Here is a 117,584-nt window from a genome sequence, read left to right as displayed (position 1 = left end):
CTTTCTTTTCTCTCTCTTCCCCTCTTTCTTTTCTCTCTCTTCCCCTCTTTCTTTTCTCTCTCTTCCCCTCTTTCTTTTCTCTCTCTTCCCCTCTTTCTTTTCTCTCTCTTCCCCTCTTTCTTTTCTCTCTCTTCCCCTCTTTCTTTTCTCTCTCTTCCCCTCTTTCTTTTCTCTCTCTTCCCCTCTTTCTTTTCTCTCTCTTCCCCTCTTTCTTTTCTCTCTCTTCCCCTCTTTCTTTTCTCTCTCTTCCCCTCTTTCTTTTCTCTCTCTTCCCCTCTTTCTTTTCTCTCTCTTCCCCTCTTTCTTTTCTCTCTCTTCCCCTCTTTCTTTTCTCTCTCTTCCCCTCTTTCTTTTCTCTCTCTTCCCCTCTTTCTTTTCTCTCTCTTCCCCTCTTTCTTTTCTCTCTCTTCCCCTCTTTCTTTTCTCTCTCTTCCCCTCTTTCTTTTCTCTCTCTTCCCCTCTTTCTTTTCTCTCTCTTCCCCTCTTTCTTTTCTCTCTCTTCCCCTCTTTCTTTTCTCTCTCTTCCCCTCTTTCTTTTCTCTCTCTTCCCCTCTTTCTTTTCTCTCTCTTCCCCTCTTTCTTTTCGCTCTCTTCCCCTCTTTCTTTTCGCTCTCTTCCCCTCTTTCTTTTCGCTCTCTTCCCCTCTTTAGGAGCTGGAAGAGCTGATTGATGAGGAGAATCTGAAGGGCGTGCCAGTGCTCATCTTTGCCAATAAACAGGAACTGGCCACGGCTTCGCCTGCTGAAGGACTCAACCTGCACACGTATCGGGACCGCCAGTGGCAGATCCAGGCCTGCTCAGCAGTGTCCGGGAAAGGAGTACAGGTCAGTGTTAATCACACAGTACAAACGGAATTAGACCGACTTATTGACTGGTTGATTACAGTGTATTAAGGTGCACTTAAGCCAGAATCAGGAAACCAATGCATTCTTTAGGAAGGATTGTGTAACACAAATTAGTTTTACATTAGGATGAGGATACATATGTAAGGTAGAACACCTAAAATGGAATATCATCGTGAACGAAAACTTCCTGGTTGATAATATTTGAATTTGAACCTATTTCCTCTCGCTCTCTCGCTCTCTCGCTCTCTCGCTCTCTCGCTCTCTCGCTCTCTCGCTCTCTCGCTCACTCGCTCTCTCGCTCTTTCTCCCTGTCCATCACAATAGCATGGCATGAACTGGATTTGCAATAACATTGTAAATAAGAAGAAATAAACCACCAGCCGTACTGTACCAATCCCCTTTTAACCAGAAAGAAACACACCCACCTCTTTTATTTGTACACTGGTTGTTTTATTACTGCAGTGTGGGTGAGATACCTTATTTTAAAGAGTGCTCCAATGAAAGAAGAATTTTGGCCTTAAAATTTGAACGAATGGTTTGTTTTTATATTTACAAATCGGCCCTATATTTGATTACACTGTAATGAAATGATCTACTTGCCTTAAATTGGCTTTGTTCTCCATTTTTATGTGCATATAATTTCTGTTTTACCCCATGTCTGGAAGCTTCCAATGGGGTGTCTCTGTGTTTTCTTATTTGTAATGTAACACAAGGAGAGACCTGACATAACGTCATATTGTTTGAGTCAGTCAGTCAGTTCGGTAAACACCAGAGTAGTGTATATGTATAAAGTCTGTATAAAGAGATTTTTTACATTTAAAGCGCTAGTTATATTTTCTTCTCAGTCTGTTTGGTTTTAAATCCTCTGTCAAGTGATAAAAAGTGTCAATCTTTTTCACTCCTACTCATGTAACACCTCAGAGTTTTTAATGAAGAATAGCCCATCTCTCTGATATACTGGTCCACAATATCGTGGACGGAGGTCTTCACACCCCACTCTCACGGAGGAACTTGGATATGTCACACACCTTCTTGTTGACTATGTGCCATGCACCCCTCGTTTGCCCATCACAGACACCAGAGCCTTGGTCGCCAGGGCCACCATGAGAGATAAACTCTCACTACGTTTGGTTCTGAGGTCAACGAATAGGATCTCTTTCTCAGTGCCCGTCTTATGGTCTCGTACCATTGCCACCTTCCGGCCTCCAACGGTGACCCCCTCCTGCAGGAGACTTCCTCTGTCTTTACCCACCACAGCCTTCACTTCCTATGGACAGATGGCTGCCAGGATACCCCCAGGCTTGGAGGCCCAAAAGGCCTTGTTGTCATACAGGCCCATGATGGCTATGTCCTGCACAAACTAGACCCACCACTCCCTCAACTCTCTTGATGGATTGTTTGTTGATAGTTGTTTTGACTGTTCAGCTGTGTGTGGCTGTGGTGTGTTGACCAGCTACACTAAGAACAAAGCAAATCTTAATTGCTAGCAAAATAGCTAATTATGTGTTACAATAGCAATAGAATATTTTGATCAAGGAATTTCCATAGCAACCTGTATGCAGATTCGATTAGCTTACAGCTTATGAAAGATACCCTGTGTCTGACTAATAATATCTATTCTTGCAACATCCTGCTTGGTCACATGATATTGAAGCGAACCTGTGTTACCTACAGATGGCAGTATTGTAGTGACTGAAAATAAAGTCATGCCATCACAACCTGTGATGTGACCAATTGAAATGCATGGAGAATGTGGTTGTGACACATCACAAACTGAAACATCACAAGATTAGCCTGCTGAATCACACATGAATCTTGGCAAGCCTTCGTGGTGATGACTCAGAGAAAAGCTACTTTTCACTTCCTACACAGTCTTCTTAAACCTAATCTCATATCTCACATATAATGGCCCCGGAGGAGATGGCTGCCATTTTACAGGCTCCTAACCAACTGTGCTATTGTGTGTCTTTTTTTGCATTCTTTGTAACTTATTTTGTACATAATGTTTCTGCCACCGTCTCTTATGACCGATATGAGATTACTCAACTCGTACTGGACGAAGATATTTTCTTTAACGAGTCAGACGCAAGGATGTACTTCAGATAACGGGCAAGGCCAAAATCCCCGTCATTCGCATGAAGAAGAGATGGAGATATCGGGGACGTAGGCCGGGGTGGGTAATCCGCCTCTAGCATCAGTCCTATTAGCCAACGTGCAATCATTGGAAAATCAACTGGATGAGCTCCGATCAAGACTATCCTACCAACAGGACATTAAAAACTGTAATATCTTATCTTTCACAGCATCGTAGCTGAACGATGCCATGGATAACATATAGGTTGTCAAGTTGTCTAGGTGTTATAATTATTTTCAGCTCTGCCCAAACTTGAAAACGGCTTGCTCAACCCGTGAAGGATGCAAAGGGACAACTCAATTCCTTTCCAGTGTTTTATTATGGTTTTGATGCCATTTGTTGAATATGTTGAAATAGTTGATTTGTTGAATAGAGTAGTTGAATCACAGAGGAATAGGGAATAGGAATAGCAATAGCAATAGGAATAGCACTAGCACTAGGAATAGCACTAGCACTAGGAATAGCACTAGCACTAGGAATAGCACTAGCACTAGGAATAGGTTGATAACCTTAAACAGAGAATAAACATGCATTATTTTACACTAAACAATGCATGACACAGCAACAAAGCATGGCTTTGAATAAAGTAAACGTTTAAACAATTTAATCTAGCACTTCTAGCAATTACTTCTGAGGTCAGAAAATATCCACAACAAAAGTCAAAATTCCTACCAGAGTTAAACATGTAAATTGCTAAGCACTGGATGCAACATAATAAATAATTCCAAACATTACATACCAGTTGCGTCTTTAGGGTTGAACAATGAGCTGTGTGTATGTTGAGGACCAAACATTTTATACCCATGCTTATCTGACAGGTGCGCATGTAAAAGTAGTCCCTCCAGAAATCCTGGCTCAATTTTTTAGTTCCACCTGTGTTTTTTGGGTTATCTGCCCTCTTGAGGCCTGGAGGTCTTTAAAGGAAGAGCTGCCATTGTGCTCATGTTTTGAGTGTTCTGTTTTGACGCAACACCTCCCACTTGACCTCCTGGTTCTTGAACCGAAGGAGGTCACACGAACCTCTGTGTTGGGCATGTTCGATTTCAGCTATCAGGCTCTTCCTTCTTCAACAGGAAGTATAACAATGATGCGTCTGACATCCCTATGAAGAACTGTAGCAGGTATTTTAGTTGAGAGTGTCTTTGACTTCTCTTGAGCAGGCTTCACAGTTGGGACTGGGTAGCTGGGAAAAGTTCTGACATGCACATCTCTGACGATGCCCTTCTTGTCAATGTTGACACTGATGACTCTGGCTAGTTTGTAGTGACCCCTCCAGGCATTTTGGTCAGCCAGCCAGACAACATCTCCAACAGCCGCATTCCTATGTGTTGTGTGCCATTTACTCCTCACGAATAGATTGGGCCCAGCTAACTGACTCCACTTCCTCCAGAACCGGTCAACTTCTGTTTGGATAGCTCTCAATCTTTTGTATGGGTAGCTTTCAAAATCAAAGCATCCAAGATCTCCTCTGGGTCCAATCCGTCCAAGCAGAAGGGAATTTGGGCTGATGTATTCTATGCAGTCCTCCCGGCTTTGAGTTCTTGCATCTATGGGCCTTTCATTGGCAAGGTTAGCAGCCGTGTAGAGAAATGTTTGAAACTCACTCCATGTGAAGAGTCCTTCTCCTCCCAGGTTGTGCAAAGCCCGCTTCACAGTACGAACAGCTGCTTCTGCAGCTCCATTCCTGTGAGGGGAGTCTGCTGGGTGGATTTTCCAGCTCCATTCTGTCCCATGCTTGGAAGCTTCATTTTCAAGCTCAGATTTACCTAGTTGATCCAAGAAGATGTAGAGTTCATTGAGGGCAGGTCTGGCACCCACAAAGTTCTTTCCAGGATCTGACCACAATTTCTTTGGGTGCCCTCTCAGTGCCGTGAATCTTTGGTAAGCCAGTAGGAAGCCTTCCGTCGACTGGTCACTGACAACATCTGTGTGTATAGCTCTGGATACCATGCAACAGAAGACAATACCCCACACCTTGAGCTTGGTTTTCTTTTTCACCTCGTCCTTGACTTCATACGGTCCAAATAAGTCCACTGTTGTGTACTCAAATGGTCTGGCTGGTGTTATCCGCTCGGATGGAAGGTCACTCATGATCTGTTGGCACTTTCTGGCCCTGGCCTTTCTGCACACCACACAGTTGTCAACTCTCTTTTTAGCCAGCTTCCGGCCTTTTATCACCCAGGCTTTCTTCCTCATCCGGAGGAGTGTGCCTGCTATTTCTTCATGATTTGCACCATGGGCCTCTTGAGCTAGGAGAGTGGATATCCATGCCTCATATGGTAGAATTGGTACGGCAGTTTTGTCCTCATCAAAGATCTGGAACCTTCCTCCACAAACTAAGAGCCCAGTCTCTTTATCTCTGTAAACAGCGAGTCTGTTGAGAGTGGTATCTTGAAAGGTTATACCTTCTTGAGCTGCAAGGAACAAGTCTCTTAGTGCATCCTCACACTCCCCGACAGTGAGTACAGCTTGTTTGGCTCTGTACCTCCAGTTTGTTGAAAGAGCGTCCTCCCACTTTGGTTTATCTGAGGCTGAATTCTTGGTTAACATTTCTTTCCATCTCGTTGCGGCTCTCCAAACCCAGGCAATGACTCGGATCAGCCTGGTCAGATTGCTGAATTTCCTGATGTCAATCAGTTTTGTTACCGCAGAGCCGGCTGGTGATCTTCGGATCCGAGTCTTGGGTTCATCTGGGTTATTTTGCTGTGCATCACTCTGGTTTCTCTTGACCTGCGCTCTGGTCAGTGCTGCCGAGAAAGCTTTCCTTCGAAGTTTGTTTATACCTTCCTTGCCATACGCAGCGATTTCTTTGGCTGACTTATGTGGCCACTCTTTCACAGGTTTCCTCAGGAATGCTGGTCCATCCTGCCACATGGAATATTCCTGGAGGTCTTCTGGGGCTGCCCCTCTTGTTATGATGTCAGCACTGTTCAGGCTTCCTGGGATCCACCACCAGTCTTCTATGGATGTGGATTTCTGGATCTCTCCAACTCTATTTGCAAAGAAAGTTTGATATCCATAGCTGTCTCTCTGGATTGCTCCCAACACAGTTTGACTGTCCAGTAGATGGAGCCATCGTTCAATTTCTATTCGACTATGCTTTTCAACGTACTTTCGAAGTCGTGCTGCATAGACAGCACCGCAGATTTCAGCTTTTACTGGTTCTCCCTTTTGGTCCAATGGTGTGAGCTTTGCTTTGGATTCAACCAGTCTGACTTTGATGCCTTGCTGGGTCTCCCATCTTAAGTACACTACGGCTCCATAGCTCTTGTCACTTCCATCAGAGAATGTTATTCCCCATGGTTTTCCAATCCAGTTGGCTGGTGTGAGGCTTCTGTGAAAGGTGATTTGGCCAAGACGTGTGTATTCCTCAAAGAATTGGATGGCTTCTTCCCTCAAATTTTCAGACAAAGGTTTGTCCCAAGTGTCTCGGGTCAGAGTTTTGCCTCCAGCTTCCTGAAACGCCTTTCTGACAAGAATGGCGCCCTTTTGTTTGGCAGGTGTGACGAGGCCTATTGGGTCATACAGGCTAGCTACCTGGCTCAGCAGTTCTCTTCTCGTCAGTGGGTTTGGAGTTTTCCCTCTCACCTCTTCATCAAGGAGATTTTGGCCGACTCTCATTTTCCCTTTCCTCTTTGAGAAATTGATTGAAGTCATGAGGTACAGTCTATCCTCCTCAACAAGGTATCCAACTCCAAGGGCTTTATTGTATCCTTCCCTCATTTGGTTTGGGAGAATGAGTGCTGTGCTTGACTGCGCTCCTTGTTCTCCTGGTACGATCTCCTGCCTCCCACTTTGATCTGACCGGACCCAGGGCTTGAGGACGAAGCCGCCTGCCTTCAGGATCTCTTCAACACTTTTGGTGTTCTGGTCCAGCTTTTGCAAGTCATTATGGGAAGTCAGGATGTCATCAACATAGGTATCCTCTTCAAGGATCCTACGTTCCTCCTCCAGGTGAGCAAACATGGGCAGTTTGCTTGTCTCTCTCATAGCCAATTGCGCAATGCACCCTGCTGGTCGATCGCCAATATTGACTCTGGTGATCGCATACTCTTCAATCTCTTCCTCCTCAGTGTCTCTCCAGAGAAATCTGTGGAGGTGCATCTCCAGGTCTTCCAACCACACAGAATTGTACATTTTCTTAATGTCGCCGAGGGCAGCATTGACGCCTCTCCTGAACCTGAGTAGTACTGCTCGGATGGGATTGAGGACATCAGGCCCTTTCAGCAGAAGGTCATTCATGCTGACCCCTCTAAACTTCTGGCTGCTGTTCCATACCAGTCTCACAGGTGTTGTGAGAGAGTGCGGGTTTGCTGCCACCAAGTGGCTGACATACCATACTGGCCCCTTCCAGCTGGCAATGAGCTCTTTGGTGAGTTTCTTCGCTGCTCTTCTCTCGACCATTTCATGGACTTGAGCTGTGTATGCTATTCTCCACTCTGGCTCTTTTTTGAGTTGCTTTTCTGTTCTCAAGAAGGTGGCTTCCACCCCACTCCTATTGTCAGGAAGGGAACTTGGATCTTGAATCCAAGGGTATTTTGTGTCCCAATGGGGTTCATCACTGTGAGCATCTGCTTTGATGTAGGTGAGGCCTTTCCTTATGATCTCCAGCTCTCTTTCCTCACTCAGAGTCATTTCTTTGCCTCCTGGTTGACAGTTGCCGCACCGGCATCCTCCACACTTTGGGTCGCAAGCTGCTCCAATGCTGTCCCACTTCCACCAATCCAAGAACTCTCTGTGAGCAACTGTTCCTTTGGTTTCAGCTGTGAACAGCTTAGCTATCTCTTGATATTTGACAGCAGTTGCTTTCATGGATCGAGCAAAGTGTGTTTCAGACCTGTGTGCGGCTATATCCACTTCTTCAAACAGATCTGGATGTGCTCCACCAACAGTCTTTCCTAGCGGGCCTTCCCACAAGACAAGGTCTCCAATCACCTTCACTCTTTGCGGAGCAAGTCTTCCTTCGCGGTGGCTTATCAGTAGCTCAATACTCTCCGGTCTACTCAGATCTCCTAGATTGACTTCTGGGAAGAACTTCTTGAGTTGCTCAGGTTTGATGACTCTGTGGACCTTGGCAATTTCATTCAAACCATAGCAGATAAGCTCATGAGCTCTTTCCGTGCCTATGGGCGTTTTGACCCTCACTCTGAGGAGATATCTTCTGGTTCTAACCTTCATGGCCATTCCTCCGACTCCATGAACGACTAAAGTGATGTTTTCACTTCGAAGATTTAATCTTCTGGCAGCTCTGTGAGTGATGTAGTTTGTGTCCGATGCCAAGTCGATCAGGGTTCCAATTCTTTGTCCTGCATTGGCAGTTACCTTGAGCAGCATTAGAATAACTGGCAATTCTTCTACTGCACTTGACTCAGTCACTCCCAGCTGATTATTTTCGACACAGTTTGTTTTCGCAGTGGCGTTGGTGAATGCTTTCTTGAATTTCTCTGCCATCTCTGGGGAGAGCTTAGATACCAATTCCTCCTGCTCCTCTGTAAGCGTATACCTTCTCACATTGGATTGTCTTCTGTCTGAGTCACTTCTCTTGAAATCTCCCTTCAGACAAAGAAAGAAATGATGGTCTTTCTTACAGTCTCTTTTCCTGCACAGGTAAGTGTCTTTGCATTCATCATCTTCTCCATGACAGACCAAGCACCTCTTGCAGGCCCCCAGCTTTTCTACAGCATCCAACTTTTCCACCGGCTTCAGTTCTTTGAAACGCTTGCAAAAGAAGATCTTTTCTCTATGCTTTTCATCTCCACAGACAACACAGCCGCCTTTCCTTGTGGAACGTGTGGACGCATATTTTCTCTCCACACAAGCATATTTCTTCTCTGGCTTTTCACTCCCTCCCAGCTGCTCTAATTTTTCAAGAATTTCCTCCTGTGTTTTCAGGAATTTAAGAAGGTTTTCAAAGTGATTGTCCGGCGTGACATTATTCCTCGGGTTAACCATGAAGACAAGCCAATCCCGCTTGATGTTGTCAGGTAACTTGCTTTCTATGGATCTAATCACTAGAGGGTTGTTGATGGCTCCTGTGCCTCCAAGCTCTGTGAGATCATCCAGTGCCTTCTCTATAGTTTGGATCATGTCGATAACTTTCCTTGGCTGATTTGCTCTTAAAGCAGGAACTTTCTCCAGATCCTCAATTATCTCCAAGGCAATTGTAGACTTGTTTCCATACCTGTTCTCAAGCACCCTGAACATGTCCTCAGCAGTATTGTAAGTAGACAAACGGAGGTCTCTGCACATTCTCTCATCTACACTGTCAATGAGTTGGATTTTCTTTACTTCGACTGAGCCTGTTGGTTCCCCCTGCTTCTGTAGACTCTCCCAGTCTCTCCTCCATCGATGGAAATTCCTTTTATACCCACTGAACTTGGGTAAACAGGTTGGTTTTATTCTCAGTGTCGGCTGTGGAGCTGGCATGGGCATCTGCAGCACTCTCCCTCTGTCTTTATCCTCTTCCGCAATTCTTTGCGCTGTGAGAAATCCTGCCCTCCTTGCTTCAAGGTTGTTTCTGAATGCTTTCAGATCCTTTACTCTGGCTTCCAGCCGTTCTTTTTCTGCTACTGGAATCCACATCTCCCACTCTGCTAGGCTTGTGATTGCATCTTGGACTTGTGCCTTCGCACCATCCCACCGTAGCTCGAAGCCATCTCTATTTACAGCCATAACAGGTATTTGAGTAACTCCATCACAGGCGGTCTCAGCTTCTTTGATTGCAGACTTCACCTCGTCCTCCCCGTATCTAGGCCATAGGTTGGACTGGATCATCCCCCTGACCTCATCCAATCGTACTTCGCATTCTTGGAATGTCTTCTCAAGTTCAGTCTGCTGCTGCTTGCTCAGGTCAGCTTCTTCACCCTCATCGGTTTCAGCTTCAATGTCTGCCAGAAGTCCAGCCCTGTATTCATCATTTGTCTTACTGACCTTCCTTGCCTCCGACATGAGCTTCTTGAACTCCTCTCGCAGTTCGCTCTTAGTCATGTGTTTTGCACCTCTGCTAAGGAAGTTTGCTTGCTTGGTAAAAGCACTCTTAGCCAAAGTTCTTTCTTGCTTCAGCTCCTTCACGGTTTTCCCAAGAGTTTCCTCCGCCATTTTGAGATGTAAGCCAATACTCCTCTCTGCGACGACAGCTTTCCTGACTTCAGGCCGTTAATCCTTTTGTCTTCACTGCCACGCTGGTTATCAACTGTGGTTATCAACTGTCAAGTTGTCTAGGTGTTATAATTATTTTCAGCTCTGCCCAAACTTGAAAACGGCTTGCTCAACCCGTGAAGGATGCAAAGGGACAACTCAATTCCTTTCCAGTGTTTTATTATGGTTTTGATGCCATTTGTTGAATATGTTGAAATAGTTGATTTGTTGAATAGAGTAGTTGAATCACAGAGGAATAGGGAATAGGAATAGCAATAGCAATAGGAATAGCACTAGCACTAGGAATAGCACTAGCACTAGGAATAGCACTAGCACTAGGAATAGCACTAGCACTAGGAATAGGTTGATAACCTTAAACAGAGAATAAACATGCATTATTTTACACTAAACAATGCATGACACAGCAACAAAGCATGGCTTTGAATAAAGTAAACGTTTAAACAATTTAATCTAGCACTTCTAGCAATTACTTCTGAGGTCAGAAAATATCCACAACAAAAGTCAAAATTCCTACCAGAGTTAAACATGTAAATTGCTAAGCACTGGATGCAACATAATAAATAATTCCAAACATTACATACCAGTTGCGTCTTTAGGGTTGAACAATGAGCTGTGTGTATGTTGAGGACCAAACATTTTATACCCATGCTTATCTGACAGGTGCGCATGTAAAAGTAGTCCCTCCAGAAATCCTGGCTCAATTTTTTAGTTCCACCTGTGTTTTTTGGGTTATCTGCCCTCTTGAGGCCTGGAGGTCTTTAAAGGAAGAGCTGCCATTGTGCTCATGTTTTGAGTGTTCTGTTTTGACGCAACATAGGTAGTTGGGTTTTCCGTGCATTGGCAAGATAGAACAGCTGCCTCTTGTAAGACAAGAGGTGGCGGTCTGTGTCTATTTGTCAATAACAGCTGGTGCACAAAATTGAATATTAAGGAAGTCGCTAGGTTTTGCTCGCCTGAGGTAGAGAATCTCACGATAAGCTGTAGACCACAACAAAGTTTTTATCTATATTTTTCGCAGCTGTCTATTTACCACCACAAACTGATGCTGACACTAAGCTGTATAAGGCCATAAGCAAACAAGAAAATGCTCATCCAGAGGCGGCGCTCATAGTTGCCGCGGACTTTAATGCAGGGAAACTTCAATTAGTTTTACCTTATTTCTACCAGCATGTTACATGTGCAACCAGAGGGGGAAAAAACCACGCGTACAAAAGCTCTCCCTCGTCCTCCATTTGGAAAATCTGACCATAACTCTATCCTCCTGGTTCCAGCTTGCAAGCAAAAACTAAAGCAGGGAGTACCAGTGACTTGCTCAAAAGAGAAGTAGTCAGATGACGCAGATGCTAAGCTTCAGGACTGTTTTGCTAGCACAGACTGGAATATGTTCCAGGATTCTTCCGATGATATTGAGGAGTACACCACATCAGTCACTGGCTTCATCAATAAGTGCATCGAGGACGTCGTCCCCACAGTGACCATACGAACATACCCAAACCAGAAGCCATGGATTACAGGCAACATTTGCACTGAGCTAAAGGGTAGAGCTGCCACTTTCAAGGAGTGGGACTCTAACCCGGACGCTCATAAGAAATCCCGCTATGCTGCCCTCAGACGAACCATCAAACAGGCAAAGCGTCAATACACGACTAAGATTTAATCCTACCTCACCGGCTCCGACGTTTGTCGGCTGTGGCAGGGCTTGCAAACTATTATGGACTACAAAGGGAAGCACAGCCATGAGATGCCCAGTGACACAAGCCTACCAGATGAGCTAAATTACTTCTATGCGAGCTTCAACGCAAGCAACACTGAAGCATGCATGAGAAAACCAGCTGTTCTAGATGACTGTGTGATCACTCTCCATAGCCAATGTGAGTAAGACCTTTAAACAGGTCAATGCTCACAAGGCCACAGGGCCAGACGGATTACCAAGATGTCTATTCCGAACATGCGCTGACCAACTGGAAAGTGTCTTCACTGACATTTTCAACCTGTCCCTGACCGAGTCAACCAAACCAACATAATCCCTGTGCCCAAGAACACCAAAGTAACCTGCCTAAATGACTACCAAACCATAGCACTCACATCTGTAGCCATGAAGTGCGTTGAAAGGCTGGTCATGGCTCACATTAACACCATTATCCCAGAAACCCTAGACCCACTCCAATTTGCATACCGCCCCATTATATCCACAGATGACGCAATCTCAATTGCACTCCACACTGCCCTTTCCCACCTGGACAAAAGGAACACCTATGTGAGAATGCTATTTATTGACTACAGCTCAGTGTTTAACACCATAATGCCCTCAAAGCTCATCACTAAGCTGAGGACCCTGGGACAAAACACTTCCCTCTGCAACTGGATCCTGGATTTCCTGAAGGGCCACCCCACAGGTGGTGCATGCTCGGTCCTCTTCTTTACTCCCTATTCACTCATGACTGCATGGCCAAGCACGACTCCAACACCCTCATTAAGTTTGCCGACAACACAACAGTGGTAGGCCTGATCACTGACAACGATCAGACAGCCTATAGGGAAGAGGTCAGAGACCTGGCCGTGTGGTGCCAGGATAACAACCTCTCCCTCAATGTGATCAACACAAAGGAGATTATCGTTGACTACAGGAAAAGGAGGGCCGAGCACACCACATTCTCATCGACGAGGCTGTAGTGGAGCAGGTTGAGAGCTTCAAGTTCCTTGGTGTCCACATCACCAACAAACTGTCATGGCCCAAACACACCAAGACAGTTGTGAAGAGGACACAACAGTGCATATTTCCCCCTCTGTAGTTTGAAAAGATTTGGCATGGGTCCTCAGATCCTCAAAAAGTTATACAGCTGCACCATCAAGAGCATCCTGACTGGTTGCATCACTGCCTGGTATGGCAACTGCTCGGCCTCCGACTGCAAGGCACTACAGAGGGTGATGCGTACGTCCCAGTTCATCACTGAGGCCAAGCTTCCTGCCATCAAGGACTTCTATACCAGGCGGTGTCAGAGGAAGGCCCTAAAAATTGCCGAAGACTCCAGCCACCCTAGTCATAGACTGTTCTCTCTGCTACCACACGGCATGCACTACCGGAGTGCCAAGTCTTGATCCAAAAGGCTTCTTAACTGCTTCTACCCCCAAGCCATTAGACTCCTGAACAGCTAATCAAATGGCTACCTGGACTATTTGCATTTCACTGTAAGGTCTACACCTGTTGTATTCGGCACATGTGACAAATACATTTGATTTGATTTGATTGAACAGTCCAATCTACATGAACGTAGGTTTGATCAAATTGGAAGGGAAATGGGTTGAACTTTATTTACAATCTGTCTTCTGCAAATTAAGGTGATTGTGTTGTGTGCAGAAGAGAGACTGCTACCTGTAGGTTTTGATTTGAAAGCTTCAGCATAATGTTGCTGTCTCTTGGCATGATAATTTTCCACAACATGCGATTAAGTTGTGATGTCGCGCCTCTCATCGAGAAGGGGGTAGCTGCATCCCAATATGGCAAGCGGAGTATTGGCGAGTGGGTGTGTCTAAAGGAAAGGAGAGCGCTCAACTACAGGTTAGACAGTTTTGATTGAACTGTGTTTGTTTTCTTTCGTTCCGTACAGCGAGAGTTTGGACTTCTGTTTTAAAGCGACAGGATAAGTCAGTCATACTTCATTGTTAGTTTTACACAAATAATTATACATTTTCAGTTATAAAACTGACGATTGTTTATTTTTTATTACAGTACTGATGAAGGGGTGTACTGTTGCTTCATGCGTTGCGTGTGTGTGCTTACTGTTACCCTTATATTGTCTGTTATGTAGTAGTGCTTGGCAAGCGGGAGCGAAAGGCACTGTAGCACAGCCCAATCAGCCTTGAGGGGCAACAAATCTGCCCAATTAGTTGATTCACTTTCCATACAGCCACTCCTTTCGATACAACCAGAGAGGAAGGGTTGTCATGGTAACCTTCCTCATTGGCCCCTTCATTTCTTCCGCCTCCTTCTTTTTATCCCCACCTCCCCACATCTTCTATTTCTCTTTCGCTCCACACAGGAAAACAAAACAGTATTAGCCTCCCACACAAAGAGGCTGGACACCTCTGCAGATGAACATTGAAGTGAAGTGGACATTGCTGGTAAGAACAGAGACAGAGGATGATAGTAAAAGTGAGGGTGTTTGTGCTTTTTCTCTGTCCACCGAGAAAAGTGCCCTGCTACAAAAGAGGGATGGCAGGGTGCTTCACCTACTGCAGAGATTCTTATCTGCTTCTAGACTTAGGGCTCTACTCAGTCTGTAAAATTGAAGCATTACAGAATCCACATTGAAATGTAAAGGTAATTTCATATGCAGTGTTTACCTTGAATGCGGTCTCTGCTGAAGCGGGAACATTGCCTTAAAATTTCCATCACACTGTAAAGCTGAATTTCCGCGACACGGATTGAATAGAGCCCCTAGCCTACATTAAGTGAGCAGTACAGTAGCATTATTTTTCAGAGTGTACCTGTTGCTGATTGTGAGTTGAATTAGAGATCTTCCTAAAATGGATGGCATTGACATTTGCTCATTGTCATTGTTTGTTGTAAACCAATAAAGAGGTAGTTGGGAAGAGTATGGTTCATCTGAAGTGCAGACTGTCTAACTGCTGAGATGTGTGAAGCCACGAATGCATGTAGAATTACAAACACTCTCTCCTTCAGGGACAGTGGCTGCATTATCATTGACACTGCAACTCTTACAGCCAAGACAGCAAACCAACCAGTCAGCCATGACAGCGGCCCCCTACCTTACCTCCAGCGACCATCTGTCAGCTGCCATGACTTCTAATCCCGTCTTAACCCTGGTCATCCCCATGACCCCGACCCCTTACCCCTGGATGGAGGAGGAGCACATGCAGGTACACACCATCCTGATTGTCATCATCTTCTGCGTGGTCTGCTTCCTGCTCCTGGTGGCCTTCTTCTACGCTTTCTGCATCCGCTGCACACTGAAGCCGTCCCCCAAAGACTCCCGGCCTGCCCACAGCTGCAGTCTGGAGCGTGAGGATGCCACCTTCTGCCGCAGCTCCTCCGACTGCCAGTCGGTTGGGAACGTGGTCTGAAGGCTGAGAGGAAGTCTGAGAGGAGAGGAAGTCTGAGAAGAGAGGAAGTCTGAGAAGAGAGGAAGTCTGAGAAGAGAGGAAGGCTGAGAGGAGAGGAAGGCTGAGAGGAGAGGAAGGCTGAGAGGAGAGGAAGGCTGAGAAGAGAGGAAGGCTGAGAAGAGAGGAAGGCTGAGAGGAGAGGAAGGCTGAGAGGAGAGGAAGGCTGAGAGGAGAGGAAGGCTGAGAAGAGAGGAAGGCTGAGAGGAGAGGAAGGCTGAGAGGAGAGGAAGGCTGAGAGGAGAGGAAGGCTGAGAGGAGAGGAAGGCTGAGAGGAGAGGAAGGCTGAGAAGAGAGGAAGGCTGAGAAGAGAGGAAGGCTGAGAAGAGAGGAAGGCTGAGAAGAGAGGAAGGCTGAGAGGAGTTTGATAGCTTCTATATTAATTAATTAATACACACACACACATACACACACACACACAGATACTAATACAAACACACACAGATACACAAACACAGATACATAAACACAAAGTTACATAAACACACACACAGATACACACACAGATGCACAAACACACAGATACATAAACACGCACACAGATACACACGCAGATACAAACACATACTCAGTGTACTGTATGCTCGACTTTATTGACTTGCCTGTATGCAGTCTCTTCCTGTGTGTGACTGTATTTGAACCCAATTCAGTATGTGTGTATGTCAATGAAAACAAGCTCCATTACACTCTCTCCAGCTATGCCGTCACCTTGTTTTATTTCCACACAGTGTTGACATGTTGATCTGTTCAGTTAGTGCAGTAGACAATGTCGTTCTGTTCAGTTAGTGCAGTAGACAATGTCGTTTTGTTCAGTTAGTGCAGTAGACAATGTCGTTTTGTTCAGTTAGTGCAGTAGGCAATGTCGATCTGTTCAGTTAGTGCAGTAGACAATGTCGTTTTGTTCAGTTAGTGCAGTAGACAATGTCGTTTTGTTCAGTTAGTGCAGTAGGCAATGTCGATCTGTTCAGTTAGTGCAGTAGGCAATGTCGTTCTGTTCAGTTAGTGCAGTAGGCAATGTCGTTCTGTTCAGTAGGTGATGTTGTTCTATGTTGTTTGTCAGTGTTGTGCTGTTCACTTAGTGCAGTAGGCTATGTTGCTCTGTTCAGTAGGCGATATTGTTCTATGTTGTCTGTCAGTGTTGTGCTGTTCAGTTAGTGCAGTAGGCTATGTTGTTCTGTTCAGTAGACGATATTGTTCTATGTTGTCTGTCAGTGTTGTGCTGTTCAGTTAGTGCGCTACAGTGGCCACTCGAGGTTTGGCCGCTCCTGTTACAATGTAAATTGTCTGGGAAAGCCCAGGAAGTAGTAGCTGCTCTCTCCCTGGAAGACAGTTTACACTACGAAACAGTTAAAACTACCGTGTTGCGGGCTTATGAGTTGGTGCCTGAAGCTTACAGACAGCGCTTCAGGAACAACAAGAAACCCTCTCACCGTACTTTTGTTGAGTTTGCAAGGGACAAAGAGTCTCTGTTAAATCGCTGGTGTTCAGCCAGCAAAGCTAACACCTTTGCTGATATTCGGGAGTTGATGCTGCTGGATGATTTTAAAAGCAACCTCCCTGATAGAATTGTAGCTCATTTAAATTAACATAAAGTGGTGACATTGGCCCAGGCAGCAGTGTTGGCAGATGAGTATGCTTTGACACACACAATTGTCTTTGGTGCACCTCGTTTTGAAGGTAGACTGATTACGCCATCAGTGCCTCGTTCAGGTCGCTTTTCCTCTGACAAGCCTTTTCATGAGATCCGTGAATGTTTTTACTGTCACCAAAAGGGTCACGTGATTGCGGACTGCCCAGTTTTGAAAAATAAACCGAAACAGTCCCAGTCATCTGCCCCAAAAAGGAAAAGTTTGGGTTTAGTCAAGTCTTTGGCTCGTCCGTTGGCCCGAGTTCTTGATTCAGCATTTGAGAAACCGGATCCTGTCTATGCTCCGTTTATCTCTACCGGTTGTGTTTCCTTAACTGGAGAACAAGCTGATCAAAAGCCCATTAAAATCTTACGAGACACTGGGGCGGCGCAGTCAGTAATCATTACTGATGCTTTACCCTGGTCTCCTGAAACGTATTGTGGCTCACATGTCATATTACAGGGGATAGAGACAAAAACAGTACCTGTACCATTACACTGTGTCCACTTAGTGTCAGACTTGGTATCAGGACGTTTCCGTGTTGGTGTAGTGTCTAAACTGCCAGTAAAAGGAGTCACATTGCTACTAGGGAATTATATTGCTGGTGGTGACGTTACTCCTGTGTTAGAGGTAGTAGACAACCCAGAAATCAGAATTGCAGATGAGAAATTGGTTCAAGCATTTCCCCATGTTTTTCCTGCTTGTGTGTTAACGAGGGCACAAACTCGCAAGCTTGGAGATGTGGTGGATTTGGCTAGTTCCATTTTTGAGAATGTTGAAGTAGAAGACAATGCACCGAGTATTCCTTCTGCAAGTCTGACAGTTTTTACAGGCGTAAAAACTAAGGAAGGGGACTGCGAAATCGCACCCCAGTTACATGACATTCTTTTGTCTGTCACCCCTGAGAAGGTGATTGAATGTCAAAAAGGAGACACCAGTCTTCGTAAGTGTTTTGCTTCGGTAATTTCCATTGAGGAAGCTAAAACTAAGGAGACCGCCTACTTTATGGAAGCAGGAGTTTTGATGGGGAAATGGGCAGCTCATGACACTGTTAATGACTGGAGTGAAGTGTGTCAAGTGGTTGTTCCTACACCATTCCGACAGCAGGTGCTGTCACTCGCCCATGACCAGGCGTGGTCTGGACATTTGGGGATCACAAAGACTTATAACCGGGTCTTTCGTCATTTTTTCTGGCCAGGTTTGAAGTCTGATGTGGTCCAATTTTGTAAAACATGTCACCTATGTCAACTCACTGGGAAAGCGAATCAAACAGCTCCTAGAGCACCGCTCTGCCCGATTCCTGTGGTGGGGGAACCGTTTGAAAGAGTGATAGTTGATTGTGTAGGTCCATTGCCGAAAACCTGGTCAGGTAACAAGTTCTTACTAGATATAATGTACAGATAGCCTATGTGAAGGGCTCAGCGAATGTGGTTGCTGACGACGCTCTATCACGGGTTTACTAACTGGGGAAGCGTTGGTTTTTGGTTATTACAAACTATGTTTGCAAATTTTGTGGTGGGCGTGTTACGTTCCCCAGTTTCTGTGTTGTATTTGAGTGTGTGTGTTTCAGGAGATGGCTTCCTGGAAGCCTCCCCAACCAGCTGATTGGTCGACTCAATGGCTAATGGATGATTAGAGAGCTGACCCCGCCCCCTCATCAAAATGCAGCTGTATCCAATAAGACTCCTGAAGCTATATAAAAGCCAGTGTTCTGTTCGGGAGGAGAGAAGATTGAATATTTTGGAGAGATGAGAGAGAGATTTTTTCTGGAGAATTTAAATTTGTGATAAAGTGTTGGTTGTTTCTCAAAGAGATTTGGTATGTACTATGTAAGTTGTTGCTGAGGGAGCTGATTGGTTATGTCTGTTATGTGTTATAGGACGCACTGTTTTGATTATTGAAATTGTGTGTTCTGTTTCATTTGTTCCCAGGGGGGAAGGAGAAGGCACTTAGGGAGTGCTTAGGCAAGAGGCCCGAGGGCATACATATACCCGTAGTATATTCAATGTCTAGGCACACTAGGTAAGACCTGGGCGGAACACCCCCTGTATTTTGGTTAGGGCACCAGGTGGTGCTAAGTTAGATAAGTTAAGTGGGTAGGCAGGTTAGATAGGAGAGGGGGAGCTTTGTTATTTACTTTCTTTCCTTTGGTTCCGTCCAGCCCCTTTTCCCCATATTACCGTGTAGGAAATAAATCTTAGTAACAGTAAATTCAAAATTCTGCCTTTGTCGTCCTTTCTCGCACCTACGGGCCATACCTCTTTCGCTTCACGGAGAGTTGAATTGCAGCAGGGAGTTGCGTTCCCTCTTTATAGAGGCATGCGTAACAGCTATGTTCTGTATAGTTGTATTTTTTATTTGAATTTTTTAACCCTCATTTCATCAGGTAAGTTGACTGAGAACACATTCTCATTTTCAGCAATGACCTGTGGAATAGTTACAGGGGAGAGGAGGGGGGATACATAAGCCAATTGTAAGCTGAGGATGATTAGGTGATTAGAGCAGTAAGCTATGTTTTTCTGTTTGGTTAGTGCAGTAGGCTATGTTTTGTTTTTCTGTTCAGTTAGTGCAGTAGGCTATGTTTTGTTTTTATGTTCAGTTAGCCTACTGCACTATGTTGTTTTATGTTTTTCTGTTCAGTTAGTGCAGTAGGCTATGTTCTGTTCAGTTAGTGCAGTAGGCGACAATTGTTTACAGACAGATTATTGGCTTTAGAAGCTTCTGATAGGCTAATTGACATCATTTGAGTTAATTGGAGGTGTATCTGTGGATGTAGTTCAAGGCTTACCTTCAAACTCTGTGCCTCTTTGCTTGACATCATGGGAAAATCAAAGGAAATCAGCCAAGACCTCAGAAAAACAATTGCACACCTCCACAAGTCTGGTTCATCCTTGGGAGCAATTTCCAAACGCCTGAAGGTATCATGTTCATCTGTACAAACCGCCGTCATACCGCTCAGGAAGGAGACGCGGTCTGTCTCCTAGAGATGAACTTTGGTGTGAAAAGTGCAAATCAATCCCAGAACAACAGCAAAGGACCCTGTGAAGACGCTGGATTCAACAGTTACAAAAGTATCTATATCCACAGTAAAACAAGTACTATATCGACATAGCCTGAAAGGCCGCTCAGCAAGGAAGAAGCCACTGTTCCAAAACCGCCATAAAAAGTCAGACTACGGTTTGCAACTGCATATGGAGACAAAGATTGTACTTTTGGAGAAATGTCCTCTGGCCTGATGAAAAAAAAAATTTGAGCTGTTTGCCCATAATGACCATTGTTTCTTTTGGAGGAAAGAGGTGGAGGCTTGCAAGCCGAAGAACACCATCCCAACCATAAAGCACGGGGGTGGCAGCATCATGTTGTGGTGCTTTGCTACAGGAGGGACTGGTGCACTTCACAAAATAGATGACATCATGAGGATGGACAACTACGTGGATATATTGAAGAAACATCTCAAGACATCAGTCAGGAAGTTAAAGCTTGGTCACAAATGGGTCTTCTAAATGGACAATGACCCCAAGCATACTTCCAAAGTGGTGTCAAAATGGCTTAAGGACGACAAAGTCAAGGTATTGGAGTGGCCATCACAAAACCCTGACCTCAATCCTACAGAGAATTTGTGGGCAGAACTGAAAAAGCATGTGTGAGCAAGGAGGCCCACAAACCTGACTCGGTTACACCAGCTCTGTCATGAGGAATGGGCCAAAATTCACCCAACTTATTGTGGGAAGCTTGTGGAAGGCTACCTGAAATGTTTGACCCAGGTTAAACAATTTAAAGGCAATGCTACCAAATACTAATTGAGTGTATGTAAACTTCTGACCCACTGGGAATGTGATGAAATAAATAAAAGCTGAAATAAATCATTCTCTCTATTATTCTGACATTTAACATTCTTAAAATAAAGTGGTGATACTAACTGACCTAATACAGGGAATTTTTAATATGATTAAATGTCAGGAATTGTGAAAAACTGAGTTTAAATGTATTTGGTTAAGGGGTATGGAAACTTCAACTGTACATTCTCTTTTATGTCAGGTCAACAGATATTATTAAAGATGACTCATCTTTATACAGATACAATTTTCGATGATGACATTTCTCTAAAACAGGCTACAGTCTACATGTGCCCCACCAAGTCAGAACCGTAAGCTAAATTATGAGGGGAAAAGGGACCACATTTTTAGAGTTTGGCAAATGTGCTACAAACTGCTTACTACACAACAAACACTTAGTATTACTTTCTTAGCTACAGTATACATATCTCCCTGACATATTACATAATTTATGCAGCAGCATAGAAGACTTTTTTGAACTCACCTTGTTCTGCTGAGCTCACTTGAACATGAAGGTGGCGCGGCAGGCCTTCGTGGGCAAAGTTTGTCATCAAACTTTGTTGTCAAAGTCTGGAGTTCTCTGTATTTATGGTGCTTTCAAGAAAACTGGGAACTCTGGAAAAAAACAAGGTCGAATCATGATGTTAGTGATCTTCAGGTTGGAGCTCTAAAAAGAGGCCCGAGTTCACGACTTGGAATTCAACGTTGGATGACCGTTCAAAATGTATTTTCCCATTTGGACCTCAGTTTTTTTCAGAGTTCACAGTTGTCTTGAACTCACTGAAGTCTGAGATTTCCCAGTTGTTTTGAAAGCGGCAGAAGTCATGATGGATTGACAGCATGGCCAATGTTGAATGTTTATTCTTTTAAGCTTTGAAAATAGACCCTTAAACCCAGACTTGGACCACACATGCACTCCACTGAATAGCAGGCAAGTGATTACTTTGGAATGCTTGCAGTTAGCCAGTGGTGGAAGAAGTACCCAACTGTCATACTTGAGTAAAAGTAAATAATACCTTAATAGAAAATTACCCAGTCACCCAGTCAAATTCTACTTGAGTAAAAGTCTAAAAGTATTTGGTTTAAAATATACTCAAGTATCAAAAGTAAAAGTATAATTCATTTCAATTTCCTTATATTTAACAAACCAGATGGCACCATTTTCTTGTTTTTAAAATTTACGGATAGCCAGGGGCACACTCCAACATTCAGACATAATTTACAAATGAAGCGTGTGTGTTTAGTGAGTCCGCCAGATTAGAGGCAGTAGGGATGACCAGGGATGTTCGGTTGATAAGTACGTGAATTGGACTATTTTCCTGTCCTGCAATGCATTCAAAATGTAACGAGTACTTTTGGGTGTCAAGGAAAATGTATGGAGTAAAAACTATAATATTTTCTTAAGGAATGTAGTGAAGTAAAAGTAAAAGTAGTCAAAAAAATATAAATTGTAAAGTAAAGTACAGATACCCAAAAAACTACTCAAGTAGTACTTTAAAGTATTTTTATTTAAGTACTTTACACCACTGCAGTTAGCCACTGATTCCTTCCAAACAACTAATCGTTGAATTTGCAATTCCCAACTTGTTGTGTAATGTTTATGTCCAATGGCCGATGAACACAAATACGTTTTATCTCTAATTTTTCTTCATCATTTCTCTTCATATGACAAGGATTGAAAAGGCTTTGCCAGTAGATTGTTGACTTGATTCATGATGATGACTGCTAGCTTGCTAAGATTTTGAAAGTATATATATATATTTTTTTTTTTTTACCTTTATTTAACTAGGCAAGTCAGTTAAGAACAAATTCTTATTTTCAATGACGGCCTAGGAACAGTGGGTTAACTGCCTGTTCAGGGGCAGAACGACAGATTTGTACCTTGTCAGCTCGGGGATTTGAACTTGCAACCTTTCGGTTACTAGTCCAACGCTCTAACCACTAGGCTACCCTGCCGCCCAATGATATTGACATGGTCAGTCCAATCAAAGCTACAGTAGATATAACGTGATTTGATGTAATTTTATTTGTGGCCAATGACCTTGAGCCTTATTGGACAGGCACTTCTAATGCAACTCTATGGCAGCACCCAAGGGGCTTGAATTTTCAAGCTCTCCCTGTAGATTTTGCAGTGACGTAGTGTCCCCATGAGTGACAGAATGCTGAGCCAATCACGGTGCAACTAGAGAACATTACCAACCCCTATGCTCCGTATTTTCCGATGGTTGCCCCACCACCACAGAAAGCACTGAGCTAGGCTGAAACACCTGCATTTTGGAGCTGCCTTCCTCAAGAAAACAAAAAAGAGACCATGTTTTTATGTGGCTTTATTAACCCAATTATTTATTTATTTTGACATTGTTTGCAAACTGATATGTGACACGTATGAATGCCAAAAAAAAACAGGCAACAACAAAAAACTGCCCCCACCTGCCTTGAATGACAGGTCGCCACTGGCCTGGACTACTTTAATCATACATAGATTCGTGCACAAATCATAGATTCATACTCCAATCATGCACAAAATCGCTCTGCAATAAAACAATGTCAAAGCCTTCAGCATTTTGAAACAAATATAAGCATTTTTAAAAAGTTATTACAGTTTAACTATCATCATTATCAGCCACAGCTTCAGCCTTCGCACTAAGTGGCTAGAGGCTATCATTAGGCCTATATTGCCATGGTGACCAAGGGTTCAGGACATGGAGCACATGGCGCTCTTCTCTGAGCAGTAGGAACAGGGCCGTCTGGAGGTGCCATGATGGAGTTCTGCACGTCAAACTCTGGAGAGTCCAGCTCAATGTGACTGTCTGTAGACCGTTGTTATGGTGGAGAGGAGCCTTATTGTGAGACTGGGAGAAAGGGAGAAAAGAGAGGGGGAGAGAAAGAAAGGGCAAGAGGAAGGAGGACAAAAGGAGAGAGGGGAGTGAGAGGATATAGGGGAGAAAGAGAAGAAAATAACAAAACATGGAGATGAAATGTGTCAGAGTAAAACCTGAACTCCATCCTTAAGTACAAGTGAACTCTGTAGGTAATAACGCAGTAGTGACCTTCTCACCTTGCTCACAGACATCTCCTCAGCACAACATTCCTCCAGACCTCCATTTTGATACGGTGGGAACGGAAGGAATTCACATCATCCTCATCTTCCCTTGCCACTGACCGTGACACCTGGAGCAAGGAGAGAGGGATAGATTGATGTTATGAAAAGAAAGATCCTCAAGGTTTAGCAAGACATTGAGGTAACAGTTAAGCTAAGCCATGAGCAGTCAAGGCACAAAGCTCATTCCATAAGATTTTTTATATAGGCTGAGAATGGAAATACTATTATATTGACTATCTGTATTGAGCGGTTGTCATTTTTTTATTTTACCTTTATTTAACCAGAAAAAGCCCATTGAGACCCAGAGTCTATTTTTCAAGGAAGACCTTGCCAAGGTCTCCCTTGAAAACAACAATCAATACATTACATAACAACAATCAATGCATTACCTTGAAAGCAGCAATCAATACATTACAAAATTAAAACATACAACAATACAACAACATGATCCAGCCTAAAAAAAATAATTTACACTCCTCTGTAACAGAGTCTCCCATCAATATTTTAAATTCATTCATTGGCACTAACACATCTAGATGTAGCATGGATTGTAGATTATTCCATGCGTCTGGTGTACATGAAGAGAAGGCAGTCTTGCCTAATACTGTGAATGTCCTGGGGACTTTAAGTAGCAACCAACTAGCAGACCGGGTATGGTAACTGCTGGTGGTAAAGGAGACCATGTTTCATTTGAATTGTCTTTTTTCAACCAAATTAAACCATATCTGCCCTCAAGCCAGCCAATCAGATGTGCTGGGGGCAACTCTTTCCTTATTGCACGGTTAATGTTCTTTACTGATTGGCTTGCTGGTGGTTTACTGATTGCCTTACTGGTGGTCTGGGTCTCAAACTGGGGACAGGCAGCCTGGGCACCCCCATCCTTATCCCTCTTCCTGTTCAGCCAGTATGTCGCAATCCCTACAACCCTGGGGGGGAGGGATTTCAATTCAAATTTCAATTGGGAAAGAGGATGACAAATCACACAAATACAGGCAAAGCTCATAGACACAGGTCATATACACAGCTCATATACACACAGGATGTAGAAGCACGCATACAAACACACAGGGGGGTTTCTCAATATGAGTACTCCCGTGCTCCACACTCTCATGATCCGAGTGTGTTCTCCGACCACGTTCTCTTGAGTACGTTCTTGTGAGGACAAGAGGGTGGAGAATGTATAAAACAATACATTTGAGAAGCACTCGCACTCCCCCTGCTGTATTACCTCATGTTGCATCTCCCCATTCACTGAACCTTCTTCCAAGATATACACAAAGCATAAGTTTGACTTCATAATTATCAGCTCGATATCTGAATGGTTATAATCTAGATAGCAATCTAGTTAAACAGGCAAAAATGACTTAAAACTAATATTATGCAAGATCATGTCAATTCTTCATGAGTAGCTAGCTAACAATTATTTGTGGCTAGTACTAGCCAGTTAGCCCTATTGACTTGTAATGGGTTTGCGATCTACGGTACATAGGTATGTAAACATGCCAAAATTTACACAACATGTATTTATCAACGTATCAAGATAAAATATTGAAATATTGAAAAAGCACAGTTAAAATATTTGGCAAATAGAAATCAAAACTGGATGGTCTTCAGAGGAAGATGGGAGGGGTTTGGGGTAGCTGAAGGATGGGATAAAAAATGTATTCAAAAAACTATTGTAAAATACATTGTGTCCTTAAAATGTATATACAATATCAATCAATCGTATTTATAAAGCCCTTTTTACATCAGCTGATGTCACAAAGTGCTGTACAAAAACCCAGCGTAAAGCCCCAAACAGCAAGCAATGCAGATGTAGAAGCACGGTGGCTAGGGAAAGCTTCCTAAAAAGGTCGGAACCTAGGAAGAAACCTAGAGAGGAATCAGGCTATGAGGGGTGGCCAGTCCTCTTCTGTCTGTGCCGGTTGGAGACTATAACAGAACATGGCCAAGATGTTCAAACGTTCATAGATGACCAGCAGGGTGAGATAATAATAATCACAGTGGTTATAGAGGGTGCAACAGGTCAGGAATAAATGGCAGTTGGCTTTTCATAGCCGATCATTCAGAGTTAGAGACAGCAGGTGTGGTAGAGAGAGAGTCCAAAACAGCAGGTCTGGGACAAGGTAGCATGTCCGGTGAATAGGTCAGGGTTCCATGGCCGCAGGCAGAACAGTTGAAACTGGAGCAGCAGCATGACCAGGTGGACTGGGGACAGCAAGGACTCATCAGGCCAGGTTGTCCTGAGGCATGTTCCTAGGGCTCAGGTCCTCCAAGAGAGAGAGAGAATGAGAAAGACAAAGAGAGAATTAGAGGGAGACTACTTAAATTCACACAGGACACCGGATAAGACAGGATAAATACTCCAGATATAACAGACTGACCCTAGCTCCCAGACACAAACTATTGCAGCATAAATACTGGAGGCTGAGACAGAAGGGTTCGGGAGACACTAACCCCGGACAGGGCCAAACAGGCAGGATACAACCCCACCCACTTTGCCAAAGCACAGCCCCACAAAACTAGAGGGATATCTTCAATCAATCAATCAATCAATCAAGTTTATTTTATATAGCCCTTCGTACATCAGCTAATATCTCGAAGTGCTGTACAGAGACCCAGCCTAAAACCCCAAACAGCTAGAATGCAGGTGTAGAAGCACGTAATAAACCACCAACCTACTACCCTGAGACAAGGCCGAGTATAGCCCAGGAAGATCTCCCCCACAGCATAAACCCGAGGAGGGGGGGGGGGGGGGGGGCACCAGTAGTAAGTACAGTTGAAATCGGAAGTTTACATATCCTTAGGTTGGAGTCATTAAAACTCGTTTTTCAACCACTCCACAAATTTCTTGTTAACAAACTACAGTTTTGGCAAGTCGGTTAGGACATCTACTCTGTGCATGACAGTAATTTTTCCAACAGTTGTTTACAGACAGATTATATCACTTAAAATTCACTGTATCACAATTCCAGTGGGTCAGAAGTTTACATACACTAAGTTGACTGTGCATTTAAACAGCTTGGAAAATTACAGAAAATTCTGTCATGGATTTAGAAGCTTCTGATAGGCTAATTGACATGATTTGAGTCAATTGGAGGTGTACCTGTGGATACATTTCAAGGCCTACCTTCAAACTCAGTGCCTCTTTGCTTGACATTATGGGAAAATCAAAATAAATCTACCAAGACCTCAGAAAAAAAATTGTAGGCCTTCACAAGTCTGGTTCTTCTTTGGAGAAATTTCTCAAACCCTTGAAGGTACCACGTGCATCTATACAAACAATAGTATGCAAGTATAAACACCATGGGACCACGCAGCCGTCATACCGCTCAGGAAGGAGACACGTTCTGTCTCCTAGAGATGAACGTACTTTGGTGTGAAAAGTGCAAATCAATCCCAGAACAACAGCAAAGGACCTTGTGAAGATGCTGGAGGAAACAGGTACAAAAGTATTTATATCCACAGTAAAACGGGTCCTATATCGACATAACCTGAAAGGCCGCTCAGCAAGGAAGAAGCCACTGCTCCAAAATCGCCATAAAAAAGCCAGACTACGGTTTGCAACTGCACATGGGGACAAAGATTGTACTTTTTGGAGAAACGTCCTCTGGTCTGATAAAACAAAAATAGAGCTGTTCGGCCATAATGACCATCTTTATGTTTGGAAGAAAAAGGGGGATGCTTGCAAACCGAAAAACACCATCCCAACCATGAAGCACAGGGGTGGCAGCATCATGTTGTGGGGGTGCTTTGCTGCAGGAGGGACTGGTGCACTTCACAAAATAGATGGCATCATGAGAATGGACAATTATGTGTAGATATTGAAGCAACATCTCAAGACATCAGTCAGGAAGTTTAAGCTTGGTCACAAATGGGTCTTCCAAATGGACAATGACCCCAAGCATACTTCCAAAGTGGTGTCAAAATGGCTTAAGGACAACAAAGTCAAGGTATTGGAGTGGCCATGACAAAGCCCTGACCTCAATCCCATAGAAGATTTGTGGGCAGAACTGAAAAAATGTGTGCGAGCAAGGAGGCCCACAAACCTGACCGGCTATGAAAAGCCAACTGAGATTTATTCCTGATTATTATTTGACCATGCTTGTCATTTATGAACATTTTGAAAATCTTGGCTCTCTCTAATTTTCTCCTTCTCTCTTTCTTTCTCTCGGAGGACCTGGGCCCTAGGACCATGCGTCGGGAATGCCGCCCGTGGTGACTCCTTGCTGTCCCCAGTCCGCCTGGCCTTGCTGCTATTCCAGTTTCAGCTGTTCTGCCTGCGGTTATGGAACCGCCACCTGTCCCAGACCTGTTGTTTTTCAACTCTTAATGATCAGCTATGAAAAGCCAACTGAAAATTATTCATGATTATTATTTGACCATGCTTGTCACTTATGAACATTTTTGAACATCTTGGCATAGTTCTGTTATAATCTCCACCCAGCACAGCCAGAAGAGGACTGGCCACCCCTCATAGCCTGGTTCCTCTCTAGGTTTCTTCCTAGGTTTTGGCCTTTCTAGGGAGTTTTTCCTAGCCACCGTGCTTCTACACCTGCATTACTAGCTGTTTGGGGTTTTAGGCTGGGTTTCTGTACAGCACTTCGAGATATTAGCTGATGTACGAAGAGCTATATAAAATAAAATTGATTGATTGATTGACCTGACTCAGTTACACCAGCTCTGTCAGGAGGAAAGGGCCAAAATTCACCCAACTTATTGTGGGAAGCTTGTTGAAGGCTACCCGAAACGTTTGACCCAAGTTAAACAATTTAACGGCAATGCTACCAAATACTAATTGAGTGTATGTAAACTTCTGACCCATTGGGAATGTGATGAAAGAAATAAAAGCTGAAATAAATCATTCTCTCTACTATTATTCTGACATTTCACATTCTTAAAATAAAGTGGTGACCCTAACTGACCTAAAACAGGGAATTTTTACTATGATTAAATGCCAGGAATTATGAAAAACTGAGTTTAAATGTATTTGGCGACGGTGTATGTAAACTTCTGACTTCAACTGTGTATATATATACAGCCTTCATTTCTCAGAACAAGAATAGATTGATGAGTTTCAGAAGAAAGGTTTTGTTTCTAGCCATTTTGAGCCTGTAATCGAAGCCACAAATGCTGAAGCTCCAGATACTCAACAAGTCTAAAGAAGGCCAGTTTTATTGCTGCATTAATCAGCACAACAGTTTTCAGCTGTACTAACATAATTGCAAAAGGGTTTTCTAATGATAAATTAGCCTTTTAAAATGATCAACTTGGATTAGCTAACACAACCTACCACTGGAACACAGGAGTGATGGTTGCTGATAATGGGCCTCTGTACACCTATGTAGATATTCCATTAAAAATCTGCCGCTTCCAGCTACAATAGTTATTTACAACATTAACAATGTCTACACAGTATTTCTGATCAATTTGATGTTATTTTAATGGACAAAAAAAATATGATTTTCTTTCAATAACAAGGACATTTCTATGTGACCCCAAACTTTTGAACGGTCGTGTATACATTTACACAAGAAATATATGGGGGATTGGAAATTATATATTTTCCTTTATTATGTTCCCCTAAGCCTACCACACCTCCCATAATTGGAGTAAACTTCAGCTCAAATAATGGCCACAATTGATTTCAAGAAATTTTGCGTCATTTTTTACGTGGTTGCATCATATTTCTTTGCATACTTTCAGTTGAAGCTTGCATTGATGCATGCTTCAAAATACATACAAACGGACTACACATTTCGAGTAGTGCCCTCCGTGCTCCGTTTCGCAAACTTCAATTTGGACACATACTCCGACCCTCCCGCACTCGGAGCATATTAGCATTCATTTTGAAAAACCCACAGACACGCACACACACGCTGTGTGAGTAAGTGATAAGAAGTGTTGGTTTTAATGGACAGCTGGGATGTTGATCATTAAAGTTGCAGAGAGCAGACGGTCAGAGAGCCTTTGGTGAGAAGGTGAGTCACTGCTGCCTCCTGATGATCGGCTAGCTGGCTCACAAACCTTTAGCAGTCATTGACTTTAGCACTTAATTTAATGCACAGACTCAAAGACAGACCAGTGATGACAGTTAGAGCCCCAACACTAAGCTAGTGTTTGTGAATGACAGTTTAGGGTGATGTTGTTTAAAATAGTTCACACAATAATATATTTGTTCTCTCGTTCTCAGATTCTCTCAGAAACCTTTGCAACAAACTGGTTCAACGGCAGGGAGTATCATGTTACAAAAACATCTGATTACAGAATATAATAATGTTTTGATGGCAGTGATTTGGAAATAATTTCAGTTATGATGGCCTTCGTCCTCCAACTGTGTTGTAAGTGAGATGGCCATAAACAGAATCTCTCTCTCTCTGATGCAGTGTGGACTGTGTCGCCATGGAGACTGTAGCATGGCCTTTTATGACCAAATACCCCAGCCGCCACCATGTCACAGGTGTTGTGGGCGTGGTCTTCTCTGGAGCCCCCGCCACCACCATGCATGCATCACCTATGGTCTCAACCTAGGAGGAGAGCAAAGGGTTAACCTATTACACACACACACACACACACACACACACACACACACACACACACACACACACACACACACACACACACACACACACACACACACACACACACACACACACACACACACACACGCACGCACATGTAGTCCTGACCTCACAGGTATTGACAGCAGGCTCTTCCTTGCGCAGTCTCTTGGCCACGGGTTTAGGGACTATCCTGTACAGCAGATCCTCTGTCTTCTTCGTTGCCAAGTCCAGCATCTTCATACCGTCCTCCACTTCTTCTGTTCCTCCAATCACCACAGGGGGCGACGGAGAGGAGTAACAGCACTGAGTCAATCCGACCATAGACATACCGTTGGTCGCACCCTATTCCCTTAATAGTGCCAGTACCAGTGCTCTACTGGACTCATGCATACTCAGGTCGTTGATATAGAGACCGGTTTTAAACATGGCACTCAGACTCTCCATCCTGTAGAAGTACACACACACACAGATCCCAGAGCAATTACCTTTAGTTCAGTGAGCTAACACTGTCTAGAGATAAACACGAACATGCCTATGTTATTACCGGTATGCAGAAATGAACACCTGTAAACAAAGAGAAAGGAAAAACCATTGTAAAGAATTGTGCATCTGCATTGCTGTGTGGGGTTTTAGGCTGGGAATCTGTAAAACACTTTGTGATGTTAAAAGGGCTTTATAAAATAAATGTGATTGATTGAGTGTGGGTGTATTAAGGTAACTTGATTAAGTAATGTTGTAACTTGTAAGGTCACAGGAGGCTGCTGAGGGGAGGACAGCTCATAACAATATCTGGAAAGGAGTAAATGGAATGGTATCCAACACATGGAAATCATGTGTTAGATACCGTTCCATTGATTCCGTTCCAGCCATTTCTATGAGCCCATCCACCCCAAGGTGCCACTGGCCACCTGTGCATGTACTCCAGAGAAGAACACTCACTGGCCAATTAGCTGTACAAGAACCAGACTGCCTGATTAACACCTCATTGGCAGCTAATGATGTGCATAGTAAATGATGTGTGTCACGTGTGCTCCCTCTCTGGCCTCTAGGTCACCAGGCAGCTCGTTAGAGCGCACACCTGTCACCAGCGGCACGCACATAATGACACTCACCTGGACTCCATCACCTCCTTGATTACCTGCCCTTTATAAGTCACTCCATTGGTTTCTTCCCCAGTCGTCGTTGTTCCTGTTTCATGTCGGTGCGCTGTTTGTGTGTCTTGTTTTGGTCATTTATTAATTAAAGTATTCACTCCCTGAACTTTCTTCCCGACTCTCAGTGTACATCGTCACAATGTGCTATGTTGAGGTACCAATTTTGAAGCGCATCAGAAACGGAGATAATTGGTGTTATATAAAAATGTGACTATGATTAACTAATGCTATTCAAGAGAAAAGGGGTAACCAACAATGAGAAGATATTGGAATTAATGCATGGAAGTAACTCAATATGATTAGATTTTTGATGTGTGTAATAATAATTAGGTGGGTGATTATACAGTATGTGTCCTATAGTGTGTATTACTACACGAGTGAACTGGAATTGTGTTGTTTTTCATATCCCAACTCTTCCTGACAGCCTCAGAGAGTGGGGTCACGGCCAGGGTCTGCCATTAACAAAGGCTCAATGGCACATTGACAGATTTATCACCTTGTCGGCTCGGGGATTCGAACTAGCTACCTTTTTGGTTACTAGCCCAGCGCTCTAACCGCTAGGCTACCTGCCGCACAGTGTGTAGGGTACCTGCTGCCCGGTGTGTAGGCTACCTGCCGCCTGGTGTCTCTTACACAGGGCTTCCCAGGAAGATGATGGACTCCCACTCAGTCATGTATCTCATCTGACCCTTCAGTTTCAGACAGCGGCTGCTATCACCCAGCTCTCCGTAGCATTTCACTGTTGTCATCTGAGAGGGGAGAAGAACAGCGTCAAACACACACACACACACACACACACACACACACACACACACACACACACACACACACACACACACACACACACACACACATTAAGGCAGCCCCCCCCTCACCTCTCTGATTCAGAGGGGTTGGGTTAAATGTGGAAGACACATTTCAGTTGAAGGCATTCAGTTGTAGAACTGACTAGGTATCCCCCTTTCCCCGGGGTTGGGTTAGTGTTGGTGTGAGAGTGTTTCTCAATCCTGGAGCTGGGAACTTAAAGGTGTGCACATTTTTGTTTTTGCCCTAGCACTAACACAGTCAGGAAGGCATCATTGATCCTCCTCCCATCCAGGTCATGGAAGACTGGCCATGCCAGAGCCCACGTGGTGCCCTACCATGGCCTACATAGAGCACACAGAGATCAATGAAATACGCTAGCTTTTGGCATGGATAGCTTTTAGCATGGATAGCTAAGATTTTAACATGGATAGCTTAAAGCATGGATAGCTAAGCTTTTAACATGGATAGCTTTAGTGTGGCTCTAGCACACTGATACAGTAGAGCAATTGTGTGTTAATAAATATTAATTTGTTAGTCAAATTTCTAACAAAGTAATGTGTTCCTTTACAACGAGGCAATGCTGATGATAGCAAATATCCAGATGATATCAGAGTGGTCTTCAGGGAAGGAGAAGACTGATGGCAATGCTGAAGGGGAAGACTTCGATGAAGCTGGTGATAGGCAGAATCTCCAGCTCCTCCTCATCCTCCTTCATGATGTAACAGCAGGGGGTTGTTAAAATACAAACATCACAGGCCATTTAGAAAACCACACATCACTTCCTCATGCACTCTACACATGACATATCATGTCAACTGTAACCAGGTTTCCATCCAACCCTTTAAACACATTACAGTACACGTGGGCAATTGTTTTATGACAAATCAAAAAGATCTCGCTCTTTTGTCCATAATAATCTCATCATGTAGGCTATACCCGCATGCCTCCTTTTTCCTCCAAACATAAAGATGGTCATTATGGCCAAACAGTTTTATTTTTTTTCATCAGACCAGAAGACGTTTCTCCTAAAAGTATGATCTTTGTCCCAATGTGCAGTTGCAAAACGTAGTCTGGCTTTTTTATGTCAGATTTGGAGTAGTGGCTTCTTCCTTACTGAGGGGCCTTTAAGGTTATGTCAATAAAGGACACGTTTTACTGTGGATATAGATACTTTTGTACCTGTTTCCTCCAGCATCTTCACAAGGTCCTTTGCTGTTGTTCTGGGATTGATTTGCACTTTTCACACCAAAGTACGTTCATCTCTAGGAGACAGAACACGTCTCCTTCCTGAGCGGTATGGCGGCTGCGTGGTCCCATGGTGTTTATACTTGCGTACTATTGTTTGTACAGATGAACGTGGTACCTTCAGGTATTTGGAAATTGCTCGCAAAGATGAACTAGACTTGTGGAGGTCTACAATTTGTTTTTCTGAGGTCTTGGCTGATTTCTTTTCATTTTCCCATAATGTCAAGCAAAGAGGCACTGAGTTTGAAGGTAGGCCTTGAAATACATCCACAGGTACACCTCCAATTGACTCAAATTATGTCAATTATCCTATCAGAAGCTTCTAAAGCCATGACATCATTTTCTGTAATTTTCCAAGCTGCTTAAATGCACAGTCAACTTAGTGTATGTAAACTTCTGACCCACTGGAGTTGTGATACAGTGAATTATAAGTGAAATAATCTGTCTGTAAACAAATGTTAGAAAAATTACTTATGTCATGTAGTAGATGTCCTAACCGACTTGCCAAAACTGTAATTGTTAACAAGAAATTTGTGGAGTGGTTGAAAAACAAGTTTTAATGACTCCAACTTAAGCGTATGTAACCTTTCGACTTCAACTGTGGATGCAATCCATGATTATCAATTTTATGACTTCAGAGTTATAAATCTGACATTTATGAATCTAATGCAGGTTGATTTGTTTAAAAAGTGTTTCTGACCTCATGGTGACGTGTGAATGGTCCCAAATGAGCTGTTCAGACAGCACCTCCACGTGGATGTCTGTGTCATAGAACTGTTTCTCCATCTGCTTCAACTGGGCTGTGGTGTAGTGCAGGTAGCCTGTATGCTTACTCCTACAGGACACAGAGGGAAGGGGAGGGGTGAGAGTGTCGTTGGTGAATGGTTGGTGGAGTTATACTGTTATCTCACTGTTATCTCTCTCTCATCTCTCTCTCTTTCTCCTCTCTCTCTCTCTCTCCTCTCTCTCTCTCTCTTCTCTCTCTCTTCTCTCGCTCTCTCTTTTTTCTTCCTCTGTCTCCTCTCTCCTCTCTCTCTTTCTCTATGTCTCCTCTCTCCCTCTTCTCTCTGTCTCCTCTCTCCCTCTCTTCTCTTTGTCTCCTCTCTCTCTCCCATCTCTCTCTCTTCTCTCTCTCTCCCATCTCTCTCTCTTCTCTCTCTCTCTCTCCTCTCTCTCTCTCTTTTCTCTCTGTCTCTTCTCTGTTCTCTCTGTCTCCTCTCTCTCTCTCTTCTCTGTCATTTAAATTTCAATTTAAGGGGCATTGTTGGCATGGGAAACATATGTTTACATTGCCAAAGCAAGTGAAATAAATAAACAATACAAAATGAACAGTAAACATTACAATCACAAAGACATTGTCATATTAAGTCTATATACAGTGCTGCAATGATGTGTAAATAGTTAAAGTACAAAAGGAAAATGAAAAAAACATATATATATAAGTTGTATCTACAATGGTTTCCCTTTTCTTGTGGAAACCGGTGACTAATCTTCCTACTATGATTGCACACTGTAGTATTTCACCCAATATATATGGGAGTTTATCAAAATTGGATTTGTTTTCGAATTCTTTGTGGGTCTGTGTAATCTGAGGGAAATATGTGTCTCTAATCTGGTCATGCATTTGGCAGGAGGTTAAAAAGTGCAGCTCAGTTTCCACCTCATTTTGTGGGTAGGGTACATATAGCCTGTCTTCTCTTGAGAGAAGACAGGGCCTTTCTCAATAGCAAGGCTTCGCTCACTGAGTCTGTACATAGTCAAATTTCAGGTATTCTGCCACATGTACTCTCTGTTTAGGGCTAAATAGCATTCTAGTTTGCTCAGTTTTTTTGTAAAGTCTTTCCAATGTAATTATCTTTTTGTTTTCTCATCATTTGGTTGGGTCTAATTGTGTTGCTGACCTGGGGCTCTATGGGGTCTGTTTGTGTTTGTGAACAGAGCCCCAGGACCAGCATTCTTGGTGGGCTCTTCTCGAGGTCCATTTCTCTGTAGGTGATGAATTTGTTATGTAAGGTTTGGGAATCGCTTCCTTTTAGGTGGTTGTACAATTTAACGTCTCTTTTCTGGATTTTGATAATTAGTGGGTATCGGCCTAATTCTACTCTGCATGCATTATTTGGTGTTTTACGTTGTACATAGAGGATATTTTTACAGAATTCTGCATGTAGAGTCTCAATTTGGTGGTTGTCCCATTTTGTGAATTCTTTATTGGTGAGCAGACCCCAAACCTCACAACCACAAAGGGCAGCTGGTTCTATAACTGTTTCAAGTATTTTTTAGCCAGATCCTAATTGGTATGTCGAATTTTATGTTCCTTTTGATGGCATATAAGGCCCTTCTTGCCTTGTCTCTCAGATCGTTCACAGCTTTGTGGAAGTTACCTGTAGTGCTGATGTTTAGGCGGAGGTATATATAGTTTTTTGTGTGCTCTAGGGCAACGGTGTCTAGATAGAATTTTTATTCGTGGTCCTGCTAACTGGACCTTTTTTGTAACACCATTATTTTTGTCTAACTGAGATTTACTGTCAGGGCCCAGGTCTGTCAGAATCTGTGCAGAAGATCTAGGTGCTGCTCTAGGCCCTCCTTGGTTGGGGACAGAAGCACCAGATCATCAGCAAACAGTAGACATTTGACTTCAGATTCTAGTAGGGTGCGGCCGGATGCTGCAGACTGTTTTAGTGCCCTCGCCAATTCGTTGATATAGATGTTGAAGAGGGTGGGGCTTAAACTGCATCGCTGTCTCACCCCCGACCTTGTGGAAAGAAATGTGTGTTTTTTGCCAATTTTAACCACACACTTGTTTGTGTACATGGATCTTCTGTCGTATGTTTTTCCCCCAACACATTTACATTTACATTTAAGTCATTTAGCAGACGCTCTTATCCAGAGCGACTTACAAGTTCATACATATTCATCCTGGTCCCCCCGTGGGAATTGAACCTTGGTCCCCCCATGGGAAATGAACCCACAACCCTGGCGTTGCAAGCGCCATGCTCTACCAACTGAGCCACACGGGACCACCACTTTCCATCGATTTGTATTGCAGACCCTCATGCCAAATTGAGTCAAAAGCTTTTTTGAAATCAACAAAGCATGAGAAGACTTTGCCTTTGTTGTCTTTTGCTTGTTTGTCAATATGCAGGGTGAATACGTGGTCTGTCGTACAGTAATTTGGTAAAAAGCCAATGTAACATTTGCTCAGTACATTGTTTTTACTGAGGAACTGTACGAGTCTGCTGTTAATGATATTGCAGAGGATTTTCTCAAGGTTGCTGTTGACGCATATCCCACGGTAGTTATTAGGGTCAAATTTGTGTCCACTTTTCTGAATTGGGGTGGTCAGTCCTTGGTTCCAAATATTGGAGAAGATGCCAAAGCTAAGGATGATGTTAATGAGTTTAAGTATAGCCAATTGGAATTTGTGGTCTGTATATTTTATCATTTCATTTAGGATACCATCAACCCCAAAGGCCATTTTGGGTTGGAGGGTTTGTATTTTGTCCTGTAGTTCATTCAGTGTAATTGGAGAATCCAGTGGGTTCTGGTACTTTTTCGTAGTGGATTCTAAGATTTGTATTTGATCATGTACAGTATATGTTTTTGCTGTTTGTTCATTGTTATAGAGCCGAAAAGATTGGAGAAGTGGTTTAACCATACATCTCCGTTTTGGATAGATAACTCTTCATGTTGTTTGTTTAGAGTTTTCCAATTTTCCCAGAAGTGGTTAGATTCTATGGATTCTTCAATTACATTGAGCTGATTTCTGACATGCTGTTCCTTCTTTTTCCGGAGTGTATTTCTGTATTGTTTTAGTGATTCACCGTAGTGAAGGCACAGGCTCAGGTTTTTAGTTGGATAGATTTCTAAAAACAATTCTTAGGTTTTTGCATTCTGCATCAACCCATTTGTCATTGTTGTTAATTTTATTACGTTGTCTGCTTGAAATGTTTAGATTTGATAGGGAAGCTGAGAGGTCAAATATGCTTTTTAGGTTTTCTACTGTCAAGTTTACACCTCACTGTTACAGTGCAACATTTTGTCTAGGAAATTGTCTAGAAGGAATTTAATTTGTTATTGCCTAATTGTTTTATTTATTTATTTATTTATTTTATCCCATTTTCTCCCCAATTTTCGTGGTATCCAATCGCTAGTAATTACTATCTTGTCTCATCGCTACAACTCCCGTACGGGCTCGGGAGAGACGAAGGTCGAAAGCCATGCGTCCTCCGAAGCACAACCCAACCAAGCCGCACTGCTTCTTAACACAGCGCGCCTCCAACCCGGAAGCCAGCCACACCAATGTGTCAGAGGAAACACCGTGTACCTGGCCCCCTTGGTTAGCGCTGACTGCGCCCGGCCCGCCACAGGAGTCGCTGGAGCGCGATGAGACAAGGATATCCCTACCGGCCAAATCCTCCCTAACCCGGACGACGCTATGCCAATTGTGCATCGCCCCACGGACCTCCCGGTCGCGCCCGGCTGCGACAGAGCCTGGGCGCAAACCCAGAGACTCTGGTGGCGCAGCTAGCACTGCGATGCAGTGCCCTAGACCACTGCGCCACCCGGGAGGCCCGCCTAATTGTTTTTTGATAGATTTCCACACTTTTTTGCTTCATATCTATAGCATTTTTTTATAATAGTAAGTATTGTTTCGTTCCTTTGGCTTTGATGCCTCATGATTGAGCATAGCTCTGTTCACGTAGAGTGTGATTTTGCTGTGATCTGATAGGGGTGTCAGTGGACTGACTGTGAACGCTCTAAGAGACTCTGGGTTGAGGTCAGTGATAAAGTATTCTACAGTACTCATACCAAGAGATGAGCTATATGTGTACCTACCATAGGAGTCCCCTCGAAGCCTAACATTGACTATGTACATACCCAGCGTCCGACAGAGCTGCAGGAGTTGTGACCAGTTTTTTTGGTGTGTTGTCATAGTTGTACATAGGAGGGCATATGGGGAGGGAATGCTGTCACCTCCAGGTAGGTGTTTGTCCCGTGTGCTGAGGGTGTCGGGTTCTTGTCCAGTTCTGGCATTTAGGTCGCCACAGACTAGTACATGTCCCTGAGACAGGAAATTGTTGATCTCCCCCTCTAGGAGGGAGTAGCTGTCATCGTTAAATATGGGGATTCTAGTGGGGGGATAAAGGACATTTCTAGCCTGTAAAATGTTCCTGTTTTGACAAATTTAATAGAGTGGGTTAGGTCTGCTCTATATCAAATTAGCATACCCCTTGAGTCTCTTCCCTGTTTCACAGCTGGTTGTTTGATGGGTGGGACTACCAACTCTCTGTAACATAGAGGGCAACCAGTGGGTCCGTCTCCTTTATACCATGTTTCTTGTAGGATGACAATGTCTGTATTTCAATTTCTGTGATGAAGTCTGGGTTACTGCTCTTTAGGCCACAGGCAGATGACCAAGGGGGCCAGGTACACGGTGTTCATCTGCCTGTTTTAGATATCTCTGTATTAAGTCTGCTCAACATTTCTAAATGGCCAATGACATATCAGGATCCCTTGGAACATGAATTCAGAACAGTTTTATATTGGGAACAAAATGTCTAACGCTACCTGGTGGGTGACGAAGGAGTGTAGCCTGACATCGGCCCTCTCGCTGACCAGTTTCCACACGTCATCTCCATTCGACTCCTTGATGAATTCATGTAGGGACTCGCACGGCAGGCAATACATTGTTCACCCCTTCTTTAGTCTGCAGTACCCAGAGACAATCAGGAAAAGAACCTGTTTCTGTTTCATCGACAGATCCTCTAGACAATCAGTTTCAAAGGTGTCACTAATCCAAAGGTGTCACATTTTACATTCAGTGGTGCTAAATTAGCAGATACAGTGTAATTACATGGTTTTACTATATGATTTATTTGGGCTATTTTCAGTAGTTTATGTAGTTGTCAAATTCTGTCTGGGCACTATGAGTCAGGATGACTGGGCTGTTTTCTGTCAGGACAGAGAGGGGACTGTAGAGCCTTTCTAAGGGTGAGACAATCCACAAGCAATCTCATGCCTGTTATGGAGAAAACATCCATATCAGAGAAGAACTCTGCCATTAATCAATGTCTGAAAACAACCTTTGGATTACATTGGTTACGGTTTTAGAAAAGTAGATATTAAAAAATGATGAGTAAAAAGGTTTACATGAAAACAATACGTAATTATTTGACGATCACCTCAAGTGGTGGTGATCAGCTACGCTAGAGAAAATGAAATGAATGTCTGAGCACTTATTGCTGACAGCAGTGAGTGGAAAAACACTACTTGTAAAAGCACAGTTGTTAAAATAGAATTCTGCCAGGCACTTTGACCTTTAACCCTTGACCTGCCTATGGCCTTTCCACCCCAATGATCTCATTACTTTGACTGACACTTCACAGATTCTGCCGTCTATTACTGTGAACCACAGGTGGGCATCTTACTGACGTCATCCTGCATGTGTGTTATGTGTGTGTGTGTCGACATGTTTAACTATTCTTGTGGGGTCCAGAAGTCCCCACAAGAATAGTTAACAAACAAAAATTTGATCAACTGGGGACATTTTGTTAGTCCCCACAAGGTCAAATGCATTTTTCAAGGGAGTTTAGGGTTAAGCTTAGAATTAGTGTTAGGGTTAGAATTATGTTAAGGGTTAGGGTTAGGAGCTAGGATTAGTTTTAGGGTTAGGTTTAGGGTTAGGTTTTTGGATTAAGGTTAGGGTTAAGGTTAGTGTAAGAGTATGGGTTAGGATTAAGGGTTAGGGAAAATAGGATTTTGAATGGGACTGAATAGTGTCCCCACAAGGTTAGCTGTACAAGATTGTGTGTGGTTTTGTGTGTGTGTGTGTATCTATCTGTTTGTCATGTCAAGGAGCAGCTGAATGTTTGGTCTCTGTCTCTGAGGGCTCAGTGTCACTGTCTGCACAGAGTCAGCAGCTGTTCTCTCAGCACACACACACACACACACACACACACACACACACACACACACACACACACACACACACACACACACACACACACACACACACACACACACACACACACACACACACACACACACACACACACACACACACACACACACACACACAGAGGGGATCAGATTTTTATTATCATGGACATAAGAGGGCAGAGATGTAGATCCTTAACCTTACCCCCTACTCCCCCCTATAACCCCATCTACTTACACCCCCCTCCCATCCAGCCCCCTCGCCCCCTGGCTCTCTCGCCCCTCACATCTGCTAAAATAACCCAGTGAGGTAAGCACCGAGGGATCTCTGGTATACAAACTGTTGCCTCGCAGATCAGAAGCATCAGAGTGGGATAGGGAAGCATCCCGGATTCAGGAGGATAAACCACACAGCGATATACTCACCTCATATCACATCACCTCTACTGCTGAACCTGTGAGAGGAGACAGGCGAGACAGGTAAGACTGAATCACAGCCAGCAGGATCTGCTGTTGAGCTATGAATCCTACAAGGTTTTACTCCAACTTGGCTGTTGGCCAACACATTGTGGGGTGAAGATTTACATACCAGGTGTTACTACTCTGTGTTCAGACATCTCATTGGTTATCTATCTAGCAGCCAAGCTGGGGGGGAGCAGGCGTGGGGTTATGTCTGGAACACTCATCTCAATGTGATGTTCAGAGATCAGGATCCCAGAAAACAAGCTCATCTCAATGTGATGTTCAGAGATCAGGATCCCAGAAAACAAACTCATCTCAATGTGATGTTCAGAGATCAGGATCCCAGAAAACAAGCTCATCTCAATGTGATGTTCAGAGATCAGGATCCCAGAAAACAAGCTCATCTCAATGTGATGTTCAGAGATCAGGATCCTAGAAAACAAGCTCATCTCAATGTGATGTTCAGAGATCAGGATCCCAGAAAACAAGCTCATCTCCAAGGGACTTTCTAAATAAGATGGAGAGAATATATTACACTCAAACAACATATTAATGAGTTCTATTCATGTTTACATACATGACAGATTGTTCTTTTTTATCTGTTAAAATGATACTATGATTCATTCATGTGTATGTGCATGTTTTTGTGTTTGAGGGACAAACTGTTGCCTAATCTACAGTAGCCTACTGATCTTGTAAAATATTTAAATGGTGAATTTAAACAAGTGGGTTTCTAAACCAGTTCCCAACCTCTCTTAATCCATCCACATCACCACCTGTCCCCCACCAGAGGAAGATAATGCAATCAGCTTATGATGACCTGGCCAAGCAGAGGATGCAGCAGTCCAAGGCTTTGTGTTCAGAGGCCGGGCGAGGTAAGAACTTAGAGATACAGTGGGGTCCAAAATGATTGACCCCTTGATAAAAATGAACATGATGAAGAGTGACAAAGTTACATAGGGTCAAATATCATACCCCCAAGACATGCTAACCTCTCTCCATTACCAATAACAGGGGACGTTATGCATCCAACAAGTGTGTAGTCATTGCATGCTAGGAATATGGGACCAAATGCTAGACTTTTGACTACTTTATTCATAAAAACTTTAGGGGTGACAATAATTTTGACCCATACCGTTTTGAGATTAATTTTGTATATCTTGTAACACTAAATCTCTGTCTTTGAGCAATTATATTAGCATAAAATAATATAATTTGCCTTTTTTTCAGCATACAATGTAGCTCAATATTTGAAAAATGTATTTTATACAGTTTATTTAGTCATTATTACTCACCTTTATCAAGAGTGTCAATAATTTGGGACCCCACTGTATATTAAATTACTATTCTATTTAATTCTATGGGACATTCAACTGAATATACTTCCTTGACCTCCCGAGAGGGAAATAAGCTATGAGAACAGAGGAGTTTGAATGTCTGTCAGCCTAGAGATGGAATTGAATACATTTGATTGAATTCCAGAGGTGGGACATTAGTTTTGACACCAGTAGCAAACCGTTCAGACACACAGGCATAGGATATACTGTAGAATGGAAATTAATCACACGTTTTAACACTAACTTAGATATATGTTAAGAAATGATTACTCACTTAGCTACATATTTTGACATGTTATTACTCACACTTGTAAGTATAGATTAATATAGGTTGGATTGACTCTGTCATCACAGGTCTGGTCTTCATCGGTAGTGTAGTAAAGCATCAAAGCCTTCTCCTCAGCTAAGAGCATGTGGGGGAGTAAACCCCTGAACTCAAGAAGTATACTGTAGAACTCTGGAGTTAGAAGTCTCAGAACATTCCACAGGGGGCATTCCGCCTGGGTCTGTTGGTTTTCCGATGGTCGTAGCCAGTTACAGGCGTTGGCATCAGACCCATCGGATTCAGCATAATGTGATCGACCCCCGGCTGGTGGGTTTTATACAGGCCCGTCAAAAGGCAACTCCTGTCGACAACGCACCTGGCATAAGGCAGGAATTCACATAACCCTTTACCGAGAGAGTGAGAGGAAAGAGAGGGAGAGACAGAGTTCCTATACGAGCTGCTTCTTCCAAACATCCTATTTATATACCGAACACTGCACCACAACAAACATTACACACCCTTCTACTCTCAGGGGTATTCCAAAGTTGCAATAGAGTAGTACTGTGATACATTTGGCCATAGTAGTAAACTCAACACTAGGCTAGTGGATTAGTGATGATATGATAGTTGAAGTTCTGATTTTGGTCGGGTCAGTTGAACCAATGAATTGTTTGGAGCTGAGAGTAAGAATAAACCTTAATATCCCACATACAGAACACTTCAGGGAGCATGAGTCCTGAGGCAACCCTTGTTGCTGGGGGAAGCCGGGTTCTCTCTCTCTGTTGCGTCATCCACTGGGTTTCTCGGACTGACACGGGGCAGCAGGTGGAGGTGCCATTGTACCAGTCAAACGGATAAATCAGATTCTATTCTCAGATCCGAGTCTGTGTCGCTGTCAGTGTCTTGGTCTCTGTAAGCATCTGTCTGTTTGTGTCTGTCAGTTCATGTCTTCCCCTGATTAATTATTTAGAGGCAAATGGGATGAGTTACCATACAATGGAAAGCACTTTGAGACCTAGTGAAAGTCATATATAATACTCTTTATTCTGTGCTTTTGTGTGTGTACCAGGAGGTCTGAACTTAGGGAAGAAGATCAGTATACCCAAGGATGTGATGATGGAAGAGTTGAACCTTCAGTCCAACCGTGGCTCCCGCATGTTCCAGGAGAGACTGAAGAGGGTGGAGAGGTTCACTCTGGAGAACCAAGTCAACAACTTATACAGCAATGTAAGAACACACACACATACACAGCCCTGCATCTCTCCGCTAGATGCCATGCCATTTCAATGCAGAACAGAATGTTCAATCAATGTTCAAAGACATTCTATTTCTATAGAAAAACAACAAGGCCATACTGTAGACCAGTGGATGCTGCTGAGGGAAGAAGGGCTCATAATAATGGCTGGAACGGAGCATTAAACCATGTGTTTGATGTATTTGATGCCATTCCACCTACTCCGCTCAAACCATTACCACAAGCCAGTCCCCCCCCCCCCCCTAATTAAGGTGCCACCAACTTCCTGTGGTAGAGACATGTCCAGTGAGATATCCTGATAGACCCACAGACCTGTCTCCCTGACGTGCAGTATAGCCGCTTTTTAGCCTGTTAGACCCGCAGACCTGTCTCCCTGACGTGCGGTATACCAGCTTGTTAGCCTGTTAGACCCGCAGACCTGTCTCCCTGACGTGCGGTATAGCAGCTTGTTAGCCTGTTAGACCCGCAGACCTGTCTCCCTGATGTGCGGTATAGCAGCTTGTTAGCCTGTTAGACCTGTCTTCCTGACATGCAGTATACCAGCTTGTTAGCCTGTTAGACCCGCAGACCTGTCTCCCTGATGTGCGGTATACCAGCTTGTTAGCCTGTTAGACCCGCAGACCTGTCTCCCTGACGTGCGGTATAGCAGCTTGTTAGCCTGTTAGACCCGCAGACCTGTCTCCCTGACGTGCGGTATAGCAGCTTGTTAGCCTGTTGGATTTATGACTCAGCTGTGTTTGATGAGGCAGGGACACCTTGGCTTGTCCCCGCTCACGGTTCCTTTGAGGATGACAACTTGGACAAGGTTATTGGAACAAATAAGAAACATTGGTCAAATGACCGATGGACAAACATTCCCATGACAATGCATCTAGTAGGTCAGCTGCTTGGCATAGACCAATAAGAGCAAGTAGACTGAACAGTGTTACACCTGCCATCCATGTACAGCTTTCACACAATGTACACAACAGGAAATAGTAGAGATACAGAGTTGACATGGCGCTAACACAGAAAATGATTGTGTCCCTGTCCAGGGCCTTCCAGAGCCCATGCCTTCCCAGACAGTAGAAGAGCCCCAGGGGGGGAAGGAGAACCAGGCATATATGATGCCTGGCAAACACAGCCTGATCACCACCCTACAGAAAACTGTTGCCAAGAAGGGCAGCCCCAATGCCATCGCCCCAGGTAGTTGGCAACACTGGAGGGGAGCGGTTGGCAGAGGTTGACAGGGGGGGATTAGTAAACAGGACTAGGTCACCTCTAAATCAGAGATTGACAAGAGCGATTAATTCGTTACCAGGACTAGGTCACCTCTAATTCAGAGGTTGAGAGGAAGGATTAGTAAACAGAACTAGGTCACCTCTAATTCAGAGGTTGACAGGGGGGATTAGTAAACAGGACTAGGCCACCTCTAATTCACAGGTTGACAGGAGGGATTAGTTAATAGGACTAGGTCACCTCTAATTCAGAGGTTGAGAGGAAGGATTAGTAAACAGAGCTAGGTCACCTCTAATTCAGAGGTTGAGAGGAAGGATTAGTAAACAGAAATAGGTCACCCCTAATTCAAAGGTTGACAGGGGGGATTAGTAAACAGGTCTAGGTCACCTCTAATTCAGAGGTTGACAGGGGGGATTAGTAAACAGGACTAGGTCACCACTAACTCAGAAATTGACAGGGGGGATTAGAAAACAGAACTAGGTCACCACTAATTCACAGGTTGACAGGAGGGATTAGTTAACAGGACTAGGTCACCCCTAATTCAGAGGTTGAGAGGAAGGATTAGTAAACAGAACTAGGTCATCTCTAATTCAGAGGTTGAGAGGAAGGATTAATAAACAGAACTAGGTCACCTCTAATTCAGAGGTTGAGAGGAAGGATTAGTAAACAGAACTAGGTAACCCCTAATTCAGAGGTTGACAAGGGGGATTAGTAAACAGGACTAGGCCACCTCTAATTCACAGGTTGACAGGAGGGATTAGTTAATAAAACTAGGTCACCTCTAATTCAGAGGTTGACAGGGGGATTAGTAAACAGGACTAGGTCACCTCTAATTCACAGGTTGGCAGGAGGGATTAGTTAATAGGACTAGGTCACCTCTAATTCAGAGGTTGACAGGGGGATTAGTAAACAGGACTAAGTCAACTCTAATTCACAGGTTGACAGGAGGGATTAGTTAATAGGACTAGGTCACCTCTAATTCAGAGGTTGAGAGGAAGGATTAGTAAACAGAACTAGGACACCTCTAATTCAGAGGTTGAGAGGAAGGATTAGTAAACAGAAATAGGTCACCCCTAATTCAGAGGTTGACAGGGGGGATTAGTAAACAGGTCTAGGTCACCTCTAATTCAGAGGTTGACAGGGGGGATTAGTAAACAGGACTAGGTCACCTCTAATTCAGAGGTTGACAGGGGGGATTAATAAACAGAACTAGGTCACCTCTAATTCAGAGATTGAGAGGAAGGATTAGTAAACAGGACTAGGTCACCTCTAATTCAGAGGTTGACAGGGGGGATTAGTAAACAGGACCAGGTCACCTCTAATTCAGAGGTTGACAGGGGGGATTAGTAAACAGGACTAGGTCACCACTAACTCAGAAATTGACAGGGGGGATTAGAAAACAGAACTAGGTCACCTCTAATTCAGAGGTTGAGAGGAAGGATTAGTAAACAGAACTAGGTCCCCCCTAATTCAGAGGTTGGAATATGGGGTCAGTTTCACTTCAGATGACCTTTGAGTTACAGAAATTATAAACGTTGACTTCGGGGTGAAATATCCTTTAAATTTCCATTTTACCACCCATGTGGGTATATCAGAACAACTGCTATAGGAGTATGCAGGAAGGACAATGTGAGGCAACTCTTTTGATTGAAAGTTTGTTTATAAAGCAGTATTTGAGAAAATCTGATAACATTCTGGCTGCTAGTGTTCAGTGCATCAGGGTAACCATGTCCTGACCTGACACTAGGTTAGTCAGGGAAACCATGTCCTGACCTGACACTAGGTTAGTCAGGGTAACCAAGTACTGACCTGACACTAGGTTAGTCAGGGAAACCATGTCCTGACCTGACACTAGGTTAGTCAGGGTAACCAAGTACTGACCTGACACTAGGTTAGTCAGGGTATATATGTCCTGATACTAGGTTAGTCAGGGTAACCATGTCCTGACCTGACGCTAGGTTAGTCAGGGTAACCATGTCCTGTCCTGACACTAGGTTAGTAAGAGTAACCATGTCCTGACCTGACACTAGGTTAGTCAGGGTAACCATGACCTGACACTAGGTTAGTAAGAGTAACCATGTCCTGACCTGACACTAGGTTAGTCAGGGTAACCATGTCCTGACCTGACATTAGGTTATTCAGGGTATCTATGTCCTGACACAGGTTAGTCAGGGTAAACATGTCCTGACACTAGGTTATTCAGGGTAACCATGTCCTGATCTGACACTAGGTTAGTCAGGGTAACCATGACCTGACACTAGGTTAGTCAGGGTAACCATGTCCTGACCTGACACTAGGTTAGTCAGGGTAACCATGACCTGACACTAGGTTAGTCAGGGTAACCATGTCCTGACACTAGGTTAGTCAGAGTAACCTTGTCCTGACACTAGGTTAGTCAGGGTAACCATGTCCTGACCTGACACTAGGTTATTTAGAGTAACCATGTCCTGACCTGACACTAGGTTAGTCAGGGTAACCATGACCTGACCTGACACAAGGTTAGTCAGGGTAACAATGACCTGACACTAGGTTACTCCGGGTAACCATGTCCTGACCTGACACTAGGTTAGTCAGGGTAACCAAGTCCTGACACTAGGTTACTCAGGGTGACCATGTCCTGACCTGACACTAGGTTAGTCAGGGTAACCATGTCCTGTCCTGATACTAGGTTAGTCAGAGTAACCATGTCCTGACCGGACACTAGGTTAGTCAGGCTAACAATGTCCTGACACAAGGTTAGTCAGGGTAACCATGTTCTGACACTAGGTTAGTCAGGGTAACCATGCCCTGACACTAGGTTAGTCAGAGTAACCATGTCCTGTCCTGATACTAGGTTAGTCAGAGTAACCATGTCCTGACCTGACACTAGGTTAGTCAGGGTAACCATATCCTGACCTGACACTAGGTTAGTCAAGGTAATCATGTCCTGACACTAGGTTAGTCAGGGTAACCATGAGCAGACACTAGGTTAGTCAGGGTAACCATGTCCTGATCTGACACTAGGTTCGTCAGGGTAACCATGTCCTGATCTGACACTAGGGTAGTCAGGGTAAACATGTCCTGACACTAGGTTAGTCAGGGTAACCATGTCCTGACACTAGGTTAGTCAGGGTAACCATGTCAATGACACTAGGTTAGTTAGGGTAACCATGTCCTGACACTAGGTTACTCAGGGTGACCATGTCCTGACCTGACACTAGGTTAGTCAGGGTAATCATGTCCTGACACTAGGTTAGTCAGGGTAACCATGTCCTAAAACTAGGTTAGTCAGAGTAACCATTTCCTGTCCTGACACTAGGTTAGTCAGGGAAACCATGTCCTGACCTGACACTAGATTAGTCAGGGTAACCATGTCCTGACCTGACACCAGGTTAGTCAGGGTAACCATGTCCTGACACTAGGTTAGTCAGGGTAACCATGTCCTGACCTGACACTAGGTTAGTCAGGGTAACCATGACCTGACACTAGGTTAGTTAGGGTAACCATGACCTGACACAAGGGTAGTCAGGGTAACCATGTCCTGACACTAGGTTAGTCAGAGTAACCATGTCCTGACCTGACACCAGGTTAGTCAGGGTAACCATGCCCTGACACTAGGTTAGTCAGAGTAACCATGTCCTGACCTGAAACTAGGCTGGTCAGGGTGACCATGTCCTGACCTGACACTAGGTTAGTCAGGGAAACCATGTCCTGACCTGAAAATAGGTTAGTCAGGGTATCTATGTCCTGACACAGGTTAGTCAGGGTAAACAAGTCCTGACCTGACAATAGCTTAGTCAGGGTAACCATGTCCTGACCTGACATTAGGTTAGTCAGGGTAACCATGTCCTGTCACAAGGTTAGTCAGAGTAACCATGTCCTGACACTAGGTTATTCAGGGTAACCATGTCCTGACACAAGGTTAGTCAGAGTAACCATGTCCTGACCTGACACTAGGTTAGTACGGGTAAGCATGACCTGACACTAGGTTAGTCAGGGTAACCATGTCCTGACACTAGGTTAGTCAGGGTAACCATGTCCTGACCTGACACTAGGTTAGTCAGAGTAACCTTGCCCTGACACTAGGTTAGTCAGGGTAACCATGTCCTGACCTGACACTAGGTTATTTAGAGTAACCATGTCCTGACATGACACTAGGTTAGTCAGGGTAACCATGTCCTGACCTGACACTAGGTTAGTCAGGGTAACCATGTCCTGACACTAGGTTACTCAGGGTGACCATGTCCTGACCTGACACTAGGTTAGTCAGGGTAACCGTGTCCTGACCTAACACTAGGTTAGTCAGGGTAACCATGTCCTGTCCTGATACTAGGTTAGTCAGAGTAACCATGTCCTGATCTGACACTAGGTTAGTCAGGGTAACAATGTCCTGACACTAGGTTAGTCAGGGTAACAGTGTTCTGACACTAGGTTAGTCAGGGTAACCATGCCCTGACACTAGGTTAGTCAGAGTAACCATGTCCTGTCCTGATACTAGGTTAGTCAGAGTAACCATGTCCTGACCTGACACTAGGTTAGTCAGGGTAACCATATCCTGACCTGACACTAGGTTAGTCAAGGTAATCATGTCCTGACACTAGGTTAGTCAGGATAACCATGAGCAGACACTAGGTTAGTCAGGGTAACCATGTCCTGATCTGACACTAGGTTCGTCAGGGTAACCATGTCCTGATCTGACACTAGGGTAGTCAGGGTAAACATGTCCTGACACTAGGTTAGTCAGGATAACCATGTCCTGACACTAGGTTAGTCAGGGTAACCATGTCCTGACACTAGGTTAGTTAGGGTAACCATGTCCTGACACTAGGTTACTCAGGGTGACCATGTCCTGACCTGACACTAGGTTAGTCAGGGTAATCATGTCCTGACACTAGGTTAGTCAGGGTAAGCATGTCCTAAAACTAGGTTAGTCAGAGTAACCATTTCCTGTCCTGAAACTAGGTTAGTCAGGGAAACCATGTCCTGACCTGACACTAGATTAGTCAGGGTAACCATGTCCTGACCTAACACCAGGTTAGTCAGGGTAACCATGACCTGACACTAGGTTAGTTAGGGTAACCATGACCTGACACAAGGGTAGTCAGGGTAACCATGTCCTGACACTAGGTTAGTCAGGGTAACCATGTCCTGACCTGACACCAGGTTAGTCAGGGTAACCATGCCCTGACACTAGGTTAGTCAGAGTAACCATGTCCTGACCTGAAACTAGGTTAGTCAGGGTAACCATGTCCTGACCTGACACTAGGTTAGTCAGGGAAACCATGTCCTGACCTGAAAATAGGTTAGTCAGGGTATCTATGTCCAGACACAGGTTAGTCAGGGTAAACATGTCCTGACCTGACAATAGCTTAGTCAGGGTAACCATGTCCTGACCTGACATTAGGTTAGTCAGGGTAACCATGTCCTGTCACAAGGTTAGTCAGAGTAACCATGTCCTGACACTAGGTTATTCAGGGTAACCATGTCCTGACACAAGGTTAGTCAGAGTAACCATGTCCTGACCTGACACTAGGTTAGTAAGGGTAAGCATGACCTGACACTAGGTTAGTCAGGGTAACCATGTCCTGACACTAGGTTAGTCAGGGTAACCATGTCCTGACCTGACACTAGGTTAGTCAGAGTAACCTTGCCCTGACACTAGGTTAGTCAGGGTAACCATGTCCTGACCTGACACTAGGTTATTTAGAGTAACCATGTCCTGACATGACACTAGGTTAGTCAGGGTAACCATGTCCTGACCTGACACTAGGTTAGTCAGGGTAACCATGTCCTGACACTAGGTTACTCAGGGTGACCATGTCCTGACCTGACACTAGGTTAGTCAGGGTAACCGTGTCCTGACCTAACACTAGGTTAGTCAGGGTAACCATGTCCTGTCCTATACTAGGTTAGTCAGAGTAACCATGTCCTGATCTGACACTAGGTTAGTCAGGGTAACAATGTCATGACACTAGGTTAGTCAGGGTAACAGTGTTCTGACACTAGGTTAGTCAGAGTAACAATGTCCTGTCCTGATACTAGGTTAGTCAGAGTAACCATGTCCTGACCTGACACTAGGTTAGTCAGGGTAACCATATCCTGACCTGACACTAGGTTAGTCAAGGTAATCATGTCCTGACACTAGGTTAGTCAGGGTAACCATGAGCAGACACTAGGTTAGTCAGGGTAACCGTGTCCTGACCTAACACTAGGTTAGTCAGGGTAACCATGTCCTGTCCTGATACTAGGTTAGTCAGAGTAACAATGTCCTGATCTGACACTAGGTTAGTCAGGGTAATAATGTCATGACACTAGGTTAGTCAGGGTAACATTGTTCTGACACTAGGTTAGTCAGGGTAACCATGTCCTGATCTGACACTAGGGTAGTCAGGGTAAACATGTCCTGACACTAGGTTAGTCAGGGTAACCATGTCCTGACACTAGGTTAGTCAGTGTAACCATGTCCTGACACTAGGTTAGTCAGGGTAACCATGCCCTGACACTAGGTTAGTCAGGGTAACCATGTCCTGACACTAGGTTACTCAGGGTGACAATGTCCTGACCTGACACTAGGTTAGTCAGGGTAACCATGTCCTGTCCTGATACTAGGTTAGTCAGAGTAACCATGTCCTGATCTGACACTAGGTTAGTCAGGGTAACAATGTCCTGACACTAGGTTAGTCAGGGTAACCATGTTCTGAAAATTGGTTAGCCAGGGTAACCATGCCCTGACACTAGGTTAGTCAGAGTAACCATGTCCTGACACTAGGTTAGTCAGGGAAACCATGTCCTGACACTAGGTTAGTCAGGGTAACCATGTCCTAACACTAGGTTAGTTAGGGTAACCATGTCCTGACACTAGGTTACTCAGGGTGACCATGTCCTGACCTGACACCAGGTTAGTAAGGGTAACCATGTCCTGACACTAGGTTAGTCAGGGTGACCATGTCCTGACCTGACACTAGGTTAGTCAGGGTAATCATGTCCTGACACTAGGTTAGTCAGGGTAACCATGTCCTAAAACTAGGTTAGTCAGAGTAACTATTTCCTGTCCTGACACTAGGTTAGTCAGGGAAACCATGTCCTGACCTGACACTAGATTAGTCAGGGTAACCATGTCCTGACCTGACACCAGGTTAGTAAGGGTAACCATGTCCTGACACTAGGTTAGTCAGGGGAACCATGTCCTGACCTGACACTAGGTTAGACAGGGTAACCATGACCTGACACTAGGTTAGACAGGGTTACCATGACCTGACACAAGGGTAGTCAGGGTAACCATGTCCTTGACACTTGGTTAGTCAGAGTAACCATGTCCTGACCTGACACTAGGTTTGTCAGGGTAACCATGTCCTGACCTAACACTAGGTTAGTCAGGGAAACCATGTCCTGACCTGACACTAGGTTAGTCAGGGTAACCAAGTACTGACCTGACACTAGGTTAGTCAGGATATATATGTCCTGACACTAGGTTCGTCAGGGTAACCATGTCCTGACCTGACACTAGGTTAGTCAGGGTAACCATGTCCTGTAATGACACTAGGTTAGTAAGAGTAACCATGTCCTGACCTGACACTAGGTTAGTCAGGGTAACCATGACCTGACACTAGGTTAGTAAGAGTAACCATGTCCTGACATGACACTAGGTTAGTCAGGGTAACCATGTCCTGACCTGACACTAGGTTAGTCAGGGTAACCATGTCCTGACACTAGGTGACTCAGGGTGACCATGTCCTGAACTGACACTAGGTTAGTCAGGGTAACCGTGTCCTGACCTAACACTAGGTTAGTCAGGGTAACCATGTCCTGTCCTGATACTAGGTTAGTCAGAGTAACCATGTCCTGATCTGACACTAGGTTAGTCAGGGTAACAATGTCCTGACACTAGGTTAGTCAGGGTAACAGTGTTCTGACACTAGGTTAGTCAGGGTAACCAAGCCCTGACACTAGGTTAGTCAGAGTAACCATGTCCTGTCCTGATACTAGGTTAGTCAGAGTAACCATGTCCTGACCTGACACTAGGTTAGTCAGGGTAACCATATCCTGACCTGACACTAGGTTAGTCAAGGTAATCATGTCCTGACACTAGGTTAGTCAGGGTAACCATGAGCAGACACTAGGTTAGTCAGGGTAACCATGTCCTGATCTGACACTAGGTTCGTCAGGGTAACCATGTCCTGATCTGACACTAGGGTAGTCAGGGTAAACATGTCCTGACACTAGGTTAGTCAGGGTAACCATGTCCTGACACTAGGTTAGTCAGGGTAACCATGTCCTGACACTAGGTTAGTTAGGGTAACCATGTCCTGACACTAGGTTACTCAGGGTGACCATGTCCTGACCTTACACTAGGTTAGTCAGGGTAATCATGTCCTGACACTAGGTTAGTCAGGGTAACCATGTCCTAAAACTAGGTTAGTCAGAGTAACCATTTCCTGTCCTGACACTAGGTTAGTCAGGGAAACCATGTCCTGACCTGACACTAGATTAGTCAGGGTAACCATGTCCTGACCTAACACCAGGTTAGTCAGGGTAACCATGACCTGACACTAGGTTAGTTAGGGTAACCATGACCTGACACAAGGGTAGTCAGGGTAACCATGTCCTGACACTAGGTTAGTCAGGGTAACCATGTCCTGACCTGACACCAGGTTAGTCAGGGTAACCATGCCCTGACACTAGGTTAGTCAGAGTAACCATGTCCTGACCTGAAACTAGGTTAGTCAGGGTAACCATGTCCTGACCTGACACTAGGTTAGTCAGGGAAACCATGTCCTGACCTGAAAATAGGTTAGTCAGGGTATCTATGTCCAGACACAGGTTAGTCAGGGTAAACATGTCCTGACCTGACAATAGCTTAGTCAGGGTAACCATGTCCTGACCTGACATTAGGTTAGTCAGGGTAACCATGTCCTGTCACAAGGTTAGTCAGAGTAACCATGTCCTGACCTGACATTAGGTTAGTCAGGGTAACCATGTCCTGTCACAAGGTTAGTCAGAGTAACCATGTCCTGACACTAGGTTAGTCAGAGTAACCTTGCCCTGACACTAGGTTAGTCAGGGTAACCATGTCCTGACCTGACACTAGGTTATTTAGAGTAACCATGTCCTGACATGACACTAGGTTAGTCAGGGTAACCATGTCCTGACCTGACACTAGGTTAGTCAGGGTAACCATGTCCTGACACTAGGTTACTCAGGGTGACCATGTCCTGACCTGACACTAGGTTAGTCAGGGTAACCGTGTTCTGACCTAACACTAGGTTAGTCAGGGTAACCATGTCCTGTCCTGATACTAGGTTAGTCAGAGTAACCATGTCCTGATCTGACACTAGGTTAGTCAAGGTAATCATGTCCTGACACTAGGTTAGTCAGGGTAACCATGAGCAGACACTAGGTTAGTCAGGGTAACCATGTCCTGATCTGACACTAGGTTAGTCAGGGTAACCATGTCCTGATCTGACACTAGGGTAGTCAGGGTAAACATGTCCTGACACTAGGTTAGTCAGGGTAACCATGTCCTGACACTAGGTTAGTCAGGGTAACCATGTCCAGACACTAGGTTAGTCAGGGTAACCATGTCCTGACACTAGGTTACTCAGGGTGACAATGTCCTGACCTGACACTAGGTTAGTCAGGGTAACCATGTCCTGTCCTGATACTAGGTTAGTCAGGGTAACCATGCCCTGACACTAGGTTAGTCAGAGTATCCATGTCCTGACACTAGGTTAGTCAGGGAAACCATGTCCTGACACTAGGTTAGTCAGGGTAACCATGTCCTGACACTAGGTTAGTTAGGGTAACCATGTCCTGACACTAGGTTACTCAGGGTGACCATGTCCTGACCTGACACCAGGTTAGCAAGGGTAACCATGTCCTGACACTAGGTTAGTCAGGGTGACCATGTCCTGACCTGACACTAGGTTAGTCAGGGTAATCATGTCCTGACACTAGGTTAGTCAGGGTAACCATGTCCTAAAACTAGGTTAGTCAGAGTAACTATTTCCTGTCCTGACACTAGGTTAGTCAGGGAAACCATGTCCTGACCTGACACTAGATTAGTCAGGGTAACCATGTCCTGACCTGACACCAGGTTAGTAAGGGTAACCATGTCCTGACACTAGGTTAGTCAGGGAAACCATGTCCTGACCTGACACTAGGTTAGACAGGGTAACCATGACCTGACACTAGGTTAGTCAGGGTAACCATGACCTGACACAAGGGTAGTCAGGGTAACCATGTCCTTGACACTAGGTTAGTCAGGGTAACCATGTCCTGACCTGACACCAGGTTAGTCAGGGTAACCATGCCCTGACACTAGGTTAGTCAGAGTAACCATGTCCTGACCTGACACTAGGTTAGTCAGGGAAACCATGTCCTGACCTGAAAATAGGTTAGTCAGGGTATCTATGTCCAGACACAGGTTAGTCAGGGTAAACATGTACTGACCTGACAATAGCTTAGTCAGGGTAACCATGTCCTGACCTGACATTAGGTTAGTCAGGGTAACCATGTCCTGTCACAAGGTTAGTCAGAGTAACCATGTCCTGACCTGACATTAGGTTAGTCAGGGTAACCATGTCCTGTCACAAGGTTAGTCAGAGTAACCATGTCCTGACACTAGGTTAGTCAGAGTAACCTTGCCCTGACACTAGGTTAGTCAGGGTAACCATGTCCTGACCTGACACTAGGTTATTTAGAGTAACCATGTCCTGACATGACACTAGGTTAGTCAGGGTAACCATGTCCTGACCTGACACTAGGTTAGTCAGGGTAACCATGTCCTGACACTAGGTTACTCAGGGTGACAATGTCCTGACCTGACACTAGGTTAGTCAGGGTAACCATGTCCTGTCCTGATACTAGGTTAGTCAGGGTAACCATGCCCTGACACTAGGTTAGTCAGAGTATCCATGTCCTGACACTAGGTTAGTCAGGGAAACCATGTCCTGACACTAGGTTAGTCAGGGTAACCATGTCCTGACACTAGGTTAGTTAGGGTAACCATGTCCTGACACTAGGTTACTCAGGGTGACCATGTCCTGACCTGACACCAGGTTAGCAAGGGTAACCATGTCCTGACACTAGGTTAGTCAGGGTGACCATGTCCTGACCTGACACTAGGTTAGTCAGGGTAATCATGTCCTGACACTAGGTTAGTCAGGGTAACCATGTCCTAAAACTAGGTTAGTCAGAGTAACTATTTCCTGTCCTGACACTAGGTTAGTCAGGGAAACCATGTCCTGACCTGACACTAGATTAGTCAGGGTAACCATGTCCTGACCTGACACCAGGTTAGTAAGGGTAACCATGTCCTGACACTAGGTTAGTCAGGGAAACCATGTCCTGACCTGACACTAGGTTAGACAGGGTAACCATGACCTGACACTAGGTTAGTCAGGGTAACCATGACCTGACACAAGGGTAGTCAGGGTAACCATGTCCTTGACACTTGGTTAGTCAGGGTAACCATGTCCTGACCTGACACCAGGTTAGTCAGGGTAACCATGCCCTGACACTAGGTTAGTCAGAGTAACCATGTCCTGACCTGACACTAGGTTTGTCCGGGTAACCATGTCCTGACCTGACACTAGGTTAGTCAGGGAAACCATGTCCTGACCTGAAAATAGGTTAGTCAGGGTATCTATGTCCAGACACAGGTTAGTCAGGGTAAACATGTCCTGACCTGACAATAGCTTAGTCAGGGTAACCATGTCCTGACCTGACATTAGGTTAGTCAGGGTAACCATGTCCTGTCACAAGGTTAGTCAGAGTAACCATGTCCTGACCTGACATTAGGTTAGTCAGGGTAACCATGTCCTGTCACAAGGTTAGTCAGAGTAACCATGTCCTGACACTAGGTTAGTCAGAGTAACCTTGCCCTGACACTAGGTTAGTCAGGGTAACCATGTCCTGACCTGACACTAGGTTATTTAGAGTAACCATGTCCTGACATGACACTAGGTTAGTCAGGGTAACCATGTCCTGACCTGACACTAGGTTAGTCAGGGTGACCATGTCCTGACCTGACACTAGGTTAGTCAGGGTAACCGTGTTCTGACCTAACACTAGGTTAGTCAGGGTAACCATGTCCTGTCCTGATACTAGGTTAGTCAGAGTAACCATGTCCTGATCTGACACTAGGTTAGTCAAGGTAATCATGTCCTGACACTAGGTTAGTCAGGGTAACCATGAGCAGACACTAGGTTAGTCAGGGTAACCATGTCCTGATCTGACACTAGGTTAGTCAGGGTAACCATGTCCTGATCTGACACTAGGGTAGTCAGGGTAAACATGTCCTGACACTAGGTTAGTCAGGGTAACCATGTCCTGACACTAGGTTAGTCAGGGTAACCATGTCCTGACACTAGGTTAGTCAGGGTAACCATGTCCTGACACTAGGTTACTCAGGGTGACAATGTCCTGACCTGACACTAGGTTAGTCAGGGTAACCATGTCCTGTCCTGATACTAGGTTAGTCAGGGTAACCATGCCCTGACACTAGGTTAGTCAGAGTATCTATGTCCTGACACTAGGTTAGTCAGGGAAACCATGTCCTGACACTAGGTTAGTCAGGGTAACCATGTCCTGACACTAGGTTAGTTAGGGTAACCATGTCCTGACACTAGGTTACTCAGGGTGACCATGTCCTGACCTGACACCAGGTTAGCAAGGGTAACCATGTCCTGACACTAGGTTAGTCAGGGTGACCATGTCCTGACCTGACACTAGGTTAGTCAGGGTAATCATGTCCTGACACTAGGTTAGTCAGGGTAACCATGTCCTAAAACTAGGTTAGTCAGAGTAACTATTTCCTGTCCTGACACTAGGTTAGTCAGGGAAACCATGTCCTGACCTGACACTAGATTAGTCAGGGTAACCATGTCCTGACCTGACACCAGGTTAGTAAGGGTAACCATGTCCTGACACTAGGTTAGTCAGGGAAACCATGTCCTGACCTGATACTAGGTTAGACAGGGTAACCATGACCTGACACTAGGTTAGTCAGGGTAACCATGACCTGACACAAGGGTAGTCAGGGTAACCATGTCCTTGACACTAGGTTAGTCAGGGTAACCATGTCCTGACCTGACACCAGGTTAGTCAGGGTAACCATGCCCTGACACTAGGTTAGTCAGAGTAACCATGTCCTGACCTGACACTAGGTTTGTCCGGGTAACCATGTCCTGACCTGACACTAGGTTAGTCAGGGAAACCATGTCCTGACCTGACACTAGGTTAGTCAGGGTAACCAAGTACTGACCTGACACTAGGTTAGTCAGGATATATATGTCCTGACACTAGGTTAGTCAGGGAAACCATGTCCTGACCTGACACTAGGTTAGTCAGGTTAACCATGTCCTGTAATGACACTAGGTTAGTAAGAGTAACCATGTCCTGACCTGACACTAGGTTAGTCAGGGTAACCATGACCTGACACTAGGTTAGTAAGAGTAACCATGTCCTGACCTGACACTAGGTTAGTCAGGGTAACCATGTCCTGACCTGACATTAGGTTAGTCAGGGTATCTATGTCCTGACACAGGTTAGTCAGGGTAAACATGTCCTGACCTGACAACAGCTTAGTCAGGGTAACCATGTCCTGACCTGACATTAGGTTAGTCAGGGTAAACATGTCCTGTCACAAGGTTAGTCAGAGTAACCATGTCCTGACACTAGGTTATTCAGGGTAAACATGTCCTGACACAAGGTTAGTCAGAGTAACCATGTCCTGACCTGACACTAGGTTAGTCAGGGTAACCATGACCTGACACTAGGTTAGTCAGGGTAACCATGTCCTGACACTAGGTTAGTAAGAGTAACCTTGTCCTGACACTAGGTTAGTCAGGGTAACCATGTCCTGATCTGACACTAGGTTAGTCAGGGTAACAATGTCCTGACACAAGGTTTGTCAGGGTAACAGTGTTCTGCCACTAGGTTAGTCAGGGTAACCATGCCCTGACACTAGGTTAGTCAGAGTAACCATGTCCTGTCCTGATACTAGGTTAGTCAGAGTAACCATGTCCTGACCTGACACTAGGTTTGTCAGGGTAACCATATCCTGACCTGACACTAGGTTAGTCAAGGTGATCATGTCCTGACACTAGGTTAGTCAGGGTAACCATGAGCAGACACTAGGTTGGTCAGGGTAACCATGTCCTGATCTGACACTAGGTTAGTCAGGGTAACCATGTCCTGATCTGACACTAGGGTAGTCAGGGTAAACATGTCCTGACACTAGGTTAGTCAGGGTAACCATGTCCTGACACTAGGTTAGTCAGGGTAACCATGTCCTGACACTAGGTTAGTCAGGGTAACCATGTCCTGACACTAGGTTAGTCAGGGTAACCATGAGCAGACACTATGTTACTCAGGGTAACCATGTCCTGACCTGACACTAGGTTAGTCAGGGTAACCATGTCCTGACACTAGGTTACTCAGGGTGACCATGTCCTGACCTGACACTAGGTTAGTCAGGGTAACCATGTCCTGACCTAACACTAGGTTAGTCAGGGTAACCATGTCCTGTCCTGATACTAGGTTAGTCAGAATAACCATGTCCTGATCTGACACTAGGTTAGTCAGGGTAACAGTGTCCTGACACTAGGTTAGTCAGGGTATCCATGTCCTGACACTAGGTTAGTCAGGGTAACCATGTCCTGACACTAGGTTAGTTAGGGTAACCATGTCCTGACACTAGGTTACTCAGGGTGACCATGTCCTGACCTGACACTAGGTTAGTCAGGGTAATCATGTCCTGACACTAGGTTAGTCAGGGTAACCATGTCCTAAAACTAGGTTAGTCAGAGTAACCATTTCCTGTCCTGACACTAGGTTAGTCAGGGAAACCATGTCCTGACCTGACACTAGATTAGTCAGGGTAACCATGTCCTGACCTAACACCAGGTTAGTCAGGGTAACCATGACCTGACACTAGGTTAGTTAGGGTAACCATGACCTGACACAAGGGTAGTCAGGGTAACCATGTCCTGACACTAGGTTAGTCAGGGTAACCATGTCCTGACCTGACACTAGGTTAGTCAGGGTAACCATGCCCTGACACTAGGTTAGTCAGAGTAACCATGTCCTGACCTGAAACTAGGTTAGTCAGGGTAACCATGTACTGACCTGACACTAGGTTAGTCAGGGAAACCATGTCCTGACCTGAAAATAGGTTAGTCAGGGTATCTATGTCCAGACACAGGTTAGTCAGTGTAAACATGTCCTGACCTGACAATAGCTTAGTCAGGGTAACCATGTCCTGACCTGACATTAGGTTAGTCAGGGTAACCATGTCCTGTCACAAGGTTAGTCAGAGTAACCATGTCCTGACACTAGGTTATTCAGGGTAACCATGTCCTGACACAAGGTTAGTCAGAGTAACCATGTCCTGACCTGATACTAGGTTAGTCAGAGTAACCATGTCCTGACCTGACACTAGGTTAGTCAGGGTAAACATGTCCTGACACTAGGTTAGTCAGGGTAACCATGTCCTGACACTAGGTTAGTCAGGGTAACCATGTCCTGACACTAGGTTAGTTAGGGTAACCATGTCCTGACACTAGGTTACTCAGGGTGACCATGTCCTGACCTGACACTAGGTTAGTCAGGGTAATCATGTCCTGACACTAGGTTAGTCAGGGTAACCATGTCCTAAAACTAGGTTAGTCAGAGTAAACATTTCCTGTCCTGACACTAGGTTAGTCAGGGAAACCATGTCCTGACCTGACACTAGATTAGTCAGGGTAACCATGTCCTGACCTAACACCAGGCTAGTCAGGGTAACCATGACCTGACACTAGGTTAGTTAGGGTAACCATGACCTGACACAAGGGTAGTCAAGGTAACCATGTCCTGACACTAGGTTAGTCAGGGTAACCATGTCCTGACCTGACACCAGGTTAGTCAGGGTAACCATGCCCTGACACTAGGTTAGTCAGAGTAACCATGTCCTGACCTGAAACTAGGTTAGTCAGGGTAACCATGTCCTGACCTGACACTAGGTTAGTCAGGGAAACCATGTCCTGACCTGAAAATAGGTTAGTCAGGGTATCTATGTCCAGACACAGGTTAGTCAGGGTAAACATGTCCTGACCTGACAATAGCTTAGTCAGGGTAACTCTGTCCTGACCTGACATTAGGTTAGTCAGGGTAACCATGTCCTGTCACAAGGTTAGTCAGAGTAACCATGTCCTGACACTAGGTTATTCAGGGTAACCATGTCCTGACACAAGGTTAGTCAGAGTAACCATGTCCTGACCTGACACTAGGTTAGTAAGGGTAAGCATGACCTGACACTAGGTTAGTCAGGGTAACCATGTCCTGACACTAGGTTAGTCAGGGTAACCATGTCCTGACCTGACACTAGGTTAGTCAGAGTAACCTTGCCCTGACACTAGGTTAGTCAGGGTAACCATGTCCTGACCTGACACTAGGTTATTTAGAGTAACCATGTCCTGACATGACACTAGGTTAGTCAGGGTAACCATGTCCTGACCTGACACTAAGTTAGTCAGGGTAACCATGTCCTGACACTAGGTTACTCAGGGTGACCATGTCCTGACCTGACACTAGGTTAGTCAGGGTAACCGTGTCCTGACCTAACACTAGGTTAGTCAGGGTAACCATGTCCTGTCCTGATACTAGGTTAGTCAGAGTAACCATGTCCTGATCTGACACTAGGTTAGTCAGGGTAACAATGTCATGACACTAGGTTAGTCAGGGTAACAGTGTTCTGACACTAGGTTAGTCAGAGTAACAATGTCCTGTCCTGATACTAGGTTAGTCAGAGTAACCATATCCTGACCTGACACTAGGTTAGTCAAGGTAATCATGTCCTGACACTAGGTTAGTCAGGGTAACCATGAGCAGACACTAGGTTAGTCAGGGTAACCATGTCCTGATCTGACACTACGTTAGTCAGGGTAACCATGTCCTGATCTGACACTAGGGTAGTCAGGGTAAACATGTCCTGACACTAGGTTAGTCAGGGTAACCATGTCCTGACACTAGGTTAGTCAGGGTAACCATGTCCTGACACTAGGTTAGTCAGGGTAACCATGTCCTGACACTAGGTTACTCAGGGTGACAATGTCCTGACCTGACACTAGGTTAGTCAGGGTAACCATGTCCTGTCCTGATACTAGGTTAGTCAGAGTAACCATGTCCTGACACTAGGTTAGTCAGGGTAACCATGTTCTGAAAATTGGTTAGCCAGGGTAACCATGCCCTGACACTAGGTTAGTCAGAGTAAACATGTCCTGACACTAGGTTAGTCAGGGAAACCATGTCCTGACAATAGGTTAGTCAGGGTAACCATGTCCTGACACTAGGTTAGTTAGGGTAACCATGTCCTGACACTAGGTTACTCAGGGTGACCATGTCCTGACCTGACACCAGGTTAGTAAGGGTAACCATGTCCTGACACTAGGTTAGTCAGGGTGACCATGTCCTGACCTGACACTAGGTTAATCAGGAAAATCATGTCCTGACACTAGGTTAGTCAGGGTAACCATGTCCTAAAACTAGGTTAGTCAGAGTAACTATTTCCTGTCCTGACACTAGGTTAGTCAGGGAAACCATGTCCTGACCTGACACTAGATTAGTCAGGGTAACCATGTCCTGACCTGACACCAGGTTAGTAAGGGTAACCATGTCCTGACACTAGGTTAGTCAGGGAAACCATGTCCTGACCTGACACTAGGTTAGACAGGGTAACCATGACCTGACACTAGGTTAGTCAGGGTAACCATGACCTGACACAAGGGTAGTCAGGGTAACCATTTCCTTGACACTAGGTTAGTCAGGGTAACCATGTCCTGACCTGACACCAGGTTAGTCAGGGTAACCATGCCCTGACACTAGGTTAGTCAGAGTAACCATGTCCTGACCTGACACTAGGTTAGTCAGGGTAACCATGCCCTGACACTAGGTTAGTCAGAGTAACCATGTCCTGACCTGAAACTAGGTTAGTCAGGGTAACCATGTCCTGACCTGACACTAGGTTAGTCAGGGAAACCATGTCCTGACCTGAAAATAGGTTAGTCAGGGTATCTATGTCCAGACACAGGTTAGTCAGGGTAAACATGTCCTGACCTGACAATAGCTTAGTCAGGGTAACCATGTCCTGACCTGACATTAGGTTAGTCAGGGTAACCATGTCCTGTCACAAGGTTAGTCAGAGTAACCATGTCCTGACACTAGGTTATTCAGGGTAACCATGTCCTGACACAAGGTTAGTCAGAGTAACCATGTCCTGACCTGACACTAGGTTAGTAAGGGTAAGCATGACCTGACACTAGGTTAGTCAGGATAACCATGTCCTGACACTAGGTTAGTCAGGGTAACCATGTCCTGACCTGACACTAGGTTAGTCAGAGTAACCTTGCCCTGACACTAGGTTAGTCAGGGTAACCATGTCCTGACCTGACACTAGGTTATTTAGAGTAACCATGTCCTGACATGACACTAGGTTAGTCAGGGTAACCATGTCCTGACCTGACACTAGGTTAGTCAGGGTAAACATGTCCTGACACTAGGTTAGTCAGGGTAACCATGTCCTGACACTAGGTTAGTCAGGGTAACCATGTCCTGACACTAGGTTAGTTAGGGTAACCATGTCCTGACACTAGGTTACTCAGGGTGACCATGTCCTGACCTGACACTAGGTTAGTCAGGGTAATCATGTCCTGACACTAGGTTAGTCAGGGTAACCATGTCCTAAAACTAGGTTAGTCAGAGTAAACATTTCCTGTCCTGACACTAGGTTAGTCAGGGAAACCATGTCCTGACCTGACACTAGATTAGTCAGGGTAACCATGTCCTGACCTAACACCAGGCTAGTCAGGGTAACCATGACCTGACACTAGGTTAGTTAGGGTAACCATGACCTGACACAAGGGTAGTCAGGGTAACCATGTCCTGACACTAGGTTAGTCAGGGTAACCATGTCCTGACCTGACACCAGGTTAGTCAGGGTAACCATGCCCTGACACTAGGTTAGTCAGAGTAACCATGTCCTGACCTGAAACTAGGTTAGTCAGGGTAACCATGTCCTGACCTGACACTAGGTTAGTCAGGGAAACCATGTCCTGACCTGAAAATAGGTTAGTCAGGGTATCTATGTCCAGACACAGGTTAGTCAGGGTAAACATGTCCTGACCTGACAATAGCTTAGTCAGGGTAACCATGTCCTGACCTGACATTAGGTTAGTCAGGGTAACCATGTCCTGTCACAAGGTTAGTCAGAGTAACCATGTCCTGACACTAGGTTATTCAGGGTAACCATGTCCTGACACAAGGTTAGTCAGAGTAACCATGTCCTGACCTGACACTAGGTTAGTAAGGGTAAGCATGACCTGACACTAGGTTAGTCAGGGTAACCATGTCCTGACACTAGGTTAGTCAGGGTAACCATGTCCTGACCTGACACTAGGTTAGTCAGAGTAACCTTGCCCTGACACTAGGTTAGTCAGGGTAACCATGTCCTGACCTGACACTAGGTTATTTAGAGTAACCATGTCCTGACATGACACTAGGTTAGTCAGGGTAACCATGTCCTGACCTGACACTAAGTTAGTCAGGGTAACCATGTCCTGACACTAGGTTACTCAGGGTGACCATGTCCTGACCTGACACTAGGTTAGTCAGGGTAACCGTGTCCTGACCTAACACTAGGTTAGTCAGGGTAACCATGTCCTGTCCTGATACTAGGTTAGTCAGAGTAACCATGTCCTGATCTGACACTAGGTTAGTCAGGGTAACAATGTCATGACACTAGGTTAGTCAGGGTAACAGTGTTCTGACACTAGGTTAGTCAGAGTAACAATGTCCTGTCCTGATACTAGGTTAGTCAGAGTAACCATATCCTGACCTGACACTAGGTTAGTCAAGGTAATCATGTCCTGACACTAGGTTAGTCAGGGTAACCATGAGCAGACACTAGGTTAGTCAGGGTAACCATGTCCTGATCTGACACTACGTTAGTCAGGGTAACCATGTCCTGATCTGACACTAGGGTAGTCAGGGTAAACATGTCCTGACACTAGGTTAGTCAGGGTAACCATGTCCTGACACTAGGTTAGTCAGGGTAACCATGTCCTGACACTAGGTTAGTCAGGGTAACCATGTCCTGACACTAGGTTACTCAGGGTGACAATGTCCTGACCTGACACTAGGTTAGTCAGGGTAACCATGTCCTGTCCTGATACTAGGTTAGTCAGAGTAACCATGTCCTGACACTAGGTTAGTCAGGGTAACCATGTTCTGAAAATTGGTTAGCCAGGGTAACCATGCCCTGACACTAGGTTAGTCAGAGTAAACATGTCCTGACACTAGGTTAGTCAGGGAAACCATGTCCTGACAATAGGTTAGTCAGGGTAACCATGTCCTGACACTAGGTTAGTTAGGGTAACCATGTCCTGACACTAGGTTACTCAGGGTGACCATGTCCTGACCTGACACCAGGTTAGTAAGGGTAACCATGTCCTGACACTAGGTTAGTCAGGGTGACCATGTCCTGACCTGACACTAGGTTAATCAGGAAAATCATGTCCTGACACTAGGTTAGTCAGGGTAACCATGTCCTAAAACTAGGTTAGTCAGAGTAACTATTTCCTGTCCTGACACTAGGTTAGTCAGGGAAACCATGTCCTGACCTGACACTAGATTAGTCAGGGTAACCATGTCCTGACCTGACACCAGGTTAGTAAGGGTAACCATGTCCTGACACTAGGTTAGTCAGGGAAACCATGTCCTGACCTGACACTAGGTTAGACAGGGTAACCATGACCTGACACTAGGTTAGTCAGGGTAACCATGACCTGACACAAGGGTAGTCAGGGTAACCATTTCCTTGACACTAGGTTAGTCAGGGTAACCATGTCCTGACCTGACACCAGGTTAGTCAGGGTAACCATGCCCTGACACTAGGTTAGTCAGAGTAACCATGTCCTGACCTGACACTAGGTTAGTCAGGGTAACCATGCCCTGACACTAGGTTAGTCAGAGTAACCATGTCCTGACCTGAAACTAGGTTAGTCAGGGTAACCATGTCCTGACCTGACACTAGGTTAGTCAGGGAAACCATGTCCTGACCTGAAAATAGGTTAGTCAGGGTATCTATGTCCAGACACAGGTTAGTCAGGGTAAACATGTCCTGACCTGACAATAGCTTAGTCAGGGTAACCATGTCCTGACCTGACATTAGGTTAGTCAGGGTAACCATGTCCTGTCACAAGGTTAGTCAGAGTAACCATGTCCTGACACTAGGTTATTCAGGGTAACCATGTCCTGACACAAGGTTAGTCAGAGTAACCATGTCCTGACCTGACACTAGGTTAGTAAGGGTAAGCATGACCTGACACTAGGTTAGTCAGGATAACCATGTCCTGACACTAGGTTAGTCAGGGTAACCATGTCCTGACCTGACACTAGGTTAGTCAGAGTAACCTTGCCCTGACACTAGGTTAGTCAGGGTAACCATGTCCTGACCTGACACTAGGTTATTTAGAGTAACCATGTCCTGACATGACACTAGGTTAGTCAGGGTAACCATGTCCTGACCTGACACTAAGTTAGTCAGGGTAACCATGTCCTGACACTAGGTTACTCAGGGTGACCATGTCCTGACCTGACACTATGTTAGTCAGGGTAACCGTGTCCTGACCTAACACTAGGTTAGTCAGGGTAACCATGTCCTGTCCTGATACTAGGTTAGTCAGAGTAACCATGTCCTGATCTGACACTAGGTTAGTCAGGGTAACAATGTCATGACACTAGGTTAGTCAGGGTAACAGTGTTCTGACACTAGGTTAGTCAGAGTAACAATGTCCTGTCCTGATACTAGGTTAGTCAGAGTAACCATATCCTGACCTGACACTAGGTTAGTCAAGGTAATCATGTCCTGACACTAGGTTAGTCAGGGTAACCATGAGCAGACACTAGGTTAGTCAGGGTAACCATGTCCTGATCTGACACTAGGTTAGTCAGGGTAACCATGTCCTGATCTGACACTAGGGTAGTCAGGGTAAACATGTCCTGACACTAGGTTAGTCAGGGTAACCATGTCCTGACACTAGGTTAGTCAGGGTAACTATGTCCTGACACTAGGTTAGTCAGGGTAACCATGTCCTGACACTAGGTTACTCAGGGTGACAATGTCCTGACCTGACACTAGGTTAGTCAGGGTAACCATATCCTGTCCTGATACTAGGTTAGTCAGAGTAACCATGTCCTGACACTAGGTTAGTCAGGGTAACCATGTTCTGAAAATTGGTTAGCCAGGGTAACCATGCCCTGACACTAGGTTAGTCAGAGTAAACATGTCCTGACACTAGGTTAGTCAGGGAAACCATGTCCTGACAATAGGTTAGTCAGGGTAACCATGTCCTGACACTAGGTTAGTTAGGGTAACCATGTCCTGACACTAGGTTACTCAGGGTGACCATGTCCTGACCTGACACCAGGTTAGTAAGGGTAACCATGTCCTGACACTAGGTTAGTCAGGGTGACCATGTCCTGACCTGACACCAGGTTAGTAAGGGTAACCATGTGCTGACACTAGGTTAGTCAGGGTGACCATGTCCTGACCTGACACTAGGTTAGTCAGGAAAATCATGTCCTGACACTAGGTTAGTCAGGGTAACCATGTCCTAAAACTAGGTTAGTCAGAGTAACTATTTCCTGTCCTGACACTAGGTTAGTCAGGGAAACCATGTCCTGACCTGACACTAGATTAGTCAGGGTAACCATGTCCTGACCTGACACCAGGTTAGTAAGGGTAACCATGTCCTGACACTAGGTTAGTCAGGGAAACCATGTCCTGACCTGACACTAGGTTAGACAGGGTAACCATGAACTGACACTAGGTTAGTCAGGGTAACCATGACCTGACACAAGGGTAGTCAGGGTAACCATGTCCTTGACACTAGGTTAGTCAGGGTAACCATGTCCTGACCTGACACCAGGTTAGTCAGGGTAACCATGCCCTGACACTAGGTTAGTCAGAGTAACCATGTCCTGACCTGACACTAGGTTTGTCAGGGTAACCATGTCCTGACCTGACACTAGGTTAGTCAGGGAAACCATGTCCTGACCTGACACTAGGTTAGTCAGGGTAACCAAGTACTGACCTGACACTAGGTTAGTCAGGATATATATGTCCTGACACTAGGTTCGTCAGGGTAACCATGTCCTGACCTGACACTAGGTTAGTCAGGTTAACCATGTCCTGTAATGACACTAGGTTAGTAAGAGTAACCATGTCCTGACCTGACACTAGGTTAGTCAGGGTAACCATGACCTGACACTAGGTTAGTAAGAGTAACCATGTCCTGACCTGACACTAGGTTAGTCAGGGTAACCATGTCCTGACCTGACATTAGGTTAGTCAGGGTATCTATGTCCTGACACAGGTTAGTCAGGGTAAACATGTCCTGACCTGACAACAGCTTAGTCAGGGTAACCATGTCCTGACCTGACATTAGGTTAGTCAGGGTAAACATGTCCTGTCACAAGGTTAGTCAGAGTAACCATGTCCTGACACTAGGTTATTCAGGGTAAACATGTCCTGACACAAGGTTAGTCAGAGAAACCATGTCCTGACCTGACACTAGGTTAGTCAGGGTAACCATGACCTGACACTAGGTTAGTCAGGGTAACCATGTCCTGACACTAGGTTAGTCAGAGTAACCTTGTCCTGACACTAGGTTAGTCAGGGTAACCATGTCCTGATCTGACACTAGGTTAGTCAGGGTAACAATGTCCTGACACAAGGTTTGTCAGGGTAACAGTGCTCTGACACTAGGTTAGTCAGGGTAACCATGCCCTGACACTAGGTTAGTCAGAGTAACCATGTCCTGTCCTGATACTAGGTTAGTCAGAGTAACCATGTCCTGACCTGACACTAGGTTAGTCAGGGTAACCATATCCTGACCTGACACTAGGTTAGTCAAGGTAATCATGTCCTGACACTAGGTTAGTCAGGGTAACCATGAGCAGACACTAGGTTGGTCAGGGTAACCATGTCCTGATCTGACACTAGGTTAGTCAGGGTAACCATGTCCTGATCTGACACTAGGGTAGTCAGGGTAAACATGTCCTGACACTAGGTTAGTCAGGGTAACCATGTCCTGACACTAGGTTAGTCAGGGTAACCATGTCCTGACACTAGGTTCCTCAGGGTAACCATGTCCTGACACTAGGTTACTCAGGGTGACCATGTCCTGACCTGACACTAGGTTAGTCAGGGTAACCATGTCCTGTCCTGATACTAGGTTAGTCAGAGTAACCATGTCCTGATCTGACACTAGGTTAGTCAGGGTAATCATGTCCTGACACAAGGTTAGTCAGGGTAACCATGTCCTAAAACTAGGTTAGTCAGAGTAACCATTTCCTGTCCTGACACTAGGTTAGTCAGGGTAACCATGTCCTGACACTAGGTTAGTCAGGGTAACCATGTCCTGACCTGACACTAGGTTAGACAGGGTAACCATGCCCTGACACTAGGTTAGTTAGGATAACCATGTCCTGACACTAGGTTACTCAGGGTGACCATGTCCTGACCTGACACTAGGTTAGTCAGGGTAACCATGTCCTGACCTGACACTAGGTTAGACAGGGTAACCATGACCTGACACTAGGTTAGTCAGGGTAACCATGACCTGACACAAGGGTAGTCAGGGTAACCATGTACTGACACTAGGTTAGTCAGGGTAACCATGTCCTGACCTGACACCAGGTTAGTCAGAGTAACCGTGTCCTGACCTGACACCAGGTTAGTCAGGGAAACCATGTCCTGACCTGACACTAGGTTAGTCAGGGTATATATGTCCTGACACTAGGTTAGTCAGGGTAACCATGTCCTGACCTGACACTAGGTTAGTCAGGGTAACCATGTCCTGTAATGACACTAGGTTAGTATGAGTAACCATGTCCTGACCTGACACTAGGTTAGTCAGGGTAACCATGTCCTGACCTGACACCAGGTTAGTCAGGGTAACCATGTCCTGACCTGACACTAGGTTAGTCAGGGAAACCATGTCCTGACCTGACACTAGGTTAGTCAGGGTAACCAAGTACTGACCTGACACTAGGTTAGTCAGGATATATATGTCCTGACACTAGGTTCGTCAGGGTAACCATGTCCTGACCTGACACTAGGTTAGTCAGGTTAACCATGTCCTGTAATGACACTAGGTTAGTAAGAGTAACCATGTCCTGACCTGACACTAGGTTAGTCAGGGTAACCATGACCTGACACTAGGTTAGTAAGAGTAACCATGTCCTGACCTGACACTAGGTTAGTCAGGGTAACCATGTCCTGACCTGACATTAGGTTAGTCAGGGTATCTATGTCCTGACACAGGTTAGTCAGGGTAAACATGTCCTGACCTGACAACAGCTTAGTCAGGGTAACCATGTCCTGACCTGACATTAGGTTAGTCAGGGTAAACATGTCCTGTCACAAGGTTAGTCAGAGTAACCATGTCCTGACACTAGGTTATTCAGGGTAAACATGTCCTGACACAAGGTTAGTCAGAGTAACCATGTCCTGACCTGACACTAGGTTAGTCAGGGTAACCATGACCTGACACTAGGTTAGTCAGGGTAACCATGTCCTGACACTAGGTTAGTCAGAGTAACCTTGTCCTGACACTAGGTTAGTCAGGGTAACCATGTCCTGATCTGACACTAGGTTAGTCAGGGTAACAATGTCCTGACACAAGGTTTGTCAGGGTAACAGTGTTCTGACACTAGGTTAGTCAGGGTAACCATGCCCTGACACTAGGTTAGTCAGAGTAACCATGTCCTGTCCTGATACTAGGTTAGTCAGAGTAACCATGTCCTGACCTGACACTAGGTTAGTCAGGGTAACCATATCCTGACCTGACGCTAGGTTAGTCAAGGTAATCATGTCCTGACACTAGGTTAGTCAGGGTAACCATGAGCAGACACTAGGTTGGTCAGGGTAACCATGTCCTGATCTGACACTAGGTTAGTCAGGGTAACCATGTCCTGATCTGACACTAGGGTAGTCAGGGTAAACATGTCCTGACACTAGGTTAGTCAGGGTAACCATGTCCTGACACTAGGTTAGTCAGGGTAACCATGTCCTGACACTAGGTTCCTCAGGGTAACCATGTCCTGACACTAGGTTACTCAGGGTGACCATGTCCTGACCTGACACTAGGTTAGTCAGGGTAACCATGTCCTGTCCTGATACTAGGTTAGTCAGAGTAACCATGTCCTGATCTGACACTAGGTTAGTCAGGGTAATCATGTCCTGACACTAGGTTAGTCAGGGTAACCATGTCCTAAAACTAGGTTAGTCAGAGTAACCATTTCCTGTCCTGACACTAGGTTAGTCAGGGTAACCATGTCCTGACACTAGGTTAGTCAGGGTAACCATGTCCTGATCTGACACTAGGTTAGTCAGGGTAACAATGTCCTGACACAAGGTTTGTCAGGGTAACAGTGTTCTGACACTAGGTTAGTCAGGGTAACCATGCCCTGACACTAGGTTAGTCAGAGTAACCATGTCCTGTCCTGATACTAGGTTAGTCAGAGTAACCATGTCCTGACCTGACACTAGGTTAGTCAGGGTAACCATATCCTGACCTGACACTAGGTTAGTCAAGGTAATCATGTCCTGACACTAGGTTAGTCAGGGTAACCATGAGCAGACACTAGGTTGGTCAGGGTAACCATGTCCTGATCTGACACTAGGTTAGTCAGGGTAACCATGTCCTGATCTGACACTAGGGTAGTCAGGGTAAACATGTCCTGACACTAGGTTAGTCAGGGTAACCATGTCCTGACACTAGGTTAGTCAGGGTAACCATGTCCTGACACTAGGTTCCTCAGGGTAACCATGTCCTGACACTAGGTTACTCAGGGTGACCATGTCCTGACCTGACACTAGGTTAGTCAGGGTAACCATGTCCTGTCCTGATACTAGGTTAGTCAGAGTAACCATGTCCTGATCTGACACTAGGTTAGTCAGGGTAATCATGTCCTGACACAAGGTTAGTCAGGGTAACCATGTCCTAAAACTAGGTTAGTCAGAGTAACCATTTCCTGTCCTGACACTAGGTTAGTCAGGGTAACCATGTCCTGACACTAGGTTAGTCAGGGTAACCATGTCCTGACCTGACACTAGGTTAGACAGGGTAACCATGCCCTGACACTAGGTTAGTTAGGATAACCATGTCCTGACACTAGGTTACTCAGGGTGACCATGTCCTGACCTGACACTAGGTTAGTCAGGGTAACCATGTCCTGACCTGACACTAGGTTAGACAGGGTAACCATGACCTGACACTAGGTTAGTCAGGGTAACCATGACCTGACACAAGGGTAGTCAGGGTAACCATGTACTGACACTAGGTTAGGCAGGGTAACCATGTCCTGACCTGACACCAGGTTAGTCAGAGTAACCGTGTCCTGACCTGACACCAGGTTAGTCAGGGAAACCATGTCCTGACCTGACACTAGGTTAGTCAGGGTATATATGTCCTGACACTAGGTTAGTCAGGGTAACCATGTCCTGACCTGACACTAGGTTAGTCAGGGTAACCATGTCCTGTAATGACACTAGGTTAGTATGAGTAACCATGTCCTGACCTGACACTAGGTTAGTCAGGGTAACCATGTCCTGACACTAGGTTAGTCAGGGTAACCATGTCCTGACCTGACACCAGGTTAGTCATGGTAACCATGCCCTGACACTAGGTTAGTCAGAGTAACCATGTCCTGACCTGACACTAGGTTTGTCAGGGTAACCATGTCCTGACCTGACACTAGGTTAGTCAGGGAAACCATGTCCTGACCTGACACTAGGTTAGTCAGGGTAACCAAGTACTGACCTGACACTAGGTTAGTCAGGATATATATGTCCTGACACTAGGTTCGTCAGGGTAACCATGTCCTGACCTGACACTAGGTTAGTCAGGTTAACCATGTCCTGTAATGACACTAGGTTAGTAAGAGTAACCATGTCCTGACCTGACACTAGGTTAGTCAGGGTAACCATGACCTGACACTAGGTTAGTAAGAGTAACCATGTCCTGACCTGACACTAGGTTAGTCAGGGTAACCATGTCCTGACCTGACATTAGGTTAGTCAGGGTATCTATGTCCTGACACAGGTTAGTCAGGGTAAACATGTCCTGACCTGACAACAGCTTAGTCAGGGTAACCATGTCCTGACCTGACATTAGGTTAGTCAGGGTAAACATGTCCTGTCACAAGGTTAGTCAGAGTAACCATGTCCTGACACTAGGTTATTCAGGGTAAACATGTCCTGACACAAGGTTAGTCAGAGTAACCATGTCCTGACCTGACACTAGGTTAGTCAGGGTAACCATGACCTGACACTAGGTTAGTCAGGGTAACCATGTCCTGACACTAGGTTAGTCAGAGTAACCTTGTCCTGACACTAGGTTAGTCAGGGTAACCATGTCCTGATCTGACACTAGGTTAGTCAGGGTAACAATGTCCTGACACAAGGTTTGTCAGGGTTACAGTGTTCTGACACTAGGTTAGTCAGGGTAACCATGCCCTGACACTAGGTTAGTCAGAGTAACCATGTCCTGTCCTGATACTAGGTTAGTCAGAGTAACCATGTCCTGACCTGACACTAGGTTAGTCAGGGTAACCATATCCTGACCTGACGCTAGGTTAGTCAAGGTAATCATGTCCTGACACTAGGTTAGTCAGGGTAACCATGAGCAGACACTAGGTTGGTCAGGGTAACCATGTCCTGATCTGACACTAGGTTAGTCAGGGTAACCATGTCCTGATCTGACACTAGGGTAGTCAGGGTAAACATGTCCTGACACTAGGTTAGTCAGGGTAACCATGTCCTGACACTAGGTTAGTCAGGGTAACCATGTCCTGACACTAGGTTCCTCAGGGTAACCATGTCCTGACACTAGGTTACTCAGGGTGACCATGTCCTGACCTGACACTAGGTTAGTCAGGGTAACCATGTCCTGTCCTGATACTAGGTTAGTCAGAGTAACCATGTCCTGATCTGACACTAGGTTAGTCAGGGTAATCATGTCCTGACACTAGGTTAGTCAGGGTAACCATGTCCTAAAACTAGGTTAGTCAGAGTAACCATTTCCTGTCCTGACACTAGGTTAGTCAGGGTAACCATGTCCTGACACTAGGTTAGTCAGGGTAACCATGTCCTGACCTGACACTAGGTTAGACAGGGTAACCATGCCCTGACACTAGGTTAGTTAGGATAACCATGTCCTGACACTAGGTTCCTCAGGGTGACCATGTCCTGACCTGACACTAGGTTAGTCAGGGTAACCATGTCCTGACCTGACACTAGGTTAGACAGGGTAACCATGACCTGACACTAGGTTAGTCAGGGTAACCATGACCTGACACAAGGGTAGTCAGGGTAACCATGTCCTGACCTGACACTAGGTTAGTCAGGGTAACCATGTCCTGACCTGACATTAGGTTAGTCAGGGTATCTATGTCCTGACACAGGTTAGTCAGGGTAAACATGTCCTGACCTGACAACAGCTTAGTCAGGGTAACCATGTCCTGACCTGACATTAGGTTAGTCAGGGTAAACATGTCCTGTCACAAGGTTAGTCAGAGTAACCATGTCCTGACACTAGGTTATTCAGGGTAAACATGTCCTGACACAAGGTTAGTCAGAGTAACCATGTCCTGACCTGACACTAGGTTAGTCAGGGTAACCATGACCTGACACTAGGTTAGTCAGGGTAACCATGTCCTGACACTAGGTTAGTCAGAGTAACCTTGTCCTGACACTAGGTTAGTCAGGGTAACCATGTCCTGATCTGACACTAGGTTAGTCAGGGTAACAATGTCCTGACACAAGGTTTGTCAGGGTAACAGTGTTCTGACACTAGGTTAGTCAGGGTAACCATGCCCTGACACTAGGTTAGTCAGAGTAACCATGTCCTGTCCTGATACTAGGTTAGTCAGAGTAACCATATCCTGACCTGACACTAGGTTAGTCAAGGTAATCATGTCCTGACACTAGGTTAGTCAGGGTAACCATGAGCAGACACTAGGTTGGTCAGGGTAACCATGTCCTGATCTGACACTAGGTTAGTCAGGGTAACCATGTCGTGATCTGACACTAGGGTAGTCAGGGTAAACATGTCCTGACACTAGGTTAGTCAGGGTAACCATGTCCTGACACTAGGTTAGTCAGGGTAACCATGTCCTGACACTAGGTTCCTCAGGGTAACCATGTCCTGACACTAGGTTACTCAGGGTGACCATGTCCTGACCTGACACTAGGTTAGTCAGGGTAACCATGTCCTGTCCTGATACTAGGTTAGTCAGAGTAACCATGTCCTGATCTGACACTAGGTTAGTCAGGGTAATCATGTCCTGACACTAGGTTAGTCAGGGTAACCATGTCCTAAAACTAGGTTAGTCAGAGTAACCATTTCCTGTCCTGACACTAGGTTAGTCAGGGTAACCATGTCCTGACACTAGGTTAGTCAGGGTAACCATGTCCTGACCTGACACTAGGTTAGACAGGGTAACCATGCCCTGACACTAGGTTAGTTAGGATAACCATGTCCTGACACTAGGTTACTCAGGGTGACCATGTCCTGACCTGACACTAGGTTAGTCAGGGTAACCATGTCCTGACCTGACACTAGGTTAGACAGGGTAACCATGACCTGACACTAGGTTAGTCAGGGTAACCATGACCTGACACAAGGGTAGTCAGGGTAACCATGTACTGACACTAGGTTAGTCAGGGTAACCATGTCCTGACCTGACACCAGGTTAGTCAGAGTAACCGTGTCCTGACCTGACACCAGGTTAGTCAGGGAAACCATGTCCTGACCTGACACTAGGTTAGTCAGGGTATATATGTCCTGACACTAGGTTAGTCAGGGTAACCATGTCCTGACCTGACACTAGGTTAGTCAGGGTAACCATGTCCTGTAATGACACTAGGTTAGTATGAGTAACCATGTCCTGACCTGACACTAGGTTAGTCAGGGTAACCATGACCTGACACTAGGTTAGTAAGAGTAACCATGTCCTGACCTGACAATAGATTAGTCAGGGTAACCATGTTCTGACCTGACATTAGGTTAGTCAGGGTGACCATGTCCTGTCACAAGGTTAGTCAGAGTAACCATGTCCTGACACTAGGTTATTCAGGGTAACCGTGTCCTGACCTGACACCAGGTTAGTCAGGGAAACCATGTCCTGACCTGACACTAGGTTAGTCAGGGTATATATGTCCTGACACTAGGTTAGTCAGGGTAACCATGTCCTGACCTGACACTAGGTTAGTCAGAGTAACCTTGTCCTGACACTAGGTTAGTCAGGGTAACCATGTCCTGATCTGACACTAGGTTAGTCAGGGTAACCATGTCCTGACCTGACACTAGATTAGTCAGGGTAACCATGTCCTGACCTGACACCAGGTTCGTAAGGGTAACCATGTCCTGACACTAGGTTAGTCAGGGTAACCATGTCCGGACCCGACACTAGGTTAGACAGGGTAACCATGACCTGACACTAGGTTAGTCAGGGTAACCATGACCTCACACAAGGGTAGTCAGGGTAACCATGTCCTGACACTAGGTTAGTCAGGGTAACCATGTCCTGACCTGACACCAGGTTAGTCAGGGTAACCATGCCCTGACACTAGGTTAGTCAGGGAAACCATGTCCTGACCTGACACTAGGTTAGTCAGGGTAACCATGTCCTGACACTAGGTTAGTCAGGGAAACCATGTCCTGACCTGACACTAGGTTAGTCAGGGTAACCAAGTACTGACCTGACACTAGGTTAGTCAGGATATATATGTCCTGACACTAGGTTAGTCAGGGTAACCATGTCCTGTAATGACACTAGGTTAGTAAGAGTAACCATGTCCTGACCTGACACTAGGTTAGTCAGGGTAACCATGACCTGACACTAGGTTAGTAAGAGTAACCATGTCCTGACCTGACACTAGGTTAGTCAGGGTAACCATGTCCTGACCTGAAATTAGGTTAGTCAGGGTATCTATGTCCTGACACAGGTTAGTCAGGGTAAACATGTCCTGACACTAGGTTAGTCAGAGTAACCTTGTCCTGACACTAGGTTAGTCAGGGTAACCATGTCCTGACACTAGGTTAGTCAGAGTAACCTTGTCCTGACACTAGGTTAGTCAGGGTAACCATGTCCTGATCTGACACTAGGTTAGTCAGAGTAACAATGTCCTGACACAAGGTTAGTCAGGGTAACAGTGTTCTGACACTAGGTTAGTCAGGGTAACCATGCCCTGACACTAGGTTAGTCAGAGTAACCATGTCCTGTCTTGATACTAGGTTAGTCAGAGTAACCATGTACTGAACTGACACTATGTTTGTCAGGGTAACCATATCCTGACCTGACACTAGGTTAGTCAGGGTAATCATGTCCTGACACTAGGTTAGTCAGGGTAACCATGAGCAGACACTAGGTTAGTCAGGGTAACCATGTCCTGATCTGACACTAGGTTAGTCAGGGTAACCATGTCCTGATCTGACACTAGGGTAGTCAGGTTAAACATGTCCTGACACTAGGTTAGTCAGGGTAACCATGTCCTGACACTAGGTTAGTCAGGGTAACCATGTCCTGACACTAGGTTCCTCAGGGTAACCATGTCCTGACACTAGGTTACTCAGGGTGACCATGTCCTGACCTGACACTAGGTTAGTCAGGGTAACCATGTCCTGTCCTGATACTAGGTTAGTCAGAGTAACCATGTCCTGATCTGACACTAGGTTAGTCAGGGTAATCATGTCCTGACACTAGGTTAGTCAGGGTAACCATGTCCTAAAACTAGGTTAGTCAGAGTAACCATTTCCTGTCCTGACACTAGGTTAGTCAGGGTAACCATGTCCTGACACTAGGTTAGTCAGAGTAACCATGTCCTGACCTGACACTAGGTTAGTCAGGGTAACCATGACCTGACACTAGGTTAGTCAGGGTAACCATGTCCTGACACTAGGTTAGTCAGAGTAACCTTGTCCTGACACTAGGTTAGTCAGGGTAACCATGTCCTGATCTGACACTAGGTTAGTCAGGGTAACAATGTCCTGACACAAGGTTTGTCAGGGTAACAGTGTTCTGACACTAGGTTAGTCAGGGTAACCATGCCCTGACACTAGGTTAGTCAGAGTAACCATGTCCTGTCCTGATACTAGGTTAGTCAGAGTAACCATGTCCTGACCTGACACTAGGTTAGTCAGGGTAACCATATCCTGACCTGACACTAGGTTAGTCAAGGTAATCATGTCCTGACACTAGGTTAGTCAGGGTAACCATGAGCAGACACTAGGTTGGTCAGGGTAACCATGTCCTGATCTGACACTAGGTTAGTCATGGTAACCATGTCCTGATCTGACACTAGGGTAGTCAGGGTAAACATGTCCTGACACTAGGTTAGTCAGGGTAACCATGTCCTGACACTAGGTTAGTCAGGGTAACCATGTCCTGACACTAGGTTCCTCAGGGTAACCATGTCCTGACACTAGGTTACTCAGGGTGACCATGTCCTGACCTGACACTAGGTTAGTCAGGGTAACCATGTCCTGTCCTGATACTAGGTTAGTCAGAGTAACCATGTCCTGATCTGACACTAGGTTAGTCAGGGTAATCATGTCCTGACACTAGGTTAGTCAGGGTAACCATGTCCTAAAACTAGGTTAGTCAGAGTAACCATTTCCTGTCCTGACACTAGGTTAGTCAGGGTAACCATGTCCTGACACTAGGTTAGTCAGGGTAACCATGTCCTGACCTGACACTAGGTTAGACAGGGTAACCATGCCCTGACACTAGGTTAGTTAGGATAACCATGTCCTGACACTAGGTTACTCAGGGTGACCATGTCCTGACCTGACACTAGGTTAGTCAGGGTAACCATGTCCTGACCTGACACTAGGTTAGACAGGGTAACCATGACCTGACACTAGGTTAGTCAGGGTAACCATGACCTGACACAAGGGTAGTCAGGGTAACCATGTACTGACACTAGGTTAGTCAGGGTAACCATGTCCTGACCTGACACCAGGTTAGTCAGAGTAACCGTGTCCTGACCTGACACCAGGTTAGTCAGGGAAACCATGTCCTGACCTGACACTAGGTTAGTCAGGGTATATATGTCCTGACACTAGGTTAGTCAGGGTAACCATGTCCTGACCTGACACTAGGTTAGTCAGGGTAACCATGTCCTGTAATGACACTAGGTTAGTATGAGTAACCATGTCCTGACCTGACACTAGGTTAGTCAGGGTAACCATGACCTGACACTAGGTTAGTAAGAGTAACCATGTCCTGACCTGACAATAGATTAGTCAGGGTAACCATGTTCTGACCTGACATTAGGTTAGTCAGGGTGACCATGTCCTGTCACAAGGTTAGTCAGAGTAACCATGTCCTGACACTAGGTTATTCAGGGTAACCGTGTCCTGACCTGACACCAGGTTAGTCAGGGAAACCATGTCCTGACCTGACACTAGGTTAGTCAGGGTATATATGTCCTGACACTAGGTTAGTCAGGGTAACCATGTCCTGACCTGACACTAGGTTAGTCAGAGTAACCTTGTCCTGACACTAGGTTAGTCAGGGTAACCATGTCCTGATCTGACACTAGGTTAGTCAGGGTAACCATGTCCTGACCTGACACTAGATTAGTCAGGGTAACCATGTCCTGACCTGACACCAGGTTCGTAAGGGTAACCATGTCCTGACACTAGGTTAGTCAGGGTAACCATGTCCGGACCTGACACTAGGTTAGACAGGGTAACCATGACCTGACACTAGGTTAGTCAGGGTAACCATGACCTCACACAAGGGTAGTCAGGGTAACCATGTCCTGACACTAGGTTAGTCAGGGTAACCATGTCCTGACCTGACACCAGGTTAGTCAGGGTAACCATGCCCTGACACTAGGTTAGTCAGGGAAACCATGTCCTGACCTGACACTAGGTTAGTCAGGGTAACCATGTCCTGACACTAGGTTAGTCAGGGAAACCATGTCCTGACCTGACACTAGGTTAGTCAGGGTAACCAAGTACTGACCTGACACTAGGTTAGTCAGGATATATATGTCCTGACACTAGGTTAGTCAGGGTAACCATGTCCTGTAATGACACTAGGTTAGTAAGAGTAACCATGTCCTGACCTGACACTAGGTTAGTCAGGGTAACCATGACCTGACACTAGGTTAGTAAGAGTAACCATGTCCTGACCTGACACTAGGTTAGTCAGGGTAACCATGTCCTGACCTGAAATTAGGTTAGTCAGGGTATCTATGTCCTGACACAGGTTAGTCAGGGTAAACATGTCCTGACACTAGGTTAGTCAGAGTAACCTTGTCCTGACACTAGGTTAGTCAGGGTAACCATGTCCTGACACTAGGTTAGTCAGAGTAACCTTGTCCTGACACTAGGTTAGTCAGGGTAACCATGTCCTGATCTGACACTAGGTTAGTCAGAGTAACAATGTCCTGACACAAGGTTAGTCAGGGTAACAGTGTTCTGACACTAGGTTAGTCAGGGTAACCATGCCCTGACACTAGGTTAGTCAGAGTAACCATGTCCTGTCCTGATACTAGGTTAGTCAGAGTAACCATGTACTGAACTGACACTATGTTTGTCAGGGTAACCATATCCTGACCTGACACTAGGTTAGTCAGGGTAATCATGTCCTGACACTAGGTTAGTCAGGGTAACCATGAGCAGACACTAGGTTAGTCAGGGTAACCATGTCCTGATCTGACACTAGGTTAGTCAGGGTAACCATGTCCTGATCTGACACTAGGGTAGTCAGGTTAAACATGTCCTGACACTAGGTTAGTCAGGGTAACCATGTCCTGACACTAGGTTAGTCAGGGTAACCATGTCCTGACACTAGGTTCCTCAGGGTAACCATGTCCTGACACTAGGTTACTCAGGGTGACCATGTCCTGACCTGACACTAGGTTAGTCAGGGTAACCATGTCCTGTCCTGATACTAGGTTAGTCAGAGTAACCATGTCCTGATCTGACACTAGGTTAGTCAGGGTAATCATGTCCTGACACTAGGTTAGTCAGGGTAACCATGTCCTAAAACTAGGTTAGTCAGAGTAACCATTTCCTGTCCTGGCACTAGGTTAGTCAGGGTAACCATGTCCTGACACTAGGTTAGTCAGGGTAACCATGTCCTGACCTGACACTAGGTTAGACAGGGTTACCATGCCCTGACACTAGGTTCGTCAGAGTAACCATGTCCTGACACTAGGTTAGTCAGGGAAACCATGTCCTGACACTAGGTTAGTCAGGGTAACCATGTCTTGACACTAGGTTAGCTAGGGTAACCATGTCCTGACACTAGGTTACTCAGGGTGACCATGTCCTGACCTGACACTAGGTTAGTCAGGGTAATCATGTCCTGACACTAGTTTAGTCAGGGTAACCATGTCCTAAAACTAGGTTAGTCAGAGTAACCATGTCCTGACCTGACACCAGGTTAGTCAGGGTAACCATGTCCTGACACTAGGTTAGTCAGGGTAACAATGTCTTGACCTGACACTAGGTTAGACAGGGTAACCATGACCTGACACTAGGTTAGTCAGGGTAACCATGACCTGACACAAGGGTAGTCAGGGTAACCATGTCCTGACACTAGGTTAGTCAGGGTAACCATGTCCTGACCTGACACCAGGTTAGTCAGGGTAACCATGCCCTGACACTAGGTTAGTCAGAGTAACCATGTCCTGACCTGACACTAGGTTAGTCAGGGTAACCGTGTCCTGACCTGACACCAGGTTAGTCAGGGAAACCATGTCCTGACCTGACACTAGGTTAGTCAGGGTATATATGTCCTGACACTAGGTTAGTCATGGTAACCATGTCCTGACACTAGGTTAGTCAGGGTAACCATGTCCTGTAATGACACTAGGTTAGTAAGAGTAACCATGTCCTGACCTGACAATAGATTAGTCAGGGTAACCATGTTCTGACCTGACATTAGGTTAGTCAGGGAAACCATGTCCTGAAACTAGGTTAGTCAGGGTAACCATGTCCTGACACTAGGTTAGTTAGGGTAACCATGTCCTGACACTAGGTTACTCAGGGTGACCATGTCCTGACCTGACACTAGGTTAGTTAGGGTAATCATGTCCTGACACTAGGTTAGTCAGGGTAACCATGTCCTAAAACTAGGTTAGTCAGAGTAACCATTTCCTGTCCTGACTCTAGGTTAGTCAGGGAAACCATGTCCTGACCTGACACTAGATTAGTCAGGGTAACCATGTCCTGACCTGACACCAGGTTAGTAAGGGTAACCATGTCCTGACACTAGGTTAGTCAGGGTAACCATGTCCGGACCTGACACTAGGTTAGACAGGGTAACCATGACCTGACAATAGGTTAGTCAGGGTAACCATGACCTCACACAAGGGTAGTCAGGGTAACCATGTCCTGACACTAGGTTAGTCAGGGTAACCATGTCCTGACCTGACACCAGGTTAGTCAGGGTAACCATGCCCTGACACTAGGTTAGTCAGAGTAACCATGTCCTGACCTGACACTAGGTTTGTCAGGGTAACCATGTCCTGACACTAGGTTAGTCAGGGAAACCATGTCCTGACCTGACACTAGGTTAGTCAGGGTAACCAAGTACTGACCTGACACTAGGTTAGTCAGGATATATATGTCCTGACACTAGGTTAGTCAGGGTAACCATGTCCTGACCTGACACTAGGTTAGTCAGGGTAACCATGTCCTGTAATGACACTAGGTTAGTAAGAGTAACCATGTCCTGACCTGACACTAGGTTAGTCAGGGTAACCATGACCTGACACTAGGTTAGTAAGAGTAACCATGTCCTGACCTGACACTAGGTTAGTCAGGGTAACCATGTCCTGACCTGAAATTAGGTTAGTCAGGGTATCTATGTCCTGACACAGGTTAGTCAGGGTAAACATGTCCTGACCTGACAACAGCTTAGTCAGGGTAACCATGTCCTGATCTGACATTAGGTTAGTGAGGGTAACCATGTCCTGTCACAAGGTTAGTCAGAGTAACCATGTCCTGACACTAGGTTATTCAGGGTAAACATGTCCTGACACAAGGTTAGTCAGAGTAACCATGTCCTGACCTGACACTAGGTTAGTCATGGTAACCATGTCCTGACACTAGGTTAGTCAGAGTAACCTTGTCCTGACACTAGGTTAGTCAGGGTAACCATGTCCTGATCTGACACTAGGTTAGTCAGGGTAACAATGTCCTGACACAAGGTTAGTCAGGGTAACAGTGTTCTGACACTAGGTTAGTCAGGGTAACCATGCCCTGACACTAGGTTAGTCAGAGTAACCATGTCCTGTCATGATACGAGGTTAGTCAGAGTAACCATGTACTGACCTGACACTAGGTTTGTCAGGGTAACCATATCCTGACCTGACACTAGGTTAGTCAAGGTAATCATGTCCTGACACTAGGTTAGTCAGGGTCACCATGAGCAGACACTAGGTTAGTCAGGGTAACCATGTCCTGATCTGACACTAGGTTAGTCAGGGTAACCATTTCCTGATCTGACACTAGGGTAGTCAGGGTAAACATGTCCTGACACTAGGTTAGTCAGGGTAACCATGTCCTGACACTAGGTTAGTCAGGGTAACCATGTCCTGACACTAGGTTCCTCAGGGTAACCATGTCCTGACACTAGGTTACTCAGGGTGACCATGTCCTGACCTGACACTAGGTTAGTCAGGGTAACCATGTCCTGTCCTGATACTAGGTTAGTCAGAGTAACCATGTCCTGATCTGACACTAGGTTAGTCAGGGTAATCATGTCCTGACACTAGGTTAGTCAGGGTAACCATGTCCTAAAACTAGGTTAGTCAGAGTAACCATTTTCTGTCCTGACACTAGGTTAGTCAGGGTAACCATGTCCTGACACTAGGTTAGTCAGGGTAACCATGTCCTGACCTGACACTAGGTTAGACAGGGTAACCATGCCCTGACACTAGGTTAGTTAGGATAACCATGTCCTGACACTAGGTTACTCAGGGTGACCATGTCCTGACCTGACACTAGGTTAGTCAGGGTAACCATGTCCTGACCTGACACTAGGTTAGACAGGGTAACCATGACCTGACACTAGGTTAGTCAGGGTAACCATGACCTGACACAAGGGTAGTCAGGGTAACCATGTACTGACACTAGGTTAGTCAGGGTAACCATGTCCTGACCTGACACCAGGTTAGTCAGAGTAACCGTGTCCTGACCTGACACCAGGTTAGTCAGGGAAACCATGTCCTGACCTGACACTAGGTTAGTCAGGGTATATATGTCCTGACACTAGGTTAGTCAGGGTAACCATGTCCTGACCTGACACTAGGTTAGTCAGGGTAACCATGTCCTGTAATGACACTAGGTTAGTATGAGTAACCATGTCCTGACCTGACACTAGGTTAGTCAGGGTAACCATGACCTGACACTAGGTTAGTAAGAGTAACCATGTCCTGACCTGACAATAGATTAGTCAGGGTAACCATGTTCTGACCTGACATTAGGTTAGTCAGGGTGACCATGTCCTGTCACAAGGTTAGTCAGAGTAACCATGTCCTGACACTAGGTTATTCAGGGTAACCGTGTCCTGACCTGACACCAGGTTAGTCAGGGAAACCATGTCCTGACCTGACACTAGGTTAGTCAGGGTATATATGTCCTGACACTAGGTTAGTCAGGGTAACCATGTCCTGACCTGACACTAGGTTAGTCAGAGTAACCTTGTCCTGACACTAGGTTAGTCAGGGTAACCATGTCCTGATCTGACACTAGGTTAGTCAGGGTAACCATGTCCTGACCTGACACTAGATTAGTCAGGGTAACCATGTCCTGACCTGACACCAGGTTCGTAAGGGTAACCATGTCCTGACACTAGGTTAGTCAGGGTAACCATGTCCGGACCTGACACTAGGTTAGACAGGGTAACCATGACCTGACACTAGGTTAGTCAGGGTAACCATGACCTCACACAAGGGTAGTCAGGGTAACCATGTCCTGACACTAAGTTAGTCAGGGTAACCATGTCCTGACCTGACACCAGGTTAGTCAGGGTAACCATGCCCTGACACTAGGTTAGTCAGGGAAACCATGTCCTGACCTGACACTAGGTTAGTCAGGGTAACCATGTCCTGACACTAGGTTAGTCAGGGAAACCATGTCCTGACCTGACACTAGGTTAGTCAGGGTAACCAAGTACTGACCTGACACTAGGTTAGTCAGGATATATATGTCCTGACACTAGGTTAGTCAGGGTAACCATGTCCTGACCTGACACTAGGTTAGTCAGGGTAACCATGTCCTGTAATGACACTAGGTTAGTAAGAGTAACCATGTCCTGACCTGACACTAGGTTAGTCAGGGTAACCATGACCTGACACTAGGTTAGTAAGAGTAACCATGTCCTGACCTGACACTAGGTTAGTCAGGGTAACCATGTCCTGACCTGAAATTAGGTTAGTCAGGGTATCTATGTCCTGACACAGGTTAGTCAGGGTAAACATGTCCTGACCTGACAACAGCTTAGTCAGGGTAACCATGTCCTGATCTGACATTAGGTTAGTGAGGGTAACCATGTCCTGTCACAAGGTTAGTCAGAGTAACCATTTCCTGACACTAGGTTATTCAGGGTAAACATGTCCTGACACAAGGTTAGTCAGAGTAACCATGTCCTGACCTGACACTAGGTTAGTCAGGGTAACCATGTCCTGACACTAGGTTAGTCAGAGTAACCTTGTCCTGACACTAGGTTAGTCAGGGTAACCATGTCCTGATCTGACACTAGGTTAGTCAGGGTAACAATGTCCTGATACAAGGTTAGTCAGGGTAACAGTGTTCTGACACTAGGTTAGTCAGGGTAACCATGCCCTGACACTAGGTTAGTCAGAGTAACCATGTCCTGTCCTGATACTAGGTTAGTCAGAGTAACCATGTACTGACCTGACACTAGGTTTGTCAGGGTAAGCATATCCTGACCTGACACTAGGTTAGTCAAGGTAATCATGTCCTGACACTAGGTTAGTCAGGGTAACCATGAGCAGACACTAGGTTAGTCAGGGTAACCATGTCCTGACCTGACACTAGGTTAGACAGGGTAACCATGCCCTGACACTAGGTTAGTCAGAGTAACCATGTCCTGACACTAGGTTAGTCAGGGAAACCATGTCCTGACACTAGGTTAGTCAGGGTAACCATGTCCTGACACTAGGTTAGTTAGGATAACCATGTCCTGACACTAGGTTACTCAGGGTGACCATTTCCTGACCTGACACTAGGTTAGTCAGGGTAATCATGTCCTGACACTAGGTTAGTCAGGGTAACCATGTCCTAAAACTAGGTTAGTCAGAGTAACCATGTCCTGACCTGACACCAGGTTAGTCAGAGAAACCATGTCCTGACACTAGGTTAGTCAGGGTAACCATGTCCTGACCTGACACTAGGTTAGACAGGGTAACCATGACCTGACACTAGGTTAGTCAGGGTAACCATGACCTGACACAAGGGTAGTCAGGGTAACCATGTCCTGACACTAGGTTAGTCAGGGTAACCATGTCCTGACCTGACACCAGGTTAGTCAGGGTAACCGTGTCCTGACCTGACACCAGGTTAGTCAGGGAAACCATGTCCTGACCTGACACTAGGTTAGTCAGGGTATATATGTCCTGACACTAGGTTAGTCAGGGTAACCATGTCCTGACCTGACACTAGGTTAGTCAGGGTAACCATGTCCTGTAATGACACTAGGTTAGTATGAGTAACCATGTCCTGACCTGACACTAGGTTAGTCAGGGTAACCATGACCTGACACTAGGTTAGTAAGAGTAACCATGTCCTGACCTGACAATAGATTAGTCAGGGTAACCATGTTCTGACCTGACATTAGGTTAGTCAGGGTAACCATGTCCTGTCACAAGGTTAGTCAGAGTAACCATGTCCTGACACTAGGTTATTCAGGGTAACCGTGTCCTGACCTGACACCAGGTTAGTCAGGGAAACCATGTCCTGACCTGACACTAGGTTAGTCAGGGTATATATGTCCTGACACTAGGTTAGTCAGGGTAACCATGTCCTGACCTGACACTAGGTTAGTCAGAGTAACCTTGTCCTGACACTAGGTTAGTCAGGGTAACCATGTCCTGATCTGACACTAGGTTAGTCAGGGTAACAATGTCCTGACACAAGGTTAGTCAGGGTAACAGTGTTCTGACACTAGGTTAGTCAGGGTAACCATGCCCTGACACTAGGTTAGTCAGAGTAACCATGTCCTGTCCTGATACTAGGTTAGTCAGAGTAACCATGTACTGACCTGACACTAGGTTTGTCAGGGTAACCATATCCTGACCTGACACTAGGTTAGTCAAGGTAATCATGTCCTGACACTAGGTTAGTCAGGGTAACCATGAGCAGACACTAGGTTAGTCAGGGTAACCATGTCATGATCTGACACTAGGTTAGTCAGGGTAACCATGTCCTGATCTGACACTAGGGTAGTCAGGGTAAACATGTCCTGACACTAGGTTAGTCAGGGTAACCATGTCCTGACACTAGGTTAGTCAGGGTAACCATGTCCTGACACTAGGTTCCTCAGGGTGACCATGTCCTGACCTGACACTAGGTTAGTCAGGGTAACCATGTCCTGTCCTGATACTAGGTTAGTCAGAGTAACCATGTCCTGATCTGACACTAGGTTAGTCAGGGTAATCATGTCCTGACATTAGGTTAGTCAGGGTAACCATGTCCTAAAACTAGGTTAGTCAGAGTAACCATTTCCTGTCCTGACACTAGGTTAGTCAGGGTAACCATGTCCTGACACTAGGTTAGCCAGGGTAACCATGTCCTGACCTGACACTAGGTTAGACAGGGTAACCATGCCCTGACACTAGGTTAGTCAGAGTAACCATGTCCTGACACTAGGTTGGTCAGGGAAACCATGTCCTGACACTAGGTTAGTCAGGGTAACCATGTCCTGACACTAGGTTAGTTAGGATAACCATGTCCTGACACTAGGTTACTCAGGGTGACCATGTCCTGACCTGACACTAGGTTAGTCAGGGTAATCATGTCCTGACACTAGGTTAGTCAGGGTAACCATGTCCTAAAACTAGGTTAGTCAGAGTAACCATGTCCTGACCTGACACCAGGTTAGTCAGGTTAACCATGTCCTGACACTAGGTTAGTCAGGGTAACCATGTCCTGACCTGACACTAGGTTAGACAGGGTAACCATGACCTGACACTAGGTTAGTCAGGGTAACCATGACCTGACACAAGGGTAGTCAGGGTAACCATGTCCTGACACTAGGTTAGTCAGGGTAACCATGTCCTGACCTGACACCAGGTTAGTCAGGGTAACCATGCCCTGACACTAGGTTAGTCAGAGTAACCATGTCCTGACCTGACACTAGGTTAGTCAGGGTAATCATGTCCTGACACTAGGTTAGTCAGGGTAACCATGTCCTAAAACTAGGTTAGTCAGAGTAACCATGTCCTGACCTGACACCAGGTTAGTCAGGTTAACCATGTCCTGACACTAGGTTAGTCAGGGTAACCATGTCCTGACCTGACACTAGGTTAGACAGGGTAACCATGACCTGACACTAGGTTAGTCAGGGTAACCATGACCTGACACAAGGGTAGTCAGGGTAACCATGTCCTGACACTAGGTTAGTCAGGGTAACCATGTCCTGACCTGACACCAGGTTAGTCAGGGTAACCATGCCCTGACACTAGGTTAGTCAGAGTAACCATGTCCTGACCTGACACTAGGTTTGTCAGGGTAACCATGTCCTGACACTAGGTTAGTCAGGGAAACCATGTCCTGACCTGACACTAGGTTAGTCAGGGTAACCAAGTACTGACCTGACACTAGGTTAGTCAGGATATATATGTCCTGACACTAGGTTAGTCAGGGTAACCATGTCCTGACCTGACACTAGGTTAGTCAGGGTAACCATGTCCTGTAATGACACTAGGTTAGTAAGAGTAACCATGTCCTGACCTGACACTAGGTTAGTCAGGGTAACCATGACCTGACACTAGGTTAGTAATAGTAACCATGTCCTGACCTGACACTAGGTTAGTCAGGGTAACCATGTCCTGACCTGAAATTAGGTTAGTCAGGGTATCTATGTCCTGACACAGGTTAGTCAGGGTAAACATGTCCTGACCTGACAACAGCTTAGTCAGGGTAACCATGTCCTGATCTGACATTAGGTTAGTGAGGGTAACCATGTCCTGTCACAAGGTTAGTCAGAGTAACCATTTCCTGACACTAGGTTATTCAGGGTAAACATGTCCTGACACTAGGTTAGTCAGAGTAACCATGTCCTGACACTAGGTTAGTCAGGGAAACCATGTCCTGACACTAGGTTAGTCAGGGTAACCATGTCCTGACACTAGGTTAGTTAGGATAACCATGTCCTGACACTAGGTTACTCAGGGTGACCATGTCCTGACCTGACACTAGGTTAGTCAGGGTAATCATGTCCTGACACTAGGTTAGTCAGGGTAACCATGTCCTAAAACTAGGTTAGTCAGAGTAACCATGTCCTGACCTGACACCAGGTTAGTCAGGTTAACCATGTCCTGACACTAGGTTAGTCAGGGTAACCATGTCCTGACCTGACACTAGGTTAGACAGGGTAACCATGACCTGACACTAGGTTAGTCAGGGTAACCATGACCTGACACAAGGGTAGTCAGGGTAACCATGTCCTGACACTAGGTTAGTCAGGGTAACCATGTCCTGACCTGACACCAGGTTAGTCAGGGTAACCATGCCCTGACACTAGGTTAGTCAGAGTAACCATGTCCTGACCTGACACTAGGTTTGTCAGGGTAACCATGTCCTGACACTAGGTTAGTCAGGGAAACCATGTCCTGACCTGACACTAGGTTAGTCAGGGTAACCAAGTACTGACCTGACACTAGGTTAGTCAGGATATATATGTCCTGACACTAGGTTAGTCAGGGTAACCATGTCCTGACCTGACACTAGGTTAGTCAGGGTAACCATGTCCTGTAATGACACTAGGTTAGTAAGAGTAACCATGTCCTGACCTGACACTAGGTTAGTCAGGGTAACCATGACCTGACACTAGGTTAGTAAGAGTAACCATGTCCTGACCTGACACTAGGTTAGTCAGGGTAACCATGTCCTGACCTGAAATTAGGTTAGTCAGGGTATCTATGTCCTGACACAGGTTAGTCAGGGTAAACATGTCCTGACCTGACAACAGCTTAGTCAGGGTAACCATGTCCTGATCTGACATTAGGTTAGTGAGGGTAACCATGTCCTGTCACAAGGTTAGTCAGAGTAACCATTTCCTGACACTAGGTTATTCAGGGTAAACATGTCCTGACACTAGGTTAGTCAGAGTAACCATGTCCTGACCTGACACTAGGTTAGTCAGGGTAACCATGTCCTGACACTAGGTTAGTCAGAGTAACCTTGTCCTGACACTAGGTTAGTCAGGGTAACCATGTCCTGATCTGACACTAGGTTAGTCAGGGTAACAATGTCCTGATACAAGGTTAGTCAGGGTAACAGTGTTCTGACACTAGGTTAGTCAGGGTAACCATGCCCTGACACTAGGTTAGTCAGAGTAACCATGTCCTGTCCTGATACTAGGTTAGTCAGAGTAACCATGTACTGACCTGACACTAGGTTTGTCAGGGTAACCATATCCTGACCTGACACTAGGTTAGTCAAGGTAATCATGTCCTGACACTAGGTTAGTCAGGGTAACCATGAGCAGACACTAGGTTAGTCAGGGTAACCATGTCCTGATCTGACACTAGGTTAGTCAGGGTAACCATGTCCTGATCTGACACTAGGGTAGTCAGGGTAAACATGTCCTGACACTAGGTTAGTCAGGGTAACCATGTCCTGACACTAGGTTAGTCAGGGTAACCATGTCCTGACACTAGGTTCCTCAGGGTAACCATGTCCTGACACTAGGTTACTCAGGGTGACCATGTCCTGACCTGACACTAGGTTAGTCAGGGTAACCATGTCCTGTCCTGATACTAGGTTAGTCAGAGTAACCATGTCCTGATCTGACACTAGGTTAGTCAGGGTAATCATGTCCTGACACTAGGTTAGTCAGGGTAACCATGTCCTAAAACTAGGTTAGTCAGAGTAACCATTTCCTGTCCTGACACTAGGTTAGTCAGGGTAACCATGTCCTGACACTAGGTTAGTCAGGGTAACCATGTCCTGACCTGACACTAGGTTAGACAGGGTAATCATGCCCTGACACTAGGTTAGTCAGAGTAACCATGTCCTGACACTAGGTTAGTCAGGGAAACCATGTCCTGACACTAGGTTAGTCAGGGTAACCATGTCAATGACACTAGGTTAGTTAGGATAACCATGTCCTGACACTAGGTTACTCAGGGTGACCATGTCCTGACCTGACACTAGGTTAGTCAGGGTAATCATGTCCTGACACTAGGTTAGTCAGGGTAACCATGTCCTAAAACTAGGTTAGTCAGAGTAACCATGTCCTGACCGGACACCAGGTTAGTCAGGGTAACCATGTCCTGACACTAGGTTAGTCAGGGTAACCATGTCCTGACCTGACACTAGGTTAGACAGGGTAACCATGACCTGACACTAGGTTAGTCAGGGTAACCATGACCTGACACAAGGGTAGTCAGGGTAACCATGTCCCGACACTAGGTTAGTCAGGGTAACCATGTCCTGACCTGACACCAGGTTAGTCAGGGTAACCGTGTCCTGACCTGACACCAGGTTAGTCAGGGAAACCATGTCCTGACCTGACACTAGGTTAGTCAGGGTAACCATGACCTGACACTAGGTTAGTAAGAGTAACCATGTCCTGACCTGACAATAGATTAGTCAGGGTAACCATGTTCTGACCTGACATTAGGTTAGTCAGGGTAACAGTGTTCTGACACTAGGTTAGTCAGGGTAACCATGCCCTGACACTAGGTTAGTCAGAGTAACCATGTCCTGTCCTGATACTAGGTTAGTCAGAGTAACCATGTACTGACCTGACACCAGGTTCGTCAGGGTAACCATGTCCTGATCTGACACTAGGGTAGTCAGGGTAAACATGTCCTGACACTAGGTTAGTCAGGGTAACCATGTCCTGACACTAGGTTAGTCAGGGTAACCATGTCCTGACACTAGGTTCCTCAGGGTGACCATGTCCTGACCTGACACTAGGTTAGTCAGGGTAACCATGTCCTGTCCTGATACTAGGTTAGTCAGAGTAACCATGTCCTGATCTGACACTAGGTTAGTCAGGGTAATCATGTCCTGACACTAGGTTAGTCAGGGTAACCATGTCCTAAAACTAGGTTAGTCAGAGTAACCATTTCCTGTCCTGACACTAGGTTAGTCAGGGTAACCATGTCCTGACACTAGGTTAGTCAGGGTAACCATGTCCTGACCTGACACTAGGTTAGACAGGGTAACCATGCCCTGACACTAGGTTAGTCAGAGTAACCATGTCCTGACACTAGGTTAGTCAGGGAAACCATGTCCTGACACTAGGTTAGTCAGGGTAACCATGTCCTGACACTAGGTTAGTTAGGATAACCATGTCCTGACACTAGGTTACTCAGGGTGACCATGTCCTGACCTGACACTAGGTTAGTCAGGGTAATCATGTCCTGACACTAGGTTAGTCAGGGTAACCATGTCCTAAAACTAGGTTAGTCAGAGTAACCATGTCCTGACCTGACACCAGGTTAGTCAGGGTAACCATGTCCTGACACTAGGTTAGTCAGGGTAACCATGTCCTGACCTGACACCAGGTTAGTCAGGGTAACCGTGTCCTGACCTGACACCAGGTTAGTCAGGGAAACCATGTCCTGACCTGACACTAGGTTAGTCAGGGTAACCATGTCCTGTAATGACACTAGGTTAGTATGAGTAACCATGTCCTGACCTGACACTAGGTTAGTCAGGGTAACCATGACCTGACACTAGGTTAGTAAGAGTAACCATGTCCTGACCTGACAATAGATTAGTCAGGGTAAACATGTTCTGACCTGACATTAGGTTAGTCAGGGTAACCATGTCCTGTCACAAGGTTAGTCAGAGTAACCATGTCCTGACACTAGGTTATTCAGGGTAACCATGTCCTGACACAAGGTTAGTCAGAGTAACCATGTCCTGACCTGACACTAGGTTAGTCAGGGTAACCATGACCTGACACTAGGTTAGTCAGGTTAACCATGTCCTGACACTAGGTTAGTCAGAGTAACCTTGTCCTGACACTAGGTTAGTCAGGGTAACCATGTCCTAACCTGACACTAGGTTATTTAGAGTAACCATGTCCTGACCTGACACAAGGTTAGTCAGGGTAACCATGACCAGACACTAGGTTACTCAGGGTAACCATGTCCTGACCTGACACTAGGTTAGTCAGGGTAACCATGTCCTGACACCAGGTTACTCAGGGTGACCATGTCCTGACCTGACACTAGGTTAGTCAGGGTAACAATGTCCTGACACTAGGTTAGTCAGGGTAACCATGTTCTGACACTAGGTTAGTCAGGGTAACCATGTTCTGACACTAGGTTAGTCAGGGTAACCATGTCCTGAACTAACACTAGGTTAGTCAGGGTAACCATGTCCTGTCCTGATACTAGGTTAGTCAGAGTAACCATGTCCTGATCTGACACTAGGTTAGTCAGGGTAACAATGTCCTGACACTAGGTTAGTCAGGGTAACCATGTTCTGACACTAGGTTAGTCAGGGTAACCATGCCCTGACACTAGGTTAGTCAGAGTAACCATGTCCTGTCCTGATACTAGGTTAGTCAGGGTAACCATGTCCTGACACTAGGTTAGTCAGGGTAACCATGTCCTGACACTAGGTTAGTCAGGGTAACCATGTCCTGACCTGACACTAGGTTAGACAGGGTAACCATGCCCTGACACTAGGTTAGTCAGAGTAACCATGTCCTGACACTAGGTTAGTCAGGGAAACCATGTCCTGACACTAGGTTAGTCAGGGTAACCATGTCCTGACACTAGGTTAGTTAGGATAACCATGTCCTGACACTAGGTTACTCAGGGTGACCATGTCCTGACCTGACACTAGGTTAGTCAGGGTAATCATGTCCTGACACTAGGTTAGTCAGGGTAACCATGTCCTAAAACTAGGTTAGTCAGAGTAACCATGTCCTGACCTGACACCAGGTTAGTCAGGGTAACCATGTCCTGACACTAGGTTAGTCAGGGTAACCATGTCCTGACCTGACACTAGGTTAGACAGGGTAACCATGACCTGACACTAGGTTAGTCAGGGTAACCATGACCTGACAAAAGGGTAGTCAGGGTAACCATGTCCTGACACTAGGTTAGTCAGGGTAACCATGTCCTGACCTGACACCAGGTTAGTCAGGGTAACCATGCCATGACACTAGGTTAGTCAGAGTAACCATGTCCTGACCTGACACTAGGTTAGTCAGGGTAACCGTGTCCTGACCTGACACCAGGTTAGTCAGGGAAACCATGTCCTGACCTGACACTAGGTTAGTCAGGGTATATATGTCCTTACACTAGGTTAGTCAGGGTAACCATGTCCTGACCTGACACTAGGTTAGTCAGTGTAACCATGTCCTGTAATGACACTAGGTTAGTATGAGTAACCATGTCCTGACCTGACACTAGGTTAGTCAGGGTAACCATGACCTGACACTAGGTTAGTAAGAGTAACCATGTCCTGACCTGACAATAGATTAGTCAGGGTAACCATGTTCTGACCTGACATTAGGTTAGTCAGGGTAACCATGTCCTGTCACAAGGTTAGTCAGAGTAACCATGTCCTGACACTAGGTTATTCAGGGGAACCATGTCCTGACACAAGGTTAGTCAGAGTAACCATGTCCTGACCTGACACTAGGTTAGTCAGGGTAACCATGACCTGACACTAGGTTAGTCAGGTTAACCATGTCCTGACACTAGGTTAGTCAGAGTAACCTTGTCCTGACACTAGGTTAGTCAGGGTAACCATGTCCTAACCTGACACTAGGTTATTTAGAGTAACCATGTCCTGACCTGACACAAGGTTAGTCAGGGTAACCATGACCAGACACTAGGTTACTCAGGGTAACCATGTCCTGACCTGACACTAGGTTAGTCAGGGTAACCATGTCCTGACACCAGGTTACTCAGGGTGACCATGTCCTGACCTGACACTCGGTTAGTCAGGGTAACAATGTCCTGACACTAGGTTAGTCAGGGTAACCATGTTCTGACACTAGGTTAGTCAGGGTAACCATGTCCTGACCTAACACTAGGTTAGTCAGGGTAACCATGTCCTGTCCTGATACTAGGTTAGTCAGAGTAACCATGTCCTGATCTGACACTAGGTTAGTCAGGGTAACAATGTCCTGACACTAGGTTAGTCAGGGTAACCATGTTCTGACACTAGGTTAGTCAGGGTAACCATGCCCTGACACTAGGTTAGTCAGAGTAACCATGTCCTGTCCTGATACTAGGTTAGTCAGGGTAACCATGTCCTGACCTGACACTAGGTTAGTCAGGGTAACCATATCCTGATCTGACACTAGGTTCGTCAAGGTAATCATGTCCTGACACTAGGTTAGTCAGGGTAACCATGAGCAGACACTAGGTGAGTCAGGGTAACCATGTCCTGATCTGACACTAGGTTAGTCAGGGTAACCATGTCCTGATCTGACACTAGGGTAGTCAGGGTAAACATGTCCTGACACTAGGTTAGTCAGGGTAACCATGTCCTGATACTAGGTTAGTCAGGGTAACCATGTCCTGACACTAGGTTAGTTAGGGTAACCATGTCCTGACAATAGGTTACTCAGGGTGACCATGTCCTGACCTGACACTAGGTTAGTCAGGGTAATCATGTCCTGACACTAGGTTAGTCAGGGTAACCATGTCCTAAAACTAGGTTAGTCAGAGTAACCATTTCCTGTCCTGACACTAGGTTAGTCAGGGTAATCATGTCCTGACACTAGGTTAGTCAGGGTAACCATGTCCTAAAACTAGGTTAGTCAGAGTAACCATTTCCTGTCCTGACACTAGGTTAGTCAGGGAAACCATGTCCTGAACAGACACTAGATTAGTCAGGGTAACCATGTCCTGACTTGACACCAGCTTAGTCAGGGTAACCATGTCCTGACACTAGGTTAGTCAGGGTAACCATGTCCTGACCTGACACTAGGTTAGTCAGGGTAACCATGACCTGACACTAGGTTAGTCAGGGTAACCATGACCTGACACAAGGGTAGTCAGGGTAACCATGTCCTGACACTAGGTTAGTCAGGGTAACCATGTCCTGACCTGACACCAGCTTAGTCAGGGTAACCATACCCTGACACTAGGTTAGTCAGAGTAACCATGTCCTGACCTGACACTAGGTTAGTCAGGGTAACCATGTCCTGACCTGACACTAGGTTAGTCAGAGTAACCATGTCCTGTCCTGATACTAGGTTAGTCAGAGTAACCATGTCCTGTCCTGATACTAGGTTAGTCAGGGTAACCATGTCCTGACCTGACACCAGGTTATTCAGGGTAACCATGTCCTGTCCTGATACTTGGTTAGTCAGAGTAACCATGTCCTGACCTGACACTAGGTTAGTCATGGTAAAAATGTCCTGACACTAGGTTAGTCAGGGTAACCATGTCCTGACCTCACACTAGGTTATTTGGATTAACCATGTCCTGTCCTGACACTAGGTTAGTCAGGGTAACCATGTCCTGACCTGACATTAGGTTAGTCAGGGTAACCATGTCCTGACCTGACACTAGGTTAGTCAGGGTAACCATGACCTGACCTGACACTAGGTTAGTCAGGGTAACCATGTCCTGACTTGACACCAGCTTAGTCAGGGTAACCATGTCCTGACACTAGGTTAGTCAGGGTAACCATGTCCTGACCTGACACTAGGTTAGTCAGGGTAACCATGACCTGACACTAGGTTAGTCAGGGTAACCATGACCTGACACAAGGGTAGTCAGGGTAACCATGTCCTGACACTAGGTTAGTCAGGGTAACCATGTCCTGACCTGACACCAGCTTAGTCAGGGTAACCATACCCTGACACTAGGTTAGTCAGAGTAACCATGTCCTGACCTGACACTAGGTTAGTCAGGGTAACCATGTCCTGACCTGACACTAGGTTAGTCAGAGTAACCATGTCCTGTCCTGATACTAGGTTAGTCAGAGTAACCATGTCCTGTCCTGATACTAGGTTAGTCAGGGTAACCATGTCCTGACCTGACACCAGGTTATTCAGGGTAACCATGTCCTGTCCTGATACTTGGTTAGTCAGAGTAACCATGTCCTGACCTGACACTAGGTTAGTCATGGTAAAAATGTCCTGACACTAGGTTAGTCAGGGTAACCATGTCCTGACCTGACACTAGGTTATTTGGATTAACCATGTCCTGTCCTGACACTAGGTTAGTCAGGGTAACCATGTCCTGACCTGACATTAGGTTAGTCAGGGTAACCATGTCCTGACCTGACACTAGGTTAGTCAGGGTAATCATGACCTGACCTGACACTAGGTTAGTCAGGGTAACCATGACCTGACACTAGGTTAGTCAGAGTAACCATGTCCTGACCTGACACTAGGTTAGTCAGGGTAACCATGTCCTGACACTAGGTTAGTCAGGGTAAGCATGTCATGTCCTGATACTAGGTTAGTCAGAGTAACAATGTCCTGATCTGACACGAGGTTATTCAGGGTAAACATGTCCTGACACTAGGTTAGTCAGGGTAACCATGTCCTGACACTAGGTTAGTCAGGGTAAACGTGTCCTGACACTAGGTTAGTCAGGGTAACCATGTCCTGACACTAGGTTAGTCAGAGTAACCTTTTCCTGTCACTAGGTTAGTCAGGGTAACCATGTCCTGACACTAGGTTAGTCAGAGTAACCATGACCAGACACTAGGTTAGTCAGGGGAACCATGTCCTGACACTAGGTTAGTCAGGGTAACCATGACCAGAAACTAGGTTAGTCAGGGTAACCATGTCCTGACACTAGGTTAGTCAGAGTAACCTTGTCCTTTCACTAGGTTAGTCAGGGGAACCATGTCCTGACCTGACACTAGGTTAGTCAGGTTAAACGTGTCCTGACACTAGGTTAGTCAGGGTAACCATGACCTGACACTAGGTTAGTCAGGGTAACCATGTCCTGACACTAGGTTAGTCAGGGTAACCGTGTCCTGACACTAGGTTAGTCAGGGTAACCATGACCTGACCTGACACTAGGTTAGCCAGGTTAAACATGACCTGACACTAGGTTAGTCAGGTTAAACATGTCCTGACACTATGTTAGTCAGGGTAACCATGACCTGACACTAGGTTACTCAGGGTAACCATGACCTGACCTGACACTGGGTTAATCTTTGACATCCAGCTTGTTTGTTGTGCTGGATTGATACCAAGTTTAACACTTGTTATTGTAGCTAGGACCGACTTTAGATCAGACACGTTTATGTAGATGTGTAAGCCCTAAGTGCTTTCAGGGACAGTCTGAGTCTTGTCTGACCTTTGACCGCTCACCTCAGGCTACGGGAGCCCCCTGAAGGAGATCCCCCGTGAGAAGTTCAACCTGACAACCAGGTCCTACTGTTCCCCCTGGAGGGAAGCCCTGAGTGACAGTGACAAGCTCCTGTTGACTCTCAGCACCCAGCTCCCACAGGGGGCCACACTACAGCTGGCCAACTACAGGTGCTTCAACAGGTCAGTCTCACCACCTCACTAACCCACAGGGGCCACACTATAGCCCGCCAACTAGAGATGTAACAAGAAAAGGTGCAGCCAGATCAAACGTAGAGACCCGGCACGCTAACTTGAGATGTAACCCTGACAACAACTAGGACCTCTGACGACTTCACACTTCAAAGGCAGGACAATATTATGCATTGTTTTCTTTGGAAAGACAACCAATCTTCAAACCCCCATCTTCAAATAAAGCCGCAGATGACCGAAGCATGCTATCAAATTAATAACACAATTATCTCGAATTAGCTTCTCTCGGCGCCCGTCCATGTTTCCACTCCCTTTGAAAAGTAATCCCGTCTCTGGCTCGCACCTCCTTGGACTGTGACTGTCCGGCATTTGGCTATTTTAAAGCAGGCTCCAGAAAGAAGGGGAAGAGGCAGCCCCTTAAAGACCGATGGTGCACGAAGGGGCTCCTCTTACCCTGGCACACGCAGTGTGAGGCAACTCCCAGAATAAAGGCTAAACGTCACACTTCATTAGTGCACTGCCACTCATGTGGTGCCAGTCATTCAGTAACTGAAGCACACTTGGATGGATTGGTTTACTCCTTTAATTAACGAGGTATGTGGGTTTAATTGAGTATAATCTAAAGTAAGTCTGAGTCACACAAACGGTGTGGGCCAACTGGGAAGAAGAGCGCTCCATCTATAGTCAAATGATTCCTGAATTATTTCAGACCTAAAATGTCACTAGTCCAGGCCAGGCAGGGTCATTAGAGAGCTGTCCAGGCCAGACAGGGTCATTAGAGAGCTGTCCAGGCCAGGCAGCGTCATTAGAGAGCTGTCCAGGCCAGGCAGCGTCATTAGAGAGCTGTCCAGGCCAGGCAGCGTCATTAGAGAGCTGTCCAGGCCAGGCAGCATCATTAGAGACCTGTCCAGGCCAGGCAGCGTCATTAGAGAGCTGTCCAGGCCAGTCAGGGTCATTAGAGAGCTGTCCAGGCCAGGCAGCGTCATTAGAGAGCTGTCCAGGCCAGGCAGGGTCATTAGAGAGCTGTCCAGGCCAGGCAGCGTCATTAGAGAGCTGTCCAGGCCAGGCAGCGTCATTAGAGAGCTGTCCAGGCCAGGCAGCGTCATTAGAGAGCTGTCCAGGCCAGGCAGCGTCATTAGAGAGTTGTCCAGGCCAGGCAGCATCATTAGAGACCTGTCCAGGCCAGGCAGCGTCATTAGAGAGCTGTCCAGGCCAGGCAGCGTCATTAGAGAGCTGTCCAGGCCAGGCAGGGTCATTAGAGAGCTGTCAGGGCCAGGCAGGGTCATTGGAGAGCTGTGTGGATGACTGGGCATCACATAGCAATCTAAAAGCCTCCACTTTAGATCTGACTGTTGAGTGAGAAAGATCTGGTACCCAGCGAATGTATTTGAGGTTATGTAAGGTTGGATATACCGAGTCATTCCCTTCCTCAAACACTTACAACACATTCATCCCTCTTTCTCTCAGAGCGGCCACACCTTTTGGAGGCCCACAGCAACAGAGTAAGAGGGTGATCCCAGCGATGGGGTTCGAGCTGTTGGACTCACAGCACCTCCCTGGTACGACCCTGGACCGCATGTGTAAACGTCCCAACTTCAACAGAGCACCACGGGGATGGGGTCATGACTACTCCCCTGAATCCACCGACCTGTGATTGGCCCACTGCTCACCTACGTCCTTCATGTGACATCACAGGCTAAAAGACTGAAGCATTAATCTGCTCTTATTACCCATCCTCATCCCTCTGGATTGAAAGATGACCTATCCGGATTAGGAAGAAGTTGCCCCTAAATAGATATTTTCATCTGTTTAATAGTTAGGATAAGGGTAGATCTGTGGTTAGGGGCAACTTGTAACTCGAGTGATCCCTGTTATTGAGTCACTCCTCCTTTCTTTCATCTTAACGCCCTCTTACCCATCCTCACTCCCCCATTCACCTCACCACTTGCCTCCCTTCCCATCCCCTGTTCACTCATCCCTCCCTCTTTCAGAGCCCCCCTGTTTATAAAGGACTGACAGTGTGATCTTGATTAATGTAAATGATAGAGTACTTGTTTTAATGGCATAAGCGGACAACATACGTGAAACATTACAATAATAAACTTAATCATGTTGTGGAAAAAAAATTGTATCAAAGTGAGAAACAAATGTATAATATGAATGAGAATATAAAAATGTTCCTCTCAAGAGATCGACTCTGCAGGATGCTTGGCACATTTCAACAACTCTTATGATGTACACGAAATACACTGATCCATGACAGGTGGGTATACAGATGACATTATGCACCACCATGCACAAAACACAGTAGCCCTTAAAACTTAAAAGAATGCACTTATGATACCAAATTCCCAGATTGAGTTGGATTTGATTTCACGCCTTTAGTTGTTTGCTGTTAACTCAAATCCACTGCTGAGATATGGTTAAACTGAGTGAGTGGGCAGACATTTTGTAACACCCTTGTGAACCTCAATACGTAGGATGATGACGTTACCCCTGGAAGCAGATCCCAGGTCAGTTCGGTGTTTTTCCCCCTAATAACTATGGCGAGGATTGGGGGAAGGTAAGCTGATCCTAGATCTGTGCCTAAGGGAAACGTCTGCCCAGAGCAATTCTCTCGACTGTTTGGCATAGCGAAGTACCGACATGGCAACTAGTCGCCGTGACGGGCAGCGTGGGCTCCTATGCGCTGGAGGTCCTGAGAAGGGTAGTGGATGTGTTCTGGGGATCTCATACCCATGAAGGGGGAAGAGGGGGACCCATGAAACCCATGTGAAACATAGGACCACTAAAACCTGAAGGGGAGAAGAGATACGCACAACAGACACACAGCAGGGTCAACACAGAGGTAGCTCAGTGATATAGCACAAGTATAGCCAGCAGTTTCTCCTAACCATCACAGGACAAAGGAGAGACTGGTACCTGGAGGTAGTGGGGGGCAAGGAGATGTTCATGACATTAGGAGAGGTACTGGGGGGCAAGGAGATGTTCATGACATTAGGAGCGGTACTGGGGGGCAAGGAGATGTTCATGACATTAGGAGAGGTACTGGGGGGCAAGGAGATGGTCATGACATTAGGAGAGGTACTGGGGGGCAAGGAGGTGTTCATGACATTAGGAGAGGTACTGGGGGGCAAGGAGGTGTTCATGACATTAGGAGAGGTACTGGGGGGCAAGGAGATGTTCATGACATTAGGAGAGGTACTGGGGGGCAAGGAGATGTTCACGACATTAGGAGAGGTAGCGAGAGGTTCATGACATTAGGAGAGGTCCCGGGAGGTAGGGAGAGGTTCATGACATTAGGAGTGGTACCAGGAGGTAGGGAGAGGTTCATGACATTAGGAGAGGTACCAGGAGGTAAGGAGAGGTTCATGATATTAGGAGGTACCAGGAGATAGGGAAGAGGTTCATGACATTAGGAGAGGTACCAGGAAGTAGGGAGAGGTTCATGACATTAGGAGAGGTACCAGGAGATAGGGAAGAGGTTCATGACATTAGGAGAGGTACCAGGAGGTAGGGAGAGGTTCATGACATTAGGAGAGGTACCAGGAGGTAGGGAGAGGTTCATGACATTAGGAGAGGTACCAGGAGGTAGGGAGAGGTTCATGACATTAGGAGAGGTACCAGGAGGTAGGGAGAGGTTCATGACATTAGGAGAGGTACCAGGAGGTAGGGAGAGGTTCATGACATTAGGAGAGGTACCAGGAGGTAGGGAGAGGTTCATGACATTAGGAGAGGTACCAGGAGGTAGGGAGAGGTTCATGACATTAGGAGAGGTACCAGGAGGTAGGGAGAGGTTCATGACATTAGGGGAGGTACCGGGAGGTAGGGAGAGGTTCATGACATTAGGAGAGGTACCAGGAGATAGGGAAGAGGTTTATGACATTAGGAGAGGTACCAGGAGGTAGGGAGAGGTTCATGACATTAGGAGAGGTACCAGGAGGTAGGGAGAGGTTCATGACATTAGGAGAGGTCACGGGAGGTAGGGAAGAGGTTCATGACATTAGGAGAGGTCACAGGAGGTAGGGAGAGGTTCATGACATTAGGAGAGGTACCAGGAGGTAGGGAGAGGTTCATGACATTAGGAGAGGTACCAGGAGGTAGGGAGAGGTTCATGACATTAGGAGAGGTACCAGGAGGTAGGGAGAGGTTCATGACATTAGGAGAGGTACCAGGAGGTAGGGAGAGGTTCATGACACTAGGAGAGGTCCCGGGAGGTAGGGAAGAGGTTCATGACATTAGGAGAGGTACCAGGAGGTAGGGAGAGGTTCATGACATTAGGAGAGGTACCAGGAGGTAGGGAGAGGTTCATGACATTAAAAGAGGTACCAGGAAGTAGTTAGTAGAGCAGGTGGGAGAGAGAAGACAGTCAGACTTAGGCTTGCACACACATAAATAGGCTCACACACACATAAGCTCACACACAGGCTCACACACACAGGCTCACACACACACACACACACACACACACACACACACACACACACACACAGGCTCACACACAACACAGGCTCACACACAACACAGGCTCACACACAACACAGGCTCACACACACACCCTCTCAATGCATCCAAGACATCAGACGTTCCCCTCCAAGCAGTCCTGGTACAGGGTCCAGTTTGGTTCCCATCTCACTGACCCCGTCCTTGATGGCCTCCTTCCCTCTAGCTGCCTGGGCCCTGGCCAGTCACAACTCATTACAGTACAGGATTACTAGGGAGACTGTCACATGGAGCCCAAATACACAATAAGTCAACAAGTCTAACACTCTGCCCCATCTACAGGGTTGTGTCCATCTGGTTAGAAAGGAGGAACGTGCAGTACTTTCTGTTCCTCTCCTCGTAACCCTTGATCTCTTTCTTACCTGCCCCACTTTTGACAGTGAGTCTACGTCCATGGTTGATAATGAGCTTGTTGAAGGACTTTTAAGCGGCGAGCTGAGCCGCCTGCCATGTGGCAAACTAGATGAAGGCACACTGCTGCTTCTGGACGATGGTGGTGGTCCAGATCTCCCCAAACTGGTAGATGCGATTCCTGTAGGAGCACACCACAACCATCTGTCACAGATCGTTGAAACTGCCCCAAAAATGTGTCCTTGTCGGATATTTTGGAAGCCCCCCTATGTCGAGTGTGGTGATGGTCTTATCCTCGGGCGTATCCATTTGGGGCATGGTGGAGGCTCGTTTTCAGCAGCTTGTCAGCCACAGGGTCGTTGATACCATAGTAACGGTCCATAATGTTCTATTCTGCCAGGGGATCGTCTGGGTCTGTGGGCCTCTCGTGCCTGGGGTTGTAGAGAGAGAGCAGGAAGGAAGAGAGTTGTCCCCAGTCAATGCAGGTTGATTTATTGCTCAACATCACCACCAAGTGAAATTTCAACATCATTACAAGTCATACAGACAGGAAGTAGCCAGGGCTGTATTTAGTCATTGGACTGTATAAACAGGACCCAACTGTAGCGCTTAAAAAGAGATAGAGCTATCGTTTAATGGCATTCTCACCTGTAGGGACACTCCTCTCTTGCACTCTCCCTTCACGCAGAAGGAGCAGATGTGGGGTCTATTCCTCTTGTAGTAGGGCGAGCTTCAGCAGCATGTCACTGGAGCAGGGGGCCTTACCCAGGAGACCCACCGGCCGTGTCCTGTCAGAGTTCCCTATCTGGGGGCACAGGGAGTCGGGGAGATGAGGGAGGTAACAGGGGAAAACACTGGCTGTTGATTTTGTGATCACAGAAATAACAGGGCTGCAGCCTCCTCTCCCCCTCCATACGTCTCTCTCCATATTGTTTGTAGTACTCCTTGTTTACGTCTGACTTCGGCACATCATCCTTGATGTCCAGCCCGGTGTCTTAAAATCTTCGATTTGGTACTTCTACAAGCAGCTCTAGTCAAGACAAAGTAGCCATGGCTTGAACAGGTAGTTAAGGTGGTGCAGGTAAGACATCAGTGACGTACCATACTCCAGGTATGACAGACAATCTTGCTGAGGGTCTGACACACCTGTCTTCTTGAAGCACATCCTCGTTCCTGGAAACCAGCAGAACACAGTGAAGGGACTGGCACATATCTAAGGAAGGAGGTGAGAGATGTTCATTAGTTTTGATAAAGAAAATGTACTATTCAAATGTCTTTGGATTTAGGAATTAAAAGGACCAACAAAATGGTGTCTTACCTTGCATTCTTCCGCATACTTCTCTTTGTTATGTCAAAGAAACAAGCATTAAATGGAGGCTTCTGAAGCTTGATATAAACCAAACAGAATCTAAGTGAAACACACTCCTAATATCAGGCCAGTCACTTTTCTTGAATCATACACTGAACAAAAATATAAACGGAACAATTTCAACGATTTTACTGAGTTAAGAGTTCATATAAGAAAATCAGTCGATTGAAATAAATGAATTAGGCCCTAATCTATGGATTCCACATGACTGGGATACAGATGCACCTCTTGGTCACAGATAGCTTAACAAATAAAAAGTCACATACACATGGTTAGCAGATGTTAATGCGAGTGTAGCGAAAAGCTTGTGCTTCTCATTCCGACAGGGCAGTAATATCTAACAAGTAATCTAAGAAATTCACAACAACTCCCTTATACACACACACAATGTAAGGGGATGGAATAAGAATATGTACATATAAATATATGGATGTGCGATGGCTGTGCGGCATAGGCAAGATGCAATAGATGGTTTAAAATACAGTATATACATGAGATGAGTAATGTAGGAAATGGAAACATTATTAAAGTGACATTATTTGTGTACAGATCCTTGCGACTTGGGGTCGTGCATTATCATGCTGAAACATGAAGTGTTGGCGGCAGATGCACCGCACGACAATGGGCCTCAGGATCTCGCCACGGTATCTCTGTGCATTCAAATTGCCATCGATAAAATGCAATTGTGTTTGTTGTCCATAGCGTGTGCCTGCCTGCCTGTCCATACCATAACCCCACAGCCACCATGGGGCACTCTGTTCACAACATTGACATCAGCAAAACGCTCGCCCACACGACGCCATACACGCTGTCTGCCATCTGCCCGGTACAGTTAAAACCAGGATTCATCTATGAAGAGCACACTCAAGCGTGCCAGTGGTCATCGAAGGCGAGCATTTGCCCACTGAAGTCAGTCACGACATCAAACTGCAGTCAGGTCAAGACCCTGGTGAGGACGATGAGCACGCAGATGAGCTTCCCTGAGACGATTTCTGACAGTTTGTACAGAAATTCTTAGGTTGTGCAAACCCAGTTTCATCAGCTGTCCGGGTGGCTGGTCTCAGAAGATCATGCAGGTGAAGAAGCTCGATGTGGAGGTCCTGGGTTGGCACGGTTTCACATTGTCTGCAGTTGGTGAGGCCGGTTGGACGTACTGCAAAATTCTCGAAAATGGCATTGGAGGCAGATTATGGTAGATAAATTAACATTCAATTCTCTGGCAACAGCTCTGGTGGACATTCCTGCAGTCAGCATGCCAATTGCACGCTCCCTCAAAAGTTAAGGCATCTGTGGCATTGTGTTGTGACAAAACTGCACATTTTAGAGTGTTCTTTTACTGTCCCCAGTGCACTGTGTAATGATCATGCTGTTTAATCTGCCACTTGGATGGATTATCTTGGCAAAGGAGAAATTCTCACTAACAGGGATGTAAACAAATTTGCGCACAAAATTTGAGAGAAAAGCTTTTTGAGAGTATGGAACATTTCTGTGATCTTTTATTTCAGCTCATGAAACATGGGACCAACACTACATGTTGCGTTTATATTTTATTTCAGTATAAATGACAGACGCAAACTAGCAGCTAAAATATTTTGCCAAATCAAGACAAAGTTAAACTACTTACTATGCGAATGTATGGATTTTCCCCCAAACATTTCTGATACAGAACTGGGAAATCCTGGAGAAGGAAGATATGCAGGTTGAGTAAAACATAATTGCAACCAACATACAGCAATACCTTTTTATCATTATAACATCCTCTGGTGGTTTCTCTGGTCACAAGTCACACCTCTCTTTGGCCCTGTGATTGGTGAAGCGATTTAATAGTGCCTACTCCACCATTTGTAGGAGGTTGGATTCAGTCCAACTACTAACCTTCAGGTTTTCAATATCAACCACCTCACCAGAAAGCCTAAATATGCCATCCCATCTGGTTTGGCTACTTTGAAGAATCTCAGACAGAAAATATATTTTGATTTGTTTAACACTTTTTGGGTTATTACATGACTCCATATGTGCTATTTCATCGTTTTGATGTCTTCACTATTATTCTACAATGTAGGAAATAGTCAAAATAAAGAAAAATCCTGGAATGAGTAGGTGTGTCAACTTTTGACTGGTACTGAATGTAAGTGTGATATTTTTGTATTTTTTTCATAAATTTGCAAAAAAATATTTTGTTTTTGATTTGTCATTATGGGGTATTGTGAGTAGATTGATGAGGGCAAAAAACTATCTAATCCATTTTAGTATAAGCCTGTAATGTAACAAAATGTGGAAAAGGTGAAGGGGTCTGAATACTTTACAAATGCATTGTGTGCAGGCCAGACAAGGCCCATATGGGAACTGGGAAGTAGTTGGGAAAAGAAAGGAACATCCTCCTAAGTCAACACAGAATAGTATCTGTGCAACCTGACAAGAGCATGTTGTGTGTCAACCAATGGTGGCACAACACAAAAACCTCAGACTAGGGTCTAAGCTACAACATACGCAAATATGAAGGAAAACTAGTTAAATTATGGCTAACCCCCAACTAGTTTACATTTTTATTTTTACAATTTATCTTCTTAAAATCTGATTTTAAACCTAACCCTAAGTACAATGCTAACATTTTGCCTAACCTTAAATTAAGATCAAAAATCGAATTGTTATGAATTTTTACATTATAGCCAATTATTACTTTGTGGCAACCACAATAGCGGGGGTACGCTGTACCGGTAAAATATGTGCCCATCACAATAAATACAACAAAATATCAAGAAAACTGTAGGCTATAACACCATTATTTATCATTACTGCATGTGTGGCATGAAGAATGTGCGAATGGACTTGAAAACGGGTGGTATAGCCTACAATGTGGTTCACCGAGAACACTGACATTTTGCCAAGGAGGAGATAAGGGCCCGATACCTAGAGGCGCACGGACAGCAGAGGTCACATTAATTCTGGCCTACTGACTGACAACCACCAAATGTTATGGCACTTTTTGGTGTTTTGTGTCACAGATGTCTCTTTCCAGGCACCAGTGTTTGGAGGCTGGAAATATGTTGCAAGTGGATGAAGGTGCGCAGGTAGCCTAGTAAAGGAGTCCGTTGAAGTGAGTTTGACAATCAGATGAAAACATCATGACTGGTTGTGTTTATGCCACAATAAAAGGTCAAACATTTTAAAAGTTAAATGACAAATGTTTACGACCATGCCCACAGAGATCTTATTGAATTAATAGGGATTATATAACGTCATTCTATGATTAGGCTCAGAATTTTTTGGGGTGTATGCACACATAGGAGGTCCCGTAGCAGAAATAAATGTAAATCTACTTTCACCCCTGGTGGTAACTCGTGAAAACCATCAATGAGAGAAGATTTGAAGTAGACAAGATGGAGTTGTACACATTGTTGGATTACTTAATTGAGTAAAAAATGAATGTCATAACGGAGCATTTTCTAATTAAGCAATAAGGCCCGAGGAGGTGTGGTATACTCTGTGTTGTGTCACGCCTAAGAACAGCCATTAGCCATGGCCATTTACCACAAACCCCTGAGGTGCCATATTGCGATTACAAAACAGATTACCAACTTAATTAGAACAGTAAACAATTAGTTTTGCATCATACCTGTGGTAGATTGTCTGATATACCACAGCTTTCAGCTAATCAGCATCCAGGACCCAAACTGGCCAGTTTATAAATTAAAATATAAACTGGGTGGTTCGAGCCCTGAATCCTGATTGGCTGAAAGCTGTGACATATCAGACCATATATTATTAATTATTTAATAAAATATTTATTTTGTGTTAAGGGTGTGTACTGGAGGCGAAGTCATGTGCAGGAGAGCAGAGTGTAGTAAACAGGCACACTTTTTTTCCTGTCCAAACGAAAGCACTACATAAAACTTGCCCAAAACACAGAACATAAACAAGTCTGGCGCATAACAATACCCACATAACATCAAAACAAATTCACACAAAGACATGCAGGGAAACAGAGGACTACATACATCCAGTGTGATTAGGGAATGAAAACCAGGTGTGTATGGAACAAGACAAAACAAATGGGAATATGAGAGATGGAGCGGCGATGGCTAGAAAGCCGGTGACGTCGATCACCGCCAGAAAAAGGAGAGGAGCCGACTTCGGCGGAAGTCGTGACATTTTGACTCTTGTAATTACGTTGGTAACCAGTTTATAATAGCAATAAGGCACCTGTGGGGTTTGTGGTATATGCCCAATATACCACGGTTAAGGGCTGTACCCAGGTACTCAGAGTTGCGTCCTGCATAAGAACAGCCCTTAGCCATGATATATTGTCCATATTCCACATCCCCTCGGGCATTATTCTTAAACGAACCCCCTGAAACTAGACATGGACATTGCTTGTCTTCCAAGTTGGGAATTGACAAAGTATCACCAAGTTAAGGTTGATCGAAAATGATATTTGCTAAGCCAAACATACCCCATTCATAAAAGCTAATTGCTTTGGGAAAAATAAGGAACTTATCTTTCATAAGAGCAATAAATAGTAAAAAAAAACAACGTTAATTAAATTACTACATCTTTATAGGACTAGGGTTCCCACACGGCCATATCTCCACGTTACATCGCTTGTTTCATAGGGCTGGGAATTGCCATGGACCTCAACATACGATGTTCTCACGATACTTAGGTGCTGATTGGCTATGTATTGCAATTCTCACAGTTGTTTATGAGATTCGATACTGTGATTTAATTGCGATTTGATGTTCCAAACATATTGCTCACTATATGTATGCTGCAGGGGGACAAGAGAGAGCCATGAGAAACAAGCTTCGATCAGTCATGGAAATAAAAAGTGCAGAAAACAAATTGGCTCCCTACTTAAAAAAATGTATAACAATCTATGGAGGGGGGGAGGGGGGGGGGGGGGGAATACTGGAGTTATGGTGCAGGTACAGTCAACTAGCGCTAAAATAATATTGCAATATTAATCAAACGATACAATACGATATGCAAATGTACCGATTGTTCCTGCATCCCTAATGTTTACAGAAGCAAGACTGGCTGACACCTGTGCTAATTTGCCATCTATGCGTGCATAAGGTTAACTAAAAGGTTACAAAAAAAAAAAAACATTTAAAAGCTTAACTGTGGAGGAAGTGTAACTTAGTTAGTTAACTGCATGCACACAACTATTGGATCGGTGCAAAACTTCTACATTAAGTGTATATTTTTTGTTGTTGAAATACTAACGTTTGCTAGCTAGCCTTTGCTAACAAATCATCATCCACATATCGAAGTTCTGGCATACTGAAATTAATTACGCCTTTAGTTTATACATTCATGTACAATCATTTTCCAGGTTAACATACTCGACGATTTAACACATACCGCGTCTTCCCTATTATGTCAGCGCCTAAGGATGTCACCATTTTTACTTGTTGCAGGGGAAAAAAACAACCCCACTGCGCATGCAACGCCACGAAAATAAAGTCACATCCCACAATGCAACACAAAGCCTTGTACGCCCCTTATTAATCATTATGCAACTTTATTAATGGACATCTGGAATGAATTGAAGAAGTGCCTGTGAGCTTGCATGTGTGTGTATTTATTCTGATCAAACCTCTTGCCTTAACTAGTATGTGACGGTTTACTCTTCATCATGCTATTTGCAGCAGGGCCCTGTGAGGCCGGGGGTGGAAAACCATAATTAGCACACTGGAGCGGTGGTTGGAGGATGTTTCAGATTAGGGATCAACACTAATGGAGGCCTAATCCCCTAATATGTATTTAAAATCGTGGAGGAGGCTCTCTGCTGAGAAACCACAGACAGGGATTAGAATAGGGCTGGAGCCGTGTGCTTGACAGTGCCACACTTACCTCGACAGAGGCAGGAGGTTGGGCTGAGACAGACCTGGGGGTCAACTCCATTACAGTCCCAGCCAGAAATACATCACCGTTCAAAAGTTTGGGGTCACTTAGAAATGTCCTTGTTTTTTAAAGAAAAGCTACTTTTTTGTCCATTAAAATAACATCAAATTGATCAGAAATACAGTGTAGACATTGTTAATGTTGTAAATGATGATTGTAGCTGGAAACGGAAGATTTTTAATGGAGTATCTACATAGGCGTACAGAGGCCCACTATCAGCAACCATCACTCTTGTGTTCCAATGGCACGTTGTGTTAGCTAATCCAAGTTTATCATCTTAAAAGGCTAATTGATCATTAGAAACCCCTTTTGCAATTTTGTTAGCACAGTTGAACTGTTGTTCTGATTAATGAAGCAATAAAACTTAAGACTAGTTGAGTATCTGAAGCATCAGCATTTTGGGGTTTGAGTACACGCTCAAAATGGCCAGAAACTGAAGAACTTTCTTCTGAAACTCGTCAGTCTATTCTTGTTCTGAGAAATGAAGGCTATTCCAGATGAGAAATTGCCAAGAAACTGAAGATCTTGTACCACGCTGTGTCCTACTCTCTTCACAGAACAGTGCAAACTGGCTTTAACCAGAATAGAAAGAGTAGGAGGCCCCGGTGCACAACAGAGCAAGTACATTATTGTCTAGTTTGAGAAACAGACACCTCACAAGTCCTCAATTTGCAGCTTCATTAAATAGTACCCGTAAAACACAAGTCTCAACGTCAGCAGTGAAGAGGCGACTCCGGGTTGCTGGCCTTCTAGGCAGAGTTCCTCTGTCCAGTGTCTGTTCTTTTGCTCATCTTAATATTTTATTTTTATTGTCCAGTCTGAGATATGGCTTTTTCTTTGCAACTCTGCCAAGAAGGCCGGCATCCTCTTCACTGTTGACATTGAGACTGGTGTTTTGCGGGTACTATTTAATGAAGCTGCAAATTGAGGACTTGTGAGGTGTCTGTTTCTCAAACTAGACAATAATGTACTTGCCCTCTTGCTCAGTTGTGCACCGGGGCCTCCTACTCTTTCTATTCTGGTTAAAGCCAGTTTGCACTGTTCTGTGAAGGGAGTAGGACACAGCTTTTTCTATTCTGGTTAAAGCCCGTTTGCATTGTTCTGTGAGTAGTACATAGCGTTGTACGAGATCTTGAGTTTCTTGCATTGAATAGCCTTCATTTCTCAGACCAAGAATAGCCTGACGAGTTTCAGAAGAAAGTGCTTTGTTTCTAGCCATTTTGAGCCTGTAATCGAACCCAAAAATGCTGATGCTCCAGATACTCAACTTGCCTAAAGAAGGCCAGTTTTATTGCTTCGTTAATCAGAACAACTGCTTTCAGCTGTGCTAACATAATTGCAAAAGGGTTTTCTAATGATCAATTAGCCTTTTAAAATTATAAACTTGGATTAGCTAACACAACGTGCCATTGGAACACAAGAGTGATGGTTTCTGATAAACAGCCTTTGTACGCCTATGTAGATATTCCATAAAAAATCTGCCGTTTCCAGCCACACTCGTCATTTACAACATTAACAATGTCTACACTGTATTTCTGATCAATTTGATGTTCTTTTAATGGATATTTTTAAGTGACCCCAAACTTTTGAACGGAAGTGTAGGTTGTTTGAAGTTCATGAAATTGTGAACTTTCTCATAGAGAGTATAGGCCTTTTTTTATTAGTTGAAATCAATTTTCTGAACTGATTTGAGTTGTTAAACTCTATGTTGAAGACCTTGTTTGATCTAAACTGGATGTGGTACATACAAAGGCAGTCATGTCCTCTCCTGCCATGAACCCGCTCACCCATGTCATTTGGTACAGCAATCTCCCGTGTTTTCACATGGCACAGTACTCTTCATATCCATGTGAATTAGAGGTCATCTGTCCAGACTCATGCCAGACAGCCACTGTCCCTCCCGTCAGAACATCAATAAAGTTTTGAATTATGTGCTCATCAGACTACATCAGTTTATTGATCGAGTAGCCACAGGGTGTGGCCAGGGCTGATGAGGAGAAGGGGGGATGAGTTTAAATGCCTGATACTCGCCCATTAGGCCGCAGGACACACAGAGTATTGAGTGAGTACTGCATCTGCTTCATGCGGGGCAAGACAAGGACATAAAAGGTAACTCTCTCAGAGTTGGCTTCATTGTCTTTCCTGGACTGAGTTGTGTGGTGTTACCCCCCTTGCCCCCTGTCATGTGCCCAGGGTGAGGCAGGCAAAACTGTGTTGATCCCTGTCATGATCTGGGGTGAGACAGGCAAAGCTGTGTTTCCCACTTTCATGTGATCTGGGTGAGACAGACAAAGCTGTGTTGCCCCCTGTGTCAAACAGGAAAATCTTTTTGAAGGACGACTTTGTCCCAGGTTTAGGCCCTCTGTAATCAAATCACAGACTGCGTGTGTCACAAGGTCAGAGGACAGATGTGTGTGGTGACTTCATTCCCCTAACAACTGATCCTGGGTTGTATTAGTATTTGCTCACAGTGGTTGTGGTATGGACTGAGGACTTAAGAGCTGATCCTAGATCAGTTGTTGAGGGGGAGAAAGTGAACAGGGTTTGGAATGAGACATCGACTTTGACACAGACACTTGTTGTTTGCCCCTCTCTGTTTTAGAAAGAAAAAAGGTGAAGCCATGGAAACGGCCAATGTTTCCAGCTATTTATTTGCATAGCCTTCAACTGCAAGTCTCCATTTGAAGTGGTCCACAGTAAATCTTGTATACAAGCAGTATGTTTGTTTTTGGTTTAGTCTGTCAGTGGGGTGTTGTCCATAGCAACCTTGACAAAGTTAAGCAATACAAGTCCACGTGAAGCATGGTTAAAATGGCAGTCTACTTGTACTTATTATTACAGATGACATGTTCATAGGTCTGCCTAGCCCTTGACCATGACTCTCAGTCCCATTACATTACACATAAGAGTCATCGGACGAAGGCTTCTTATGTACAGGGGAGTTTCGCTAATAGCCCTGACGCTCTGTCTGAACATTAACATGCATCGCTCGTGGTACGGTTTTGGAACCTTATCTTTCACAACAGCAATAAATAATTTTCAAAAAACAAAAGGATAAAGTGATAGACACCTTTGTAGGGTTAGTCTTCTCTCCCGGCCATATCTCCATGTTACAGCGCGTGTTTACAGATTACAGATGGAAGACAGAGGGACCACCTGTGCTAATTAGCTATCTAGCATGTTACGAACTCCTGTGTGTAACGGAAAAAGCCAGCCAGAAACATGTTGTCACTGAAAAATACTGTCGGCTGCAACTGGGATGAAGCTGATTAAAACAGTGTACAGTAACTGTATATTTTGCATTTGTGAAATTATTTTGATGTGATATGAAAGTAGAGGGATTTTTGTTTCTAGAACCCTATTGTAATTGAGAATCAATTCAAATTTAGATGGAGTATTAGTCTGTTTTGGCTGCCAGAGACAGGCTATCTCTGAAAATAACAATGTCCGTTGACCTTGAGAAGTAACGCCAGGCTCCTTAAGAGCACACCTTGGGCTAAAGTCGGATGACTATTGAGTTGTTTTTGGATGAATGACTCCTGGGTTGGGGTCTTCACTGGTCTGTAGAGCCTCTTGAAAGTAGTGGGGGGAACAATGGTCTGAATTGTGTGATTGGTATTTAAATGCAGCCATAATCTCAGTACTTGAATGAATGAATATCACACATTTTCAACCAATGTATTATTAACAGTTAGAAACTATTGATGAACTCTTTTTCATCTTTAATACTAAATCAACAAATTGAAATATTGCGTCGACTGGCTGTCAAGAAGATGAGTTTCATATGTAATTTGGGTGAACTAACTATCCATTAAAGACTTTAGCCTCTTCAGGGACAATGCTGTGCTGGCGCCCTCTGTTGACCATTGTTGGGCAGAGCTGCATAGCATTCTCAAATTTCTCTCCCATCAGACAAGTCTGTAAGAAGTAGAACGGCAGACCGGAGCCGCTGGTAAAGCAAGACGTAAGCACCGGGTGAGCTTGGGTTGAATCCAAGCATTCATTCTACCAGATCGTCACTAGGCTTTCACTCGGACCTTGAGAAGGTGAGTGTAGCGAAGTAAAACCTTTACTGGTGCAAATGTTTTGGTCAAGACGTGCTGAACGCTGCTCAGTCGTTCAATTACTAGCCTCGACTGGTTTGCTATCTTGGCGCAGATTGAAAATGTAGCCACAGTTTTGGCCTGAATTTCCCTTGGATCGAAAATGAAGCCCGGGGAAAGAGTTGAATCCCAGAGCTGCTTTTGGCTACTCAATAGGAAGGCAACCGTTTTGGTGAATTCTTGTCGAAGTTTTTTGCCTGGAATTATGTGTAGGGGTGTTGGAATGTCTGCATCAAGCAAGCGAAACCCCGTGATACAATTTAGCAGGAACAAGAAAGAAAGTAACTTGTTATTGTAACTTTGTGGCATGGCAGTATCGTTAGCAGGCTAGTTATTGATTGTTGCTGTTTCTGACCCAGTAGGATACAATGTAACGTTAACTGTAAAGTATGTTTTATTGTTATGTAGCCTGAGGAGTGTGCTTAAAAACATTCTGAAAACACTGCTGACGTGGGAAAACAACTTGCTGTGTTGTGCCTTTATTTATTGCAATGTGTAGTGGAATTACGCGAGAACATTTATATATTATTGTACCTAAAGATGGATAAAAAAGGTTTGCTTGGAAAACACGTTTTTTCCCCTCCTGATTGCATCTAGCAATTCATTTTTGATTCAATAACGTTTCACATGACAGTGGAAAGTTGGTTATGTTCCGCTAGGACTGCCTGATGTGAAGAGAATAGGCAGTACGGTATTTCTTTGCTTTTTAGGCTTCTTGCATAGGAAACGACAGTATCCACACTAAATGAGATATTTGATTAGCTGTAAGTTATATAACCTCCTTCATGGGGTGGTGGTGATGCACATATGCTTCTACACGTTGTTACGCACACATTTTCCTATTGAGTCAGTCAGACAGCTTTCACATAGAGACGTGCTATATCAGATACTGTATATAAACATTTGACTCTTCGGCGGGAACAGGAGCAGTCTAGACCTGCCTGAAATTTGTAGCCTGGGGTCTTGTTTTATATTGTGTGTGAGAGAAAGTTAGGGAGACTATTCATTTAGCTGTGTCTTTGTGTATCGGTAATTTATCTATTCTCTCAATCTCAGCCATTGTTTAAGAAAGCAGGACCAGGGCCCGTATCCACAAAGCGTCTCAGAGTAGGAATGCTGATCTAGCATTAGTTTGGACTTTTAGATGATAATTAATATGATTGTATGTACTGATCCTAGATCAGCTCCCATACTCTGAGACGCGTTGTGGATAACGACCCTCGAACATGTTTTGGGAGAAAGCTTGTCACCAAAAAGCCTGTTTTCCTCTACTGTGCATTGGGAAACAGGAGTGCTATTTTATTGGATAAAAACTCAAGTCAGAATTGCATTAATTTGATTAAATCCATTGTGAAATGTTGAGACTTGCTTTTGTGTTCTGTCTAGCTGTGCCCACTGTTTGTCTGGTATCTGACTACCAAGCCCTCTGTGATCAGGTGTTCTGAATGTTGGATGCTGCTGCTGCTCCTTCATCCCAATGGGATGTTATATTGGCTATGTAAGGTTGTTATAAACATGTTATAAACATGCTGCTGTCTAACCTATAGCATGTCATGTTATTCATGGCTAGTTTATGCTGATGGGAACCACAGAGTCCCAACAACATGCCAGTTTGTGTATTTTTCCATGCCAGTGCCCTTCAAAGCCATGCTCAGTGTGCGTGGGGGGCCAATCCAGAACCCAGTCTATAGAATGAGAGTGGAACCAGGCAACCTTCCAATGAATTAGGGCCCCTGACCCTATCCTTCTACCCAGTACAGGACTGCCTGCCCCCATAGTCCATCCATTGGCTGTTCCATACAGTCCGTCACACTATGACTTCTCCCCGTACTAGAGCTGGTCCTCTGTACACTCTGGCCAATTGAATGTAAGGAATGCATTCATTTAGATGTTTATATAGAATATTTATTCAGATTAGCATAATGCTGACTGTGTCCAATATGTTGAAATTGGACGTCTTTGAAAAGACATTCATTCTTGAAATTGAGTTTTTTACTCTCTGTCTAATTCAATTCTGATTGGCTTTCAGTAGGCCACTGAATGGGAGAGTGTTGTAGAAGTAAACACATTGGACCATGCTACTACAGTAGAAGTCGGTGTAAGAGTACTACTACTACTACAGTAGAAATCAGTATTAGAGTACTACTACTACAGTATAAACAATTATTAGAGTACTACTCTAATATTACTACTACTACTAATACTACAGTAGAAACCAGTATTAGAGGATTTCTACTACTACTGCAGTGAAACCAATCTTATTGTACTACAACTAATACTACAGTAGAAACCAGTATTAGATTACTACTACTACTACTACAACAGTAAAAAACAGTATTAGTGTACTGCTACTACCACTACTACTACAGTAGGAAACAGTATTATTATACTACTACAGTAGGAACCAGTTTTGGAGTACTACTACTACTTCTACAGTAGGAACCAGTATTAGAATACTACTACTTCTACAGTAGGAACCAGTACTAGAGTACTACTACTTCTACAGTAGGAACCAGTACTAGAGTACTACTACTTC

The 117,584-nt window shown here is 45.2% G+C and overlaps 1 protein-coding gene and 3 pseudogenes across 1 annotated transcript; 2 read left to right on the top strand and 2 right to left on the bottom strand.

Moving 5' to 3' along the window:
• LOC129827282 (ADP-ribosylation factor-like protein 3) overlaps nucleotides 1-1,217 on the top strand; it is a 5,565-nt pseudogene extending 4,348 nt beyond the window's left edge.
• Nucleotides 1,218-1,831: 614 nt separating this feature from the next.
• LOC129827281 (profilin-3-like) lies at nucleotides 1,832-4,014 on the bottom strand (annotated as a pseudogene).
• Nucleotides 4,015-40,835: 36,821 nt separating this feature from the next.
• On the top strand, nucleotides 40,836-100,759 carry LOC129827808 (myozenin-2-like). Its single transcript, XM_055889008.1, has 6 exons — nucleotides 40,836-41,010; nucleotides 41,783-41,867; nucleotides 43,664-43,821; nucleotides 44,884-45,034; nucleotides 98,632-98,806; nucleotides 100,283-100,759. Exons 2-6 carry the CDS (start codon nucleotides 41,792-41,794, stop codon nucleotides 100,467-100,469), a joined length of 747 nt encoding a protein of 248 aa, XP_055744983.1. The 5' UTR covers nucleotides 40,836-41,010; nucleotides 41,783-41,791; the 3' UTR covers nucleotides 100,470-100,759.
• An 86-nt stretch (nucleotides 100,760-100,845) lies between these two features.
• On the bottom strand, nucleotides 100,846-110,498 carry LOC129827807 (pre-mRNA-splicing factor RBM22-like; annotated as a pseudogene).
• Nucleotides 110,499-117,584: the final 7,086 nt, after the last annotated feature.

This window comes from Salvelinus fontinalis, chromosome 29 (genome assembly GCF_029448725.1).
Source record: "Salvelinus fontinalis isolate EN_2023a chromosome 29, ASM2944872v1, whole genome shotgun sequence".
NCBI lineage: Eukaryota > Metazoa > Chordata > Actinopteri > Salmoniformes > Salmonidae > Salvelinus > Salvelinus fontinalis.
Note: the sequence above shows the minus strand (reverse complement) of the source record. Positions and strands in the feature narration are given on the sequence as shown.

Excerpts from the sequence above, each read along its gene's own strand:
- LOC129827808 (XM_055889008.1), top strand. The coding sequence starts at position 41,792 with ATGCAATCAGCTTATGATGACCTGGCCAAGCAGAGGATGCAGCAGTCC. Across the intron at positions 41,868-43,663 it reads GTGTTCAGAGGCCGGGCGAG|GAGGTCTGAACTTAGGGAAG; the intron begins GTAAGAACTTAG and ends TGTGTGTACCAG. Across the intron at positions 45,035-98,631 it reads CCCCAATGCCATCGCCCCAG|GCTACGGGAGCCCCCTGAAG; the intron begins GTAGTTGGCAAC and ends CGCTCACCTCAG.